This window comes from Hyaena hyaena, unplaced genomic scaffold (assembly GCF_003009895.1).
Source record: "Hyaena hyaena isolate Hyena2069 unplaced genomic scaffold, ASM300989v1 scaffold_525, whole genome shotgun sequence".
Taxonomy (NCBI): Eukaryota; Metazoa; Chordata; class Mammalia; order Carnivora; family Hyaenidae; genus Hyaena; species Hyaena hyaena.
Window position 1 is genome coordinate 342,356 of NW_024081157.1, and position 121,896 is coordinate 464,251.

At 39.9% G+C, this 121,896-nt stretch overlaps 2 protein-coding genes and 1 non-coding gene across 4 annotated transcripts in view; 1 reads left to right on the forward strand and 2 right to left on the reverse strand.

Annotated features, from left to right (window-relative positions):
• The window catches only part of AXDND1 (axonemal dynein light chain domain containing 1), a 94,082-nt gene extending 50,004 nt beyond the window's left edge, over positions 1-44,078 (reverse strand). The window contains exons 1-15 of the mRNA XM_039255408.1: positions 43,705-44,078; positions 38,797-38,969; positions 37,872-37,975; positions 29,921-30,041; positions 29,271-29,356; positions 27,231-27,287; positions 26,157-26,259; positions 23,894-24,015; positions 15,697-15,837; positions 14,898-15,002; positions 8,520-8,640; positions 6,727-6,828; positions 5,446-5,609; positions 3,774-3,849; positions 1,053-1,287 (exon numbers count right to left, since the gene is read on the reverse strand). Of these exons, the coding sequence (XP_039111339.1) occupies positions 1,053-1,287; positions 3,774-3,849; positions 5,446-5,609; positions 6,727-6,828; positions 8,520-8,640; positions 14,898-15,002; positions 15,697-15,837; positions 23,894-24,015; positions 26,157-26,259; positions 27,231-27,287; positions 29,271-29,356; positions 29,921-30,041; positions 37,872-37,975; positions 38,797-38,969; positions 43,705-43,798 (1,804 nt within the window). The 5' untranslated portion in view covers positions 43,799-44,078. The remainder of the gene's footprint in view (positions 1-1,052; positions 1,288-3,773; positions 3,850-5,445; positions 5,610-6,726; positions 6,829-8,519; positions 8,641-14,897; positions 15,003-15,696; positions 15,838-23,893; positions 24,016-26,156; positions 26,260-27,230; positions 27,288-29,270; positions 29,357-29,920; positions 30,042-37,871; positions 37,976-38,796; positions 38,970-43,704) is intronic.
• On the forward strand, positions 33,680-33,781 carry LOC120247479. The gene has a single exon (XR_005532322.1). It is a non-coding gene; the product is annotated as a U6 spliceosomal RNA (small nuclear RNA).
• Positions 44,079-51,562: 7,484 nt separating the features above from the next.
• SOAT1 (sterol O-acyltransferase 1) lies at positions 51,563-121,297 on the reverse strand. 2 transcript variants are annotated; one of them, XM_039255398.1, is made up of 16 exons: positions 121,122-121,297; positions 109,540-109,665; positions 90,175-90,233; positions 75,044-75,192; positions 74,122-74,181; positions 71,520-71,627; positions 70,380-70,659; positions 69,603-69,681; positions 69,012-69,093; positions 68,689-68,734; positions 67,898-68,027; positions 65,314-65,411; positions 64,045-64,143; positions 62,149-62,284; positions 54,580-54,725; positions 51,563-53,190 (listed from the first exon to the last, which is right to left on the reverse strand). In XM_039255398.1, exons 2-16 carry the CDS (start codon positions 109,655-109,657, stop codon positions 53,134-53,136), a joined length of 1,647 nt encoding a protein of 548 aa, XP_039111329.1. In that variant the 5' UTR covers positions 109,658-109,665; positions 121,122-121,297; the 3' UTR covers positions 51,563-53,133. The 2 variants fall into 2 exon arrangements, with proteins under 2 accessions (XP_039111329.1, XP_039111328.1); XM_039255397.1 differs by lacking the exon at positions 121,122-121,297 and adding an exon at positions 118,150-118,191.
• Positions 121,298-121,896: the final 599 nt, after the last annotated feature.

The window sequence follows — 121,896 nt, forward strand, 5'->3', positions numbered from 1 at the left end:
TAAAAAGGTATCAACATCAATAGTCATCAGAAAAACATAACTCAAAATGAGATACTCTCACACATTCACTAGGATGGCTAGAAACAAAAAGTCAGATAACAAGTGATGGCAAGGATGTGGAGAAACCAGAGCCCTCACTTTACTCCTAGATATATACCTAAGAGAAATGAAAAACGATTTCCACACAGATATGTGTAAACAAAATTTTGTATCAGCATTATTCATAATAGCCCAAAAGTAGAAACAATCCAAATGTCCATCAATGTAGGAAATGATACACAAGGGGCACCTGGGTGGCTCAGTTGGTTAAGCATTCAACTTTGGCTCAGGTCATGAACTTGTGGTTTGAGGGTTCGAGTCCTGCATCTGGATCTCTGCTATTAATGCAGAGCCTGCTTCAGATCCTCTGTCCCCCTCTGTCTGCCCCTCCCCCACTGTGTGCGCTGCCATTCTCTCTCTCTCAAAAATAAACATTAAAAACTACACTGAAAAAGGAAATGATACACAAAATGTGATATACACACACAATGGAATATTATTCAGCCATAAAAATGAATACAGTACTGACACAGGCTAAAACATAGGTAAACCTTTAAAACATTAAGCTAAATGAAAGAAGTCAGGCCCAAAGCGTCATATACTGTATGATTCCATTCATATGAAAGTCCAGAATAGAGAAATCTAGTCAGGGATGGGAGGATAGAAGAGTGATAGCTAAAGGGTAGAGGGTTTCTTTTGAGGTTTATTTTGACAAAAATATTCTATAACTGACTGCAGTGGCACACATCTGTGAATGTAGTAAAAATCACTGAATTGTATACTTTAAACAGGGAGTTGTATTGCACATGAATTACATCTCAACAAAGCAGTGCTCAGTGCTTTATTCTGCTTGATTTTTAAAACCATGTGTATAGTATTTTGATTTTAAAAATTAGTAGTATTACAAATGTAATCACTATTCTTTAGATTTTAAATATTAATTGTATTACAAATAATAATCACTGTCAAAATGCTTTATAATGTCAAGCAATGTGTCATTGTTTTTTTCTTACCATTATCCCCATTTATTCTTATCTCAAATTCTTTGTAGAGTCTCCCAATGGTTTTCACAATTTCTTTCATGTGGTGTTGCTCTGGCGGCACCTCCCCCTCCATACTTTTATGGCGACTAAATATCGCAAACCCAATATCTGTCCAGTTTTCCTGTAAATGTTTAATGATTTTGAGAGAATCATATTTCGACACTAGAGAATCCCCAGTAAACTTTTCTTTGTCTTCATCCAGCATCTAGAGAATAAGAGGGGCGACAGGAAAATTAGACTATTATTTACTAATGAGTTCATCAAAGTCTACCGAGATCTTTAATTCCTAGTATCTACCAATTATTTTGGAGTCTTACATCCTATTATTATTTGTTCATACCATTTCTTCATGCAACATAATTTCATTTTCAAAATTAAAGTAAATTTAAATTAATTATAATACTCTGCAAGGTAACCCATAGTTTACCAGAATGAAAATAATTACATTAAGTCCTATTTGGGTAAAAATGAATGACACGCAATAAAGGACCAGAGATCTATACATGTTTAATTACTATGTGGTTTGGTGAGGACGTCAGACTGAGAAAGTTGCTAGAATGTATTTGTTGTGTTTTATTTGTCTAATGTCAAGTCCAAGTCCTATAAAACTGTAACTTACATATTTGTGACTCAGAAAATGCAAACAAATCACCCATGCTTCAGAATGAGGAATTAGTACAAAAAACCAATGTAGCAGAGCAATTAAGGGCAAGGATTTGGGAGCTAGAGAGACCTGGACAGGTCTGACTCTGCCACTTATCATTCATATACAACTTAGGTTGTTGGTAAGTTACTTAACATCTCTAAGTTTCACTTCTGCCTCTGTGACACAGGGATTACAAAACCTGCATCCTTTGTCTGACATGAGGCGTAAGCACGGTAATGCACGCAAAGTACCTTCAGCCTGACAGGGTAAGAGCTTCATGAATAATTATTATTCCTACTAAGTAAAGCAGCATGATTTTTTTTAATCTTATCTATTCAGTGTCAAAATTGCCAGAGAAACAGTAAAGTCACTAAACTAGCTATATGATAAATAGGACAAAAAACATTTTCAATTCTGAGAATATTCTGCTCAAGTCATTCCATAAGACAAGAATATGGCTTCCTGGGATCTGGATAAGACACCATCAGGCCACGAGTCTGACATTCATTTTGGAGGGATCTCAGTATCTCATAGATTTTCCTTTGTCAGACTGCTAGGACATAACAGTAGTTTGATTACTGAACTCTATTTTCAAAACTCAGATTCTTTTAAAAAGACGTTACTGGGGCCCTGGTGGCTCAGTCAGTAGAGCAACTGACTCTTGATTTTGGCTCAGGTCACAATCTCATGGTTTGTGAGTCCAAGCCTGGTGTCAGGCTGTGTTGATGGCTTGGAGCCTACTTAGGATTCTCTCTCTCCCTCTCTCTCTGCTGCTCCCCTGTTCATGCTCTCTCGGCTCTCAAAATAAATAAACAAACTTAAAAACTAACTAAATAAAAAGAGGTTATTAACAAGCAGAGTGTAGTATATACATGCAGTAGAATATTATGCAGCCTGTAAAAGGAAGGAAATTCTGACACATGCTACCACACAGATGAACCTTAAGGACATTATGCTAAAGAAAATAGGCCGGTCACAAAGGACAGACACTGTGATTCCAGTCATATGGAATCACATTTATAGAGATGGAAAGCACAATGGTGGTTGCCAGGGACTGGGGGAGGAGGAAATGGAGGAGGCTAGTGTTTACTGGGTAGAGTTTCAGTTCCAGCAGATGAAACAAGTCTGGACATGGATGGTGGAGATGGGTACACAACAGTAAGTACACTTAATGCCACTGAACTGTACATTTAAAAATCACTAAACTGGTAAATTTTATGTGATATATATATTGTACCACAGTTTTTTTATTTTTATTTTATTTTTATTTAATTTTTTTTTTTATTTATTTCTGAGAGAGAGAGAGAGAGAGATAGACAGCATGAGCAGGGGAGGGTCAGAGAAAGAGGGAGACACAGACTGAAACAGGCTCCAGGCTCTGAGCGGTCAGTCAGCACAGAGCCCGACGCGGGGCTCGAACCCACGAACCGCGAGATCATGACCTAAGCGAAAGTCGGACGCTCAACCGACTAAGCCACCCAGGCGCCCCAACCACAGTTTTTTTAAAAGGTGTTCTTGGGGTGCCTGGGTGGCTCAGTTGGCTAAGTGTCCGACTTCAGCTCAGGTCACAATCTCTCAGTCCGTGGGTTCGAGTCCCGCATTGGGTTCTGTGCTGGCAGCTCAGAGCCTGGAGCCTGCTTCAGAATCTGTGTCTCCCTCTCTCTCTGCCCCTACCCCGCTCATGCTTTGTCTCTCTCTGTCTCAAAAATAAATAAACAAAAAAAATATTTTTTTAAAAAAGGTGTTCTTAATTTTAAAAGTCCAAGTTGTTCTTGAGACAAAAGCCAGGTACGGGAGTGGCACAAATGCTCCTTCTATCTGATGACTAGGGCCTAACTGTATTTGGCCCAAAAATCTAAAAATAGAACTGAAAATAAAATACTTTAAGTGTATTTTTAAAAGTCCCTGGCATCTTGCTGTTTTGTCTTTCATAAAATGTCATGTGGCATTCTCAAAAGATGAGATGTGACTCATATTTGTTGGTGAAGAGTGGCAAGTTTACAAACAGCATTTTGATTACCAAACAGTTTATTAGAATGTCTCACCTGTTGCCACTGCTTGAAATCTGCAATAACTGATTGGAATATATTTTCTTTATCAGGGGATAAATTGTCTGTTTTACTGGAAGAAGGAAAAAGAACAAGAGCAGGGTCTCAGAACAGTGTATAAACAAAGAAAATCATGAATCTGTACACTGTATAATAATATTCGCTTTCTCCTGAATGATTTCCAAGCATGCCTTCCAGGGTTAGCCCTTTCCTTACAGGCATTCATCTTTAAATTTCCAAATGTAAATACAAATATAAATTCAGGCTCCAATCAGACCTGAGCAAACAAGTTATAGGGTCAGAGGCCATAAGAGTATTGAAAGGGTGTTTCTGGGTCTTTGACATCCAAAATTAGATGATCAGAAGAATAATTCTTGTTGAATACAGCAGACAAAACAATACGTAACTAGAAAGGAAGCCTAATGAATAATTAAGACTCAACGTTTAGTTCAGGAGTCCCAACTTCTGGCAAGAAAGAGTTTCCTTTAATATCTCTGAGGTCTCACAAGGAGAAAGCTCTTGATAAAGAAGTTTTTGAGGAGAAAGAGAAGAGTGAACCCTGTTATCTGTGCTCTCCTAACCAGCTAAGAGCCAACAAACAGCAGAGACAGGCAATGGCCCAAGTCACCAGCTGGGATATATACCAACTTCAGCTGCCAGAACTTTCAAACCTACTAACTGGAAAACCGTAGAGGATCTGAAAAACCAACACCATTGTCCTCAATTTGAAATGGAAACAGTTCCTAAATGTGTTTCCTTAACAGACAAAACATCTTAAAGTTTAAAAAAAAAACCACCTTAGAATTCATTGAGTCAAGCCTGGATTCAAAATCCAGATTCCCACTAACTTTAGCTGTGATTTCATCATCCCACCTTGACTTAACTACTTTATAGGCAGCCTTGTCCACTGTCAGATTTCTCTACTTGTTACAAAGTATAATATCCAATCAAAATCAATCTCCTTATAACTGCCGCCCACTGATTCTATTTCTCTGCACATGCAGATGGATCTAGATATTCAGGTTTGCCAATAATAATGACATAAGTTGATGTGAGAGAAAAGGAAAAGAAAGGAGAGGAGAGAAGAGGAGAGGAGAGGAGAGGAGGGGGGAGGGGAAGAGAAGAGGGGGGAGGGGAGGGAAGGGAAGGGAGGGGAGGTGAGGAAAGGAAAGGAAAAATACTGAACTGAAATGGAGGCAGCAGCAGTCGGGTAGAGGGATCAGGATGGACTACAGAGATGCTTAGCACCAGAAACCACAAAACCACTCAAGCTCCTAGCAGGCCTGCACCCTTGGAAGGGCTGCTAGTTACCCCCCCAAAATCAATGTTAGAGTCATTACATGGTAAAAGAGAGGCAGGGAAAAAGAAAGAACTGGACTGAGTTATCAGACATGACACAGTATAATCAAAAACAAGAGTCTCGTAGACCCGGGGCGCCTCGGTGGTTCAGTCAATTGAGTGTCCAACTCTTGATTTTGGCTCAGATCATGATTCTGGGGTTGTGAGATCAAGCCCACCGTTGGTCTCCTTGCTCAGGGTAGAGCCTTCTTAAGATTCTCTCTCTCTCTCTCTCTCTCTGCCCCACTTCCTCTCTCTCTCCGTCTGTCTCTCTAAAAACAAACCCACAAAACAAAACCCTTAAAAAAAAAAAAAGATCCTTGTAACCCACCTATTATTTCTGAAAAACTGCTGCCATTTGGTAAGGCCACCGTTAACAATTTGCAATTTCTCCCTTGTAGAGTCTTCATTTTGTTCCACTTCGTTTTTAAATTTATTCATTAAGTCTCTCCACTTCTGTGTCAATTTCTGCAACAGTGCAAGATCTGCAGTGTCCTAGATAATATGCGTGGAATCAAGTCACTTAGTCATGTAACAACTACTTATTAGCATACACTAATAATGTTAATTAGTGTATTGATATTGTGAATACTAGAGACATCCATAGAAAATGGATCAAAATTGAGAAGATATTTCTCTTTTAAAATATTGTCAGTAATATCACATAGTCCCTTCGCTGGTAGATTTTCCATGGTACATAAAATATTAGGGACAAGATTTTTTCCTTTGTAATATGACCTCAATTCCCCCACAGGACTTTCATGGGAGGTAGTGTGGTACATTGGAAAGAACAGGAATTTCAAAACCAAACGTGAATCCTAGCAGTTATTGGCTATGTAACATTAGGGGATACTATTTCATCTATTTGCGATTAACTTTTCTTATCCAAAAAATAAAGACCCTACTATATATTTTACAGGATTGTTATAAGAATGAAGTGAAGGGCAGTTGGGTGGCTCAGTGGGTTAAGTGGGTCCAACTCATGATTTCAGCCCAGATCATGATTGCACAGTTTGTGAGATCAAGCCCCACATCAGGCTCCTTGCTGACAGTGTGGAGCCTGCTTGGGATTCTCTCTCTGCCTGTCTCTCTCTTTCCCACCCCTGCTCTCATGCACTCCCTTTCTCTCTATGTCTGTCTGTCTATCTTTCCTTCTCTGTCTCAAAAATAAATACACTTTAAAAATTTTTTTAAAAGAATTGAGTGAAATGACAAATATAAATGGTATGAATCTAGAAACACACTAAATGTCACTTCTCTCCATTTCAGCCAAGTATGCTCATTGAATTTTCACATAAAATTGCAAAAAATGCACAGCTACTTACATTTTATTTTCAAATACTAACAAATAGAATGATAAGTCTATAAATAACATCTTCAGTATTATTAACTTGGATAAATTGTTTAAAGTGCTTTAATTAGGATAGAAGACAACTATAATATAAAGAGCATTTATTTAAATTTCCTTAGATTTTTCATACCACCCACAATAAAACACAAATACAAAACTATATTTAAAGTGTAATCTATAAACTTAGCAAACACGTCTCCTAGTTTCAACCCTCAAAAGCTGGGGTCTCTTTTCCTATAACGTAAGTGAACTGATCTTTACCTTGACTGACAGCAGTATGATGAAATGCTTAACATATTTACTCCAACCCTTTTCATTGAGGTAAAGTCGTTTAGCCAACACAACTCTATTTCTTTCAATTACCTATATGAAAAATGTACTGAAATGAGGAACCTAAGACATCAATAAACCACTGTGATTTATTAAACCCAAACCAATTTCATGTTTCAATTTTTCTCTGAATCATTAACTCCATCACAATTTCTTACTTAAATCATGAGCTAATTTGAATCCACAAATTCATGTTTTCTAAAACTGGTATACTGGAGCCACACTGAAGGATAACGTATAGCACAGAATCCCAAGCAACACTTGCAAATTAGGAAAGACTTCAAAGAGCTGTTATTCATACGATCATATCTATTTGATATTTACCATATTGAAAGCTAAAACCAAACATATTTAAAATACATATTTGTTAATTCACTTAAACATAACAATAAATTCATTATATGTTAACATAAATAGTATTTTTATGAAAAAATAACTATTTTCTAAAACAAAAAAATAATGAAAGGAGAACCATTATTTTACATTTTTACAAATCTCTTTAATGTCTGCCTTAATAGAGCTGGATTTTCATATTGCTTCTGCATTTAATCTGCAGCAACGTCCCATATCAAGGTAAAGCAGATGTAACTCATATGCAAATGAGAGTGGAAAAAGGCAAATAACCTCTTAGTATAATGAAGAAAATAGTTTTCACCTCATGAAAGGGTCCCAGGGATCCCTTAGTGAGGTGGGGGACAGGGAAGGGGGGTGATCCTTGGACTGTACTTTGAGAACCACTGGTATATTGAACCAATTATATAGTCATTCAATGAATGACGGGTTCTAGACACTGGATATAGACACAAACAAAAGAAAAAAAGTTGTTATTTTCAGTAAGGTGGTATTCTAGCTGTCATTTCCTGTTGGGAGGAACTTTAGAGATGAGCTAATACAAAGCCTCCACCAATTCAAAGTATTTTTCCACAGAAACCACTGCGAGGGGTCAGTTCCCTATTATTTAAATACTTCTAGAGTGAAGAAACTCACTTGTCTTCTTTATACCTACTGAACATGCCTAGCTCCCTGTTATAGATTCTTATATATCTACTGTCATGATTGTTTCTTCCTGACATATCATTTAAAAATTCTGCATCAGGATGAAACATTGTATACCAGATGAGGTCTGACCATTCTGGAGGAAAGTGAGACAAAAGTGTGAATGTGTTGAGGGTTATAATTTCTGGTTAATACTTAGTGAACATAAGTCCCAGGTGTGAGAATAGGCAACCAACCAGCAAACATGTCAGAAAAATAGAATATCATGGGACTTTGCCACTTGCCTAAAGTATTACAGTGATGGCCTGCAGACTGCCATATTTCATTTCCTGTCTTAGATGCCAAGGTAATAGAACTAAAGTGGTATAATCCTAATATGGTTACACTGTGTGAAAAAATATGAACAACATTTCCTAGTTTATAATTACTATAAGTAGAAGTTGAAACTTTAACATGCTCACAAACAATAGAAAAAGAATTCTTGCTTATACTTCATAGATTCTGGTGAGAAAAAGAGCCCTTGATTAGGCAATAGCCAGATACTTAATAGAGAAGAAACAAAAGAAGACAAATATAACTTTCCTTTTTCAAGGCCAATCATAGCCACATTATTCATAAATTAAATACACATCTTCATTTTTAAAATTTTATCTAGATTATTAAAAATGGTAAAGCAAACTTGACCCAGCCAAAAAAGAAGTCTAAGTTATGATTCCAGGTAAACCAACCTTTAAGGCCAATTCATATGTGGCTGAGCTCCAGAGATCTCTCTCTGTCATTAACTGTTTAATATCAGACTCCATCCTTCCTCTTTGCAACGTGTATAAGTCATGGTATTCTTCTACAATCCTAAAAAAAAATTAAGAAGCATATACAGATTTCGTTTGTGAGAATTCACATTATTGGATAATTCTTATGATGATGGACATTTTTTAAAAAACAACTTTGGGGGCCTGTGGGGGGTGGGTAGCTCAGTCCATTAAGCACCTGACTCTTGATTTCAGCTCAGGTCACAATCTCATGGTTCGTGAGTTCGAGCCCCGTGTCGGGCTCTGTGCTGACAGTGAGGAACCTCCTTGGGTTCTTCTCTCTCCCTCTCTCTCTCTGCCCCTGCCCCATGCACGCTGTCTCTCTCTCAAAATAAATAAATAAACTTTAAAAATTTTTAATAAAATAAAATAAACAACATTGTTCTAAAATAGACAATTTGTTCCTTTAAAACTCATCATAAAGTAATTACGGCATAATTGCTGGATATATTAATAACACTAATATACAGTAAAATACGAGAAAAAATAGTCACATTTCACTTATAAATCTAAGTCTTAAAGTAAAAAATTCAACATACTGTTACCTGCTCTAAACACTTTTCTTCACATTGTTTATTCACTAGAATTTTCACAACATGGTATTCCAACAGAATAACAATACTATATCTAATTTAAGACTTCAGGATACAGAATAGAATTAGAATTTTTTTTGAGAGAGAGCGCGCGCACTGGTGTACATGCATGCGTGTGTGCAAGTGGAGGAGGGGCATAGGGAAAGAGAACCTTAAGCAGGCTCCACACCCAGCACGGAGCCCAATTTGACACTGGACTTGATCTGACAACCATGAAATCATGACATGAGCCAAAACCAATAGTCTGATGCTTAACTGACTGAGCCACCCGGGCACCCTGAATTAGGCATCTTCACTGAAAACACAAAGTCCAGGGGCACCTGGGTGGCTCAATCAGTGAAGCGTTTGACTTCGACTCAGGTCACAATCTAGCAGTTCTTGAGTTCAAGCCCTGTATCAGGCTCTGTGTTGGCAGCTCAGAGCCTTGAGCCTGCTTCAGATTCTGTGTCTGCTCCTCTCTCTGTCTCTCAAAAATATATAAACATTTAAAATATTTGAAACACAAAGCCCAGTAATTATGAGCCACTATACTTTTAAATTATATATAATTAAGATTTAAAGAAATTCTGTATCAACCAACCAAAAGATTAAGATTAACTTCATTCAAGTTAAGTACCTTTTTCTTAACTATTTTTTCTTCATGTTTGCCAGAACATAACTTTTCCTTCCAAACTTGCACTGAAGTTTAGAATTAAATTAGAATTAAAAGCACTTGTGAGATTAAATGCAAACACAGAAGCTGTAAAGGGACAGCATTTCACAAGCCATTTGAAACACCACCTGTTATGGAATATTAACTTTGCTACTAGAATTAAAGTCTGATGACATAGAATTCTTTTAATATTGGTGAAGGCCAGGAACTACCAGCATCACTTCTTGAAAGCCTTCTCTATTTGGAGATGTCCACTTGTTCTAAGTAACTAAGAAAAATTAATCACCTTACATGTCACACGGGTGAATATACATATGAAAATTCAACAAGTTATATCCCCTTAAGATTTATGCATGTTACTGCCTGAAAGCTAGACATTGATTTTGGAAAGGGAACTAATAACCCTTGTTTAAAATAGCAAAAGAAAAAAAAGTCAGAAACAACCGCTATGTCTAGCAAGAAGGGACTGGCCAAATAAATGGCTCTATGAGGAAAATACTCTTAGCTAATTAAAGATCCTGTTGTTGCTAATACTTTGGTGCATGGGAAAACTTTTCATGTTGTAACATGAGAAACGCAAATGATAAAATTATATACTCATTTTTTATCTCATTTATATAAAAAATATATGGAAATAGATAAAAGAAAATACATCAAAATATGAATAGTGGTTAACTCTGAGAGAAAGAATTGCAGATACTCTCTATTTCCTCATCTATGTGTTTCTGTTTTTCCTAATTTTCAATAAAATAATCGTTATTATTTTTTTAAAAAGTATTACTAAAAATTTCTAATCACAAAAAAAATCCCACTTCAGAAACATCAATTTTTCAAGAAAATGAGATTTCTTTTTCCTTCTCCTTCCCTTTCTCTCTGGTTTTAGATGGTTTACTCCTATAATGAACATTAGCACAAAAGAAGTTCTAGCTTATTTTTTAAATTCATTCAACAGATATCTGTTTAGTGTCTACGGTATGCGAGGTACTGTTCAAAACTAAACAAAATCAAACAAAAACAAAACCTTCACCCTTACAAAGTTTATTTGGAAAAGATAAAGAAAAAAGGAAAACATATTAAGTAGTGATAGAGCAAAAAATAAAAATAAATCAGGGAGAGGGGATTGAGAACACAAAATGCTCTCAGTTTTAAATGGGTTGGGGGGATGAACAAAGGTCTGAAGGAAGGAAGGAGGAAGACAGGGAGCTCTCTGGGAAAAAGAATTCCAGGACCCAAGGGAGCCTGTCTGGTATGTTCAAGGAACAGCACAAAGGTGACATGTCTGAAATAAAGTAGGAGAAGTCAGAGAAATTCTGGTTGGATGAGTCTTGTAAACCATGTTTTAAAAACGTGGCCTTTTACTATAAGATGAGGAGCTGCTGCAGAATTTTGAACAGAGGAATGACATTATTTTATTTGAGTCAAATTTTAATAGATCATACTGACACCACAAAGAAATGGAAAGATGGATGGAAATTAAGATGGACGTACTAATGCTTCAGCAAGTTTGACTTTGAGCTGAACAAATCTTTCTCTTCCTCATTCTTGAAGCCTTCTCTTCCCCTTCACTTATTTTTCCACAGAATCCTTTGTTCCAGGAACTTGGTATCGATGCTGATAGTTAGTCACAAGTTTCAGATGACCCACGCCAGCGTTGGTCATGAGATCACCTTGAAGGCATGAGGAACGTGGCCGGCAGCACGTACCAGATTCCTAGCAACAATCACCCGGATCAGCCTTTTACCCCAGGCAGGTCTACAGCTTTGAAGGCCTGCTCTAACCTCCTTTGCCTTAAAGTAATAAAACTCATTCCTCTTTACCCCCAACCTTTGTCTTCGAGTTCTATTTTGGCTCCAGAGCACAGAGGTTGGTTTTTGACAACAGTACTGGCTGGAGCGTGGAGAGCAGCTCACGGTGGTGTACAGCAGAAGTAAAAAGGAGATTCGGAGGTCACCGCAACACCCCAGGCAAGGCATGCAGGTGGCACGAAAGAAAAGTGGTGAGGGTTCAGCGTAGATAATGAGAGGTGATAGAATTTGCCGCTGGACAGGTGTGAGATGTGAGAGAAAGAAAGGGGTTGAGAATGACTCCAAGCATTTTGGCCCCAGAAACTGGAAGGATGGAGTTGCCATTAACTGAAATGAGGAAAAGAATGTGGAAGGAGTAGGTTTGGGGGAAAGAAGAGTTTGGGAATGTTAGGCATCTAAGCGGAGCGTTGAGGATGTTGAATATAGAAGTCTGGAGTTCAAGGAGGAAAAGAAACTAGGGGTGCAGATTTGTGAAGAAGGGCGAAACTATAGATACATATTTGTGAGCTAAGAGTATATACAGGTGATGGCATTGGAAGCCAGGAAACTGAAGAGATTAATTTAGGAAGCCAGTATGGATACCACAGAAATAAGAAATAAGCACTTTGCCGGTGAGAAATTGGTGAGATGAAAAAGAACCTGCAAGGGGTATCGGTAAGAAGGAGCAGACAGTAAAGGAGAGGAAAACTAGGAGACTGTGATCTACGGAAAGAAATTGTTTTAAGTAAGAGCAGCTGGCCAGTTGTGACAGATGCTGCTGTTGAGTCAGGTTAAATGAGAATTGAGAAGTGACCTTCAGACTAAACAACATGAAAGTCACAGGTCATTTTGACAAGTGCACTTTGGTGTGGTTGGGGGAATGAAAGCCTGATGGGAGTGGGTTCAGACGTAACAAAGGGAAGGACCAGGAGTTGACATACTGAGTATGACAACTTTTTAAAGAAGATTGCTATAATGGGGGTGGGGGGACAGGGAAATGGGGCCATAGCTAGAAGGGGATATGTATGTGGTCGGTCCTAAGGGACTTGGGAGTCTTTTTGTTTTTTAGTTCTTGTTTTTGAGACTCGTGTAATTATAGCCTATTTGTATACTAATGGGACTAATTGGGAGGAGAGGGAAAAATTAAAGATAGAGAAGAAAGAGGGAATATTTGCTGAAAATATCTCAAGTAGATATGTGGGGATGTAATAGTACACAAGTGGAAAGACTGGCCTTGGGAAGAGACAGTTCATCCACAGTAAAAGATGGGAAGATAGAATGTATGAGCACAGATGCAGGGGGTGGGTAGATGTAGGGGTGAGAGCTTGAGTTCTCTTCTGTTTGCTTCTACTTTTTTGTTTGTTTGCTTGCTGTTTCTACTTTTTAGAAAGGAAGCTCATCAGCTCAGAAAGAGGATGGTGAGATACTATTAGATGAGTAAGGATGGAGGACAAAGTATAGAATAGTTATCTACTAAGACAAGCAGGGTAAATCAGCTACAGAAAACAACAGTACATTCGGTGCACAAAACTGGTCAAGGTGGGGCACCTGGGTGGCTCAGTCAGTTAAGTGTCTGACTTTTGATTTCGGCTCAGGTCATGATCTCACAGTTTGTGAGATCAAGCCCCACTTTGGGCTCTGTGCTGACAGCATGGAGCCTGCTTGGGATTCTCTCTCTCCCTCTATCTCTCTGCCCCTCCCCCACCCATGTTCGTGTGTGCTCTCTCTCTCAAAATAAATAAACATTAAAAAAATGATCAAGGTATCCTTCTCATTCTAGTAAAGAATAAAATAGAATAAAAGTAAGAATATATTTTTGAATTTAGATTTTGTATACATTTGTGTTTTTCTTGACATGCCAGTCACTCTTCAATGCATACACACACACATAAAAAGCAGAAGATTATGCTGGATTATAAGGAATATAAAATAAGATACAGTGTGTGGCCGTAGACTGGATACTGATTTGGACAATCCAATGTAAAATACCTTTTGGAAAAAACTGGGAAATTTTGTTTATTTCTAGGAAAACTGGGAAATTTTGAATATGATCTAGGTAATTAATGAAGTGAAACTTTACTGAAATAGGTAGACTGTTGACTAAAAAACCAACAGGCTGTAGAACAGTATATGCAGTACAATTTTGGTTTAAAACAATGAATGTGTGCACATGTACATAGAAAAAAAGATACGCCAAGACTGTATAATGGTAATCTATAGGTGGTGAAACTGTAATAATTTTTTAATCCATTTTTGCTTGCTTATATTTTCTACTTTACTTATAAAGCACTATACTGCTTCTATGGTAGTATAATAAAATTATTTTTAATCAGTTAAATAAAAAAATTAAAATGCAATCAGATTTATCATTTGATATATACCCAAGAGTTTCCTAGTAATCAGAACTCTAAGAGAAAATGAAATAGAATATAGGTCAGCAGACTAGAATCTGTGGGTGAAATACAGCCTGCCCCTTGTGTTTTGTATAGAACATAAGCAAAGAATGTTAGATTCTTAATTCTTTACATATTTTACTCTTATATATTTTATTGTTAAAGAAGCAATAGAATAACAGTATTTTGTGACACACGAAAGTTTTTTTTTTTTTTTTCATTCAAATTTCAGGGTCAGCAAATGGTTTTATTGGAGCACAGGCACGTTCTGGCACTGCCCTTGCCTGCCTTTTCACCCTAGTGGCGCACATTACAAAGGCAGCGTGGATTGAGTAGTTGCATCAGAAACCATATCTCATCATCTGACCCTTCACAGAAAAAATGTGCTAACCCCTGAAATAGGATAAAACACTAAGATCACAGTAGATTCATTAAAATCTAAAAAAGGGAACTAGACTCATACTACTAATTAGAAAAATTAGTAGCGAACAAAATAAAACCGGATACCTAGTCATACCCATCAGACTGAAAGAAAATACGGACAAATGGAAAATCTCCCACGCCAACGGGAAAGTGTACTGGCACGACTACTTTGTAGAGTGTTTGGCAACATCTAGCAAGACAAGGCTGTGCACAGCCTGGGACCTAGCAATCCCACGTCTAGGGATACACCCTGGGGAAACTCACACAGGACGACATTTACAGGATGTGTATTAAACGATGCCTGGAGGAGTTAATATATATAAAAGTTCCTTACGTATATTAACTCCTCCAGGCACTGTTGTAATAAAAAACTTCAAATGTTTCTATAAAATTTTGTTCCTTCAAATAAGCTGTGAAGCCTCTGACATAATGGTTAACATTTGGTAACTCACTTAGCATTCTTTTCAGCATCTAAGAGAGCTTGTGCCAAATCCCTGTGGGCCTTCTCTGCTTCCTTTGTTAATTTTATATCATGTGCCCGAACCAGACACAGCTCCCTGAAATAAAGCAGAGAAATTTTACATTCATAGTTGAAGAGTTCCAGGAAATCGGATTTGTATACTCGGGAATCTTCTCAGTTACGTGTATATCTCTCCCTAGTTTTTACACCTTAGAAACCAAATCAAGAAATCCAGCATACTTTTGAATGGAATTCTGGCAGGTTTGGCAATGAAATCAGGGTGGCTAGAAAGGGCAGAAAGATGATGTGGGGGACCCTCTAGAATGGAGAGAAGGCAGAAGCTAACAGGCAAGGCCACCAGGCTGCTCTGTCCTACCCTCTGACATGCCCATTCTACCCTCCTCATTCTTGCCACTGATGATCTTGACACAAGCTTAGATGATCACTAACCCTGATTGCTACTTAATGCCTATCCTCTGTGGGATTTAAACCTTATCATCCATAATCGTGGCACTGTCTGTAAACATGATTAAGATCTAACATCTCAGTCCTGGAAGGAGAACAGGAGTCTTCTCCCTATCAAACATACATGTAGCCCTAGTTTTGTGTTAACCTTTGTAACCCATGTCTCTACCTCTATGTCCAGTCCTCTCTGTTCTCTTCCTCAACCCCAACAAAGGGGAAAAAAAGAGAGTCCTCACTTTTAACCGTTCTACTTTCCCTGTTTTTTACTCTCTTTAAAGATGTGGCTTTGGCCTGTGTTTTGCGTTTAAGATAATCATAGACTTTACCTGGTCAGTTCTTCAATAACATTCTTAAAATTGTACAACTCTTCTAAAATGCGCTGGTCCATTATTCGCTGAGTTACCATGTCTTTGTAGAAGTCAATCATCTGCCGGGCAATTTGGTCAAGCATTTGTACGTAACGCTCTCTGCATGAGACAGAGAGAAAACAAGGTATCATGCAAAGGAAAAGGAAGAAAAGAGCCAGAAAATATGTGAGAGAGAAAGTAATGTCAGGGAAAGGAATAGACACTCATAAAAGATATGTGAGAAGACCAAGAGAGGAAAAGAAAGGGATCTAATCTGTGTATTCTTGCCATGCTCACATAGAAAATGAATTGTGGAGGATTTTAACCAGAGTCATAATTATGTGGAATATACTATCTGAGATGTAAAACAAAGTGAGGACTTCTTTTATTTCTTCTTCTAAATTGTAAACTCTATGAGGATAGAAACCATGGCTTAGTATTTATATAGAATGGGGTTTTTATAAACAGTTGAATTCATGAATAAAACCACTTTTCTCAAGTTGTTTAAATGTAAAAAGACACCAACTGTTTAAAAATGAACAAAGAAGTCATTTCTTTCAGTTTTGAAGGAAACCAAATATTTGGAAGTGATTACAAATGATAAATTTCAAATGCCATGCTTAGCAGTTTTCACTTATATTAAAAGTGATCTAGGTGTTATATCCTAAGCTTGAGACCACTAAATTATAAAATCTTTCAGTTGGAATGGTCATTTAGTTTAATCTCTCACCCATAACAGAAAGAATTATCCAGCCCTTGCTCAAATCCTTATGCAGTTGGGAGGTGTCTATTTTAAAAACATCTTCTTGGGGCGCCTGGGTGGCTTAGTCGGTTAAGTGTCCGACTTTCGCTTAGGTCATGATCTCGCGGTTTGTGGGTTCGAGCCCCGTGTCCGGCTCTGTGCTGACTGCCAGCTCGGAGCCTGGAGCCTGTTTCAGTCTGTGACTCCCTCTCTCTCTGACCCTCCCCTGCTCACGCTGTCTCTCTCTCTCTCTCCTAGAAATAAATAAAACATTAAAAAAAAAATTAAAAAAAAAAAAAAATAAATAAAAACATCTTCTTTAGTACTTCTCTTCCTAAAATATAGGGATCAAATACTCTGAAGGATCTTCTTCTAAAAATTTTTTTTACTTTATTTATTTTGAGAGAGAGACAGAGAGAGAGAGAGCACACACATGAGAGGGGAAGGGACAGAGAGAGAGGGAAAGAGAAAATCCGAAGCAGGCTCCACACTGTCAGTGCAAAGCCCGACATAGGCTCGATTCCACGAACTGTGAGATCATGACCTGAATCAAAATCAAGAGTCAAATACTTAACCAACTGAGCCACCCAGTCACCCCTGAAGGGTCTTCTTATTACAATACAACTATATCCATGACACAGCAGACTTTCTGAAGCATTACTGGGTTTGGAGGAAAAAAACAGAAATCTCTAGGAGCAACAAACAAAAACAATAAAAGAAATACAGTAAGCTAAGAATGAAGTGGGAGGTGGTAATCAGTATTCACTAGGCAAACCCAAGGTCATTGTTGTCCCAGTAAAAATAACAACACTGTGTGGAGAAGGTAAGACGGCAGTGTAGGAAGATTCTGAACTCACATCTTCCCATACACATACCAAGGCTGCAACTACATACAGTACAACTTACTCTGAGAAAGACCAGAAGAGTAGCAGAACAGAACTTTCACAGCTAAAGATGTAAACAAAAAGTCACACAGGAGCCGGGTGGCTTAGTCAGTTAAGTGTCTGACTTCAGCTTGGTCATGATCTCACAGTTTGTAAGTTCAAGCCCCATGTCGGGCTCTGGGCTGACAGCTCAGAGCCTGGAACCTGCTTCAGATTATGTGTCTCTCTCTCTCTCTCTTCCCCTCCTCTGCTAGCACTCTGTCACTCTTTTTCTCAAAAAATAAATAAATAAATACAGGGCGCCTGGGTGGCTCAGTCGGTTAGGTGTCTGACTTCGGCTCAGGTCATGATCTTAGGGTTCGTGGGTTCGAGCCCTGCATCAGGCTCTGTACTTACGGCTAGCTCAGAGCCTAGAGCCTGTTTCAGATTCTCTATCTCCCTCTCTCTCTGACCCGCTCCTGCTCATGCTCTCTCTCTCTCTCTCTCAGAAATAAATAAAACATTTTTTAAAAAGAAAAAAAACCTTAAAAACATTTTTTAATTAAAAAAAAAGAAAATATAAACTGAAAAAAAAAGGTCAGTGAACTTAAAAGATGTTTCTCTGAAAATCACACCTTGATACACCTTTAGCCAAACTCATCAAGAAAAGGAGAGGACTCAAATAAATAAAATCAGAAATGAAATAGAAGGTACAATGACTCCACAGAAATACAAAGGACTATAAGAGACTACTAGGAAAAATTATTTACCAACAAATTCAACAACCTAGAAGAAATGGATAAATTTCTGGAAACATACAATCATCCCAGAATGAATCAGGAAGAAATAGAAAATCTAAGCAGACAAATTACTTGTAATTGAATTAACTCACTAAACAAAAAACACAAAACCAACAGAAGTCCAGGATGAGATGGTTACAAAAGTGAATTCTACTAAATATTTAAAGAAGAGTTAACACCTATTCTCAAACTATTCCAAAAAATAGAAAAAAAGGAATTGCTTCAAATTCATTCTATAAAGACAGGATTATCCTGATAGCAAAACCAAAGACACCACAAAAAAAAAAAAAAAAAAAAAAAAAAAAAAAAAAAAAAAAAAAAAAAAAAAAAACAACAAAATATTAGCAAACAGCANAAAAAAAAAAAAAAAAAAAAAAAAAAAAAAAAAAAAAAAAAAAAAAAAAAAAAAAAAAAAAAAGAAGAAAAAGAAAGAAAGAAAGAAAACCAGAAGTCAATTATCCTTAATGAACATAGATGCCAAAATCCTCAACAAAACAATAGCAAGCCAAGTTCAACAATACATTAAAAGGATCATTGACCACAATCAAGGGGGATTCATTCCAGGGATGGAAGAATGAGTCAATATCCACAAATCAATCAGTATAATACACCATATTAACAAAATGGAGGATAAAAACCATATGTTCATCTCAATAAGTGCAGAAAAATATTTGATAAATTCAACATCCTTTCATGATAAAACTCTCAACAAAATTATATAGAGGGAGCATAACTCAATATAATAAAAGCTATCTATAACAAACCCACAGCTAACATACCCAATGGTGAAAAGGTGAAATATTTTCTCTAACATCAGTAACAAGACAAAGATGCTTACTCTCACCGCTATTTTTCAATATAGTACTAGAAGCCCCAGCCAGAGCAATCAGACAAGAAACAAAAAATAAAAGGAATCCAAACTGGTAAGGAATAAGTAAAACTGTCACTATTTGCAGATGACATAATACTATATATGGCAAACCCTGAAGACTCCACCAAAATATTTAAAATAAATGAATTCAGCAAATTTGCAAGATACAAAATTAATAGCCAGAAATCTGTTATATTTCTATATACTAATCACAAACTAGCAGACAGAGAAATTAAGAAAACAATCCCATTTGGGGTGCCTGGGTGGCTCAATCAGTTAAGCATCTATCTGACTCTTGATTTTGGCTCAGGTCATAATCTCATAGTTCATGAGATCAAGGCCTGTGTTGGGCTCTATAGTGACAAAAGCAGAGCCTGCTTAAGATTCTTTCTCTCTCTCTCTGCCCCTTGGCCCATGCCCTCGTTCTTTCTCAAAATAAATAAACTTTAAAATTTTTCATTTAATAACAAAAACAATTTTTAATTAAAAAAAGAAAAATACAATCTCACCAAAAATAAAATATGTAATAATAAATTTTACCAAGGAGGTGAAAGACCTATACTCTGCAAACTGTAAGATACTGATGAAATAAATTAAAGATAACACAAACAAATGGAAAGATATATCCTACTCATGGACTAGGAGAATTAATATCATTAAAATGTCCTTACTACCCAAAGCAATCCACAGACTCTATGCAATCTCTATCAGAATGTTAACAACAATTTTCACAGAACTAGAACAAAATTCTAAAATTCATACGGAACCTTAAAAGACCCTAATAACCAAACCAATCTTGAGAAAAGAGAACAAAGCTGAAGGTATCACACTCCCAGATTTCAAATTATACTACAATGCATTGGTAATCAGAACGGTGTGGTCCACACACAAAAGCAGACACATAGATGAAGGAAATAAAACAGAGAGCCCAGAAATAAACCCACACTTATAGAGTCAACTAATCTATGACAAAGGAGATAAGGCTGTACTACAGGGGAAATACAATCTCTTTGATAAATGGTATTGAGAAAACTGGACAAACATAATGAAAGTAGACCACTTTCTTATATCATATCATATATAAAAATCAACTCAAAATGGATTAAAGGCTTAAATGTGAGCTGTGAAACCAAAACAACGTCTAAAAGAAAACATCGGCCATAATCTCTCTGACATCACTCTTAGCAATATTTTTTGGATCTCTCCCTTCAGAAAAGGCAACAAAAGCAAAAATAAGTAAGTGGGACTACACCAAAATAAAAAGCTTTTGCACAGCAAAGAAAACCATCAACAAAAGAAAAGGTAATCTACTGAATGGGAGATAATATGCAAATGAAATATCCACATGGGGCTAATATCCAAAATATATAAAGAAATTATGTAACTTAACACCAATGAAACAGCACAATTTAAAAATAGGCAAAATAGACACTTTTCCAAAAAATACATACAGATGGCCAACAACCAGAACCCTCATATGCTGTTAGTGGGAGTATATAATGGCGCAACCACTTTGAGAAAAGGTATAACAATTTCTTATAAAAATAAACTTAAACCTAACTTATCCCATCATACATATTTACCCAAGAAATGAAAATACATTTGCAGGAAAAGATTCATTTAAGAATGTTGATGGTAGCTTTATTCAAACTGGAAATAACCCAGTGTCCATCAATAGGAGAATGAAAAAACTGTTTTTTGTTCCACTCATACAATGGAATACTACTGAGCAATAAAAAGGAACAAGCCATCAATATATGCAGCAACATGGATGAATCTCAAAAACATGCTACATGAAAGACACCTTATGTGAAAGAGCACAGCTGACTCTTGAAAAATGTGGAGGTTAGGGACACTCACCCTCATACAGTTAAAAAGCCACAAAAAACTTTTGACTCCCTGAAAATTTAACTACTAATAGTCTAGTGTTGACCAGAAGCTTTACCAACAACATAAATAGTTGATTAACACATATTTGTATGTTATATGTATTATACGCTGTATTCCTACAATAAAGTAAGCTAGAGAAAAGACAACATCATTAAGACAACCATAAGGAAGAGAAAATACATTTACAGTACTGGACCATAACAAATCTGCTATGAGTGAACCTGTGAAGTTCAAACCTATGTTGTTCAAGGGTTAACTGAATATGTGCTTTATGATCCCATTTATATGAAGTTCCTAAATAGGTGAAACTACTCTAAGAGGGAAAGAAGTCAGAACTTCTGGAGAATTGGAGGTGGACATTTACTGGGAAAGAGCATAATGGATTTTGTGGGCTGATGGTAATTCTCCATATCTTGATAAAAGTTGTAAGATTATATTTTGACAAGATATACGCAAATACATATATTTGATTATATAAATGTATTTGTCAAAAGTCAACAAAGGCAGACAAGATTTGTGTTTCTCAATACATGTAAATTTTACTCAAAATGGAAAAAAGGTAAATAAATAATGAATTCTGTCTGCTTAATGATATACATGACAAAGAAGGGGGAGATACACTGAGGTCAGCAATTTACTTTGAAGGACATAAAATTGGTGGATGGATAAAAGGATGACTAAATGGATAGACAAGTGATAAATAAATAGAGTAAAATGTTAATGGCAGAATCTAGATAGTGGGTATGTGTGTGCTCACATTAAAATTGTTTCCATTTTTACAGATATGTGGAAATTTCCATAATAAAATATTGTAAAAAAATAAAAATAACAACAACCAAAAAATTGTCAGGTGTCTGCAACCAAAGATATTTATAGTGTCAACCAAAAAGATTATAGCAGCAGCTCTAATTCTTAGTAATGTGAGAATCTTATTCAGCTCATGTCCAATCTGGGAATTATTACTCCCCTATAAAAAAATGTTATTATGAAACTCTGTTGTACATGAAAACTTCCTTCTGCTACAGCAGGCCTCAGAGGCAGTTACATGAAAAGCAGAGACACACAAGCTGATCAAAAAGCACTCAATGAGAGCAGGAGCAGAGAGCTATAGTAACATGCAGAGACAGGAAGTCAGAAACTGATGGTATGCATGGTGTTACCATTCCCTGGGGACTTCTATTGGATCCTCACAACAACCTTATGAAGCAGGAAAACTCTTTTAAGATACCAGGCTCAGAACAACCACAGTCCTCCCTAATGAAGGTGAGCCCTGCTTCAAAAGACCTCCTATCACAACAAAATGCTGGCCATTAGATTATTCCAAACCTACTGAGTGTTTCACTATTCCACAGAAGCATCATGAATATTTGCAGCAATTAGCCTAAACTCTACTTTGTATTATTTTTGGAAAGAATATTCCGGGGCACCTAGGTGGCTCAGTCGGTTAAGCCTCTGACTTGAGCTCAGGTCATGATCCCGCGGTCTGTGAGTTCGAACCCCAGATCAGGCTCTGTGCTGACAGCTCAGAGCCTGGAGCCTGCTTCAGATTCTGTGTCTCCCTCTCTCTCTGCTCCTCTCCCACTTGCTCTCTCTCCCTCTCAAAAAAAAATTTTTTTTTAATTTAAAAAAGAATATTCCACACTCATGTACACTTTCTATTTATGTATGTATATATTTATTTGTTTAAAGCCCCAACATGGGGCTTGAACTCATGACCCCAAGATCAAGAGTCACATGGCCTTACCAACTGAGCCAGCCAGGTGCCCCATCACCTACTTTATATTCTTAACTCCCAACTTTATTATAAACCCTTGACTATGAAGCCCTACTCTGATCCTAAATCTGGTACTCTGGAGTTAATATTTTTGTCTCCCTGGTGACTCAACTGTTCTTAAATGATTTTGGTTTTGATTTGTCTGCTTGTCCCTTTCTGTCAGACTTCCTGGGACAGAGCCCCGCCTGATGTTGGCCCCTAGCAGCTAGCTCCTGAAATCAGCAGAAAGAGTCCCTCCCACTCACCCCTACTCCTCACACGGGGAAGGTCTGGATCCACACTTAGTCATCTAGCTCCTTTACATTGCTTCCTCATCCACCCCTCCAGGCTTTGTTCTTAGATGACAACTCAAACTTCAGCTGTCCCTGTCCTCATTCTAATATGCATTCCCCAGCTCCTGAGGTGCTCCAAGAACTTACTCCTTAGTATCTAATCTTGACCAGCTTCTTATCAATGGCTTTACTCCTCATTTCTCAGCACCATCAGATAGGAGGACTCAGTTTCCATAAATCAGACAGCAGGCAAATAGGGCAAATTTATGTTAATTCTCATTCAGGGGAAACATTCAGAGAAAAACTAATAATTTGCTTGTGGTTCCATGGCAAGTAAGCTGTAGATACATAATTTGAATCCAGTATTCTAATTCCACTATTCCTTCCAGCTTTTTCTAAAGTACCACTGTCCTAAGAAGCATATGACAACAGTATTTATCATGATCGTCTATAATAATTATATGTACTGATCATCTATTTCTGTGCTCTCATTTAACCTCATGACAATCTATGAAGCATCTTAAGGCTTGACACAGACGCTCATCAGACATCACTGACTGATGAATGAACAGGCGGGCAAATAAAAATGTTCACAGTAGTTATTACCTGTGTTTACAGATGAGAAAACTAAGACTCACACTTTTACCAAGGTCACACATCTAGATGATGATTTGAAACCAGATCAGTCTGTCTCCAAAATCTATACTTTTTTTAGTATTTCACATGGCACTTCACTCCCAATCATAAAAGAATATGGTATCAAACATTCCAACAGAAATCACCTTAAGGAAGTTCTCAGTTATTATATTTTTACTATAGCAAAAATAAGAGAAATGCAATTCAGTTCCTTGTTACCAATAGGATACAGATGGGAATTCTTGTGATTTTTTTCAAAAACAGATCTAAACATAATTGTGAAAGAAAACTCAAAAAGAAACCAGAATGTTCCAATAAAGGCTCTAGCCTGATTTTGGACAGTAGTTCTCCTCTATCTGCACAGTCCACACTGACTTGTCGAATAAGTTCATGAAATACTGTATTGTAAATAGTCTGTTCCTTCTTCAGTATATGCAGTAGTTTGTGCATCTGGCAGAAAACAAGGAATATCGTCAGTGTTTTTTACAGTCATGTCAGTAAAAAACAATTTTAGGAGGTAAACACCTCCTGAATGTGAATGTCCTAGAAACACCTTGATAATTTATTTCACTTATATTTTTCTTTGTAAATATATACACACAAATGATAGATTATTTTTAAAAATCTATGTTTAATCATGTACCTCTTTATATGGCACCCTGGTGTCACTGTATTGCTTCTATATCATCCCTGACAAAAGTATGTAACCCTAATCTTAATCATAAGTACACATCAAACCAAATCTGAGGAACATTCTAAGGGTTAACTGGAGTCTGGTCTTCCAAATATCATGGTCAAGAAAAACGAAGAACTGTTTCAGATTATAAATTGTCTAAAAGAACACAGCTAACAGCACTATCAGGGGGCACCTGGGTGGCTCAGTTGGTTAAGCCTCTGACTTCAGCTCATGGCATGAACTCATGGTTTGTGAATTTGAGCCCCGCATTTGGCTCTGTGCTGACAGCTCAGGGCCTGGAGCCTGCTTCAGATTCTGTGTCTCCCTCTCTCTCTCTCTGCCCCTCCCCCACTAACATTCTGTCTCTCTCTCAAAAATGAATAAACATTAAAACAAAATGTTTTTAGATAAATAAATAAAAGAACTATGTGATCTTGGGGTCCTGAAACAGAGGGGTAAATAGCTACAAAAACCATTATAGGGAGAATTGATAACTTGAAATTTGAATATGGACAGGTAATATTATCACATCAATGTTAAATTTCCTAACTTTGATAACTATATTATGGGTATGTAAGAGAATGCCCTTATCTGTAGGAAATATACCTTGAAATGTTTGGTGATAAAGAGGCATGATGTCACCAGCTTACTCTAAAATGGTTCATAAAAAACTATACATATAGAGATATGTGTGAAGGGAGGAAGAGAGAATGAAAAAGCCAGTAGGGCACAATGTAAACTATTAGTGAATTTGGGTAAAGGTTACATAGAAATTCCTTATACTGAACTTGTCTGTAAGTTTCAAATTCTGTAAAATAAAAATTTACAAAAGAGAAAGAGCCTGCATAAAGAAAAATATCTATATCCATGTAAGATTGAAAAGGCTCTTTTCATTAACAAAATAAACATTTTAAGTGGTAAGAAAGCATGGTTTAATCAGTGTTTCTATGGTACATAAAATAGTAAGGGTCTTATAATCAGTGGTGCCTTACAGTGAATGAAATACAGTAATAATAATATTAACAACATACATAGTGTTTACTACATGCCAAGTACTATTCTAAGCCTTTTACATATGCCATTTAATCTCTACAATCTTATGAAGTAGATATTACTATTATTACCTCTAACTTATTTTATTTTTTAATTTAAATTTTAGTTAACATACAGCACAATATTGGTTTCAGGAGTACAATTCAGTGATTCTTCACTTATATACAACACTCAGTGCTCATCCCAACAAGTGCCCTCCTTAGTACCCATCACCCATCTAGCCCATCCTCCACCACCTCCCTCCATCAACCCTTAGTTTGTTCTCTTATTGGTAAGAGTTTCTTATGGTTTGTTTCCCTCTCTTTTCTTTTTTTCCCCCTCTTCCCATATGTTCATCATCTGTTTTGTTTCTTAAATTCCACATATTAATGAAATCATATGGTATTTGTCTTTCTCTGATGTATTTCACCTAGCACAATACATTCTAGCTCCATCCACATCATTGCAAATGGCAAGATCTCATTCTTTTTGATGGCTAAGTAATATTCCATTGTGTATATATACCACATCTTCTTTATCCCTTCATCAGCTGATGGACATTTGGGCTCTCTCCACAGTCTGGTTATTGTTGATAGTGCTGCTATAAACATCAGGGCACATGTACCCTTTTGGAGCTGTATGTTTGTGTCCTTTCAGTAAATACCTAAAAGTGTAACTGCTGAATCCTAGGGTAGTTCTATTTTTAGTTTTTTGAGATATCACCTCTAATTTAAAGATGAAGATATTCAGGCACAAATAACATTAAGTATTTGCCTCAGGTCACTAGCTCATAAATGGCTGGGCCAGGATTCTAGTCCAGACTTTCTGGCTCTCAGAATGCATGCTCTTTAAACCACTAGGTTACATTGATCTTTGCAATTACCTTGGTTGGTGCTGTATATTCCTGATTCTCCACACCAGCCCTCTCTAGCATGGCATCCATCACATCATTCAGTTGGACCACTTCCACTCTTTTATTAGGTTTCCTACAAGATTAAGGTGGCAGATTTATGTAATTAGTGTTATAACAGGTCATTATGAAATGACAAAAAAAAATACATAGAAATGTATATAGTATTGAATATTAATGATATTTTTTAAAGTAACTTTTTAACGTTTTATTTATCTCTGAGAGAGAGAGAGACAGCATGAGCAAGGGAGGGTCAGAGACAGAGGGAGACACAGAATCTGAAACAGGCTCCAGGCTATGAACTGTCAGCACAGAGCCAGACACGAGGCTCGAACCCACAAACCGTGAGATCACGACCTGAGCCAAGATCAGCCGCCCAACTGCCTGAGCCACCCAGGCGCCCCTGAATATTAATGATATTTTAAAGCATTAGCCATGTATATACTGATCTAGTGGATTATACCAGTAATAACATGTTAAAAAAGAAGAAACAGGAAAAAGAAAATGTAAACAGTATGATCCTCTTTTTCATAAAATAATGCTTACCTCCAAAAATTCTATACAGTTACTGTGTAAGATTATAAGAACATAGAAGAAATGTGGAGAGGTAAATACCAAGCTGTGAATATTGGTTACTTTGCAATGTAAGAGAAGAAAATGGACAAAGGAGAGATAAGAAGAAAGAAGACTGTTGCAAACACCTGCTGTACAACACTGTGCCTAGACTCAATGACACTGTATTGAAATAAATTGTTCAGGAGATAGATCTCGTGTTAAGTGTTCCTTCTGCAATAAAATAAAATTTTAGAAAAAAGAAATTTAAAGCTGATAAAGTATTTTATGGTACTTAAATATTATTATAAATATGTAAAAATTGAATATGCAACTAGACAAATGAAAACACTGATTAGATGATAGAATTATGGACTATTATTGTCTTCAGTTTCTGCTACAATTTTAATATTTTCTGTATAATAAGTTACTATGAAAAATAAAATGTGTCTATATTCCTTCTGAGAAATACTTTCAAAAATTAACCATACTTACATGGATGGGAAAAGCAATAGTCTGTTTTCATTATCTGTGAGGAGAGTAGTATATTTGCTGCAATAAATAAGACAGGTAAATATTATTGTGAGAAAATTAACTGGCCTGTTTATCACATATCACAACATGATGAACCTGAGACCTCATGAAATGGAGAAGCTTGGAGGCAATCAAAAAGGTCCATCATTTTACACACAAGATCATATCTACCTATCTACAGACACAGATGTAATGATATTTATCATATTTGGAATATTTTTACTAAAGGAGTTTTAATCACATTCTTTATATGTTAAAGTATGCAAACTTTCTTTAAATTCATTTCTTTAAATGCCTTTTCAGAGGTGGAAGGATGCTCTAAGAACACCGAAGCCAACAAAGTTAAGTGATGAAACAGGTTATAAAATTAATAAGCGAAGATGAAACTAGAACCCAGTCTTCCTAACTCCCAGCCAGATCTATCCTCTGAAAGTGCTTGTTCACACTTAAATAGTATCGCAATGAGAACCACATGGTAATTCTTCTAATTCATTATTATTTATGTTTCTTTTTCTTCCCGTAGTTAACGAGCATTTCCTTTGGTTCTAACCCCTACCAGAACCAAGTTGGTTAGTAAGGTCCATTTTCAGAATTTAAATCAGTGAAAAATCTCCAGGGAATATAAAGATTCAAAATAAAGTTTCAAAAATGAGTGAGAGAAACCAGAAGCAATGATACCCCAGGAGCAATGGGCTGATCCACCACCCAGGTCTTGATTTCTAAGTACCATTCTCCACCGAAAGGAATCATTACTCCCGGGAGAAGCGACATAGCTCATTTCACAACCTGAATTGGGAAACAGAGGATGAACCTGGCAATCTTCAGTCAGAAAATAAGGAAACACTCAAAGAATGATGGGGACATGTCCAAACAGAATACAAGCCAGCTCAAAGGAGGTAACATTGACCAAAACTAAGAAATTTTGAACATAAAAACAAATAATCACAGTAAAGAATTATAACCCACTGAAAAAAAAATAGAAATCCATGAGTCCATCTGGCAAAATGCTAACTAATAAACAGATGAGAAATGATGACACTAAAAAGGTAATCAAAAAGATCTACAGCTGGTGGGTTGTCAGGAAATAAACACTGAAATATTTGGTGATAAGGGGTCATGACATCATGAACTTAAGTTTGAATAGTTTTAATGTGTGTGTGTGTGTTTACGTACACGTGTTTTCAAGCAAATAAGGCAAAATGTAAACACTCAGTGAGTTAAAATAGAGGGTACATGAGAGTTCCTTGCCCTGTTTTTATACATGGTATAAAAATAAAAACTCCCCCCCCCCAAATGAATTCCATTTAGGTCTCTTTGGCAAAATGTTGTTCTGAAAGCCACTGCCATAAGGACATGCCACATCACATACGAACTGGAACAGGTAAGACAGCCGCTGGGGACATCATTATAAAACTTTAGTCCAAAGTTCTGATTGTTTAAACGATGAAACATTCACACATTCTTTCAGAAAATATGAGCAAGATCCCAGTTTTCACTGCACAAGCAGGATGACAAGGAAAACTGGAGATGATGAGGGCGCAGGCTGGAGCGAAGCCCTCGTGTGTGTGTTAGTTCTGAGATGCCAGCTCACAGGGCTACTTGCCTTTGTCTCCATAGCCATGGCTCAAAGCCATTGCTAAAGAGGCACAGCCAAGCATTCAGAACAAAGATCCTTTTTTAAAAAAAATCAATTTTTTTAATTCAAAATTAAATAGTAGGAAATGACACAGAACAATATGATCACTAAACTCCCAAACTTTTTTCAATAAGACTTTTTCATTAGTTTTTGATCTTTCTTAAATTTAGGACAGAAGGCCAAATGCTTCCCTATTTCAATGTGGATATTACCTAGGAACATGGGCGAACTGTTCTCGGGTTCCTTTGTGTCTGGGAAGGAGGAAACAGTTCCATCTGTCAGATACTGTGTGTGTGTGTGTGTGTGTGTGTGTGTGTGTGTGTGCGCGCACGCGCGTGTGTGGGTGTGTGTATCACAATACTCACTCATCATAACACTCCAAACCTGAAACTCCTGTATTTGACACAATATGAAATTCTTCAGGAATCAAAGTATCTGTTAGTTTCTTTGGCTTAAAAAGAAAGACAGACAAGAATGAAAACATTAGTAAATGAAAAAACCTGAATTGCATAAATCAACACTCCTATCCCAAAGGGATACTATTTATTAAGTTAAGAGATTTTCATTACAGAGAGAACAGTATTAGTAACTAATATGGGTCATGGCAAGTAGTAAAAACTTTTGGCAAAGCACACATTAAAAAAATAATCATGAATTAAAAGCCTTGGTTTTAGCATTATTTACACATGTCCCACACATTCAGTAACCCACTGACTCTTTAGCAATGTGCCAAAAATAAGAATTCTACAACTTTAAACAATAAATTTAAAAAAATCTAGTTTCCTATACTGTATTTTCTAGACTAAAGTGGATAACTATAGTTTGGAAAATGGCTTAAAAGAAGGTATTCTGGATCTTTTCACACTAAATACCCTTTCCTAGAAATAATTAGAAAGTGCTACAAAAATTAATAAGCAATACAGGCTGCAGTTACAGTACAACAACGCTTTATATTTTAGGGAAATAAGTTTTTAAGTAGAGAAAGAGAAAATTATTTGTCAAATACTTTATTTACCTTATGAGGCACAATGACACCATCATTTGACTGTAATGAACGGTCCAAACGTGGAGTACAAACCGAATTCTCCCTAATCTCTCCTTTAATATATTTAACATCATACAGAAAAGAAATATCCCTAAAAAATAAGAAAAACAAATTCACAAAATAAATTTTCTGTCTGGCTACTGGATAAGAGTGGCAAGGTCCTTCTAGTACATGAAAAGGGGCACAAAATCAGTCTCCTTACGTCATACTTCACTAAGATGGCTGAGGCATTAGACATGAACCACCCCCACCTCCACCCCATTCTTCCTCTTCTCCACCTCACATTTCTCATTCACTTCACAAATTCTTACTCCTCCTTCAACTTCAGGCTAAGACACATTCTCTTCCCCAGGGTTATTTCCTCTTTGCCCACAACCTTCGGGATCTCATTCCATCAGTCTTTCTGTGTGTTTCCCCCTCTCAGAATACTCCTTTTGGTCTATAACTCAAGTCTCTTCCCCTTCTAAAAACCTTCCCTTGACCATGCATGGCTGTCATGTTATCATGGCTCTATCTACTGATCTCTCACTTTCTGTTAAACATCAGTTTCCTTGAAATTTCCTTGCAATCTTGATTTCCATCTCCATCTCTCTTTGAAACCACCCTAGAAAGCTGACGACTTTCCACTACTAAGTCATCAGTTCTTCCTTTCCACTATTTCCCTGTAATATTTCATCTCTCTTTTGATCATCTCTCTTTTCAGAAACACTCTCCTTTTTTCTATCCTCTGTGCTACTGGATTCTCCTGGTTCTTGGACTTCAGTTCCTCCTTCACGGACTTCTCTATGACCTCCTGCCTACTAAATGGAAATGTTCTGCAACATTCTAGCCTCATCCCTCAGTCTTTCCCTACACTTTCTCTCTTGGCAATGCAATTAAATCTCACCTTATCACATTTGTTACCTCCACTTAACAATAATTCTTCCTCCATTCTACCTTTTCACCCTCCTGTCCTCACTAATTCTGTCAGGAAGTACCACCACTCCATTCATCAAAATCTCAGCGTATATAGTTTATTCCTTCCCATCCATTGTCCTAATTTTCATACATCACTAATACTTATTAATTTTATAGTCACCCTCATCATCATCCCAGCATTGATCCTATTGTCTCTTGCCAGTGCCAGTCACTAGTCCAAGCTGTCCGTACTTTTTAATGTGGATTCTCAAGTCTCTCTAGTATATTCTATACACTTCTTCCAGATTCATCTTCCTATAGCACAGTTATAATCATGTCACTTACTGCACATGACTTTCACATGTCTCTGTCCCTCCCTCCAATTGCAAATAGTACAGCCATTATGAAAAATAGCATGAAGCTTCCTTTAAAAATAAAAAATAGAGATACCATATGATCCACCAACCCCACTTCTGGGTTTATATCCAAAGGAAAAATCCAGTTCTTGATGAGATATCTACACTTCCATATTCATTGCTGATTTATTCACAATGGCTTAGACATAGAAACAACTTTAATGTCCGCTAACAAATGAATGGATAAAGAAAATATGTATATGTATGTGTGTACCTATATGTATGCGTGTACCTATATATATATATATGTATTGGAATGTTAATGCCTTTAAAAAGGAAATCCTGCCATTTCTGACAGCATGGGTGAAGTTGGAGCACGTTATGCCAAGTGAAATAAGCCAGACAAAGACAAATACTGCAAATGAGGGCATAAAGGGAAGGGGGGGAATGAGGCGATGTTGGTCAAAAAGTACAAAGTTTCAGTTATGCAAGATGAATGAGTTCCAGAGAACTAATGTACAGCATGGTGATGACGGTTAGCAATTCTGTAGTGTATATTTGAAATAAGCTAATAGATCTTAAATTTAATCTTACCACACACACACACACTAACTATATAGAGGTGACAGATAAGTTACTTAGCTTGATTGTGGTGACCTTTTCACAATGCATACATTTATTAAAACTGTTGGTGGGAATGTAAACTGGTGCAACCCCTCTGGAAAACAGTGTGGAGGTTCCTCAAAAACTTAACAATAGAACTCCCCTATGACCCAGCAATAGCACTGCTAGGAATTTACCCAAGGGATACAGGAGTGCTGATGCACAGGGGCACGTGTACCCCAATGTTCATAGCAGCACTCTCAACAATAGCCAAAACACGGAAAGAACCTAAGTGTCCATCAACTGATGAATGGATCAAGAAGATGTGGTTTATCTATACAATGGAATACTACATGGACAATGAGAAAGAATGAAATCTGGCCATGTGTGGCAACATGGATGGACCTTGAGGGTGTTATGCTGGGCGAAATAAGTCAGGCAGAGAAGGGCAGATATCAAATGTTTGCACGTATAGGTGGATTAGGAGGAACTTAATGGAGGACCATGGGGGAGGAGAAGGGGAAAAATAGTTGGGGAGAGGGAGGGAGGCAAACCATGAGAGACTCTTGAATGCTGAGAACAAACTGAGGGCTGATGGGGGTGGGGGGAGGGGAAGGGGGGGTGATGGGCATGGAGGAGGGCACTTGTGGGGATGAGCACCGGATGTTATATGGAAACCAACTTGACAATAAACTATTTAAGGAAAAAAAACACATCAATTTGTACACCTTAAATGTACACAATTTTTGTGCCAAAGTTATCTCAATAAAGTTGTTTTTTTAGAAAAATGCTCTTAGGATGATGGGACATTAGTCATTATCACACCAGTAACTGCTAGAGATTGGCCAATACAACTCTGTTAGCTAAAAACAATGAATGGTTCGTATATATACATATGTACACATACACATCTTTCTGTTTTTTCATTTTTTTAATGTTTATTTATTTTTGAGACAGAGAGACAAGAGGGCAAGCAGGGGATGGGCAGGGAGAGAGGGAGACACAGAAAGCAAAGCAGGCTCCAGGCTCTGAGCTGCCAGCACAGAGCCCAACACGGGCCTCGAACTCAAGAACCGTGAGACCATGACCTGAGCTGAAGTCGGATGCTTAACTGCCTGAGCTACCCAGGTACTCCACATACACATCTTTCTAAGGAAAGTGTTGGTTTGGTAAATGTCATTCAAAATTTCTGAGTAATTTTAGGAGCCTTTATATTTCTATTATTAAATTATTGGTTATCTTTATTTTTAAAAGAAACATTTGGTTTATTTGTTGGAATCTAATTTTTCATTAAAAAATAGAGATATAGGTTTTATTTCTCATAAAACTCCTGTGGAAAATCACCTGCTTCTTCTCTTTTGGAAAAGCTATTTTTGTTCAGAAAACAAAAAAACAAAAACAAAAATCACTCTGATTCTGAGCCACCATATAAAAACTGGATCGCCCAGAATATCAAACTGAGTTCATCCTTCAAATTTTTCTTCAAATCATCACTGTTCATGTCTCTTATGTGATGTTGTCAGGGAATGAGGTATATCAGAGAGTGGTTTTCGAAATCCTTGAGGTATGCTTTTTGAAAAACATTTGAAAAACGTTAAATCTTTCTAAAATGTCTTTAAAACTTTGTAGCTTTCTTGAACAGAATATCTGTAACACAACATAATCTTTATTGACAAGTCAGGTAAGGACTTCTGAAGCCAGGAAGGTCTTGAGGACAGTGTGGTTACGTTTCTGAAGCACAGGTCAGCACTGGAATATGGCAGGCCCTGGTGTGTGTGGGGGGGGGATACCCTCTTCTGATCGGAGGGTAAAGCACTTCCCCAGACACACTTGCAGCCAGGGTTTGGGGTGGGAACTAAATTCCGCAAGTAGTGTTCTCTTCGGCAGCACATATCCTAGTATTGGGGCGATACGGAGATTAGCCTGGCCCCTACACAAGGAGGAAATGCAAATTCGTGAAGGATTCTGTGTTTTTTTTTTTTATTATAGTTTATTGTCAAGTTGGTTTCCATATAACACCCAGTGCTCATCCCCACGGAAGTGCCCTCCTCCATGCCCATCACCCCCCTTCCCTCTCCCACATGCCCATCAGCTCTCAGTTTGTTCTCAGCATTCAAGAGTCTCATGGTTTGCCTCCCTCCCTCTCCCTAACTAATTTTCCCCTTCTTCTCCCGCATGGTCCTCTGTTAAGTTCCTCCTAATCCTCGTATACGTGCAAACATATGGTATCTGTCCTTCTCTGCCGGACTTATTTCGTTCAGCATAACACCCTCAAGTCCCATCCATGTTGCTACACATGGCCAGATTTCATTCTTTCTCATGCCATGTAGTATTCCATTGTATAGATAAACCACATCTTGATCCATTCGTCAGTTGATGGACACTTAGGTTCTTTCCATGTTTTGGCTATTGTTGAGAATGCTGCTTTTAAATAAATAAATAAGTTCCACAAGTAGATGCACTTTTGCAAGATTTTAGAGGTAGAAGTGAGACAGAAGCCATTTTCCTGTCATGCTTTTAGCGGATTCTGCTGGCAACACCATGGAAAAGTGGTTTTCCGGAAGCAACATTCCAGAACCCACCCTCTAGCTATCTGGATCCAGAGGGGGCAGTACAGTAATAGCAGTGACAATAACAGTGACGACATCAGTGACAGTTTTATGATTTCAGCTGCCGGATCTTTGGATCTCAGTTAAGGGGACCTTTTTTTTTTAATTGCAGTATCATTCACATACCATAAAATTCATTTTTTAAATTAAAGAGCACAATTTACAAACTTTTAGTATATTCACAAGTTTTTATTATATTCACAATTTACAAATTTTAATAGATTTATTAAGTTGTATAACCACCACCAGTATATATTTCCAGACTATTTTTATCACCCCCCCTCAGAAAAATCCGTACTCATTAGCAGTAACTCCCCACTCTCCTCTCCAGCCTCACCTCAGCAACCAGTTATCTACTTTTGTCTCTACGGATTTGCCTCTCCTGGACTTTTGGCATAAGCAGAAACACACAAGTGCCCTTTTACGACTGGCTTCCTTCATGTAGCATGTTTTCAAGGTTCATCAATGTTATAGCTTGTATCAATACATCATTCCTTTTTATGGTTGGATAATATTCCACAGTAGATGACATTTTGTTTATTTTTTCATCAACAGATGGAGACTTGGTTTGTTTCCACATTTTGGCTGCACGAATAATGGTGCCATGAACACTCATGCAAGTTTCTGTGCAGACATATATTGTCAGTTCTCTCGGGTATACAACTAGGAGTGGAATTGCTGTGTCATATGATAAGCCTATGTTCACATTTTTGAGGAACTGCCCAAGTGTTTTCCAAAGAGGCTGCTCCATTTTACATTCCCACCAGCAATGGCTGACACTTCCAGTGTCTCTACATCGTCATAAATGCTCATTATCATCTGCTTTTTGACTGTGGTCATCCAGCAGGTGTGAAATCTCTTCATGGTTTCATTTGCATTTCCTTATGGCTATTGATGTTGAGCATCTTTTCATGTGCATATTGGCTATCTTTATCTTCTTTGGACAAATGTCTATTCAAGGGGGCATACACTTTTTGAGAGAGAGAGAGCATGCGTGAGCAGGTAAGGGGCAGAATGAGGGAGAGAATCCCAAGCAGTCTCCACATTCAGCAGAGCCCAGTGTAGGGCTCGATCCCATGACCCTGGGATCATGACCTGAACGGACAGGAATCAGACGCTTAACGGACAGGGTCCCCAAGGAGGCATACTCTTGAAGTCTTCTTGCAGCCTTGGAGGTAAGTAGCCTGCACGGGGGGTGAATTCCATCCTGTTCTGAGACTTATTCCCAGAAGTAGTGCTTCACACCTGCTCCTTTAGCCCTTCCAACAATTTTACAAATACTTGATTTGCTGCTTAAAACAGGTTTTATTTTCTGCACCGAACTCTGACTGATACAGCTTTCGAAAAACATTCCTCAGAGGCTATTTGCTGGGTTGTTTTGTATTTTACATTGTGCTCTACACTCTAAATATTTAAGGTTGCTGGACAAGCTTCTTCGTGTCACAAATACTATCAGTGATGCATACATGTATTCGTTTTCTACCGGAGCCAGAATGAATCGCCACAAACTTAGCAGCTTAAACAACACAGGTGTGTTACCTTACAGTCTATGGGTCAGAAGTGCAACACAGGTCTCGTGGGGTAAAATCAAGGTGTCGGCAGGGCTGCACTCCTTTCCGGACACTCCAGGGGAAGATCCACTTCCAGGGGATGTCCACTGAGTTATGAACGGAACTCAATTCCTTGCAGTTCTAGGACTGAGATCTCTGTTTCCTGGACAATTGTCAACTGAGGGCCATACCAGCTTCTAGAGGCCGACAGCAATTCTTAGCCTGTGTCCTCCCTTCCTCCATCTTTAAAGCCAGCAACAGTAGGCTGAACCCCTTCCCTCTCGCGCTTTGAATCTGTCGTCTTTCCTCTGCCTCATCTCTCCGGCCCATTCAGCTTCCTTCTTTTTCTACTCACTCTAAAGCCTGAGGTAGTTAGGTTGGGTCCATCCCAAGAATCCAGGTAGTGTCTCCATCACAAAGTCCTAACCTTCATCACATCTGCAAAGTCCCTTCTGCTATGTAAGGTATGTAGTCGGGTCCTGAGCTACAGTGAGAACATCTGGGGGGGAGCCCGTTATCCTTTTTACCACAATAAATATCTTCACAGTTTAAAACTTCCAACTCAGAAGTCGTTTGACATTAAAACTTTAATGTCGGGTTACTGTTGCATTCAGATATAGCTTATTATTTTTTTCAAAGTACTTCAAGCGTAACTACTAATTATTGCTACTAATAATTATAACCATAACCTGAAGATATAAAATAAAGTATAGATATTTTGACACAAAGCCCCAGGACACAAAAGTTAAGAGCCCAAGTTCCTGCCATTTTTTCCAGCACTGAGACATAGCTGGATAATAACAGCTTATATTCAAATAGCACTGTATATGGGCAGCTGGCTGGTTCAGTTAGTAGAGCATGTGACTCCTGATCTCAGGTCATAAGTTCAAGCCCCATGCTGGGTGTAGATCTTGATAGACAGAGAGAGAGAGCATTGTTCATTATCTTCTTTATAATACGTGCTTTTACAATACCCCTGGGAGTTACACAAAATGGACTAAGTCCATTTTTCTCTTTTTACAAATGAGCAAATGGAACTCAGACTAAATAACCACCAGAACATTCCTTTTAGGTGAAGTGATCTCATGAGGGGCATACAACTGATAAATGGACTAGGCAGAGAAAATGAGCAGGTCACAATCTTCACAGGGAAAATGGCAACATTTAGAAAATTTTCAGGAATGGTTTAAAACAAACAGTACTTGTTGATTTGATCTGAAACAGTGTAAAGGTTGAGCTTTCACTTTGAGGAAAACCAGGAAGTAAGTACTTGCTTTTCAAGGTTTTCATGAAGCTATGTTATCTTATTCTTCTTAAAAGAACAAATGAAAGAGGCACTAAAGGCACTCTATCAGATCTTGTCCCTTTTACTAGGGGACAACAAGGGACAGAAGGGTGAGTGGACAAGTACAGAAAGGTGTGCAAAAAGCAAATCTAAACAAACCAAAGTTGGTAGAGATAAGAAACACACACACACAGAAGGATGGTCCTGTACCTTCTTCAGACTGCATTCTGCTTCATCAAAAATACAGCAGGCTTGGGGCGTCTGGGTGGCTCAGTCAGTTGAGCGTCCGACTTCGGCTCAGGTCACGATCTCACATTAGTGGGTTCGAGCCCCGCGTCGGGCTCTGTGCTGACTGCCAGTTCAGAGCCTGGAGCCTGTTTCAGATTCTGTGTCTCCCTCTCTCTCTGACCCTCTCCTGCTCACGCTGTCTGTCTCTCTGTCTCTGTCTCTCTCTGTCTCTCTCTCAGAAATAAATAAAAACATTAAAAAGAAGTACAGCAGGCTTTAAACTTAAAATCTTGGATGCTGTGATTTTTCCAGTTGTGCCACTCCCAAAGAGATGAGATAAAAAGAGAAAACGACTCAAATCATCTGCATCGACCCTACCATCTGCCTCTTTACCTTCCAGCACCCGTTAGGGAAACAGGATGGTCAATCAGGTACTTGAACTTAGTTCTTCGAATAGGGTGATGCCAGACTTGGTCAGTAGGGCGTGGAAGAGTACCCTGGGGAAAAAGCAAATACATGAATACACGGCAGAGGGCGCTCTAGACAAATGAAATCAATCCTTAATCCTTTCCAATGTTTACATTAAGGGCATGTGGACAGTCTATGGAGACAAAGAAAGAAAAAGAGCAGAATTCTCATTCAATACTATGGAGGAAAAGTAAAACTAGGACAATTCCAAGGTGAAAGATAAGTATCAAGACTAAGAGTAGTAATGATTGCTCAGGTAAATCACATTTAAAAAAGCATTTCCTTGGCAACGCTGGTGCAAACGATTTTAGTTTTCAAACTAAGAACTTAATTTTAAATTATTCTGAAAGACAATCGAGAATATATAATATTTAAAAAGAAAAACAACAGGCCTAAAATGGAGTCACTTGTGGTAAGCCCCACATCAGCAAGCCAACACTTAAGTAACACCTTACCTAACTGCAGTTCTGGCATCCCCCCGAGGGGCATTTTAAGGCCATCGGCTGGGAGTTCCTGATCAGCACAGGTGAGGTAATCAGCCTGACAGTCTCCCACCGTCCCCCTGGGGGAAGATGACCTTGCCTGAAATAATCCTCTTTTGTTAATGGCTTCCTTGTCCCTGCCCCCTTCCGCCAGTAAAAGCCCTCTATTTCGTACAGCTCCTCAGAGCTCCTTTCCACTTCCTATGTGGGATGCTGCCTGACTCATGAATTGTTGAAGAAAGCCAATTAGATCTTCACATTTACTCAGTTGAATTTTGGTTTTTAACAATAACACGCAGAGTAATTATTTAATGAACCGGATACCAAGAAGATGTGTTCCCAAGTACTCCATGTATGTGTATGTTCACCTTTGGGGTTTTAACCTTCTTAGGAGGCAGTAAGATTTCAGGACAAGGACCAGCATTGGCTGCAGAGCTCAGAGAAAGAAGAACCTCCTCAGGGATAAACTCATTTGGAAGGGATGCAAGAAGGGGTTTTGAACGAGGCACCATATTCTTTTTCTCCTTTAGTTCCGGCAGTCCTAAGAAAATGATGGGAAAGAAAAACATGCTGTAGTTTTTTGTAGACTTCGCTGGAGATTTCCAAGCTGCCTCAATACCATCTGTATGCTTCTAACAGAGAAAACACTGCTTCCGGTTGCCGAAAACATAACAATATTTTAAACACTGAACATCATCTTGTCAAAAAAAACACAAAAAAAACTCACATTGCTCGCCCTCCTCCCCTTTACATCACTCGCAGCTTCAAAAACCGAGGCACAATTATCCAAATTCCAAATTGAAAATTAAACTCATTTCATGTTTCTCTATTAAGTGGGATAAGCCTTAACATGATGGAAATGTCTATTTTCTCTTTGATGTGAAAATGACAAAAGAAATCTCTCCTCAAGGCTGTCAAATTGTTGAGTAATTATTTCTGTGTGAATTCAAAGGTGAGAATAATTTACATGAAATCAAGGCATGTGTAGCGTGGAAGGGATCAGAGTTGGGTTTAAGAGCGAAAGCAGAATTAGCATGGTTGGAAATGAAGACAGCAGAATCATTTGCGCAAACTGGCAGAGGAGGAACGTTAGGAAGAACATTCTATGCAGCCTGACTAGGGCAGAAGAATTGTGAAGATGGGGAATGGGGACAAATAGGGAAAGGCCTCCTATGAAGTCAGTCAAGGAGGGCTGGGCTGTCACCATTACAGAACTCTCCGCTGATCTGTGTTTCCTCACAAAGTATGGCTTATGTTAATTTCTATAAGGAGGTGTCCTGCAGAACTTCTCAAGTTCACATTACCAAATCCCTTTGTCTCTTGCATGTTTGAAAAGGAGTTAGACTATCACAATGGGGAGGGGGGGAGGGGAATGCTGGGTGGGGCTTTAGCACAATCTTCCCTGAAAACAAGATGAAAATGTTGGAGGGAGTTCAGCATGGGAGTAGGAATGGGCCTAGCTGATTCTTATACTAGTACAGATCTGCATGTATCTATATATGAATGAAAATCTTAAATAAGGAATTCTTGTCATTTAGAGTAACCACTAAAACCCTGATACAAACCGGTTCCTTAAAGTCAGACACCAGGTATGAAAAAAAGTAGTTTCACGCAACTATTGGTACTTATAATGGGTGAATTTAAAACAATATAAAACTGGGGCGCCTGAGCAGCTCAGTCAGTTAAGTGTCAGACTTGGGCTCAGGGCATGATCTCACTCTTCATGAGTTCAAGTCCCTCACTGGGCATCACTGCACACAGCTCACTATGGATCTTCAGTTCCCCTCTCTCTCTGGCCCTCCCTGGCTTGTGCTTGCTTGAGCTCTCTCTCAAAAAAAATAAACATTAAAAAAAAATTAAATAATAAAACAATATAAAACTCATCACCATTTGGGGCACCTGGGTGGTGTAGTGAGTTAAGCATGGGGCTCTTGGTTTCCACTCAGGTCATGATCCCAGTTTCGTGGGTTTGAGCCCTGCATCAGGCTCTGCGCAGGGAGCACTGAGTCTGCTTGAGATTCTCTCTCTCTCCCTTAACCACCTGTGCTGTCTCTGCCTCTCTCTAAATAAATAAATAAAACTTAAAAAAAAAAAAAAAGAAACAACTCATCATCCCCATAACCAGTAAAGAAATCAAAGTAGTAATCAAAAATCTCCCCAAAAACAAGAGTCCAGGGCCAGATGGCTTTCCAACGGAACTCTACCAAACATTTAAGGAAGAGTTAACACCTATTTTCTTGAAGCCAGTCCAAAAAATAGAAATGGAAGGAAAACTTCCAAACTCTTTCTATGAAGGCAGCATTACCTTGATTCCAAAACCAGACAAAGACCCCACTAAAAAGGAAAAATATAGACTGCTCTCCCTGATGAACATGGACGCAAAAATCCTCAATTAGATATTAGCCAACTGGATCCAATAATACATCAAAAAAATTATTCATCACGACCAAGTGGGATTTATTCCTGGAATGCAGGGCTGGTTCAATATACACAAAACAATCAATGGGATTCATCACATCAATAAAAAAAGTGACAAGAACCACATGATCCTCTCAATAGATGCAGAGAAACCATTCGACAAAATACAGCATTCTTTCTTGTTTAAAAACCCTCAAGAAAGTAGGGATAGAAAGATCATAACTTGAGATCATAAAAGCCATATATGAAAGACCCAATGCTAACATCACCCTCAATGGAGAAAAACTGAGAGCTTTCTCCCTAAGGTCAGGAACAAGACAGGGATGTCCACTGTCACCAATGTTATTCAACATAGTACATAGTATTGGAAATCTTAGCCTCGGGGTGCCTGGGTGGCTTAGTTGGTTAAGCGTCCGACTTTCGCTTAGGTCATGATCTCGCAGTTCGTGGGTTCGAGCCCCGCATCGGGCTCTGTGCTGACTGTCAGCTCAGAGCCTGGAGCCTGTTTCAGAGTCTGTGACTCCCTCTCTCTCTGACCCTCCCCTGCTCACGCTGTCTCTCTCTCTCTCTCCTAGAAATAAATAAAACATTAAAAAAAATAAAAAAAAAAAAAGGAAATCTTAGCTTCAGCAATGAGACATCACAAAGAAATAAAAAGCATGCAGTTCAGCCAGGAGGAGGTCAAACTTTCACTCTTTGAGATGACATGATACTTTATATGGAAAACCCAAAACATTCCACCAAAAAACTGCTAGAACTGATTCATGAATTCGGCAAAGTGGCAGGACATATAATCAATGCACAGAAATTGGTTGCATTCCTATACACCAAAAATGAAGCCATAGAAAGAGAAATCAAGGAATCAATCCCATTTACAATTGCACCCAAAACCATAAAATAGCCAAAGAGGTAAAAAATCTATACACTGAAAACTACAGAAAGCTGATGAAAGAAATTGAAGAAGACACACAAAACTGGAAAAATATTCCATGCTCCTGGATAGGAAGAACATTGTTAAAATGTCAATACTACCCAAAGCAATCTACACATTCAATGCAATCCCTGTCAAAATAACACCAGCATTCTTCAGAGATCTAGAACAAATAATCCTAAAATTTGTATGGAACCAGAAAAGACCCCCGAATAGCGTAAGGAATCTTGAAAAAGAAAACCAAAGCAGGAGGCATCCCAATCCCAGACTTCAAGCTGTATTACAAAGCTATAATCATCAAGACAGTATGGTACTGGCACAAGAACAGACACTCAGGTCAATGGAACAGAACAGAGAACACAGAAGTGGACCCACAAACATATGGCCAACTCATCTTTGACAAAGCAGGAAAGACTATTCAATGGAATAAAGACAGTCTCTTCAGCAAGTCCTGGGAAAAGTGAACAGCGACATGCAGAAAAATGAACCTGGACCACTTTCTTACACCCTACACAAAGATAAACCCAAAATGGATGAAAGACCCAAATGTAAGGCAAAAAGCCATCAAAATCCTCAAGGAGAGTGCAGGCAAGATCCTCTTTGACCTTGGCTGCAGCAACTTCTTACTCAGTACGTCTCTGGAGGCAAGGGAAACCAAAGCAAAAATGAACTATTGGAACCTCATCAAAATAAAAAGCTTCTGCACAGTGAAGGAAACAATCAGCAAAACTAAAAAGCAACTGATGGAATGGGAGAAGATACTTGCAAATTACATATCAGATAAAGGTTTAGTATTCAAAGTCTATAAAGAACTTATCAAACTCAACACCCAAAAAACAATACAGTGAAGAAATGACCAAAAGACGTGAACAGACATTTCCAAAGAGGACATCCAGATGGCCAACAGACACATGAAACAATGCTCAACATCACTCATCATCAGGGAAATATAAACCAAAACCACAGTGAGATACCACCTCACACCCATCAGAATGGCTAACATAAACAACTCAGGCAACAACAGATGTTGGTGAGGATGAGGAAAAAGAGGATCTCTTTTGCACTGCTGGTGGGAATGTAAACTGGTGCAGACACTCTGGAAAACAGCATGGAGGTTCCTCAAAAAATTAAAAATAGAACTACCCTACAACCCAGAAATTGCACTACTCGGTATTTATCCAAGAGATACAGGTATGCTGTTTCGAGCGGACACAAGCACCCCAATGTTTACAGCAGCACTATCGACAATAGCCAAAGTATGGAAAGAGCCCAAATGTCCATCGATTGACGAATGGATAAAGATGTGGTATACATACACAACGGAGTATTACTCGGCAATCAAAAAGAATGAAATCTTGCCATTTGCAATTGTGTGGATAGAACTAGAGGGTATTATGCTCAGTGACATTAGTCAGAGAAAGACAAATATCATGACTTCACTCGTATGAGGACTTTAAGATACAAAACAAATAAACATAATGGAAGGGAAGCAAAAATAATATAAAAACAGGGAGGGGGACAAAAATATAAGAGACTCTTAAATATGGAGAACAAACAGGATTACTGGAGGGGTTGTGGGGGGGGGGGTGGGCTAAATGGGTGAGGGGCACGAAGGAATCTACTCCTGAAATCATTGTTGCACCATATGCTAAGTTGGATGTAAATTTTTAAAAAATAAAGATTAAGAAGAAAACTTATCGTTTGAAAAATTAGTCTTTACGTGGAGTAGTGAGGCAGGACTCTGATTCAAAAATACTATAAAAAGGAATGGCTTTTGATTTTATTGAAACAAGTGTATTGGAAAAATGCAACTAAATTAAAGCATCCTGAAACCTCAGATTCTAGAAAATGCTGAACGGACTGCGGATTGTTAGTTCCGACCAGGGCCCTGATCACTGATGTCTGTGGGATCTATGAGGAACTTTACCTGCCTCTTCCTTGGCTGCTGAGACTTCCAATTTTTTGCCCTCGGGTGTTGACGCGGAGGTTAGCAACGGAAAGGGCGTCTTCGGAAGAGACATAATAAACAATGCCTCCCACCACTTTCTTTAGTAATTTGGAACGTCCCTCCAGAAAGCTAGCTTAGACACAAATCCTCGGCGTACTGGGATTTGGCAGGTTTGTCACTCTGTCCTGCAGGCAAAGAGAGAGCGCGAGAGCGCCGCCATTAAGTGCTCATGTTAAGATCAGAGTTTATAAATCATAATTCATCTAGCGTGGGTTTTCCGTCCTCCGGGAGACCTCTACGTTCTCCCAAGTCACCTGACGCGACTGAGAAGCCTGCGGGCGGGTCAGGGTCTGGGTCCAGGCCGGAAGGACACGCCCGCCCCACCCGCCTGCGCCCGCCCCACCCGAAGGGCGCCCCTCGCTCCAGGCGGGGCGCTCGGTCCCCGGCCCCCCGCCACGCAGCGTCCTTGAGCGCCCCAGCCCCGCGGCCTCGGGGTGGGGCAGGGTCCGCGCCCAGGAGGCAACGGACGTGATGGGAGACACGCACGTGCAACCATTACCGGTAAATCGTGTTTCCCGCCAGACATCTGGCCGCTACGCCCTTTCCCGGAGCGCCTGCGGGTCGTTATAGAAACCCAGGACCCCGAGCTTTCGCAACCCTCACCGGGGGCTGTCTTGGGCGGTGCCTGCGGAGCGCGGAGACAGCTAAGAAACAATCCCAACACTCGGGGATCCGGTGTTTTTCAGCGCGGCGTAGCTTCAGCGGCAACAGAGAACAAAAATATTTAATCGGGCCGTTCTCACGGACTGCGAAAGTATCTAGAACCCGGTGCTTCCGCCCGCTGGTCGTCGCCAGTGCGCAGGCGCTAGCAGCGGCCGGGGTCGCTCTCCCCCTCCCCCGGGGGGGACCTGTGTGGCTCCCGACCGCGGGCGTGGATGGGTTGGAGCCGGCATCCCGTAAGAGATTTGTTTTTTCATCGATCTCTCCCACTTTTATGTTCTTTTGCATATTTTTCTAAAAGCCAAATTCAAGGAGAAATTAGGTAATCAAAAGCTCTGCGTTCCCAGCAGTTGCGGCTGCTGTCCCTGGCCTTGACGTTTCCATCAAGTCTTGGGCACTTAAGCACAGACCTGTGCCCCCACCCCATAACCCACCCAGCACACTGAAAGCATTCTTAGGTCTAGGCTTGTTGTGGTTGGAGGCAGGGAAGGAGACTGCGCTTTAGGCGAAACCAACCCAAGCAAAATCGTTGGGTCTTCTTAAGAATCTGTTCTTGGGGAACTTAGAGCAGGAACTGAGATCCCAGCCCCTCACCGCCACCAGGGGTCATTTTCTATTAAGATGGAGCCTCAATGCCTAACACTGATGGTGGAATCCCAGTGTATAGATGACTCTAGTCTAGCAAATAAATTTTAGAAGAGAAGATAACTTAATCTTGTTCAACAGCCCTATTCCTTAGTACGAAAGCACAGTACAAGCCTGGCCCAAACACTTTCAATACATGGTGTTTGAAAATCAACTGGACAGTTCTACTGTCCTGTGCTGATGGATTTGCTTTCTGATTTCCAGGGTAATAGCAATGAGAACTATGAGCAAAGTGTTGAAAATAGAAACAGCGCAATCTCTGTGGCCCCTTTTAATTCTCCTGGTCAAACACCTTGGCTGTCTGAGCATTTTGGCCTTTAGCCCTATTCCATCACCCTAATTTTTCTCTAGATTTTCCAACAATTAAAATACACACAGGGGCGCCTGGGTGGCTTAGTCGGTTGAGCGTCCGACTTTCGCTTAGGTCATGATCTCGCGGTTCGTGGGTTCGAGCCGCGCGTCAGGCTCTGTGCTGACTGCCAGCTCAGAGCCTGGAGCCTGTTTCAGAGTCTGTGACTCCCTCTCTCTCTGACCCTCCCCTGCTCACGCTGTCTCTCTCTCTCTCTCTCCTAGAAATAAATAAAAATATTTTAAAAAATTAAAAAATAAAGTACACACATAGCGCGCTCATAGCACACATGGTCTGGCAGTCATCAAAACTGGTTAAGGGCAGAAGCAATGCAGAAGCAGGTGGACGCTAATTTTCCTGCAAAGTGTATTTGCTTTTCTCCTTTCTCACCGGTATGATGACTCTACATTTCTAGTTTGGAACTATAAGGATAAGACTGAACGGACAACTGTCAGGTTATACAGTTTATCAACCTTTGGGTACTAGAAGAACAAAATAACTCCTCTTTTATATTCCTAACCTAGTTAAAAAAAAAAAAATCTAAGGAAGACATTGATAGAAGAGATGAAGACCAGTGAACAGATTCAAGAGACACACAGAGAGTAAAGTCTAGGGGTGCCTGGGTGGCACAGTGGGTCGGCGTCCAACCCTTGATCTCCACTCAGGTCATGATCTCAGGGTTCGTGGGATGGAACTCCGCCTCGGGTTCTTGGCTGTCAGCCTGGAACCTGCTTGGATTCTTTCTCCCTGTGTCTCTGCCCCTCCCCCATGCACTTGCTCACTCAAAATAAACTTAAAAAAAAAAAAAGTAAAATCTATAGGTTTGGGGAAGTAATTGGCTCTGTGGTGTAAAGAAAAAACAGCAAACATTACTTCTATAGCAAAGGTTACTGCTCATTTTCTATCCTGTGCAAGGGTGTGATGATTACATAGGCTGTATCCTAAGCAAAGTTGTAGAAGTGTATGTAGTAAGGACGAGAACAGATGAGAACTTTAAGAACATTACAGTAAGACCATAGCTCTTGAAGAATACAGCTGCTGCTATTGGGAAATTCCTCTCGTAATTTTGAATGCTAGCAAGGGAACCCTAAAGTGGACAAAGGTAAAGTATTATTGAGGTCTTTGGTGGAAAATATCACAGCAAAGGGCGCCTGGATGGCTCAGTCGGTTAAGCGTCCAACTCTTGGTTTTGGCTCAGGGCATGGTCTCCCGGTTTCATGAGTTCCAGCCCCACATCGGGCTGTGCACTGACAGTGCAGAGCCTGCTTGGGATTCTCTCCCACTTGTCCCTCCCCCACTTGCTGTCTCTGTCTCTCTCAAACTTTAAAAAGAAAAAAAAATATCACAGCAAAATCCAAGATGAGCAGGTAATAATTTTCCTAAATAGAAAACCTCACAGTACTAAAAAGTACTAAAAAAGTTATAAGAGGGGCTAACTGAGCTTGCTGGCACCAGCTGACTTCTGGGGCAGCTTAACACCAACTCAGCAGGAGGGTCCTCTAGCTTCGAGTGGACGTGATCTCAGAACAGAACCAGTGAGTGTGATCACCACACGTGCCCTCCACTGGGAAAAGAAAAACAAACAGTGGGACTATGTGTGCACCCATCTCCTTCTTACCAAGTCATTCTCTAAATGTGTGGGCAGGGCTTGCACTGCCTGCCGGCACTTACATGCAGTATGCATGACTCCCGCAAGGAGTCCAACTGGGAAGTAGGCCAGTATTTGTACTTCATGTAAAGATATCAACAAATGTTGTGAAGGAGACGCTGGGGAAAGAAATCTAGGTACTGCCCAGCCAAGCATTTGTCACGGGAAGAGGAACTTAGCCCGTCTTAGTTCCGTCATTCAATTCACTGAAGTACTTACTCTCCTTCTGATTCCACATGAGTGTGCCTACAGGAGGAAAAAATATGCTTTCGGTTTTGCTCACAAGCGTATCTTCAGTACAGAGCACAGTCCCTGGAACGTGGCACGGATGCAGTCTAGAACAAACCCATCCTTCTCATCATACCATAAATTGGGCTTGTACAGAGCAAATTTGATCAGTAACCATGTATGATTTCTCATGGTGTATTGACAAACTGGTATGCCAGTTTTATTAACCAGACCCGTGAACCTAGGTAATCCGCACTGTATCCCTAATTGACTGGACGCACAGACTTCGTGTTTCAGAATTACTTAAAACAACGAGAAAGGTCTATCTGCCACTTCATTAAAACAAAGGACAGTGGAGTATCTGGCGGCTTGCATGCAGGTCAGCACTCCGCCGGGAAGGGCATCCTGACAGCGGAAATGGGAATGTAAGGCAGAAATAAGGAAGGAAGCATTTAGAACAAAGGAATACAGAAGAGGAATTCTGGGATTTTTTAAAAAACTATCACTTCTGAGATTAACCCTTTTTCTCAAATCCAATTAGCCATTTAAAAATCTTTATGGTTCATGGGGTCGCCTGGGTGGCTCAGTCAGTTTAGCTTCCAACTCTTGATTTCAGCGCAGGTCATGATGTCAGGGTCATGAGATTGAGCCCCACTGAGGGCTCTGCTGGGCATGGAACCTGCTTAGGATTCCCTCCCTCCCTTTGCTCCTCCCTTGCTTGCACGCACTCTTTCTCTCTCCCAAAAAAAAAAAAGAAAAAAAAAAAAAGGAAATTTTATTAAGAACTTTGTAGATTACATAGATTGTACAGCATTCCTACTAACCTAAAACTTATCAATTTTATCATTATTAATGTTCAAACAGAGCATTAAATTATGGTAAGAAAGAGCATGGGGGGAAGCAGGAAGGCCTCTATTCTCCCTATTTCAACCAGAGTTGAAGCCATGTTTTACCTCCTTCATAAACTGGGTTCCAACATTCCATTACCTGATACACCGGATAGAAACTTTAGTGATGTTAGAAACTACTCAAATGCTTATATAAGCTTTACTAATAATACTCATTTTATTCCTCAAAATCTTTACGTCCCAGTTGCTTCAATTTCTGAGCCATAAACATAAAGCCTGGAGATAAGATATGTAAAGCAATATCTAAGACAGATCTATCTCAGATAGTATATATGCATACACATATAAACTGTATTATATAAAAGACATAAGTCACATAAAATTTTGCACAGGATTAGTAAGCCCATTACACATTATTAACCAAAGTATGAACTATCTTCGATTAGGAATTTTGTTCCAAGACTATAAGCATTCTTTACACTGGCAAAAGTAAGGTCTCATTAATTTCCTTCCTCGCCATAAATTCTAAAATTGAACTATAAAATATACACATTAGTTCTAACACTTGATTTCAATACCTAGGTAGAAGCAGACACACTTTTCTTTTTAGAAGCTTACCCTTATGCTAAACAAGATAAATCTGAAAGTAATTTTGGAGGCGGAGACATGAGTGCGCTCATAGTCCTGTTCAATTCTTGTCAGTTCCATTACGGGAGAGCTTTATAAATCGGTCAAGGTATGACGGGGCCTGACATCATCTCGAGTCTGTTTAAAAGCACATATGCTCAGGAGTGTGCAGCATTTGAAACATTCACATTTTTAAAAGATTCCAACAAGATAATAAGGATTCAGAGTTAGACTTTATGGAGGGTAAGAGGAAAATGAGGCCCTTTTTCTGCCAGGGCTAGTGCTTTGCAACAACCCTATGAGGTAGGTAGTTGTTACCCCCATTTTACAGATGAGGAAAACTATGGCTCTGATACAGGAAGCAACTGCGCCCATCGTCACACTGCTAGTAAGTGTGGAGCTACCTGCGATGATTGCCTTTGCACGCTTTTCCGCAGCACCAGTGCTGTTCTGACTGGGTGTGCTGGGAAGGAGTCAATGGGTGTAGTAGACAACGGGGCCCCAGCCCTGCATCCCACTCTCATCCAGAAGCAGCTGTATTTTATCTGTTTTGCATGCAGGGCTTAAGTGTAACAATTCACTTTTTTTTTTTTAATGGTTTCATAATTAAAACAAATGCTACATCAGGCCATGGGTTACTACAGTTGTAGTAGTAGTTTACCTTCATTATTTTCCCCCATACGAAACAGTCAACTTTACTCAAAATTACCTGTGACCACACAAAACAAACGTACCTTTTTGCATAAAAGACCTCAACGATTCATAAATTCTATCTTTTTAGGCTACACAGCCCACATGACCAATCTTTAAATACACAATGTTCTGTTAGGCTTTCTATAAAGACTTCAGGAGTCCAGTTTTTGGACAAGTATAATTTTAAAATTCAATGAAAACTGCCTACACTAAATGAATTACTTGTGCGACATAATCTGTGTTCACAATTACAGAATATTTGCACACTACACCTTACTAACCTGCCAATGTCACCTATTTTACCCTACAACTAAAAGGAAAAACACACTTCCCCAATCCTTATGCTTCCAAAAGCAAAACGTAGTTACTGACATGTTTTTCCCCCCTTTCCTCAGCTTCATCATTGGGGCTCACCTCTAACAACTGCAGTATTTCCTGTCTGGGGCTTTGCAAGAGAAGCCTGACAAAATAGTTTGCTTAGGCAATAATTTAGGCTTTACGTTATTTGTGATCGCTATCATGACTATTATAGCTAAAAGGTATAATTTTACAGTCTTATTTAAATTTTATGAATTTGAATGTTTTTACACTAACTTTTCCCAGTAGAGTCAACTATGAAACAAACAAAAATAGTAGTTACTGAAAGGTCACAAGCAGCCTCAATTTTCTGATTAAATTCTAACAGAAAGCAAGCAACTTTAGTTAGGCAATTGCAGGAGATTAATCCACCAAAAACAAACAAGAAACTCCATTTTCCTTCAGTATCCAGAAATGAAAATGAGAGCGTCTAACAGATACATTAGAAAGGTGGAGTTTTAGCTGTTGTTTTGGAAATAACAGAATAATGATAGTAGCTATTCTTACAGGAAAAGGGGAGCCTGGGGGCCTCAGTAGGTGAAGCATTGGACTTTTGATTATTTCCACTCAGGTCATGATCTCACAGTTTGTGAGATCGAGCCTCCCTCCAGACACTGAGTGCCAGGGCTCCACACTGACAGAGTGGCCTGCTTGGGATTTTCTCTGCCCCTCCCTAACTCATGCATGCGCACACCCTCTCTGCTCTCTCAAAATAAAAAAATAAGCTTAAAAAAAGAATACTTCTTACAGGTAAGAAATTTAAAATTCTTCCCTTTACAGAAGGAAAAAAGTATTGTGCTATAACTAATTTTCATTGCTATTAGCAAGAGGAAAATTCAATAAATCATCCTGAAACGTATGGAAATTTTAATTTATTTAGGAATGTAGGTAGTGGTGGGGTTCTTTTTAAATGTTTATTTATTTAGAGAAAGAGTGACGGAGAAAGAATGCACACACCAGCGGGTGCAAGGGGCAGAGAGAGAGGGGGGCAGAGAATCCCAGGCAAGCTCCATGCTATCAGTGCAGAGCCCCATGCAGGGATCGATCTAACAAACCATGAGATCATGACCTGAGCTGAAATCAAGAGTCAGACACTCAACTGAATGAGCCACCCCAGCAGTGCAGTAGTGATTTAAAAAAGACTTTTGCTAAAAGCAGCTAACAATAAGGCCATGGCTATCAAACTAGTTTCTTTCACAGAAAGTAGCTATTCTTTAAGTGTCTGTGACAATTTCTTAGAACATTCTTATCATTCTAGACTCTTTAGTTTTAAGCATCTTATTTGTTGTCACATCGACAAACGTGTCTTTGGACAGAAAAAAAATCACAGTAAAAGGAAGAGGAGAGCTTAAAAAAAAAAAAAAGCCTTGATCAGCTCAACAAATACAGCATCCATAATCTATTCACAGCAACGAAGTCCCCTGCAGTGAGAGAGTAACATTCACAGCACTTAAGAGACAAACAGATCTAAGAAATCCATTGTCTCACGGGTCTACCATTCCATCAGGAGACTCATAAACAAGTCTTAGATCAATTTGGTTTTCTTAACTCCCTCATCATATTTAAAACAGTTATAAACTCAAGTGATTGACTCATTTTAATTTTTAATAAAAACGCCTGAAAGTCCAAGCTGTATTAAAGCAGTCTGTGCAGGTGATGGCTCCGTTACAAGACCACCGCACAGACAATTATCGCTGGGGAACACGTGAGCTGCTTTAAAAAAAAAAAAAAAAAAAAGCCTTTTCACATGCACTTTTGCCTGTTAAAAAGCTGGATTTGGTGTTTGAGAATTGCCTAAACTCATCTGGATCAAAGGTACTGGAATAAAACAGGTAATGAGGCTGGGTACTTGCGGTACAAATTCAGGGGCGACTACTAACAAAGTCTATTTACCTGCTTATGAGACTCAAACAGACTTTAAAACAATTCCAGAAAGATGTCCCAACCCTTTCTGGATGGAAGCAGGGCTCTTATGATGCCAAGATAACTTCTCAAGTTGGCTGCTTTCAATAAGAATCCTCTTTTGGGTAATTCTTCAGTCTCGCTTGGTTGAATGAAAACTGGAACTACACATGGTCTCACATATCCCGTTCAATGCTCGGTCTTTACAAACATAATCACACCTCATACATAGAAACGAAACAGTTCTGCACACCACACTTTACCAGCAATGGGCATCTTAATACATGGAAACAACACAGAATAGAGTACAGTTCCTTGAAAATGATCACATATTAATTTGTTTCTCCTAAAGCATACTACCATTAAAAATGTAATAAATTGAGCAATGCAGAAGCCAGCTTCTGGATCTTTAAAAATCATTTTAATATTAATGGAGATGATTAATACTTAGATGTCACAGACTTACTAGTCTGCAAAATGTTTCAAGGCAGTATTTATTAAACAATAAGTATACCAAAGGGTACTTCTAAATAACTTCCAAAAAGTTATTACCTTAAAGTTTAAGCAAAACAAAACAAAGAAAGTAACCTTCCACATAAGTTCCATGATAAAATAATTTAAATACATGATTGATTCAGCAAGTCTTTAAAAAACTGCTTTGGAAACCATAAAAGGAAATGTTTTCTTTGTCCTGTGTCACTTCTTTCTTTTTCCCTTCCTACTTCTGTTCCCCTCAGTTTATAATATTTCAGATGTAAACTCAGGAATTCAAAGTGAACGGTATAATTATGCTTCACAGAAATCATGACCTACACTTCATAGAGAAAACAAGGCAGAAACTGAATAGAACTGAACTTTTTTCCAAAAAAAAAATACAATCAGGACGTATAACAAGATTATCTTTGGAAACTAGTTATTTCCACTCTACTAAAAACAGCAAACTCTTCCATGTTATTTTTTCTTTCCCAAGTATACAGTTAATTAGCATACATTCCAACAGTGTGCATGAAAAAATTTCTAAGCCCAAAGTATTTAAATGATTTCTTCGTGTTTTGGCTAATTCAGTGGCCAAGGAAACATGATGTTTAGTCATGGTGTTTAGAAGACAGAGTCAAAAAACAAAAATCCAGCAAAAGTCTGTCATTATGTCAGCTATAAGTCTCCCTTCTCCCAAAAAGGTAGGAAAAGAAAAAAAGTACTGCTTTAAGTGCACAAGATCCCAGTAAACTTCCAACATCTCAGCTGACCCAGGAATGGAGTAAGCCATCTGTAAAGCCCGGAGTGGTCCAAATAACACACATAACTTCAGTAACAGCTGGAAACAGATGCTGGCCCCAAATCAGGCAGAAATCCCATCTTCGGTGTCAAGGAATGAAACAGAGTCCAAGCTTCTAAAACACGTACCGACAAGTCCAGGAACGTGGACGGATATAATCCAGAAATGTGGGCTTGGATGGGGAAGAGAGAACGGAAGAGTTTATTTGCATGCGCCGTAGCACGGGGTGTTGGGGGAGATGGGGGCGGTAATGTTATACACTGCACAGTTCTACGATGCCTCCCAGCACTTCCATCATCTCTAAGCTATAAGCAGCTCGCCACTCAAAAGATGTTCATTAGGGGCACCTGGGTGGCTCAGTCGGTTAAGCGTCCAACTTCGGCTTAGGACATGATCTCACGGTTGGTTCGTGGGCTCGAGCCCCGCATCAGGCTCTGTGCTGACAGCTAGCTCAGAGCCTGGAGCCTCTTTCAGATTCTGTATCTCCCTCTCTCTCTGACCCTCCCCTGCTCACGCTGTCTGTCTCTCTCTCTCTCAGAAAGAAATAAAACATTAAAAAATTTTTTCTAAAAGATATTCATTATTTTTATCTACAATACAGATTATACTAATAAGTAAAAGGCTTATTTTTAATAGTGTAAAATATAAATGGTGGTAGGGTAAAGATGATAAAATATATACACCAATTACTATAGTACAAGGTTTGAAATTAGTGAATTATCTAAATGAGAACAGCAGAAGCACTATGAAAGTTCAGAAATGGAAAAAGAGTGGAGCATGTGTTTGAAAAGGCTGAAAGATGTTGCCTCCAAACTGGATTTTGAGAAAATAAAATCTGACAGGTGGATGTGGGGTGCAGAGAGCACCATAACCAGAGACAGCCCTGAGCAGCTGGTTCGGATGCAAAAAGGGGGTTAATAGTAAATGAGGCAGGAGCATAACAAAACAAGCTTTAGGATAGAAACTGATTAACTGGACTATAGGCATCTGCAGTTACAGGTACCTGTGAGAAATACTCAAGTAGATAGATCAAGGAGGCACCGTTAAATATTCGGGAGTTCTCCATATGCAACTAAAAGTGACGGCTCTAAAAATGAGAATCTTACATAATTATGAACAACAACAACAACCAAAAAAAAATGAAGGGAAAAGGGATCCTTAGGCTTATGAGTATGGCTGGACGTTTTCACAAAGAGTTTATTATTTGGGGACAAAGTGGTGGCAGGTGGGGTATACATGCCATTGAGAAGACGCTGCAGAACACCTATACTTTCAGGACATAGGAAGATAATTAGAAGACATTTTTTAAAAAAGCATTGGGGGCGGGGGGGAGAAAACCAAAAACTTAGATTGCTCAATGTAAACAAAACCAGAAAAAAGAAAAATTTCAAAGACTGTGCAGGAAGATCAAATAATAACCTAACCTTTTACTCTGAACTTCCCTCCCCTTAACATTCATCTGGCACCATCTCCACTACTCTTCTTCTTACTACTGCCCACGAACCCTCACAACCAAGGATGAAAACATTCCTTTTCCACCCCAGCCTGAATGCGGACTCACATTTTTCAGAGGACAGTGCTGACGTGCATACCACTCCTGGGAATAAAAGCACAGGATGACTCCGTTGCCCGCAAAAAGGGAAGTCCACACCATAACATTCCAAATTGGCCTTTTCCGACTATCATTGACAATGAAGTTGAAAGCCACTGAAGTTAGAAAGATGGTAAAAAATAAAAAAATGTAACTATCTGTCAGGAAATAAGAAGCCTCGGATATATGCTCTGATCATTATCACAATGAGCATCAACTCTGGGTATACCACTGGTCTTAGAAGTGAAAATGAAACTTCAGAGTTAAAATTTATCCATGATTAACCAGAAATCAAATAATATTCAGAGCAGGTGAAAATATATTTCGTGGAATCATTCATATTTAACCTTGTCCCTCCTCCACCCATCCAAAAAAGGGTCCATGTTTTTCAGGGGGTTACAGTTTTCATGACCTCCCAAATTACTATTGTCACTGCTCTTCAAGGCTATTCATGTTCATTCCTCTACTTCAAAGGGTAAACATCCTGCAACAGTGTGTTTTAATTACTCAAAATCAACGTTGTAAGCATCTCATAAACACTGCCTCGAAACGGTATTACTAATATCTAGTTTTCTATACTGCCTTCTATATTTTTTCTTTTCTAATTAATTTATTTAAATTGAAGTTATTTAGGGGCGCCTGGGTGGCTTAGTCGGTTAAGCGTCCGACTTTCGCTTAGGTCATGATCTCGCGGTTCGTGGGTTCGAGCCCCGCGTCAGGCTCTGTGCTGACTGCCAGCTCAGAGCCTGGAGCCTGTTTCGGAGTCTGTGTCTCCCTCTCTCTCTGACCCTCCCCTGCTCACACTGTCTCTCTCTCTCTCCTAGAAATAAATTTAAAAAAAAAAATTGAAGTTATTTAACATACAGTATAGTATTGGTTTCAGAAGAACCCAGTGATTCATCACTTACATATAACACCCAGTGCTCATCCCAACAAGTGCCCTCCTTAATGCACATAACCCATTTAGGCCATCCCCCCACCCAATACCCTCTAGCAACTCTGTTTGTTCTCTGTGTTTAAGAGTTTCTTATGGTTTGCCTCCCATTTTTTTTAATCTTATTTTTCCTTCCCTTCCCCTATGTTCATGTTGTGTTTCTTAAATTCCACATAGTTTCATAATCTCTCCTACATCATGTAGTTTGTCTTTGGCTGAACAAGGCCAATGTGAACCTGCCCCACATTCTGCTTATCTGAAATCAATATTTATCTTCCTATGACAGACTTATCTAGCTTAGAATATACTCTAGTTCCACCCATGTTGTTGCAAATGGCAAGATTTCATTCTTTACACCAATATTACACCAAGTAATATTCCATCGTATATATAAACCATGTCTTTGTTTATCCATCCACCCATCAATGGACATTTGGGCTTTTTCCATAATTTGGCTACTGCTGACAGCACTACTGTAAACATTGCGGTGCATGTGCCCCTTCAAAACAGCACACCTGTATACCTTGGGTAAATACCTACTAGTGCAATTGCTGGCTTATAGGGTAGTTCCATTTTTAATTTTTTGAGGAACCTCCCTAACTGTTTTCCAGAGTGGCTGCACCAGTTTGCATGCCCACCAACACTACAAAAAGGGTTCCCCTTTCTCTGCATCCTCACCAACATCTGTTGTTTTCTGAGTGATTAATTCTGGCCATTCTGACAGGTGTAAGGCAGTATCTCATTTGGTTTTGATTTGTATTTCTCCGATGATGAGTGATATTGAGCATCTTTTCATGTGTTGTAAACCATCTGGATGTCTTTTTAGAAAAGTGTCTATTCATGTCTTTTGCCCATTTCTTCACTGGATTATTTCTTTTCTAGGTGTTGAGTTTGATAAGTTCTTTATAGATTTTAGATACTAACTCTTTATCTGACATGTCATTTGCAAATATCCTCTCCCATTCTGTAGGTTGACTCTGGGATTCCTGATTGTTTCCTTCACTGTGCAGAAGCTTTTTATCTTGATGAGGTCCCAATAGTTCATTTTCACTTTTGTTTTCCTTGCCTCCAGAGACGTGTCTACTAGGAAGAAACTGCTGCAGCCGAGGTGAAAGAGGTTACTGCCTGATTTCTAGGATTTTGATGGTTCCACTTTTAGGTCTGTCATCCAATTGGAATTCATTTTTGTGTACGGTGCAAGAAAGTGATCCAGTCTCATTCTTCTGCACGTCACTGTCCAGTTTTCCCAGCACCATTTCCTAAAGAGACTGTCTTTTTTCCATTGGATACTCTTTCCTGCTTTCTCAAAGATTAGTACACCATAGACTTTTGGGGCCATTTCTGGGTCCCTATTGTATCCCATTGATCTATGCATTTGCTTTTGTGCCAGGACCATACTGTTTTGATGATTACAACTTTATAATAAAGCTTGAAGTCCAGAATTGTGATGCCTCCAGCTTTGGTTTTCTTTTACAATATTACTTTGACTATTCAAGGTCTTTTCTGGTTCCATACAAACTTTACAATTGTTCATACTAGCTTTGTGAATAATGCTGGTGTTCCTTTGATAGTGATTGCATTGAATGTAGATTGCTTTGGGTGGCATAGAGATTTTAACAGTATTTATTCATCCAATCCATGAGCGAGGAATGCTTTTCCATTTCTTTGTGTCTTCCTTAATTTCTTTCATAAGCTTTCTATAGTTTTCAGCGACAGATCTTTTATCTTTCTGGTTAGGTTTATTCCTAGATATCTTACGGTTTGGGGCCCAATTGTAAATAGGATCGATTCCTTGATTTCTCTTTCTGCTGCTTTATTATTGGTGTATAGAAATGCAACCACTTTCTCTACATTGATTTTATATCCTGTGACTTTGCTGAATTCACGTATCAGTTCTAACAGTTTTTTAGTGGGATGTTTCAGGTATTCCATGCGGAGTATCATGTCACCTGCAAAGTGTGAAAGTTTGACTTCTTTGCCAATCTGGATACCTTTTCTTTTTGTTATCTGGTTGCTGAGGCTAGGACTTCCAGTACAATGGTGAACAACAGTGGTGTTCCTGACGTTAGGGGGAAAGCTCTCAGTTTTTTCCCCCAAAGATGGTATGAGCTGTGGGACTTTCATATATGGTCTTCAAGATGTTGAGGTAAGTTCCTTCTATCTCTACTTTCTCGGGGGGTTTTATGAAGAGATGCTGTATTTGTCATATGCTTTTTCTACATTTGACATTTTCTGCATGATTGTTATGGTTCTTATCCTTTCTTCTATTAATGTGGTATATCACATTGATTGATTTGCAAATATTGAACTAGCCCTGCAGCCAAAGAAAAAAATCCCACTTGGTCATGGTTAATAACCCTTTTAATGTACTGTTAAATTTGATTGCTAGTAACTTGATGAGAATTTCTGAATCCATGTTCATCAGGGATACTAGCCTTTTAATTCTCTTCTTTAGTGGGGTCTTTGTCTGGTTTTGGAATAAAAGTAACATTGTCTTCATAGAATGAGTTTGAAGCTTCTCTTCCATTTCCGTTTTTTGGAACAGTTTGAGGGAAGAGTTATTAACTCTGCTTTAAATGTCTTACAGAATTCCCCTGGGAAGCCATCTGGCCCAGGACTCTTATTTGTTGGGAGATTTTTGATAAGCGATTCAATTTCTTCGATGGTTATGGGCCTGCTCAAATTTTCTATTCCTGTTTCAGTTTTGGTAGTGTGTAAGTTTCTGGAATTTTTCCATTTCTTCCAGATTGCTCAGTGTGCTGGCATATAATTTTTCATAGTATTCTCTTACAGTTATTTGTATTTCTGTTGGTTGTGACTTTTCCTCTTTCATTTATGATTCTACCTATTTGGATCCTTTCTCATTTCTTTTTGATAAGTCTGGCTAGGGGTTTATCAATTTTGTTTATTCTTTCAAAGAATTAGCATTTAGTTTCATTGATGTGTTACTCCATTTGTTTTTCTGTACCATTTATTTCTGCTCTTATCTTTATTATGTCCATTCTCCTGCTGGCTTCAGGCTTTATTTGCTGCCCCTTTCCTAGCTCCTTGTGGTGTAAAGTCAGGTTGTGTATTTGTGACCTTTCTTGCTTCTTGAGATGGGCCTGAACTGCCATGTACTTTCTTCATAGGACTGCCTTTGCTGCATCCCAAAGGGTTTGGACCGTCATGTTTTCATTTTAAATGGCTTCCATGTTTGTTTGTTTGTTTGATTGATTTCTTCTTTAATTTCCTGGTTAACTCATTGATTCTTTACGTGATCTATGCTGGAAAATGTTCCATGTGCACTCAAGAAGAATGTATGCTCTGCTGCTTTAGGATGAAATGTTCTGAATATATCTGTTAAGTCCATCCTGTCCAGCGTGTAACTCAAAGCCACTGTTTCCTTGTTGATTTTCTGCTTAGTTGATCTGTCCATTGCTATAAGTGGGGTATTAATGTCCCCTACTATAATGGCGTTATTATCAATGAGTTTCTTTATGTTGTTATTGATATATATACTAGATTTTCTTGATGGATAGACCTGATAACTATGATATAATGCCCTTCTTCATCTCTTGTTACAGAGATCATCTCTTGTGTTTTAAAATCTAGTTTGTCTAATATCTGTATGGCAATTCTGGCTGTCTTTTGACCTCTATTAGCATGACAGATGGTTTACCACCCCCTCACTTTCAATCTGCAGGTGTCTTGAGGTCTAAAATGCTCTCTTGCAGGCAGCCTATAGATAGATCTTGTTTTCTAATCCATTCTGATACCCTATGTCTTTTGGTTGAAGCATTTAGTCCATTTACATTCCGAGTAATTATTGAAAGATATGAGTTTAGTGCCATTGTGTTACGTGTAGAGTTGGTGTTTCTGGTGACATTCTCTGGTCCTTTGTAGTCTTTGTAGTGTTGGTTTTGTTTTTTTTTTTTCCTCCACTCAGAACCCCTTTAAATTTCTTGCAGGGTGGTTTAGTGGTCATGAACTCCTTTAGTTTTGTCTGGGAAAGTTTTTCTTCTTAAGTTTATTTATTTTTTTAATGAGAGAGGGGTGGGGAGGGGCAGAGAGTAAGAGAGAATCCCAGGCAGGATCCGCACCAGCAACACAGAGCCCAACGCAAGGCCCAAAGTCATGAACCATGAGATCATAACCTGGTCTGAAGTCGGACGCTTAACCGAGTGAGCCACCCCAGCGTCCCTGTCTGGGAAACTCTTCATCTCTCCTCTTATTCTGAATGACAGCCTTGCTGGATAAAGCACTCCTAGTTGCATATTTTTCCCATTCAGCACACTGACTCTTTCCTGCTAATCACTTCTGGCCTGCCAAGGTTCAGTGGACAGGTCTGCTGCTGACCTTAGGTGTCTGGCCTTATAGGCTAAGGACCTTTTGTCCCCAGCTGCCTTCAGAATTCTCTTTATGTTTGTATTATGCAAGTTTCACTATGATATATCATGGTGTTGACCTGATTTTGTTGATTTGGGGGGAAGTTCTCTGTGCCTCTTAGACTCGGATGCCTGTTTCCTTCCCCAGATCAGGGAAGTTCTCAGCTATAATTTGTTCAAACCTTCTGCCCCTTTTTTCCCACTCTTCTTCTGGGACTTTATGATACAGATATTGTTTCGTTTCATGGAATCATTTAGTTCTCTGAGTCTTCCCTTGTGATCTAATACTTTCCTTTCCCTCTTTTTTTTCAGCTTCATTATTTTCAATAATTTTAGCTTATCACCTAGGCTCTTCTCTGCTTCTTCAATCCTTGTTTTCACTATATCCAGTTTATTTTGCATCTCAGTTATAGGATCTTTTATTTCAGCCTCACTAGTTCTTAGGTCTTCGATCTCTGCGGCAAGGGTTCCCAGTGTCTTCTAGGGGTTTTCAAGCCCAGCTATTCGTCTTATGACTCGTTTTCAGTTCTTGTTTAGATATATTGCTTAGGTCTATTTTGAATAAGTCCCTATCCATGATTTCTTTTTGACCTTTCCTTTGGGGAGAATTCCTGTCTTGTCACTTTGGCTATGTTTCTGCCTTTTGCATGTTTTAAAAGCTTGTTAGATTTCCTGCACCTGAGAGTAATGCTATGGTAACTAGGGGTCATACGCTGTCTGGGCCCTGGCACTTGAGGAAGTGTTTCTGGTGGATGCTGTGTGCACCTGGCTGCTCTTTCCTTCCGGTCAGCCCTCTGCAGAGCTCCTCCTTGCCTGCAGTGAGGGAATGTCTTGACCTTTAACTACATGTGCTTTGACTGTTTGTTGAAGTAACCCTGGAAAAAAATGAGGAGGGGAAAAGCCAGATCCCCAAAAAACAGAAAAGGAACAACAACAACAAAACTAAACAGAATAAAAAAACTGCAAGGCTGATTCCAAACAAAAAGAAAGGAAAGGAACAAAAAAAAAAAAAGAGAGAGAGAGNAAAATAAAAAAAAAAAAAAAAACAAGCAGGAAACTATTAAGGCTGATTCCAAAAGAAAAAAAAAAAAAAAGAACTGCACGTGTCACTGTCAAGCACTGGGTTTTCAGTGGCCCTGGTGCATGCTGCGTGCTGCCTGTGCTGGTCTGGAGGAGATGCCTCGTTGCCCTCTGTCAGTCAGTCTTGCTCCCATAAATAAACAGCTGCCAGGCACGGAGGGGCAGGGTTTGGTGTGAGCAGGTCCCACCTCCACTGGGGGCTGCTGTGTTGTTCTCTGAAGCCCCACAGTGTTGGTGCTGGGGGGGGAAACGGTGCCACCCTAATCTCCCGGCCCTGGACCGGGGATCTCACACCTCCTGGTGCCCGGGCAGCCCCCACAGAACAGTGAGGGCAGTCAGCTTGCCCTGTGCTACAACTATCCTGTGCCTTCTCCTTGCAAGCAGCTGGGATTCAAAACCCAAAGTCTTAAAGGACCCGGCACCATGCAGATCCACTCCCCTCTCTGGAGTAGAGCCTCTCTACCCTGCTGATGAAAGGCCGTTAGCTGCCACCTACAGGGTCTTTTGTCCTTTGGGAGGCAATAAACCTTCTTCTAAGAGTACTCCCGAAACAGGAAAGTTCCCTCCCAATGCGTCCCAGAGATCTCGCCACCGCTCTATACACTCCGGGACCAGCTCCCTCCTCCCCAGGAGCTCACGCCTGCAGCTCCACTCCAGAAAAAGTTGCGCATTTCCAAAAACTCAAGAGTTTTGAGCTCCAAATGCAGTTTGCAAACAAACAAAACAAGACACTCAGTAGTTCTCGCTCCCCAGTCTGTGGTCCAGAAAGGTTTTCCTCTTGTGCTAACTCAATGTCACACTTTCTCAATCCCTCTTTCTTTCTCTCTCTCCCTTTTGTCTCACCACAGAAAGGGTTCCCTCCCTTCCACGGCACTGCCGCTTTCCTCTCCCCCAATTCACCTCCACCCACCTCGCAGCTGCCAAGCTGTCTCCCTCCAGCTGTGGCGATCCTCCTGCTACTCCGCAGGTCAATTTCCTGGGTGGTCCAAGTGGTCTGACCTCAGTACTGGCTGTGTTTGAAGGACGAGGAAAGCCCAGGGTCCCCAGGGTCGCTCTACGTCTCCACCATCCTAACCCCTCCCCTCTATGTTGCCTTCTATTTTCTACTTTTCTCTTTTACCTTGATACTCAGTACTCCCAGCATGCCAAGATACTTACTTCCAAAGAACATGAAGAGCACGAAAAGCACTGGATAGAAAAAGTTCAAGCAAACAGCCAAGGCATACTCGTGCACCACAGCAGACACGGCAAAGACAGCCAACATGGCAGCCCACTTGAATCTCTTCGTGAAAAACTAGGATAAAAGGAGAATATGAAAAAGTAATTTTTTGAAAAGTAATTAAGCATGAACTCTATACAACTGACCCTTGATTTTCTTAATAACACTTTCTTTCCTCTATACTACTTTATTGTAAGAATATAGTATGAAATAAGACATATAACATACAACACACGTGTTAACCAACAATTTATGTTATCGGTAAGGCTCCCAGCTAATAGCAGGTGATTAGTAGTTAAGTTTTGGGGGATTCAAAAAATTATATGCAGATTTTTGACAGTGTGGGAGAGTCTACAACTCTAAACCTTTGTGTTGTTCACAAGTTAACTGTATATAAGACTTATAATTCTCACATGCTAAAGACACCTATTTAATCCGATCTACTCCTTGGATTAAATGAAAGGTAGTGAAATAATTACAAAAAATATCTATGCTTAAGAATCCTTGGATGGGGCACCTGGGTGGCTCAGTTGGTTAAGCGTCTGACTTCGGCTCAGGTCATGATCTCACTGTTCGTGGGTTGGAGCCCTGCGTCGGGCTCTGTACTGACAGCCAATTTAGAGCCTGGAGCCTGTTTCAGTTTCTGTGTCTCCCTCTCTCTCTGACCCTCCCCTGCTCACACTGTCTCTCTCTCTCTCAGAAATAAAACATTAAAAAAAATTTTTTTAATCATTGGTTTACTAAAATAAGGCAGTGTCAAATCCATTAATGTTGAAGGATCTGGGCATATTTTCAAAAACTTATTTGTAACTTCTATTTGTAAGTCACTATCATAGACCACAGATTTCATATATAAATGGACACATTAAATCTCAACCTTTAGAGTAACACGGAACAGTAGACAGTACAGGCATCCTCCCCATTTTCACGGGTAACTAAACTATCATTTATTTAGAAGGAAGTGACATGCCTTGTCCATAAGTGAAACTATATTTATAAATGAAAGAACACTCAACTGCAGTGCTATTTGCACCAGATCATGCTATCGCTTAGCCAATGACTTACTTAATAACTAAAACCTGCAATCCAGAAATACCAGCATTAATCAATCATGAGATTCAAGATTACACTCCATCAGTCTAAATACATTCTGTTCTAAAGAATGTCTCAAAGACATATATCACCAACTGGAGACAGACCAAACATAAGTGTTTCCCTATTTTAGCAAAGAAACAAAAACAAAATCAAAAACAGCTCAACTGTTTGTTGGCAATGCGATTCATAAGAAACGATCCATTACTGGTAGATCATTTCAACTTCTACAAATGCCTCCATGCGTTCTTACTGTAACCATGTGAAATAAAACCCAAAGCAAAACCATCGTATCAGATCTAATAATTGTACATACAGGTCTCTGAGGAGTAGTGTTCAAAGCGTTAGGTTTCTGGGGTGCCTGGGTGGCTCAGTCAGTTAAGCAGCTGACTTCGGCTCAGGTCATGATCTCATGGTTTGTGGATTCGAGCCCTGAGTCGGGCTCTGTGCTGACAGCTAGCTCAGAGCCTAGAGCCTATTTCAGATTCTGTGTCTCCCTCTCTCTGTGACCCCACCCCCACCCTCCCCCACTCACACTTTCTCTCTCTCTCTCCCTCTCTCTCAGAAATAAATAAAACATTAAAAAACATTTTTTTTAAAGCGTAAGGTTTCTTAGACATAGACCTAAATGGCCCACAGCTAATTGAAGACAACTAAGTATAACTTCTTCCTGCTGCACAATATGAACACTTTCTGGAAGAGAATCTCCATTTCTTGAACATCAACTACATCTTGCTGCTTACCCAGAGAAAGTCCTTGTAAGCATAGTAATAGAGCCAGTCATGAACCACCACATTCCAGGTCCTGTAATAGTTAGAGTATGATGTAGAGTTCCACCAATCCTGAGGGGGAAAAAAGCAAAGGTTCAGAACTACACATACACACACACACACACACACACACACGCACACGCACACGCGCGCATGCAGAGAACCGAAGCAAAACTCCTTGAAGGTTCCTGAAGAACATACGCACACAACCTAATGCCCAGCGTGTTATAATCTGTTCGTCCATACACTGATGTCAGGAAAACCTTAAAAGGCATTTTAGTTATTAGTGTTCAATATGACATTAATTCTAGTTCTACATATGATGAAGTCCCTAAGTTCATTTTGTCTCATTATTAAAGAAGTTATGATGGAAGATACCGAACATAGAGAATTACTAAGTATAAGGCTCATCTCAATAGCAAATCCCCTTACCGTGCTAAAACACAGGAGAGAATTCTAAGGTCATGTAGACTTAGTGTGCAAACCTGAAGAGCTGCCCACTGGTACCACAAGTGACAAAATTTACGTTGTACGAGGAGTGAGACAATGGTTACCTCCAAGTCCCAGTGCACCTTCAGACATATCTTGCTCCCTACTTTAAGATCAAACCAATGGAATCAGAAGCTACAATTTACAGCCCACACTCCCAGTTTCTTTGAGAAACGACTGGAAGGTGCTGGGTGTTGCCAGATGAACCACGAACAAACCAACCTCCAGAAGGTTTTCGGCAGGGCCACAGAACACTGTGAGCAGCCCCACTCTCGCTTACGTGAAGCTCAATTCCAACTTTGCAAGTGTAAGGATAGGATTTTAAGGATAATTAATGCCCTTCAAACTAAAGGAGGGAAAAGTGATTTCCTTTAGAAACCATTCAACCGTCTTACGTAATCTGCTAAGATCACCCCTACAGTACCAAAGCGCCAATGTCAAAAGAATGATCAGCAAAGTCTCATGACGCCCTCTGGACACGTGCTGTCCCCTTTCATCACCAACACAGGTACCAGGAGGAATTTTACGCTTTATTAAGGGAGCAGATATTAGAGGCAGAATGAATGGCTGTGAGGCCGTGCTAACTGTATCAATATCAGAATTTCAGACTGAATGTTGGTAAAACTTCTGGAAAAAGAACTTTACAATGTTTATGTTAGAAAGCTAGTAGCCAACTGCTCAAATACTTAACAATGAAGATGTAAGTACATAGGTAAAACGTGCAAAGAAAAGAGAAGTGCAAGTGTACATTACCCTATAAAACATCCTGTCACCAAAACATAACATCTCAGCAAAGGCATTGAGCCAGCAGTGCAAAAAGGCAAAAAACGTAAGGAACAGCATCAGCACACCTAAAAATAAGATTAACAATATTAAGAGTCTTTCCAAATGGTTCATGTACCTAGCAGTCATTTTTTTAACGTTTATTTATTTTTGAAAGAGTGCAAGCACAAGTGAGAGGGGGGCAGAGAAAGAGGGAGAGAGGTTCTGAAGTGGGCTCTGTGCTGACAGCTCAAACTCATGAACTACAAGATCATGACCTGAGCCAAAGTCGAACGCTTAACCAACTGAGCCACCAAGGCGCCCCCCAGTAACTACTTTTACGTCATCATTTGCTTAGTTGTAATTATTCTGTAAAATAAAAGATACTGTTCCAGTTTACCCACTCAAGAGATGACAGAGTGTTCTTTTGAAAGTTATTTTAATTTTAGAAAGGAATAACTACCTTCTAAGTGGGTTTCAAGAGAAAAAGAAAAAAAAACCAGGCTGGATCATTTGTTAAGTTTATCTATTTTGACAGAGAGGGAGTGCAAATGGGGGAGGGGCAGCGAAGGGGGAGAGAATCTCAAGCAGGTTCCACACGGTCAACACAGAGCCCGATGTGGGGCTCGAACTCACAAACCATGAGATCATGACCTGAGCCAATGTCAGACGTTTAACCAATTGAGTCACCCAGGCACCCCATAACCCAGCCTGTTTTTAACAGAAATGCCTCAGTGGCATTTCTATTGCCTAGATGAAGCCTGCATCAGATTCTGTGTCTCCCCATCTCTCTGCCCCTCCCCTGCTTGCACTCTCTTTCTCTCTCCCAAAGATATATAAACATTAAAAAAAAAAAAAGTTTAAGAAAAAAAAAATGCCTCGATGTACAGCTAGCTTAACTTGGTACCCAAAGCCTTTTAAAATCTGCATTCCTCTAAATCAGCTGCTTAAAACTGATGGAGATTTTGGGGCGCCTGGATGGCCTAGTCAGTTGAGCATCCGACTTAGGCTCAGGTCATGATCTCATGGTTCTTGGGTTTCAGCCCTGCAACCGGCTCTGTGCTGACAGCTCAGAGCCTGGAGCCTGCTTCGGATTCTGTGTCTTCCTCTCTCTCTGCCCCTCCCCTGCTCACACTCTCTCAAGAATAAATAAGATTAAAAAAATTTTTTGAAAGCAGCAAAAACTGAGGGAGATTTTGCTCCCTCGAGAACATCTGAAAATTCTAACGACATTTCATTGTCACAACTCAAGGGACAGGGGCTATACTGGTATCTAATTACAGAGGTGGGGATGTTGCTACCTAACCTACGATATACAAGATAGCCTCCCCACACAGAGTTATTCAGCCCAAAATGTCCAAGCTGACCAAGTTAACTGATGGTGGACTCTACTCCAGTGTTGTAAACACCGTAAGTGGACTTCTGCTGTTCTAAAATTCCCCATGCCTTTGCCTGCATCCCGCTACCCAGAAGCCCATTTCCACCACATCTCTGCCAAACACCTGTTTTTCAATACTCAGTATTAAACGTCATGTCCAATATGATATGCAGTTCATCAGCATTTTGTTCGTCCTACTTAAGTAATATATATTACAACATATATTGTACATTATGTAATATTGTAAAATATCCATTTATACGCCTACCCCTTTCATTCACCTGTTTATTAAAAAATATCAAAAAATATTTATGGAGCATCCACTACATATTACATAACATTAGAAAGACTGTGATTGGCTAACTGGCTATATGACACAATCCTTGATATCAAGGAATTGCAACCTAGTGAGGAAGATATGCATTTAATACACATTCTATTAGAGGGACAGATAAAAGAATTTATTGGAGTAAATCTGGAGGGACATTCAGAAAGGGTTACCTAAGAGCCTGGGAGAAGCAAAAGCAGAAAGAAGGTAATGGAAAAACATTACCAACATTTAAGGGGCAGAGAAAAAAGAAAGTAAGTAAAGGAAACTGTAAATACAATCACACTGAAAGCTTCCAGAGAGTAGAGTATGTATGTCCTGTTCATTACTAGGTCCTCAGCACCTAGCACACAATAGGCACTCCTATATCTCTAGAAAAAAAATAAGTGGAATGAATGAAGTTAGGAGATAGAGGTACGGCCAGAAAGACAGGAGAGTAAGAATGAGTGGTGAGAAAGAGACTTCCAAATGTGGCCAACAGCTGCTTCCTGGAGAGGAAACAGGATAAAGGCTAACCCATCTACCAGATTTAGAACCAGGAGGTTACTAGTGATTTCAACAAAGGCCATGTCGGTGGCCTGGATGGATTAGACACAAGATTACAGTGAACTGGACAGTGAACGGGAAGACCAGGTGTAAACATGGGCTATCCATCCACAGTCACAGAAAGCAAAACTTGAGTGAGAGTCAGAAGACAAATGGGAAGACTGGGCCGAACCTGGAAGCACACTTACTTATGAGACAGACGGAAAGAGGTTGACTGGGTACAGATGTACAGATGAGTTCACAGCAAAAAACAGGTATATCAAAAGAGTGCATATATGATAGCCCTCTTTTTCCTGACGACTGCATAAAGAGCCACATGTTACCTGGCAAGATGGAATTAAATACACACAGGACCAGAACACGAGCGCTGAAGGGCTCCTGTTTGATATTCCGAAACAAAGGGGTGCAGAGCCTTTCAAAGATGTAGTATACATAAAAAAGGCAACCAAACACCTGGAAAACAGAAAGACATAATAATGATGGCTTGATAAGGAAAGATGGTGATTTCTTTCCTTCAACATAAGAGGAATGTGACCCTCAGACTGATGCTTCCACTTACATTCAATTTAATGTCACTATATAAAATTGCCAAGCTACAATCCTTCACAGATATCACTCAAGCCTAGTTTCTACCGTACCTTCTCCCAAGCCTTTACCAAATGACGTACCAAACCCTTGGAACCTGCTTTTCCTGCTACATGAAACCCGGAACAGAAGAACTTATTTCATAAATGGGTATTTGGTTGAGACAAGACTTAAAAAGGAAACTTCTGGGATTTAGGAGTCTTATGATTCATACTCTACCCACACATATATATCCCAAAATAAAAAACCTTAAGGGGAAGGGGAAATTAATGTAGATGCTAACTAAAGTAACCAAATGAAATGACTTAACTAAAATAAATTATTTTACTGAAGGAAATGACTTTTGACCTTGAGAAAACAAATACCATGTGCTGTACTGGTAATAGTTTAAAAGACTTCAGAAAGAGTTCTAGAGTCCCCTGTAGACAGGAATTTACCAAAACTCAAACTAAATTAAATGAGTATTATAAATTTGAATCCCCATCTCTCACCAATCAACAAACCTTAGGTGGTTAAAGAAAAAATTCACCTGTAAAAACTGCATTGCAACATAACCCCATCTTACAGTGGGAGTCCTAAAAAGGAAGAAACTAAGTAAGTTTTCTAAAGAAAGTAAATGAACACAGCACATCATTTCTGGCATAGGAAACGCCTGCATAATTCTGTCAAGAATTACTGGAATCAAACTGGGTTGCTAGAATCACCATTTGGGGCTTTCCCGTGCCAGCGTGAGAATTAAAGCTTATCCTATACCCTTTATAACCCTGCAGGAACTGCCCCCTCCCTACTGCCCCACCTCACGCAGGCTACACTTTGGTACTCAACACACTCCTAACCTCACGTTACCATTACCTGGGATAGTTGTCGCGGTAGATGAGGGTAGGAGCAAACAGAAAGTACAAATACTGGTTGACTGTGGGCACTGGAATAGTCTCTGGAAAAGGAAAACTATGGTTAGATCAGACACTCTTCAGCTTCTCCTGGCAAAACTAAAAGGGAGAAATAAGAAAGCACACCATAGGGAAGAATGCCTTCTCTTAGCCCACGTCACTGCTTCCTGATCTCCCCAAAAGAAGACTTCTTATTCTCACACAGATTCAATATTACCAATCCATCTAAACTAAGTTACTCCTGTGACTTAGATATACCTTCTAGAGTCTGAAGCAGCAATTCCACGGGTAAGTACACATGGGTGTAATGAGTCTATTAACATCCTATAAAAATAAGACAAAGTCTAAGAGTCTGGTGATCGATGTTTTTCAATTGTAGGTACAAAGGCAGAACGGGAAAATCGGGAAACAGTAAGACAGTCTTCCAAATCAGTATGGATCCTACATATTTGAAATTGAACATAAGGTCTATAGAATGTAATATGCCATCCCACTAAACAGCAAAAGTTGAAATATTCTATTGAATAATCCTTGACCTAATGAAATTACATACTTGATTTCTCCTTAGCTGAATTTAGTACCCGAGGCACATTCTCTCTGACAAATGAATAGGCCTTCATTATGAAACGAATCTACAAAAGGAGGGGGGGAAAAGATGAATTTTCTACCATTGTCTTGTCTCCATAAGCAACCTCAGAACAGCACTAGATTATAATCATATAAAGAACTTCCTGATTTTGCATACACCGACTCAAGTTCACTTTTATGGAATAAAACAAATGAAAAACAAACTCAAGAAGGACATGTTACTACTCAAATTATTTTGCATCAAACAGCATTATCTACTACAAGTATATTACAGTAAGAAATGAAAAGCCTATTCAGAGAACATCTCCTGAAACAGTCCTTCCCATTAGTCACATAGAGCAGCCAATGTAAGTCAGAAAATTCTAAAGGGTGTATAAGCAAAATAAATCCTTTATTCAGATGGGAACAGTTTATATGACAGTACAATGAATCAGACACCTCAAAGGTAGAGTTTTTAATTACAAAAATATTTTATAATTTAAATGACTTCTACACATGTTCAAGAACATGTGAGTCCATCCAGCACAGTTCAATATAACTTCATTACCAAGAATCAGAGGATACTGAAACTAGTATGAATTTTAAGATATGAGGTGATCTAGTTTACCACTTTAATTTTATAAATAATAGCTCAGAGAACCAGATAGAAAAATGTATCCAAATAATACAAGTAAAAATAACAAAACAACAGTAGTACTTTAACTAAGCCCAGCACTACATTGGACAACACTCAAAACCTTACCTGTTCAAGTATAACGATGCACCGGGAAGCTGGTGGTAGCGTATAAGCTAATGCAATGTATGTTGGTCCCAAACCTAGAACTATCAGGAAGACCGTGAAAAGGAAGGCATGGATGAGAGAGTGGACCACTGGATGACAACTCCGGCTGTAGCCTCTGGCCCAACGTTGAAAGAGGAAATAGGGAACTGAAAGTGTACTCAAAAACATGGTCCACCATGTCCACATAGCAATAGGAAATTTGCCAAAAGCGTAAGACATGAGGTTGAACTCAAGCACCAGCCTAGGGAGAAGAAGCACAGAGAAAGAACACAGAAGCAGATTTTTAATGTGCGTCGACTCACAGAATCCAGAACTATCAGACCTAAAACTCTCAACCTTAGGAAATACAACATTAATCTACTCTAGTCATGGAGGTAACAGCTGTGCTAGAGAGAGAACTGCTCCGAGCCTCTGCTTCACAACAAATTTTCTAAAAGCCCTAAGATAATATAGTCTTTGAACATAAGGTACCCAAGATCACCTAAAAGAATAATACTTTAAGCTTCTCAGTGATTAGATTCTAACATTAATCAATTTTAAGTTCTAAAGTTAATATCTAAAGTATTCAAACAGCAATCACTGTTAAGTCCAAAAGATGATTAAGAATAGGAATAATTCAAAAATCCACTAATGTGCTATTATACCATTATCGCAAAATGTGATTTTCTAATAATGCACATAATCCAATGTATGATTACCACTCTATTATTTTTAAGTTACAATTTCATTTTTACATTAAAAAGAAATGTTTTTCAAGCAGCAAATTCCAATAAGCTATTTATTTATACTAACAACCTGAAATGCATACCGTATTAGAAAATCGATAAACTGTATATACAAAATTCTCCCATTTAGGAAAATTACTTAGAAACTGCTAATAATGGAATACTAAACAAGACCATTTTAAAAATTAATGAAACTTCTAATACTCCATTTAGTTATGCTCTTTGGGAGAGAGGAATCTCACCCTCCAGTGAGCTACTTTGGGAGTTTCTGAAGCCAACTTAAACCAAGTCACCCAAATTTACCAAAATTTAAATATAATGAAAGCTCCCAACACCCCGTGCAGGAACTACCCAAACATTCTTTTTCTTGTCTTACCTTCCTTCATCAATGTAATCTACTACCAGCGTGCTGAGGATAAAGAGAATGAGCAGGGCAATAAACATGTGGTATATTGTTCTGATGTGGTCCACCTCAAACAGCTCACTGTAAACACAGTTCAAATGAACAAATTAATTATCTGTATTTAATGTTAAACCCCCACATATTAAAGACTTAAGGCAATTCGGCAGGGGTCTAATCAACCCTCGAATAGAAATCATGAGCAAACATCTCCAAAAGTATCACAGAATATTAAACCTGAAGCAGAGACAGGCAATGACATAACCAAGGTGAAAACTTAATGTAAAAGCTTAGGATCAAGCTCTTTCTAATAAAATGATACTGCCTTCTAAAAACAGCATGGATATCAAACACTTAAAACAAATGACAGGTATTCTTGAAACCCTGCCTGGAGTGGCTGTTTTGTAGGCAGGCAAAAGACAATGAAAACAGGAAACACAAAAGCTATCCCAAAGATTAACAAGTTTTTTTTTTTTAAATCCTATTCTTACATTCCACTGCCTACATTTAACTTACATTAAGTGCTATCTATTTCCAAGATGTTAAAGTTCACATGCATGTGGGGAGCCTGGGTGGCTTAGTCAGTTGAGCGTCCAACTTTGGCTCAGACTGTGATCTCACTGTTTGTGAGTTCAAGCCCCAGACGGGGCTTGCTGCTGTCATGCAGAGCTTGCTTTGGATCCTCTGTCCTGCAGTCTCTGCCCCTCCCCTGCTTGCACTCTCTCTCAAAAGTTAGAAAACAAAACACAGCAACGTAAAGATTCACATGTATGCATTTCTATAATGACGATAATCAACCACTACCCTATATATCTATAAACTTAATCATTTACTGATGCTTTTACTTTCTATCCTCACTAATCTTTGCATTTAAGATAGGGCTACGTTTAAAATATAGCAACAACTTTCCAGATGACATTTTCTTAAATAGAGGTTTTTTCTATTTAACTAAAACAAGTTTGTTTAGCTTTGTTTTTTGCAAAGATGTATGCCCATCATTGGGATGCCTGGGTGGCTCAACTCAGTTAAGCGTCTGTCTCTCTCCTTCTCAAAAATAAATAAACATTAGGGGCGCCTGGGTGGCTCAGTCGGTTGAGCATCCGACTTTAGCTCAGGTCATGGTCTTGTGGTTCGTGCAAGTCCCGCATCGGGCTCTGTGCTGACAGCTCAGAGCCTGGAGCCTGCTTCGGATTCTGTGTCTCCCTTTCTCTCTGCCCCTCCCCTGATCACACTCTGGGTCTCTCTCTCAAAAATAAATATTTAAAACATAAACAAACGAACAAACATTATAAAAAGAATTTTAAAAAAAGATGTATGCTCATCATCTAAATAACTTTTCAAAGATATTTTAGATTTCCCTGGATTAGGGATCTTCAAATCCTAATAAAAACCTGAGACTTCAAATTCTAATATGACCTCTTTCAACAACAGCCAAATCATGGAAAGAGCCTAAGTGTCCATCACCTGACGAATGGATCAAGAAGATGTGGTTTATCTATACAATGGAATACTACATGGCAATGAGAAAGAATGAAATCTGGCCATGTGTAGCAACGTGAATGGGACTTGAGGGTATCATGCAGAGTGAAATAAGTCAGGCCAAGAAAGACAAATACCATGTTTTCACTTATAAGTGGAACAGGAGAAACTTAACAGAGGACCATGGGGAAGCGGAAGGGGAAAAAATAGTTAAGGAAAGGGAGGGGGGCACACCATAAGAGACTCTTTAATACTGAAAACAAACTGAGGGCTCATGGGGGTGGGGGAGAGGGGAAGGGGGGGTGATGGGCATGGAGGAGGGCACTTGTGGGGATGAGCACTGGGTGTTATATGGAAACCAACCTGACAATAAACTATGAAAGAAAAAAAAATTCTAAGACGACCTGAGCCATAAAATATATGTTTTATTTCCTTGGTTAAAAAAATGTTTTATAATTATAGGATACTTTAATTTTATTATTTAACACAGTATAATTCTATCATTAAAATCTTAATTATAATGTTCAAAATCATTTCTTTTCCCCTTTATGTGAAAAGCCTGCATTTCCTCCCAGATACAGACTTTAAAAGATCAATTTCTTCAAACAACAGTGTGGCAGAACACTGATATCATATTCTACATGACCTAACGTGTTCAGAAAACCCGCCATCTTGGAGCACCGAGATGGCTCAGGCGGGTGAGTGTCTGACTTTGGCTCAGGTCATGATGTCGCGGTTTGTGAGCTCGAGCCCTGCGTGGGGCTCTCTGCTGTCAGCACAGAGCCTGTTTTGGATCCTCTGTCCCCCTCTTTCTTCTCATCAAAGTTAAGTAATACAGATCAAGTTGGCTCACAGAAAGTGAATTTTGATAAGTATTAGATGTATTGGTTATTTTTTCTTTTTTGAGAGAGAGCAAGCCTCCTTTGAAACTAGATATAGAACAGGAAGATCACAAAGGAGGAAAAGAGACAGCACGTGTACAAGAAGTATCAAAACCAATGTTTATATGAATACAGAACAAACTCATTAAACATGCGCAGATTAAGCAGTGATTTGAATTCAAACAAAGAATTTAAGAAAAGCCACTAAAAATACTCACTCTAAGAGAGACCGCCTTACAACAAAAATCTTTCCATGTTCTGGAGGTGCTCTGAGATCTCTGGGAAGAACAAAAAATTAAATTAAAATGTAAATACTTCAAGTATTTTAAGAAATGTAAACCTATAGATAAGAGAAAGAATATTACCAACTAGAGCATAAAACATGAATGAAGCAGCTTCTCACTATGACCCAGGTACCACGTTAAGGGTTCTATGCGTGTTACCTCACTTACTACTGAGCAACGCCGTGAGCTAAATACGGGCCTAGGGAGGAAGAGAGGTTAGGTGCCCCTCACTACAGCAGCGGTCAAAGGCTCTCCACAGCCCCGCCCCTACGGAAATGCAGGGCTGGCATCACACTGACAGTCACTCTCTTCTGACAGGCCTCGAGCCCTGCTCCCGTTCGCATGCTGTGACTGGTCTGTCCTCTGAAATCGCACTGAAGTTTCTGATACCAGGGCACCTGGGTGGCTCAGTTAGTTAAGCATCAGACTCTTGATTTTGGCTCCGGTCATGATCTCACAGTTCGTGACCTCGAGCCCCACTTCGGGTGACCTCAAGCCCCACTTCGGGTGAGCTTGAGCCCCACTTCAGGTAAAAACCAAAAACAAACAACAAACCAAAACCCGGAGCCCTGCTTCTCTCTGCCCCCTTGCTCACTTGCGCCCTCTCTCTCAGAAAAACGAAAAACAACAACAAAAAAGAACCATGGTCTTAAATGAGGTACATGTTTATTATAATCCTCATATTAAGATGAAGAAACCCACCCTTCAAGGGGTTCATTTGCCTAAGGCAACACAGAGCTAATAAAAAGTGGTACGAGTGTGTGAATCCAGGCATTTTTACTTCAGTCCATATTCTGACTACTGAGCATGATCAGAGCACATGTTTGCACTAAAAGAAACTAATATTCATACTTACTTAGCTCTGTGGTTGTTCTCTCCTTCGAGAACAGAGAAGCTCGTGATAGCACACCCACCACTGTCTAATGATGTTGATTTTTCAATGAGGTTGTTCACAAAATCATCAAAGTGACTGCCAACTTCCTTCATAAAAAATGGCTTCAATTCCTAGAATTAAACACACACAAACACATACACATTAGGAACTAGCACATACTGGTGGATTATTAACATTTTCCAAAGGATTCTCTCAAACAGAGCTGGATCAGAAAAACGATTTCCACAGCTGAGCTGCAGTTGCAGAAATGGCAATTGAAAAAAGCAACATGCTAATTTATGTCTTTTAAAAAATTTAACCCTTTTATATATAAATCAAAACATCAAAGTAAACCTACTAAACGAACTTCTACAAAAGATATATAAAAACAAAATAACAGAAATGATAAAAATGATAGTCTATTTCTCTTCCAATTTTGATCTGGAAAAGAACAAAAAGGGGCGCCTGGGTGGCTTAGTCAGTTGAGCGTCCGACTTTCGCTTAGGTCATGATCTCGCGGTTCGTGGGTTCGAGCCCCGCGTCGGGCTCTGTGCTGACTGCCAGCTCAGAGCCTGGAGCCTGTTTCAGTCTGTGACTCCCTCTCTCTCTGACCCTTCCCTGTTCACGCTGTCTCTCTCTCTCTCTCTCCTAGAAATAAATAAAAAACATTAAAAAAAAAAAGAACAAAAAGTAATCTTAAGTCCCTTTTTATTTCAAGCCACCCCTACACCCACGAATACACTCTGTTTATAATTTAGGTCATGTCGTTTCCACGGGATATCAACATTTATACAATAATATTTGTTGCTACCTCTACAGCTATATATTTATCTAACCGTAACACACACACTTTCATAACATAAAATTGTTATATATTTTGGTCTCAAACTATTTTTAACAACTTAAAACTTACATATCCACAGTTTTTGAAAAGTATGAAGAGAAACATACTTCTTCAGGCTATAACAGGCCACCTACTACAGGTATTCAAATTGTAAATTTGAGCATTTTTAAATTGGTAGGACGCATACACATACAGGCAAACAAAGCCTTACAATGACTTCAAGAAAGAAATGCTCATTCTCCTAACTAAACTGTTTCGGTTGAACCTAAAATATCACAAGTAGCATTTTTCTACATTCTGTTATACTAAGAGTTTGACTAAGTCCTTAAGAGGAAAGCCTGAATAAAAATATCAATGTGTCTGAAGGCTTTTCAAACTGAGACGGGGAAACTAAAGAGACGCCATGAAAAACTGCTTTTTCTGCTCCTTTTCCTACTTCTATTCCTGCTGGGGCTCTTATCCCTGCCTTACATACGCCTTATAGAACAGACAATGTACGTCCTCCCTGGAAAGGTCAAGGAGTTAGTGATTTCTTTGGAGTCTTCCAGCACAAAGACATAACACTCAAGGAGTGACCAGGTGGTGTGGTCACGAACATTCCAAAGACCCCTGGGCTCCAGGGCATAAGTGACTTAGGAAGGACACCTAAATGTGTGTCTTTGTTCCGACTGCCTGAGAAGACATGTCACCAGACCACAATCCTCAATAAAAACCCTGGCCTGCAAGCAAAGACAATTCTCACTCCTTATCTTTTTTTTTTTTTTTTAAATGTTTTATTTATTTATTTCGAGGAGAGAGAGAGAGAGAGACAGCATGAGCAGGGGAGGGTCAGAGAGAGAGGGAGTGACAGACTCTGAAACAGGCTCCAGGCTCTGAGCTGGCAGCCAGCACAGAGCCCGACGCGGGGCTCGAACCCACGAACCGCGAGATCATGACCTGAGCGAAAGTCGGACGCTTAACCGACTAAGCCACCCGGGCGCCCCAACTCCTTATCTACACTGTAGGTCTTCAATAAACTCTGCGCTCACTTCCTCTCAGCGGGTGTTTGACTTCTATCCTGAGAGAAGCCAAGGACCCTCCTGGCTGCTCCTGTGGGACAGCCCCTCTGGGTCCTTGGACCCAGTCAGTCTGCATCAAAACTGCTCCCACAATTCCCAAATGCCTTTTGGGTCCTGGGCAGTGAGATTACACTACAATCCTAGCTGTCACAATGACAGCAGACAGAAATGGAAAATACAAGATATACACATATAAATACACAGAGAACTACCTACGTGTCACCTGAGCAATACATGGGAGATCGGCAAGGAAAGCAAGTAGGAAATGATTGGAAGTGGCTTTTTTGAGCCGGGAGTTGAGCTGAAACCTCAAAAAAAAAGGAAGATTTCAGATTAAGTGAAAAGTGCCAGAAGGAGGCAATATGATAAAATGCAGAGAGATAGGAAAGCATGAGCCAAACAGCAAACATCAGCAACACAGGTTGCTTTGAAGAACAAAATATTGAGGACCTATGTTCCTTAGAAGAAACAACAAAGAGCTTGTATAGAATTATTTTTTCATATCAAGGTTACCTCCTCGTATTTTATTTTAGTTCTTCTGCCTGTTCCATTTCGATTATATGTCCATCCTCACATTTCAAAATTTTTCAACAGGATGCTCCCCCAACAAACAAAACCAAAAAAAGGGATGAAGAAAAAAAGGTGTATTCTCATTTAATCTCTAGAGTTGGACTGACTCATAAAGATTTTATTCATTTATTTTCTCCAGCCTGTATGAACATGTTTTCCCATGCGGAAGGGAAGTGCTCGTTCTGGGCAGGGTTTCAGCCATTAGAGACACAATAACGAACAAAACCAAGACCCTGTCTTCACGCCACTTAAAATCTCAACGAGGGTGGACAGGACATACAGGATGCAGGATGGGTGTTATGGAAGAAATATGCAGAGGTATGGGGGGAGAGGGGAGCAGAAGGGAAGGGGTTTTTCATAGAGGTCAATGAAAGCCTCAGAGACAGTAGGACGCGGGAGAGGATTTGAAGGACGTGAAGAGGGCAAGTTAGTGGATATCTGTGGGAAAAGTATCAGGAGGAAAAAAAGGATCAACACAAAAAACCCTGAGGCAGAAACACCCTGAGCAAATCTGAGAAATATTAAGGAAGCAGGATGTCACAGCTGAAGAGGAGTAATGAGAGCTGAGGTCAGAAAGGAGAGAGTGGGCGCCTGGCTGGCTCACAAGGTAGAACAAGTGACCCTTGACCTCAGGATTGTGAGCTCAAGCCCCATGTAAGACACAGAGCCTACTTGAAATAAGAAAAGGAAGAAAGGGATGTCAGGAAGGGGGCTACACAACGTAAGGTCTTAACACTTTGCTCCCTGCTCCTATCAGGCCACTGAAATTTTGCTCAGCATTAAAAAGAGAAGCCTGCGGGGCGCCCGGGAGCCTCAGTCGTCATGATCTCCTGGTTTGCAGGAATGAGCCCCGGATAGGGCTCTGCAATGACTTCCCTTACAAGGGTCCAACCTGCAGCAGGACACGCACACGGCTGCTACCACGTGGGCTGTCCACGGAACCTCCACGTCATCCCCGCGCAGGGGCCACGATGATCCCTGTTATCGTGCCAACTTTCGTATACGTGCTGCCAAAGCGAGGGCACGGGCTGTCCATTTCAGTTCTGGATGCTGTGCGTCCTTGCCAAAACAGCTCCTTTGTTTTCAGTAGGCTCTATACCCAATACACAGCTTGAACTCATGACCCCTGAGATCAAGGGGTACATGATCAAATACAAAAATAAACTTAAAAGGTTGGGGGGTGGCACCTGGATGGCTCAGTCAGTTAAGCATCCAACTCTTGCTTTCAGCTCAGGGCATGATCTCACAGTTCATGAGTTCGAGCCTTGTCTCAGGCTCTGCATGGACAGTGAGGAGCCTGCTTGGGATTCTCTCTCCCTCTCTCTCTCTCTCTCTCTCCCCCCTCCTTCTCTCTCAAATGTAAAGAAATAAACTTAAAAATTTGTTTTTTCAAAAAGCCTGGAATCTTGAAATGGATTCCTCATATTTTAGAACCAGTCCCCTTCCCAATTAAGAATTGGCTTAAATAGACCAGAAGCAAGAAAAAAACCATAATAAATGTTGTACAAATGTCAGTAAAAGCTGTTAAAATCAGGTCTTAATCCACCCAACTTGACGTGAATAGAGTATATAGTAAACATCTTCTGTCACAAGCGCTTGGCCTTACACTCCAAAGTACTCCACAGCGTTGGTCCTGTGGTGAGGAAACCCAACAGCAATGTCCCAACCCTCACCCTCTTCATCAACGGTACCCTCTTCTTTCCCCCTTCCTTCTATCCCTCTTCTCTCCATACTCCACGAGTCCTGCCTTTTCTTCTTTTCCAGTCACTCCACAAATAAGAGTATCCCTTGCTATCCCAACCCGCTATCCAACCCCCGGAACCAAACCGACTTGGAAGACAAAGAGCACTTTACTCAGCACCCAGGGTGATGAACAAGATAGACACAGCCCTGCTCTCACGGAGCTCACCGGCCACCAATGAGGAACGGCATAAATTATTAGTGGTGCAGGGAATGCCACAAAGTGGTATTCAGAGTGACAGGAAACGGAGATAGAGAAGACAGAAAGTAAGAGAATTAAATCACAGCCATCCCAACAGCATGAGGAACAGTATAAAGTGGTGACAGATGTCAAGTCTCCTTGTAACTTGCTTTCACAACCGCCTCCCCCACTGTGACCCCAACCTCTCACACCCTGGACAGGACAGAACACTTCTGGGGGAGGCTGAGGAAAAAAGGTACTTTTTTTAAATGTTTATTTATTTTTGAGAGATCATGAGCACACGAGCAGGGGAGAGGCAGAGGGAGAGGGAGACACAGAATCCGAAGCAGGCTCCAGGTTCTGAGCTGTCAGCACAGAGCCCAACCTGGGGCTAGAACTCACAAGCCGTGACTGTGAGATCATGCCCTGCGGTCGGACGCTTAGCCGACTGAGCCACTGAGCCCCAAAAGGTACTATTTTAATATGACTGATTTATGTCTACTTTCCCTGAAATCAAATTTATATGTGGGTAGGAAACAAGTATCTTTAGTGTTGAGTAATAAAGTAGAAAAATACAAGCTTTCAGCCAGGAAGACCTGGATTCAAATTCTACCTCCACCAGCTGAGTGTGGCCTCAGGCAAGCTATTTTACCAGTTACTCCTGTGCAAAACTGAGACAAAAAAATCTAACTTACTAAACTGCTGTGTGGAATTTTTAAAAAGCCTCAAAACAAAAGCCCCTGCACAAACTGCCCAGCACAGTATCTGACATAGTTATCACCCTACAGATACCTATCCTACTGCTACAACCTAGCCAGAGCTACCTGATTGGGGGGTGGAAGGGGGAACCCAAAAAACAAACCAAAAACATGTAATATAAAAATCATGCTATAATTATTTTTTATTTTTATTTAAATTTCTTTTTTTTTTAATTTTTTTTAATGTTTTATTTCTAGGAGAGAGAGAGAGAGAGAGACAGCGTGAGCAGGGGAGGGTCAGAGAGAGAGGGAGTCACAGACTCTGAAACAGGCTCCAGGCTCTGAGCTGGCAGCACAGCCCGATGCGGGGCTCAAACTCACGAACCGCAAGATCATGACCTAAGTGAAAGTTGGACGCTTAACCGACTAAGCCACCCAGGTGCCCCTATTTTTATTTAAATTCACATACAGTATAATACTGGTTTTAGGTATACAATACAGTGATTCAAAACTTGCATGTCACCGGCGCTCAGCGGGTCAAGTGCCCTCCGGAATTCCCTGGCGCCTACTGAAACCAAGCCCACCCCCGCCCCTCTAGTAACCATCAATTTACTCCCCTAAGGTTATGAGTTTATTTCTTAGTTTGCCTCTCCCTCTCTCTTTTTTTCCCCTTTGCTCACGTGTTTTGTTTCTAAAATTCCACATGAGTGAAAACCCTCTGACTTATTTCCCTTAGCAGAATACCTTCTAGCCGTATCCATCCCAATGCGCTGTAACTATTAAAAGGTTCAAATCTACCACATTCCTACACACAGCATTATGCCAACAAGACGCCTAATATTCATTTCTTAATGCCTAGACTTGTCCTCTTTTTCTGAGGAACTAAAGTTAGCAGAAGCTGGGGCCACCCAGACACAAGGAAGAACTCTGGTGTGGACACGGAGTTTCCTCAGCCTCCTCGTTTCACGGATCCAAATTCTGATGAAAATAAAGACTGACTGCTTGCAACTGTCACTCCCCTTGTAAGAGGACATACAGAAAAATACAGTACAAACAGTGCTCCACTTCTGCCTTTGGAGTGCTTTCAGAACATGAGACTGTCAGTAATTACAGAACTTCACCACGTGATCACTATAAATCCGAATAGCCTGATACCAGTAACCTGAAAAGGAGGTTGGGGTGTTACAGGCTTCCTAATTTGCTTATCTTCTCAATTTCATCTCTATTAGTATTAATTTCATCCAGCCCATGGATCATGATTGTCCCAGCACGACGACAGATGGACAGAAGGACGACCAAAGGAAGGAGGCAGGCAGCTAATGAGAAACTAGAAAAGCAGGGCGCTTAATCTACTTAAACAGAATCACTACATTTTAGAGCGAAAGAAACGTCATTTTTTAAAAAGAACTTCTGGGGCGCCTGGGTGGCTTAGTCGGTTAAGCGTCCGACTTTTGCTTAGGTCATGATCTCGCGGTTCGTGGGTTCGAGCCCCGCGTCGGGCTCTGTGCTGACTGCCAGCTCAGAGCCTGGAGCCTGTTTCAGTCTGTGACTCCCTCTCTCTCTGACCCTCCCCTGCTCACGCTGTCTCTCTCTCTCCTAGAAATAAATAAAACATTAAAAAAAAAAAAAAAGAACTTCTGAGTACAGTTCACACACAATACTACTTTAGAGTCAGGTGTACAACACAGTGACTCAACACCTCTATACGTGATGCTGTGCCCACAAAGGTAGCTACCATCCGTCACCTTACAACACTTTTACAATATACCACTGACTATACTCCCTATCCTGTGCCTTTCATTCCCATGACTTCCTCATTCCATTAACTGGAAGCCTGTATCTCCCACTCCCTTGCATCCATTTTGCCCATCCCCCCACCTGACCCCTCCGAAAGAAACCTCATTTTTTAAAATAAGCAGCTGAACTAGATAACCTCTAAGATTCTAAGAATGGGGAACAACCACCATGAAGCAAAGATCTCATGGTCCAAACACTTAGTGAAGGCGCACACGAGTGATCAGAGATGAGGCTGAGGACGCAAAGGGGCCAGACTGTAACAGACCTTTAGGCCATTTTAAGAATTTTTCATTTTGGGGCATCTGGGTGGCTCAGTCGGTTAAGTGTCTGACTTTGGCTCAGGTCATGATCTAATGGCTCGTGGGTTTGAGCCCCACTTTGGGCTCTGTGCTGACAGCTCAGAGCCTGGAGCCTGCTTCAGATTCTGTGTCTTCCTCTTTCTCCGCCCCTCCCCTGCTTGTTCTTTGTCTCTCTCAATCTCTCAGAAATAAAAGTTTAAAAAAAATTTTTTTTAAAGAATTTTTCGTTTTATCAAGGGCAAAAGGAAACCAATGATATTTTATTTTTTTTAATGTTTATATATTTTGAGAGTGTGCATGCATGAGGGGAGGGCAGTGTGCAGAGAGAGAAGGACAGAGAGAAGCCCAAGCAGGCTCTGTGCTCAGCACTGAGCTGGACAGGTAGGGCTCAATCTCACAACTGTGAGATCATGACCTGAGCCGACACTGAGTTGGGCGCTTAACCAGATGCCCCACAATGATATTTTAAACACAAGTTTCATAAGCATGTTCAGATTTGCATTTTAGAGAAATAATTCTTCTAAAAAGCTTTCCAAGTACAGGTTACCTTGAGCTGAGTTTTAAAATGACAAAAAAAATAAAAGAGCAAGGTCATTTATGGATAGATAAAATCACCCCATCAAAGGCACAGACTCATGAAAAAAATAAGAAAGCAAACAGAGAAAGAAACACAAAGTACAAATATATATGGGGTACAGTGTATAAAAAATTACACTCTGACTCCGCAAGGTCACATTGCTAGTCCATGAACTCCTTACGTCTCTGACTCAATGCCTGGCTTTGCATAGAGAACTTTTAACCTCTCAGAAACCAGAAACCTTTCCAGAACCAGAAACCTGACCAAAACCAGTAACGCAATAAAATAGGTAATACAATGTTTAGGTCTTAAACTAAATTAATTCAAGAGAGGTTTCCCCTAACAACCCACACTAAAGCTACTGTACCTTATTTGTTTCCTTCATCGTACTTAATACAATCTGAAATTCTATACGTTTCTTTTTGGTGTCTTAATGTCTGCCTCCCCACCTGACTTTAAACAGTGTCTTTTTGTTAACCACTGTACATCTAGCTCTCAGCAAACCAACTTGCAAGACTGCAGGTGTTAAATGTATTTCCAAACAGCTTTTGAAACCAACCCCTGGCACTGAAACGCCTACTCGTACCACTGCTGACTACTCAGTGTCTATTACAAGGCAGAAAGTACTTGTCTAAAAGAATTCCTCACCTTGATTTCTTTCTAAAAGCTAAGAAGGAAAAGGGACTAAAAATCACTACTGTGGATACTGTTAGTAATGGCTGCGACTTACTCAATGTCTGTGATACACTGTTAGGGACTTTTAGATATTAGTCTTAAACAATCTTTGTAAAATAGGGAACGTAATTCCTATTTTACGTAAGAGAGATCTAAGCTCTAACAAATCAAGTAATTAATGACTTGCCCAAGGTCACAGACCTTGTAAACTAGAGAACCAGGATTAGAAACCCCAGTCCAGATGACCTCAGACATCATGGAACATTATATTGCTTTCCTTTTTAAAAAAAAAAATTTTAATGTTTTTATTTATTTCTGAGAGACAGAGACAGACAGCGTGAGCAGGGGACGGTCAGAGAGTCAGGGAGACACAGAATCCGAAGCAGGCTCCAGGCTCTGAGCTAGCTGTCAGCACAGAGCCTGACGCGGGGCTCAAACCCACAAGCCAGGAGATCATGACCTCAGCCGAAGTCGGACGCCCAACCGACTGAGCCACCCAGGAGCCCCCATTATATTGCTTTTACCATACTGTATCTAAAATATTTTCTTTATGATTAGCTAGTGCAATAAACCAAAAAAAGCAAAAACATTAAAAAAAAAAAAAAGCCAACAATCTACATGTAGCCTGAAAATGGAAGGTAGCTTAATACGTTAGTCCTATCACAAAATTTCATTTGAGTGCACTCATGTAAAAGAGGTTTACAGTCATAAATAGTGTATTGTAATAAATTCCTCCTCATTATTAAAAAGAAAGCACTTGTTTGGAAGTTAAGTCTTGAGTATAACTATAGACTATGATATTCCTGATATCTTATTCTTATCAGTCTAAACTGAGTGAAACACATTTATGTATCTTTATCTGCTTAAGCAGCTCCCTCATCTTATCCAAATGATGTATTTTGCTATTTCTCATCATCTTTACCAACCTCCTAAGCCATTGTTAAATGCCAGAAAACCAGAAAGTATCTATCATAATTAACAAATGACACATTCGTAGGAATGACTATCATGAAATCATTTTATATCACGTTGTCAAAGAACATTTTAACACACACAAAAAACCCCCACAAAATGTTTAAAAATATATAACCAGACATATAAATTGATGCTGATTTTCCCGATGTACCTATGATGTACACGCCTACATGTGTCTATACTGTCAACATGGATCTGTGTGTATGATGGAAGAAGGAAAACAAAATATTGGGGGTGGGGCAGAACCAGAATGTTCGTCAATCAGTCGTATCCAGAATATTACCATCTGACTAGTTTTGATGCTTTGGATTCTCATTAATGTAAAATAAGGAGTAACTATCACTTATAAGGTCTTCAATAAGGCTCTAAAACTATGTAACTTCTTATCACAAATACCAACTTACACTGACACCACTCTATAGCTTTCAAAGAACATTTTTAAAGTATTCAGTTCAGTTGTTGGTCCTCTTGTTTATCTATTCTATACACAGCGTTCTGAGCCAGCATGAGGACAGAGACCATGACTTCTTCAGAATCCCAGCACCTAACCCAGTGCCTGACAAACCCCAGGAGTTGGTAATTGAAGGAGCTGAATTACTGAACACCCCCCCCCCAAAAGGGCAGACGACAGGTACCTACCTGCATTCTGTGACGGATGATACCCTAAGAACAATAAACTGATTTCCCCAAGGTTCGTCAAAGGAGACTAGAGACTGATTCATCTATGCCTTTAGGCAAAATGAGAAGAGGGAGAAAGGGCAATGTCAGAAGGCTACAGTCACACACAGCCAAAAGATGTGACCAGAAGGTCAAGGGCAGGAAAGGAGAATGGAGAGTTGTGGTAGAGGCTGTTAGGTGTCAACCCACTTTTTTTTTTTCCTAACTCAATCCTGCTCCTTGAAATTTAGATGAAATGGCTGGAGTCACCTGGACACGAAAAGAGGATTACAGCCCATGAGGTAAAGCCCAGAGGTAGAAGGGACCAGGGTCCTGGAGGACCACAGAGTCACCATAACCATTCTAGACTTCCCACCTCTACATCATTTACATGAGAGGGCAATACACACCTATCTTGTTTAAGCCCCAATTATTTATCTTGTATTTACCTCATCTTAGCACAACCTAACCTCAATGTATACAATAATCAAAGAATTTCTGGGCTGAAAAGACTCAGATTTACTTATGTCTCCAGTAGTCTGCCAATATATCAAATACACTGACACCCTCTAAAAACGTTTTTAGAAGGTTACTTGGATGAGCATTAAACCATGCAAAGAAGTCCTCGTTTGCAGACATGCCACCTGAGCCTTACTCATGACAGTTGGCTCATTTAATAGTTAGGCAACAGCATAAAGTACTGATGTGTAAAACAATATTGGAAATACTACAATAGAAGGAAATGAAATTGAAATATGTTAAATAAATATGTGTTTTTAAGACATAGGAACAGGAAGTAATTTTTCATCCCCTCACATTAGACCTAGCATTCCCTCTACAAAGCTGTCTATATTAATAAAAGTTCCACAAATATCAACAGCATCAAAGCGCTCCCTTTTTTTAACTCTTCTCATCTTCTTTTCTCTGGAAACTGTCCTCAAGGGTGAGGACAAGAACAGAATGTCTAGGCCAGGGCTGTACCATACAGCCCCACCCTTCTGGCCAAAATAGCAATTCTCTCTCCCAAAGATCTAAAATTCTGAGCTCAAAAAGAGGGACTAAAAACCTTATTAGCTGAAAAATTCAGAAGTATCTGAACTCTTGCTATTAAAGCCCTTTTCCATTTCCAAAGGCTTAAGTGTTCAACTTCCAGGATTCCAAGAGATATATTAATATCTTTCAAATGTATTTTCTCTTCCTTAGCTAAGTCATAGTAGGTTTCTTTTACCTGCAACCAGAGAAATAATTTGATAGTTTCACTAGGACAATGTTTAAACAAAGCTAATTTATCTATTAATATAAGTTGGTTGGGACTTAATCACTTGAATTTCTCTTGGACTGGTCCAAGAGCTTTTAAGTCTTATTACAACACAATTCTAAGCATTTCAAAAGGGTTACACAATGTTGTATGATTCCACCAGCACCAGAACTTATTATAATTACTTAAAACTTTCTGATGACAGCACTTGGACCTAGATGTGACTTTAAGAGGTCCAATTAGTTCAGTCACTAGTTTCATCATCTCTTGTTCTTCTTCCCTTCAGACCAAAGAGCTTGCTCAGTACTCAACAACCCTCTGCACACTTCTAAGATGAGCTCTTCCATCTTTCAGAGAGCTCTTTGTCAGTTGCCAGGTTTAGCAAACACGCGTACAGAAAACCAAGTAAATGTGAACTTGCTAACAATGACTTGTTTAGTCTAATTATGTCTCAAATATTGCATGGTGACTACAAAATTATTTGTTGTTTATCTGGAATTCAAAAGTATGCCTACTGCATTTTATCTGAAAGCTCCTGTTCTGTGGAGCTGAAAGAGTCACCCTATAAAATCCGCAGACACCATGCTCTTTACACCAGGTAAACGGTGATTTAGGAGCAAAAGTTTAAGTTAGTGATGCAAAGACACAGACTACTGGGGCTGGAGGAGACCCTGGACGTAGCTAGTCCCATGTCCTCACCTTAAAGATTAGGGGAAGATGGTCCAATGTTGAGTGACCAACAGGGTTGGGGCAGGACTCCAAATTACAAATGACTACAAAGATTCTTGATTTTCGTTAGTCTTAATAATTACTTCTAAAAGCCCGTAAGAGAAAAGAAGTCAATCTCATGGCTCTAAACAATATTCACATACCTGTCACCTCAATGGTCATTTCTCATTAGTAAATATCAACCCACAAAACAACAACAAAATATAACCAGTTAAGAGATCACTCTCATAAATGGATAATTTAATAAAATTATGTATGTAAAGCACCTAGTACAAGGCGTGGCCCCTAACAAGACATCTAAATGCAGCTCCTTTCTCCTCCCTGCCTGTTTACTTACTAATACTAAAATATTACATAGCTTCCTATCTTGTCTTATCTCCAAACTCTATACATCATCTTCAACTTCATATCAGCATAGCATTCCTAATACATCTCCCTCAGAAACATTCCAATTAATAAACAATGGCAAGATGTTCGATCTCTTTAGATATCAAATTGTCAATAACAACATTCCTAAGTCAAATCACCAAAAGTTCACCAAAAGAATTTCTGATTTCATTCAGAAAGCACCATGTAATAAAAGCAGGGTAGAGAGTAAGAGTATACATTAAGTATACAGTATAAAGTATAAAGGAGGAAGGACATCATTTCAAGGTGATATTTAGAAAACTGTAGAGGCAGCAACAGGAGCTACAATTGGAAGGATATACAGTATTTTGATTGGTGAAACAGGAAATTAAAGAAAGCTTCAAGCAGAAGGAGCTTTATGAACAGGGCATGAAGGCAGAGAGGCAAATGCTTTACAACCTAGCCTCAATTTTGCAAATGTATTGTTCTTTCTGTCAGGCCCCAAAAGGGGCACAGAGGCCCATCAAGTGTCACTTCCAAAAGACGGTGTGAGTTTCCTACCTCCACACTTCTGCTCAAGCTATGTCCTCCCTTGCACTACTATGTCACGCACACTTGCACATCATAGAGTAATAAATACTGGATTAACCAACATCTGCCTTCCCTTCCCCTCAGTTTCCTTTCCATTCTTTCATTCATCTCTTTCTCTCCTTCAAATCCTCCTAACTGACCAAACTAAAAACGTAATAATTTTATTCACCGATTAATACACAAAGCAGATAAGTAGGATGTTGTCTTCATAACAAAGTTTCACCTTAAATCCTTGAAACATCCCCCCTGTGTCCATCATATGCCGCCCCCTCCCCCCCACCTCTGCTTCCTACTACATACCCCTTCCCCTCCCTTTCCTCTTTGGGTTTGTGCTTCTGCATTAAAAAAGAAATTCTCTCCCACTTTAGATTTTTTTTTTTTAAATAAACAGTAATGATATCCCTTTAACGTATTTGAAACTTGCCCTCACAAACAGAACACAGTAAGGGCTTTGTGTCCTTGCTGGGAAGGGGAGAAGGAACAAGAGAACAGAAGGGGAGAAAAGTAACAGAAGGTAAATCCAGGTGCGTCCAGCCAGTCTAGAGGAACAAGGGGCAGAAATACTCCAGTCTGCCATAAAAACTAAATGTCTTTATTTTAATCACTGTATTTGCAAGAATGAGCCCTTAAAAACAGCACACGTGCCCTTAAAAAACTTTCTTTTGCTAGCCGAAATTATAAATGATCCCTCAGGTAAGTGGAGGTTATCTAATCATCAACTCTTTAAACAGTCCCTTACAATGGAACAAATTATTAAATGGAAAAGACATGTACCAGAAATAATCTTGATCACTGCAGTTGTAAAGGCTTACACAGGTAACCCAGTAAAAATCAGGAAAAATAAACAAAAACTTAACAAATGTTACCTAGAAGTCTAGACTCACGGTTTCAAGCATAGTAAATATACCACTGAATACCGCTTTGTAAAAATACAGTGAGTCAGGGGCACCTGGGTTGTCGGTTAAGGGTCCAACTGCAGCTCAAGTCATGATCTCACGGATCGTGAGTTTGAGTCTCGTGTTGGTCTGTGCGGACAGCTCAGAGCCTGAACCCTGCTTTGGATTCTGTGTCTCCCTCTCTCGCTGTCCCTCCTCCCCTGTTCACACTCTTGCTTCTCTCTCTCAAAAAATGAGTAAATGTTAAATTGAAAAAAATACAGTGAATCATTACATTGTAGAAATCACAAATATACCGGACGGATGAGTGGAGGTAGAGAGAGGTCTGTTAATGTTAAGCAAACAGGTATAATAGTGCCAGCATCATCCTTGGACTGAAAAAGTGCTGTACTTCAACAGACGAGACAAAAATGAAAGCTTTATGTCCCAGACTAGAGAACTGAAAAACTAGCACTTATAATTATAAGACACTAATACTAAAGTGGATGTAAATACTCTTGCACATACTGTTTTATGAAATACGATCATAAAAATATCTAAATAAATTATCCTATATAAAGGCATATATGCGTACTAAATTAATAAATAAAAACAGGCCTATTCCATCACTAATGGATGCCTACATACTCAAGTTGACCCAGTAAGTTTTGGAAGTGATCTTCTCATTGGAAAAAAGACTGCCTTGGATTTGAAGTCACATTACATTTAGGCACATACAGTATTAGGTTAATAGTAAACCAAAAAAAAAATTGTTCTTGGTTCTCTAGCATTTCCTGAGGGCACTGCTGAATTCTGAATTGTAGAACAGTTCGCCTCACTTGAAATGGCTCCATGTTGTTTTTGACTTCGTATTTCTTCTTCATCCCTAACAAGGAATCTTATTGGAGACTTATTATTTACTATGAACCACAATTGTTCTTTCATAAAGCACTCGCATTGACATTCAGGAATTCAACTATATCATGGGTCACAAAAATCAAGTTCTGCCAGTACAAGCCAGGAAATGAGAGTGATGGACAGGACAGAAGAGAAAAAAGCAATCTGGTTCTTCAATGCAGGATGGCAAGGTGACAGACCTTCTCTTCCTGTTCCAAGCAGGACACTGTCAACTGATGAGAAAGGTAAATTATTCCAGAAGCAACTAAGCATTAAAAATTTTTCGAAACAAAGCTTCCTACCCTAACTCTACATTATTGTTTCTAGAATATGGAGCTACTTACCTCTGCCTCCGCTGTCAACCGTATCTTCTTTGCCATCAACTGTTTTAGGTCTACCCTACCTAAAGAAAAAAAATAGGTAACTTTTAATTGATGGACACTGTAGCAGGGTGCCTGCGTGGCTCGGTAGGTTAAATGTCCAAACTCTTGGTTTCAGCTCAGGTTATGATCTGATGTCCAGCCAAAAACTGGTATAGGAATGTTTATAGCAGCATAATTCACATTAACAGAAAGAAAAACAACTCAAATATCCATTAACTGAGAGATTAATAGAATGTGGTCGACCCACAGAATGGAATATTATCCAGCAGTAACAGGAGAGAAACACTCATACGCTAATATGGATGAAACCTGAAAACATGCTAAATGAAAGTCAGTCCAGAACAGACAATTCTACATAGACAGACAGAAGGTTGGTGGTTGCCCAGAGGTCAGGAGTAGGTAGGAGGGTGAAGAATAAGGAATGCATGCATAATGCATACAGGGTTGTTTTTTTTCTAGGGTGGGGGGGGTTGAAAATATTCTAAAATTTACAATCTCCTTATTCTGAAAGACTCCTTTCAGTATATTAAGTCACATTAATGTAACTTCCTAATGTTTAATTTAATTGAGGCTATTAATCTATTATTAGTTAATCTAACTTGAGCACCTTTCTCATAATTTTCAAGAAAAATTGATTTTTCAGGTATGAAAATATTTGGTTTTTATGAGCATCTGTTGCTCTGTATGATTCCCATATACATTGTACACTGTGATTTATTACTGTCGTGGAATTATAGACAGTTCCTTAATTTCATAGTGAATCATAGTACTATTATAATTTAACCAAGCAGCTGGACCGTCTGCCCTTTTATTCTTTATATTTTAAAGTTTATTTGAGAGAGAGAGAGGTTGTGAGTGGGGAAGGAACAGGGAGAGAGAGGGAAAGAATGAGAATCCCAAGCAGGCTCTGTGCCACTAGCTGCAGAGCCCAACATGGGGCTCAAACTCACAAGCCGTGAGATCATGACCTGAGCCGAAAACCAAGAGTCGATCACTTAACCAACTGAGCCTCCCAGGAGCTTGTCTGCTCTTTTAATAAACTATGGGAAGACTTCATTTTGAAAGAAATTTGCCTCCGTTCATGAGTCTGTCTTCACATATATCTTCCATAATAGCTTAGCTAAATTTTAGCTTTTGATATGTTTATTAAATACTTTTAAAGTTTTTTAGGTAAAGGTTCTAACTTGTATCCTATCTATAGGAAGAAAAAAAATTAAATAAAAAAGTTTTTTTAAGTTTTTCTTTTGTAAAAGATTCACAGCTTAAAGCAACAACTTTAAACATAACTAGAAAAGTTAAAAGTCAATGCAGAAGCTAATGTCTACTCTATTAAAGTTGGTGCCCATTAATAGTTGCATACATCACTCACTTCACATACTAAAATAATGTTTGTTATTGGAACCTCTTGTTAAGGTTAGATTTTTCTTTGAGTTGGAGTTTTACTGAAATTCACTTAAGTTCAGCATAGACTTACTGATCTTGAAATAGTACCTTTTTCATTACTGTATTGTTTTCAAAGCATATCTTCAAATATTATAGTACCTTCTTCCAGAAAAGGAATTTTTTTTTTTAAATATTTTATTTATTTCCAGGAGAGAGAGAGAGAGACAGCGCGAGCAAGGGAGGGTCAGAGAGAGAGGGAGTCACAGACTGAAACAGGCTCCAGGCTCTGAGCTGGCAGTCAGCACAGAGCCCGACGCGGGGCTCGAACCCACGAACCGCGAGATCATGACCTAAGCGAAAGTCGGACGCTTAACCGACTAAGCCACCCAGGCGCCCCCCAGAAAAGGAATTTTATAATCTGATAGTAAATGCTATTTTATCTTTCTTTTAACTTTTTTAATGCTTATTAATTTTTTTTATTAAATATTTTTTAAATGTTTTTATTAATTTTTGAGAAAGAGACAGCATGATCAGGGGAAGGTCAGAGAGACTGGGAGACACAGAATCCGAAGACAGGCTCCAGGCTCTGAGCTGGCTGTCAGCACAGAGCCTGACGCGGGGCTCAAACCCACAACTGTGAGATCATGACCTGGGCTGAAGTCAGACGCTTAGCCGACTGAGCCACCCAGGTGCCCCTAAAAAAAAATTTTTTTTAATGTTCATTTTTGAGTCAGAGACAGAAGGAACACAAACAGGGGAAGGGCAGAGAGAGAGGGAGACACAGAATCGGAAGCAGGCTCCAGGCTCTGAGCTGTCAGCACAGAGCCCAAGGCAGGGCTTGAGCTCACGGACCACGAGATCATGACCTGGGCCACAGTCAAACACTTAACTGACTGAGCCACCCAGGCGCCCCAATGTTTATTAATTTTTTTGAGAGTGACACAGAGCATGAGTGGGGGAGGGGCAGAGAGAAAGGGAGACACAGAATCCCAAGCAGGCTCCAGGTTCTGAGCTGTCAGCACAGAGCCCAACGCGAAGCTTGAACCCAGACGGGAAGATCATGACTTGAGCCGAAGTGGACACTCAATGGACAGAGCCACCCAGCTGCCCCTATTTTATCTTTTTAATTGAAATGTCAAGATGTCTACTATACTATGGGAACCAATAATATCAGACATCATCATGTGTAAAGAGATCTTCCACACAAATAGGTGAATAAAACAGAACAGAATGCGAGCTGAAACATGCGAGCTGAAACATAAGCGAGCTGAAACATGAAGATGACTGCCACTTCTCTTTGCTGTCTTTGTAAAAACCTATAACGTAACTTTGTATCATTTTAGTAGTATCTTTTACTGAGAATTTACATTTTCTCATCTATTTTCCTTGGCAAAATTTACCTGATTCTGCTGTTTCAGAATCAGCAATTGCTACTGTATAGTCTACTTAAAGAAGGAGTGAAGGGCACTCTAAATTAAGTAATTTCCAAGAAATACTTACTTTGCAGGTTAAAAAAGAAAACCACACAGGCCAAAAATAGAGTCATATATGCCAAGCCAAGTCATTAGGTTAGGAACCTAACCTAATTAAAGTTTCCACTACTTCCTGAAATGCAGTTTTAACCAATCAGGAATTATCTGGTCAGTATCAACGAGGTCATCGGCTACATGACCTCTCTATCCCGCCCCCAAACAAAGGAAGAGAAGGTAATCCATCCATAAGACTTCCGCCCTTCCTGTTGCTAACTGTCGTACCCAGTTACTACCTATAAAATCTCTCCAGTTTGTGCACCTCCTCTGAGCTCCCCTCTACTTGCTAGATGCACTGATGTCTGATTCATGAATGAATTAATAAATCCAATTCCTCCAGTTGGATTTTTGTTCTTTAACACCAGAATGAACTTTAGGGGCATATTTGGGGCATATTTGGGCTAATTTTTTTTTCCTTTAATGTTTATTTCTGAGAGAGAGACAGAAAGTGACTGGAGGAGCAAGAGGGGCAGACACAGAAGCTGAAGCAGGCTCCAAGCTTCGAGCTGTCAGCACAGAGCCCAACACAGGGCTCAAACCCATGAACCATGAGATTGTGACCTGGGCCGAAGTTGGGATTCTGAACTGACTGAGCCACCCAGGTACCCCGAATTTGGGCTAATTTAAATTTAATAACTTTCTCTCCCTATTCTAAAAGTAATCTTCATTACAGGAAACTAAAATCCAAACGCTCTCTCCCAAAAGAGCTCTAACAAAACTACCCATTGTCTTACAGTGTTCAAGTACCTAATGTTAATGCTTTAGTAAATATCATTTGTCCTTCTACTTCGGCAAATACACATACTATAAATGTACATACTATAAAAAGAGACTCTTACATACAGTTTCAGAACTTGCTTTTCTCACTTAAGAGAGTATCTTTCCACGTCACTACATATTCCTCTGTATCATTTTTATTCACCTATTATTCTGTTTTTATGACTGAAACTTACTATATTTAATCCCCTATTAGACATTTAAACTATTTATATCCTTTTACAATACTCCAGTTGGGAAAAAGGCATGGAGAAAGAGAAGGTCCAAAATGCAGCCCATCAAAGGTCTATAATGGGAGACAAAAATAAGTAATAATGGCTGAGAACTTTCCAGGATCGTAGAAAGAGGCCAATCCTCAAATTAAGTCAGGCCAAGCAGGATAAATAAAAATCTACACTTAGATATATCACAGCGAAATTGTAACACACAGGTTTATTTTAAAAAACATCTCTTAGAAGCAGCCGGAAAGCAAATATCACCTACAAGAGAACTGTAATTATGCCTGACTTACCAACACCAACAACTGAAGCCATCAGTTAGTGGATTAGTATCTCCAACCGTTGACAGTGGTGTTTATAACTGGGACGGTCATGTCATGAAGAGCCTGGGTGTATTTTACCAAAGGCTCTGAGGCAACCAAGAATTTTAAGCAGGAAAGTAACAGATTTGCTAATGGAAAGCCCACTCCGTAGCAGGCTGAGAAAGACTACAGAAGAGAGAAATGCAATAAATCCAGACAAGAAATGAAATAGTAAGCCAACAAAAGGCAGTGAGGGTAGGTAGGAGAAGATAAATTCTGAAGATATTCACAAACTGGTAACTAAATAGGCAATATGAGAGTAAGACAAATATTAACTTGATTTTTCTGTCAATTATAAGAATGCTTTTTTGATTTAGTTCTCTACTATCTATGATTGGACCATGGTTTTATAAATAATCTATTTATTTTACAGATAAATGAATATTGAAGATTCTTCCCTTCAAATAATTCAATTACCATGGGGAAATGGGGAGAGAAATCATTGTAAAAGATTAATTCTCACCTCCTGTACATCACTTCCAAAAGGAATATGTTTATCCATAAATAACATAACCAACATCACAAACTGGTTTTATCTAGTTGGGGACTGAAAAATGGGGAGTATTTTTGCTCACAGCTAGACTAGCCTCTGAAGGCCTCACTCTAAATGACATTAAAGCTACACAGTAGAAGAAAAATACATTAAATAGCCAATTCTACTCATGCTCCTTCACCTTAAAATTAACTTCACATGATATTTGAAAGATATTTCTTACTACCAAAAAATTAAAAAATTAAATATCATAAAAGCCAAAAAAATAATGTCCTAAAAGCTAATCTGCAATGATTTTTATTTTATTAATTTTTATTTTTTCTTAAATATTTTATTGTCAAGTTGGTTTCCATATTTTTATTATTTTTAAATGTTCTTTATTTATTTTTGAGAGATGGACAGAGTATGAATGGGGGAGAGGCAGAGGGAGGGGGGCACAGAATCTGAAGCAGGCTCCAGGCTCTGAGCCGTCAGCACAGAGCCGGATGTGGAAGCTTGAACCCATGAACTGTGAGATCATGACCTGAGCCAAAATCAGACGTTTGACTGAGCCACCCAGGAGCCTCTCTAACGTGATGATTTAAAGTACAGACAACCACTGGGGTGTGGGGGAGAAGGGAGAATGGGTGATGGGCATGGAGGAGGGCACTTGTTGGGATGAGCACTGAGTGTTAGATGGAAACCAACTTGACAATAAATATATTAAAAATAAATAAATAAATAAAGTGCAGACATCCAACCACATAAGTCAACTCAAGGCTTCTAAGTTTTCTAAAACACTGATCATGCAGTTTCTGTTAAGATATGCCTAGGTCTACTGATATCACTAACTTATAACATTCATATTACTGAAAACTGATCATTAACTCATAACATCTAATTAGCAGACCCAAGGATGAATCCCTTAAAAAAAAAAACAAACAACTACTCTACACTTTGTTTTCTCCTAGACCTCTGATCTCCAACAAATAAATCAGGCTTGCAACATTTACCTTTGTGAACACTACCTAACCCTCATGAAGTCTACTGTATTTCATGGGAATATTTAAAATTTATTCCCTGAAATATCAAAAATCTTATTTTAACCAGTTTTGATGAAGAGCTTCCTAAAATCATCACATGCTATACCCCCTTAAAAAAAAAAAAACTATATCCTACACACTTTTATGTCCAATAAAAGAGATCATTTACTGTACTGCGCTATCAATACCTATAGTACACCTGAAACGAGAGCACTCAGGACTACACTAACAACTCCAAGGAGTTGTGTCTTTCAACTTGGGCTGTCTCTTCACGGCTTTGCATCAAATCTGCTTCCTCTAACAATCCTATGTTTATACTATGCCAAATCCACTGCCAAGGTTGCCCAGAAGTAAAAAATAACCAAGCTCATTAAACTGGTAACTCATTTATTCATTCAATTACATATTCAACTCATTAAATAAAAACCCAGTGAATACCCAATATATAATGAGTAGTACACACATATTCTAAACCCTTCCTTTAGAATCTCAGGAGAAATGTGCAAACATAGATAATTACAACACACAGATGACTGTAGGGAGGAGTGAGCTTTTGCAGAGGAAGTCAATATTTGAGCTGGGTCCCAGATGATAAAGAAAAATCTTGGTGAACAGGTGCTAGAAAGAGCATAAAGACTTGTAAAAAGTTGGGTTTGGGGGGGGACTTGAGCCTGGGTCAAATGTCTCTCGGGTGCCATGCTTTCTTTGCTTTACAAAACTGATTTTGTATAGGCTTTTGCCTAAAGGCAGCTTTTTATTTACCTGCTTTCTAAATGACCAACTCTCCAGATCAGTGCTGTCCAACAGAAATATAATACGAACCACACATGTAATTTTAAATTTTCTAGGAGCCACGTTAGAAAGTAAAAACTGGGTACAAGTTGAGTCCTTGAAATGTGGTATGTATTTTATGACAATGTTCTCTCAATTCAGACTAGCCACATTTCAAATGCTAAACTGGACAATACTGAAAAGTAAGTCTACTGGCTCCCATACTGAATGGCGTGGTTCTTTTTCAAGTTTATTTATTTGTTTTGAGGTGGCGGGGAGGGGGGCAGAAAAAGACAGAATCTCAAGCAGGCTCTGCGCTGTTCTGACAAAGAACCCCACAAACCGTGAGATCATGACCTGAGCCAAAATCAAGCTGTCAAGACGCTTAACCTAATGGGCCACCCAGGTGCCCCATGAATGGTATAGTTCTAATTCAGGGGTCAGAACATTTTTTTTCAGTAATGGGCTAGAGAACAAGTTATTTCAGACTTTGTGTATTTCAGACCATATGGCCCACTCCACACACAAACATGGCTGTGTTGGCCAACTCCCGTTCTAGATGGCTAATGTACTGTAAATCTGGCTGACAAAACTGCCAGGTATGTACACGACTTCTTGTAAGTTAACAGAACTATGGCGAATGCTGGTGGCTGCTTCCCCAATAAGGGCATGTGCTTCATTCCCCTTGCCAGAGACTGACTTGAGACGGAGCATGAGTATCTGTCAGAGCAAGGGCACCATAAAGATGACCCACTCAAGCTAGTTTACTGAGAAGAGTTAAAAGAGGGCCCTTTTCTACATGTGTGGCCAGAGTTTAAGAAAAGCAACAAAGGATAGTGTGGAATTCTAGAACTAGTAACAAGTACCAGGAAAGCTATCCTTAGGCCTCAAAGGGCAAAGGAAGGAAATGGTTAAGGAGACCCAAAGAGAACTATTAGACAGGAGTGATGGTTACCCAGAACAGAGGAAACCAAAGTTATAAACACACTCACCTTACTCTCTGCCCTTGATCTCCTGACAGTCCCCTCTCCACCTGCCGTACCCCCACTCCCATGACCAAATCCTACCAGAAACCACAGGGCATGAGAATCTACGGATGCAGCCCATTAAGGTCAGCCTCCTGGGGCACAAAATAGGGTGGTAAAGAGTAGGGAGACAAAAAGAAGATAACCTGTCATCTAACTATGGCCAATGAGGCATAAGAAGTCTGCTGGGAATTTCTAGCTAAGATTCACTGCTCTAAAGAGAAACCTAGGGAAATAGTTGCTCTTCTTCTGACAGAGACTGTTTTGGTTTTTAGTTTGTTTGCTTTACCAGTTTTCTTACCCAGCCTAGAGTTACCAATCCTCTGTCATTATTTCTACCCTTCTCTGCTCACTGCCACCAATTTCCTGGACCCACTGGGCCACATCCCAATCCCAGATACTGCCTGCTATCTGCTCTCTCCGATTCCGAGTGGTCACGCACTACAGAGAGAATTAAGAAAATGGGCCCACTCTAAACTGACGTTGTCAAGTCCTAACTGGTCCTGCAAAAGAAAAATGAAATCTTTGTCTTGACCTCTTGATGAATTTAACAGTCCTCACAATCATAGCTCCCAACATTTTCCACCTTCCACAAGTCCCAGCTGGACCAAGCAACCTTCCGTTGATTACTTTGGGTACAAACTCCTTAAATGTTTTCTATCTTTGTTACTTTTCACAATCTTCGATCCTCTTAAGACTCCATTCTTCCCATGTCAGAAGATAGCAGAGGCCATCTCTTATTCAATAGTAACTCTTCAAACTGTTGCCTTGATCCTTCCATATCCTTAGAGAGACTGTTCAGATTGTTCTCAACACACTGAGTCACTTATATTGCCCACATTTACATTCAGAGCCAACCAACTCCCTAAAAACGGTTTCTGAAATTATGATATGGATGTCCCCAGTGGTATGCAAAATTAAATCTGAGGTTTACCAACATTTGTCAAGTGTTACATATTTATTTAATGTGTGTGTGTGCGCGCACACATGCACACGTGTGTGTTTTAAGTAGGTGCCACACCCAGGCTGGAGCCCAACATAGGGCTTATGACCCTGACATCAAGACCTGACAAGAGTCAGACGTTTAACCAACTGGGCCACCGAGGCGCCACATTAGACAACATATATTCTTAACAGCCCTGTGTGATAAGCAAGATGGATATTTTTAAAATTAGTAAGAGTCAAAGAAGTTAAACATCTGGCCACAGTCACATGGCCTGGCCAGTAAGTAACTAAGTACGAACTAATAACTGTCTTCTAAACCCCAGTCACACAACAAGCAGCACAAAAAATAAAATTTTGTTTTTAATGAAACCAGACTATCTTGTTTTTCTTAAAAATTAACATTATTTATTTATTTATTTTTGAGAGAGACAGTGTGAGCAGGAGAGGGGCAGAGAGAGGGGGAGACATAGAATTCCAAGCAGGCTCCAGGCTCTGAGCTGTCAGCACAGAGCCTGACGTGGGGCTTGAACTCGTGAACCAGGAGACCATGACCTAAGCTGAAGTTAGACACTTAACCAACTGAGCCACCCGGGTGCCCCTAGACCATTTGTATTTGTAATGAAAGACCAATAGCCCCAAATTATTTAGCATGAGGACAAAAGATTGAGATTTTCAAGGTGTATTATGGATGATCTATAAAAGCAATAAATGGACATACCAATCACAACTGGTCTATAATTTTTTTTAAAGCTATAAACAGGTTTCTTTTTGTTTTAATGTTTGTTTATTTTTGAGATAGAGGGAACAGAGGAGGGGAAAGGGGGTGGGGAGAGAGGATCTAAAGTGGGCTCCTCCATGCTGACAGCAGTGAGTCCAATGCCCGGCTCAACCTCACAAACCATGAGATCATGACCTGAGCTAAAATCAGATGCTCAATCAACTGAGGTACTCAGCGCACCTAAAGTTATAAACAGGCTTCTATTCTAGAAACTGTATTACTCAACTAGAGTTAACTTTGGTTTGTTTTTCTTTTATTACCAACCTGTTGTCAACTGTATGGGTGGGCTGCCACCCACAATAAGAGAATTGGCCTGTTTATCATTAAACTTTTACAACTCCACATGCCCTTATTTTAAAATCAGTAGAGAATTTCTGGTAAAAAAAAAAAAATACAAGATTTCATGCAGATTACAATTCTCAGCTGAAGTATTACATAATGGGGAATTACCAAGTTTCCTTAGGATCTGGGACAGAAGAGTCCACAGTGTCATCAATGAGAAGATAAAATACCTTAACAAGCCTAGTACTATTTGTCTCCTTGGTTTTGCATTAAAGGGAAATCTAAGCGCTGACAGGCTATATATAAATCATCCACATAGGTAGGTAGTCAGTCACTGACTAACTACACAGTAAAACTTCAAGCCACATTTTCTGACTTCCTCCTGCCTTTCCAATTGGCTTCCTATCCAGGAAAACAAACCACAAACCCATCTGTACTACCTCCCGTCTCGCCCAACCAATCCAAACACAAGCGCATAATGCTTTACAGTCTTCAACCCCATGCCTTTTCAAACTCTTATCTTTCTTCTGACTTGAAAGTCCTGTCCTCGTCTCTTCTTCAAAGATCGAACTCAAATTCTACTTTGTGAGACACTTCCCTCCATTCTAAAGAAAGTCTCGTCCCCTACCCCATCAGTCTCCTACCCCACTTAGTTACTATTAATTTACTTACTATTTACAACCCAGGACTGTTTTCTGGTTTAGTACCTTATTCACCCAAACTCCCCTAACTAGCAAGCCTGGTATAATGCCTTATTTATAGATCAAAGGTACTGAACAAACATTTGATTAACCTGTTGACTAAAAGGCAGTAAACCAGACTTTAATCTGAGATGTGTGTTGCCTAGGAAGGCATAATCAAATGACAGCTGGGGCACCTGGCTAACTCAGTGGGAAGAGCATCCGACACTTGACCTCAGGGTTATGAGTTCCAGCCCCATGTGGGTGTAGAGGCTACTAAAAAAATGAATTTAAAAAATAAAAATAAATAAATGACTGCTAAGAGCAATTCTTATTCTAAGAACCTAGAATTTCAAGACTGAAACTTTTGATAATATTATTAAAACAATCCAGGTACCAGAATGTTCTTCATAGAACAAAGATTTAAAAATGCAAGCTCTTCCCATAAACTTTTCATCTCTACACATTTCTAGCAACTACACCTTAAAAACTGTTGATTGTAGGAGTGCCTGGGTGGCTTAGTCGGTTAAGCATCCAACTTTGGTTCAGGTTATGATCTTGCAGTCTGTGAGTTTGAGCCCCCACATCACAGGCCCCGCTCTGTGCTGACAGCTCAGAGCCTGCAACCCGCTTGGGATTCTTTGCTTCCCTCTCTCTCTCTGCCCCTCCCCCGCTCAAGCTTGCGTGCGCTCTCTCTCTCCCTCTCCCTCTCTCTCTCTCTCTCTCCCCCCTTCAAAAATAAACAAATATTTAAAAAAAATTTTTTTTAACTGTCGACGGTATATTTTCCTGATCAATACATGGTTACAACTTGTAATACTATTCCAGTTTTAGGGCTTGGCAACATATAGAGAGGTAAAACCAGGAAGAATATATCATTAGAAGCAAAACACAATTATTGGCCTTCTCTTTCAAAACAGTCAAGTTATACTTCATATCCTGTTATTTAAAAATTTATGTACATATTATACCCAGGCAAAACTGTAATTCAAATGACTTTTAGCAATTCTTCTCAAACACAATTTTGCCTCGAATGCATTACAATTCAGAAAAGAATAATCACTAACAATATTTTGTTTGCCCTCTTAGAATTTGAAATCTTTTCAGGACTATCTTTATTTTTTATTTTATTTTTTAATTTTTTTAATGTTTTATTTACTTCTGAGAGAGAGACAGTGTGAGCAGGGGAGGGTCAGAGAGAGAAGGAGACACAGAATCCGAAGCAGGCTCCAGGCTCTGAGCTGGCTGTCAGCACAGAGCCCAACACAGGGCTAGAAACCACGAATTGTGAGATCATGACCTGAGCCGAAGTGGGACGCTTAACCGACTGAGCCACCCAGGTGCCCCTTTTCAGGACTTTTTTTTAAAGTTAAAAAGTTGTCAAAGAAAGCCTTAGCTACTATTTTCCATTTCTTTGGCCTAATCTTCATGTAATAAATTAAGATAGTCAAACTTACTCCTTAAAAGCTATTTTTAAAAGTACTAATTAATAGGCAATAAACTTACTTCTGCTGGCAATTGTTATGTCTCAGCGTACAAAACTTTTTTCAAGTAAATGGAATTCTTCATCTCTCAAAGTGCCATATAATCTATTCCAAAGTTCATATCATCTATGACTGAGAAAACTTCAAGTAGGCATCACATACTGCTACTAGGAGTACATTATATTCAGAAAGCAATTTGACAACAACTACCACACGAACCTCAGAAATATGTATTCCTTTGACCTGAAGCAATTTCTGGGAAAGTACCCAAGGAAAAAAATCGCACAAGCTTGAACTTTCACTTATCTGCACTTTCTAAAGTAAACATGTTTTGCTTTTATCTTAACAACAACAAAATGTGCTCTCAACCTACTCAGTTGTTCAAAGCTCTGTGGAGTGGCCAGTTTTATGATTAGACGCATCTATTGGACAAAGGAGAATGATTATAGAATAACAATATTTAAAACTTTTTTCCATATATTTTTGCCAAAGGGTTCACAAAACTTGTTACGAAAGGCATGCTCTCCAATGGTCAGATAGATATATCAAAAATACTGAAACTGAGTAGAACTAAAATATATCCACTGAGCTGTTATCTGTAAAAACACTTAAAACAGTGACTGGCATGGGACAAAACCAGTGTTAGTGGCTCTCAGTAGTAGTAGATTGATTAGTTATAAAAGTGAGCAAAACAGCAAAATAAAAGGTAGTGAAGAATAAGTACTATCTGTCAATGAGAAGAAAGGTAGAGAACTTCCTCAACCTGATTTAAAAAACCCCACAGCTATCATAATTAATGGAAAGACCAAAAGCTTACTCCTGGAGATCAGAAACAGGACAAGTTTGTTCACTTTTGCCAATTCTATCTATTCAACACCGTACTGCAATTCTAGCAAGTGCAATTAGGCAACAAAACGAAAAGGCATGCAGACTGGAAATGAAGAAGTAAAGCTAACTCTTTGCAGATAGCATGATCTTGTGCATAAAAAATGCTACAGAAACCACACGTGCAAAAAACTATTAGAGGTAATAAATGAACTCAGCAAGGTTGCAGGATACAGTATCAATATACAAAACCAGCTACACTTCTATATGGCAGCAACAATCAGAAAATGAATTCCATTTACTTTCAGAAAACAAAAACAAAAACAACTCCATTTACAACAGCAGCAAAAAGAATACACTTAGGAATAAATGTAACAAAAAAAAGTGCAAAGCTTGTTCTCTGAAAAAATATAAAATACTGTTGAAAGAAATTAAAGACAACCTAAATAAATGGAAAGACACCTAGTAGTCAAATTGACAAACACAGAAAATAGAGAGCGGTGGTAGGAACTGAGGAGTTCTTTAATGGAGATAGTTTCAGTTTTACAACTTGAAAAACTTTTGGAGATCTGGTGCACAACAATGTGAATATACTTAATGCTACCAAACTGTACACTTAAAAATGTTTAAAATGGTAAATATTGTTAGGTATATTCTTACCACAATTAGAAATTTAAAATATAATAAATAATTCTTAAATGGGAGGCGCCTAGGTGGCTAAGCCGGTTAAGCATCCGACTTTGGATTTCACCTCAGGTCATGATCTCATGGTTTGTGGGTTTGAGCCCTGCATCAGGCTCTGTGCTGACAGCGCAGAGCCTGCTTGGGATTGTCTCTCCCTCTCTCTCTGCCCCTCCCCCACTCATGCTGTCTCTGTCTCTCTCAAAATAAGTAACATTTACTTTTTTATAAGTTTTTTTTTTAATATTTTTATTTATTTCTAGGAGAGAGAGAGAGACAGCGTGAGCAGGGGAGGGTCAGAGAGAGAGGGAGACACAGACTCTGAAACAGGCTCCAGGCTCTGAGCTGGCAGTCAGCACAGAGCCCGATGCGGGGCTCGAACCCACGAACCGCGAGATCATGACCTAAGCGAAAGTCGGACGCTTAACCGACTAAGCCACCCAGGCGCCCCTCAAAATAAGTAACATTTAAAACAATAATTTTTAAATGGGCAAAGGACTTAACAGACATTTCTCCAAATAAGATATATAAATGGCCAACAGACATAACGTCACCCATCATAAGTGAAATGCACATCAAAGCCACAATGAGATATCACCTCACACCTGACAGGATGGCTACTATCAAACAAACAGAAAATAAAAAGGGTTTGTGAGGATGCGAAGAGACAGAACCCTTATGAGAACCCTACTGGTGAGAACGTAAAATGTTGTAGCTGCTATAGAAAACACTATGGCTGTTCCTCAGAAAATTAAAAACAGAATTACCAGGGGGGCCTGGGTGGCTCAGCTGGTTAAGCGTCCAACTTCATGATCTTACGGTTCAAGGGTTTGAGCGCTAGGAGCGCAGAGCCTGCTTGGGATTTCTCTCCCCCTCTCTCTCTGCCTTTCCCCCACCCACGCTTTCTCTCTCTCAAAATAAACTGTTTAAAAAAGTTTAAAAAAATAATAAACAAAAAGAGAATCACCATATGATCCAACAATTCTACCTCTGGATATATACCCACAAGAAATGAAAGCAGAGTCTCAAAGAAATATTTGTACAATCGTGTTTACAACAAAAAAGTCTAAAGCAACCCAAGTGTCCATCAATGGACGAATAAATAAGGCTTTAAAATGGAAATTCTTATTGTGATAAAAACACTTTACAGGAGAGTCACCCTCTTAAATTTTTAAGAGTATGGTACAGCACTGTTAACTATGTAAGCTCAACCTCAGACCTCAACGGCTTATTCATCTTTCATAACTAAAAACTTCACACACTTTCAACAAGAACTCCCCATTTCCTCTAGACTCTAGTAACCATCATTTGTTTCTACAAGTTTGACTACTTTAGATACTTCCCATAAGTAGAATCATACAGTATTTGTTCTTCTGTAACTGGCTTACTGTACTTAGAACAATGTCCTCTAGGTTGGGGCACTGGGGTGGCTGAGTCAGTTGAGTGTCCGACTTTGGCTCAGGTCATAATCTCGCAGTTCGTGAGTTCAAGCTCACTGCTGTCAGCACAGAGCCCGCTTTGATCCTGTCTCTCTTTCTGCCCCTCCCCTGCTTGTGTGCCCGAGCTCATGCTCTCTCTCAAAAACAAAAAAAAGAAATCCTTAAAAAAAGAATTACGCAAGCTGAGTATAAGGAAAAAATCCTTAGGGCTATGTCAAAATGATCGGATCACAAGACATTCAGATGAGGGGCGCCTGGGTGGCTCAGTCAGTTAACCGTCTGACTTTAGCTCAGGTCATGATCTCACGGTTCATGGGCTCAAGTCCTGCATCAGGCTCTGTGCTGACAGCTAGCTCAGAGCTCGGAATCTGCTTCAGATTCTGTGTCTCCCTCTTTCTCTGACCCTCCCCTGCTTACTCTCTCTCAGAAATAAATAAAACATTAAAAAAATTTTTAAAAAAACAACAAACAAGACAGTCAGATGTGAGCTCTTGATGGCAGTGGGTCTCACCCAGCGATGCCAGTCAGCATTGTCCAGAGAACTTTCCCAAACTTAACATTCCTGACCCTTCCCCTCAGATTCTAACCAGTAGGTCTATAATGGGATCCAATAAGCTGTTTTTGTTTGTTGAATGATTTTTCATTCTACACGTGAATTTTATGTGTCAGTTTGACTGGGCTAAGGAATGCCCAGATAGTGGAAAAAACATTATTTCTAGGTGTAACGGTGCTTCCTGAAGAGATAAGCATTGGAATCAGACTCCGTAAGAAAGATCACCTTCCCCCGTGCCAGAGGGCCTGAGAACAGAAGGCAGAGGAAGGACAAACGCGCACTCTTGACTGGGCTGGGCGTCCATCTTCTCCTTTCCCGGTTCTCAGGCCTTTGGACTGGAGCTATACCGCCGGCTTCCCCGGGACTCCTGCTTGTGGATGGGGATGGTGTGACTTCTCAGCACCCATCTGGGCCAATTCCTCATAATAAACCTTCCCGTGTATCTCTACCTATCCAACTGGTTCCGTTCGTCTGGAGGACTCCAACGCGCACACCAACGGACTGTCTCCAACCTGAACCTACGTGTCACCTGGGAACCTCATTAAACTAAAATCTTCAAAAAATACAAATAAAAACTGAAAAAAATCTTACTCAGTAAAGAGGAGTGGAGGCAGTTCTAACAAGCTCTCGGGTGAGGCAGACAACCCTAGTCCTGTGTGGGACTAGGTAGCGCCATGGCTTGCTACCCAGAGACCACATTTTACCCGTCTGCTTTCTCCTCGAAGTGAACAAATGTTAAAACAAGTGCAGAAACACATTCTATTTTCAGATCAGCATTATAACCAAGGTGGAGGTCAAACTTCCTGTTTTAAGTTAAACATTTCAATTTTTAGTAACTGCATTGGAACCCAGAATTTTAAACCTTGATGAACTAACAGAGAGAGTAGTGAAAATATGCAGAAATTAGAGTAATTTAAAAGCTTTTTAAAACCTGGGACATAAAGAGAAAATTGTAACTGGTGGCAGAATGCTGCAATAAAAAGTGACTTTTCTGTCTCCAAGACAGACAACATGGATTATCATCCCGTCCCCAAATCACAGAAGGGGAATGTTCTACTCCGTGTTGGCTCATCCCTGTGTACAAATTTCACATTGTATATCACACTAAAACTAGCCACGTGTAATAGAGATATTTCATAAATAGCTAATTAAAAGCCTAACAATCAATAAACTTCATTATGCAAACTTAAGCAGCAACATTTATATTCCTGGTGAGATACACCTGCTGTATTTACAATTAAATTTAAGGAAGAAAAGCAAAAATTAAAAAAAAAGTCCTTTTATGAAAGGGTCTCACGATGCCAAAGACGACCGTCTCAGAAAGTTCCACCCCTAGCTGTTAACCAAACAAGGCTCAAATTTCATATCCTTCTTGAAATCAAACCCTTAAGAATGTCACTGTGAAACTAAATAGGCTGATGCAACAGATGACATCAGCTGGAGTTGTGTTTGCAGGTCTATCAATCTTAAGCATAAGCCTTGACTTTAACAACAAGCCCAGTGTCATACCTTCTGTATTTGTGTGTTAGGCAAACTTAGACAGAAGTAATAGAACTCCCTATTCTCTCCCTCCCCCAGGCTTTACAGCCCTGTGCTGAATTAGCTTAGGTACTCTGCTAATTACTCTATGCTCATTACATCTGTTAAGAGTAATTAGTAGCATTTATTTGCAGTAATCTAACTATGCCAACTGGGGGAGGAGTTCTCATTCACTTAATGGGGGCAAACACAAGCACCGACCATAGCTATAGCCCCAGCACCTCGCCAGGCACTGATAATGATTGATGGGTCAGGGGCTGAAGGAGTGAATAAATGGATGAATGGTGTCTAAAACACAGTAGATACCCCAAAAATGTTCACTGAATTAATTAACAAGCGCTTATCTTCTAATTTTTTGTTCCCAGATATAGAAAACTCCAAGTAATACAAATCCAAAATTAGACACTGCAAACTCCCCTTGTATCAATAAGGCTCACCTCTATGACATATGCAGCAATTCGCACACCACTGTCACCAGTACAAGGCAGCTGTGACTGGCACTTAAATAATAGTGTTCTATTCTCTTTATCAATTTATTTTTCACTTCCGTGCCTTCACACTGCCTGCCAGTGTGCCAGTAAGTGGGTATACTTATAAAGGGAGCTTATAAGCCCACTTATGAAGAAAGCTAAACAGATGGCAATCCCAGAGTGCCCCGCTGGCTCAGTGGGAAGAGCTGGTGATTCGTGATCTCAAGGTTGTGGGTTCAAGTCCTGTGTTGGGTGTCGAGATCACTAAAATAATAATTAGGAAAAAAAGAGAGAGAGAGATGGCAATCCCTATTCTAAAACACTGAATTTGTTCTTTTTTCATAACTCACCTCAAAAAAAATTAAAAGCCTCTCTCACAGCTATTTAGCTCTCACTGATCTTTGGATCAAGTTTGCTTTTCTTTCTTTAGTACACTGACTACAAAGCCCATTGCCATGGGCAAAGAGAAGACCCTCAATCAATATCGTAGGCACGGGCCATGTGGACTCCAGCAAGCATCTCATCTACAAGCATGGGGGCACTACCAGGAGAACCATTGAGAAGTGAAGGCAGCAGATGAGCAAGGGCTCCTTCAAATATGCCCAGGTGCTAGACAAGCCTAAGGTAGAGGGAGAGTATGGCATCACCGCTCACACCCCTATGGAAGTGTGAGAGCAGCAAATACTAAATCACCATCATCAGTGCCCCAGGCCCCAGGGACTTCATCAGGAATGTGATCACTGGACATCCAAGGCCAATGAGCCATGTTCATCATGGCAGGGTCATGCAGGAGTTCGAAGTGGGCATTTTCAAGAAGGGCAGACCTTCTAGCGTGTGCTGTGGCCTACACGCCAGGCCAGAACCAGCCCATGGCTCACACTGGCCATTAAGAGGGACTCCACCAAGCCTACCTGCAGCACTATGCCCTTCCAGATCACCTTAGAAGTGAGCACCTACAAGAAGAAGATGAGCTCACAAGCTGGCCATGTGGCCTTTGTGCCCATCTTGGGCCGGCACAGCGACAACATGCCCTGGCTGGAAGGTCAGGAGGACAGATGAACCACCACCAGGTGACTGCTGGAAGTCTCTGGATTCTACCCTCCCACCCACTAACCCAGTCAACAAGCTCCTAAGGCTGCCTCTGCAAGACATGTACAAGATCAGAGGCACTGGAGGCACCTGGGGGCTCAGTCAGTTAAGCGTCTGACTCTTCATTTCCACTCAGGTAATGATCTTGTGCTTCGTGGGTTCAAGCCCCCCATCAGGCTCCACACTGACAGCATGGAGCCCGCTTAAGATTCTCTCTCCCTCCCTCTCTGCCTCTCCCCAACTGGCTCACATGTACTACCTCTCATATTAAATAAATAAACTTAAAAAAAAAAGGGGGGGGGAAGAAAGAAAGAAAAGGATCAGGCATTGTGCCAATGGCCAGTGGTCACCCTTGTCCCCACCAACCTCACCAGAGGTCTGAGGAGAAGCACCATGAGGCCTGTCTAAAGACCTGCCTGGTGACAACACGGCTTCAACATGAAGAATGTGTCTGTGAAGGACACTACTTGTGGAAAAGTAGGTGGAGACAGCAGGAACGAATGCCCCCATGGAAGGTGGCAAAGTTCTGGCACAGGTGATGGTCTTAAACCACCCTAGGCAGATCCGTGCTGGCTGTACCCCAGTGCCGGGCTGCCGTACGGCTCCCATCTCCTGAGCTGAGGGAAAAGACTGACCAACACTTGGGCAAGAAGATAGAAGACAACTGAAAGCCCTGAAGTCTGGTGACACAGCCACTGAGCAGACAGTCCCTGGCAAAGCCATGCATGTGGAGACCTTCTCCAAGTACCCACTGCTAGGCTGTTAGGGACATGAGACAAATGGTGGCCCTTGAAGTTATCAAGGCAACAGATAAGTCATCTCCTGTCAGCAAGGTCCTGGAATCAAAGGTAGCGAAGAATGTCCTCTTCAGTGTCCTAAGCAATCTTCACTATAAAAATTGCTTAACAGTCTATGTATTTACTGAGAAAGATTAATAAAACTTAAGTAGCTGGAGAGAAAAAAAAAAAGTAAAAGCCTCACCATTACCAGATGTCCCTTGGGACTCTTTTGAAGGCTTTTTCTGGTCTTCCTTTTCCTCAGAACTTTCCTGAGACTTTGACGGCCGTTTTCTGAGAGACGTCTTCTCTTCACCCACCATTGTCTTGTCTAGAGAGGAAGACATGAAAAGCTTTTGTAGGCAAAGAAAACTTCCTTTCTTCCCTTCTAGGTTCCTGGGCTGGTCTGATAATTAAATTGACGTAAGTCAGATTACCAGGAGAAAACTTTAATTTTGTATGTATGGAAGCCCATAAAAATAGGGGACACAAAGAAATGACCAAAGCAGGCAACTCTGTACCTTTTCAAAAAAAGAAACAATAAATGTGTGAAAAACTGACAAGAAAAAGGGGTCTGGACTTGAGGGAGTAAATTAGTGAAGAAGTAACAAGGTTTGTTAAATAGCTTTCCCAGCCCTAAACTCCTTGGTGATAGGGCTGCCTTCTACCCTCCTGATACAGGGAGGGTACCTTTCACGTGAAGATTCCCTGTTTTCAGGCAGACAAAAGAGGGTTAGAATGTCTTCCTTACACTGGATGTAATGTAACTATAATTCAAAATAATCAATATGCTAAAGTAGCACATTCTGGGGTGGCATATTTTGCTCCCCTTCGCTTTAAAGTATCTGGCTTAAGCAAATGTCACAGTATCACCACATTTAGGAGAAATATTTATTCTCTTCCTCTGGTTTTACTTTAATCATGGTTAAGCATTTTCTGAGTACAACACACTGTAAAAAATTTAAAGAAATTAGTCCTGAAAAAGTAATGGGTTTCAAAGGCCCTTATTTAAACAAAGCCCCCATTCCTTTTTTTTTTTTTTTTTTTTTGAGAGACATAGCAAGAGTGGGAGAGAGGTAGAGAGAGAGGAAGACACAGAATCTGAAGCAGGCTCCATGCTCTGAGCTGTCAGCACAGAACCTGACATGAGGCTCCAACCCACAAACCATGAGATCATGACCTAGGTCAAAATCAAGAGATGGACACTAAATCAGCTGAGCCACCCAGACACCCTACAAAGCCCCCATTTGTAAAGAACAATTTTGTTGAACAAGGCAGAAATATCTGAAAAATTAAGAATTAACAGAAGATAAGTACACAGACCCCACAAAGTAGAGTACACTTAACATCAAGGGGTGCTGGGTGGCTCAGACAGTTAGGCCTCCGATTCTTGATTTCAGCTCAGGTCATGATCTCATGGTTCATGAGATCGAACCCCCACATCAGGCTCTGTGTTGTCAGCGTGTAGCCTGCTTGGGACTCACTCTTTCTCTCTCTCTCCCTGCCCCTCCCCTGCTCTATCTCAAAAATAAATAAACTTACCAAAAAAAGTCAAGTCAATGGTAAAAGCAATACCTAAAGTTCAGAGACAGAAGAGACCACTAAGAGATGCAAAGGTTTCACAGAAAAGGTATCTGAATGGAGTCCTAAAGGATGAGAACGGAGCACTCTATGGATGAGAAAGGGTTAAAACTAGGTCCTTATAAGTCCTGTCGGAGACCATAAATTGATGGGACTACTTTACTGGAGGACAGGAAACAAGCTCTTGTTGAGCATCTAAAAGTTCAAGGACTCTGCTGGCCGCTTTAAATTTTTTTATCTAATCTTCGTAACTCTATAAAAAAGGTATTATTAATCACAGTTCACATAAGAAAAAATAAGGCTCAGAGTAGCGCCTTCTGCGCACATACCAGAAACATACCTATAATAGAATGAGTTGAGGTTTTTAAGAATGCGCACCAGGGGAAACTGTGGGGGAATCTCAGAATACCAGAAATGACTTCTTTAGGATTTGGGACTGGCTAGATGATTTTTTTGTAAAAGTCCAAAGAAGTAGGGGTTGACTCTGGCTTGGGCGCAATCAGAAAGCAGGAACAATTCTATGATTCAGAAGATCAACAAATCTTCTCCACAGGGAGGCCAAAGGTATAACCAGCAGAACAGCAATAATCATTCACATTAGCCTGGAGAGGGGGTGGTAGATATTTTGTGACTTGAACGATGTTCATGTTTTGCCTAGGTTAAGACATGATTTTAGCATATTGTTTTGTCTTGATCCGTCATGGTCACAGAGCAGCCTTATCTGATGCTGACGTTCAGTGGAATTGTTTGTGTTCAACAGAAGGACACCAAGAAGACCCAGAAGGCAAGCACCAGACCTGCCCACATGGCGGCCTCGCTGATAGTATCAGCACAGCTCTGGGACTCCACGGCTACTCACTTCTCTTCTCAGTGAATGGCCCAGGACCACAAAGGGCCAGATTTGAGCCTGGGTCAGATCCAAACCACAAACATCATTAACTATCTGAGTGTTGTTTTTTTTTAAGTCAGTTAACAGAGAAATGTGATGAAGGAAAAGACTAGAAAGGAGAGCTAAACTACAGCGGCCTAAGAAACGAGGACTGTTTTTCAGTTAGGCAGTGGTGAGCCCATTCTAAACACTGAAAAATATGATCAAAGTCAAATTTCAGGCAGATCAATATCAACACAGTACAAGGTTTACTCCAAAGCAGTATTTTACTATGTTTTCCTTCCTTTTTTTTTTCTTTTATAGTTTGTTTATTTTTGAGACAGAGAGAGACAGAGCATGGGCGGGGGAAGGGCAGAGAGAGAGAGGGAGACACAGAATCTGAAACGGGCTCCAGGCTCTGAGCTATCAGCACAGAACCCGATGTGGGGCTCAAACCAACAAACTGCGAGATCATGACCTGAGCTGAAGTCGGATGCTTAACCAACTGAGCCACCCAGGCACCCCTACTGTATTTTCCTTAATGTGAAACAAAAAGAAAAATAATGAAGTGCTCACCACATTATCTTTAAAGTTATATATTTTTAAATTTTAATATTACAGTCTTCCTAAATTTTTATGTTACAATGTCCTTTCCCGTACAAAATGCAATACAGGAAGAGTTTGACTGTTTTCTTAAATACTACTGCTCAGCAACGTAAAAATCAGGCTAATCTAGATCAATTTTTCCAGAAATCAAACAAATGAAACAGAATTATGGAACAGCAGATGAATACATGAAGTCGAAATTTTAGGAGACCCACGAGAGCCAATTCAGAGGAACCTAGGAAAGAGGTCAGGGCAACTGATAAATTTAAAAGTTCTTTGTGTAACAGTGACAGAGGAAGCTGGAAGGGCATCTAACTCTCCAACAGAAAGATCCGAGAAGAACTGACCACTGGGAGATGACCACAAAGTGAGACATCAGGAAGTAGAAAAGAAATCGGGTGGGGGCTGGGTGGCTCAATCAGTTAAGCATCGGACTCTCTTGGCATCAGCTCAGGTCATGATCTCATGCTTTCATGGGTTCGAGCCCCTCATCGGACTCTGCAATGACAGGGTGGAGCCTGCCTGGGATTCTCCCTCCCTCTCTGCCCTCCCTTGCTCATGCTGTCTCCGTTTCTTTCCAAATAAATAAATAAACTAAAAAAGAAAAGAAAAGGAATCAGAGAAGAAAACAACAGATAAAGATCCAAGGGGCACCTGGGTGGCTCAGTTGGTTAAGTGTCTAATTCCTGGTTTTGGCTGAAGTCATGATCTCATGGTCCATGAGTTCACGTCCCACACCAGGCTCTGGGCTGACATCGCAGAGCCTGTTTGGGATTCTCTCTCCCTCTCTCTCTACCCCTCCCTCGCTTGTTCTCTTAAAATAAATTTAAAAACTTTAAAATTTTTAAAAAAAATAAACAGCTTTATGTATCCTACTCAACAAGATCTTTGACAACTGCTCTTAATCAAGGATAGGGAGGGGTGCCCTAGACTTTTAGGGTATGTAGAAACTTCAATTATTTCAATAACTGAAATAATTACACGTTTCATTACATAAAGCAAGCTGTACAGGCTGACTAAAACAATGCTACTTTGCTTTGGCTGAGACTCTATCAATGCACTGAGAAATCAATTATCTCATGCTGATTAAAAGCACTAATCAAGAGGTGAAAAAACTACTTAATAAAACAAGTTGACAGACAAATGCTGTTTAAAAAGCAAAAAAAAAAAAAAAAACCCAAAAAAACACTTAAGCATGGATACGCTATAGAATAATGAAAACATTATTAGGAAGAGTTCTTGGTGACGAGACCAGGGACCAACAACCTAATCTAGAGAAGAAAGCTTTACTTCAAAAGTTAAAACACAAGGTACTGAGTCTGCACAATTATTCTGCCATAATTTAAGTCTTATTAAAATATTAGTACTTATGGGGCGCCTGGGTGGCTTAGTCGGTTAAGCGTCCGACTTTCGCTTAGGTCATGATCTCGCGGTTTGTGGGTTGGAGCCCCGCATCGGGCTCTGTGCTGACTGCCAGCTCGGAGCCTGGAGCCTGTTTCAGCCTGTGACTCCCTCTCTCTCTGACCCTCCCCTGCTCACGCTGTCTCTCTCTCTCTCTCTCTCCTAGAAATAAATAAAAAATATTAAAAAATATATATATATTAGTACTTATTAAAGTATTAAAATAAATACTTATTTTAGAAGTGACCCGAATAAGAAAAGTGTTAACTCTACGTAACAAAATCTGTGTATCCTAATCCATATGAACTTCTTTGGCCTCAATTTCCTCTCCTTAGCAGGAAGTGAGAACTGAGAAGGCCCAGATTTGGTATCTGAACACTAAGTAGTTTACACTCCTGCTCCATCATACCACTGTAGCCTCGCTAAATCCTCCAACCTCTCTGGAACCTGTTTCTTCATCTAGAAAATGAAGATAAACACTACTGCACAGAGTGATAACAAAAGAAGATAATACACACTAAAGTGCCACCATTATTGACAACCGAGTTTGAAAGCTTAACTAAGTAATCTGATACGTGTATGTCTCCCGCCTGTATGCTAAATGGCAGTCAAACATTAAGCCACATCATCCCTCAAATTCCACTGTTTGCTTTTATGATATACTAGATGAGGGTAAACAAAGGGCCATATTTATATACTTTCTCAAATGCAGCTCAATGTTTCTAAGAAAACATTAACAAATTGTATTACTGTCATACATACAGATGTTAGGAAGGATAAATCACTTAAAATGGCACAGCTCAATGTTGACCAAATCCGCAGATCACGTAAATCATAAGATTTGAGGGGATATCTGAATCTCATTCACTACCCCCTGCCTCCCCACCGCTAACTTTTCCACACTTGAACTTCAATATCCGTGTACATAGATCCATCCAACACCCTGGGCTGTCAACTCTCTGACTTCCTCCCATCTCCAACAAGCTGTTCTCATGTTCCAGTCATACCTTCCCCTTGAGCTTACTGTTAACCAACAACTGTACCATGTCCATAATTCTGATTTCCAGCAGCTGAACTACCAGTGTTCCCTCTAATTCCATTCTTCTCACGGTCTTACCTATCTCAGTTAATGGTTAATGGTCTTCCCCATTTCAGTCTTCACCTAGATATTAAACAGAGCCTAGGAGTCATCCTCAATTCTTTACTTTCCCTTATCTAATCCAGCAGCAAGTCCATTTTAGGCCACCTATAAAATAAATACCCAACTCTGATGTCTTCTCACCACATCCACCACCTATACCAGAGCTGAAGCCGCTGTCCCATCTCATGTAGCCTCCCAACTGGTCTTTCTCCATTTTCTCCTTTCTGGTCTATTTTTTAACAAAGCACCCAGACTAATTCTTTTAAGGTGAAGTCAGAGCAAGCCACTCCCCTGATCAAAACCCTTCAAACACTGGATCTTGTTCTAAGTCATCACCATTGTCTAGCAACTCTTTCATGATCTGCTACTCACTCCCTGCCTCTCCCCAGGCACCCACAACTTCCCACAACCCTTTCACTTGCTCTGCTCGAGTGACTCTGGCCTTCTGCTGTTCTCCGAACAAGCCACAAGCATTCCTACTCACAGTCTTTGCTATTTCCTTTGCCAGGACTATCTGCCCCAGATACTATCAAGGCTTTCTCCTTTGCTTCATTCAAGTGCTCTGCTCAAATGTCCCCTCCTTGGGGTCTCCCCTGTCTACCTTTAACTAAACACTCTTGCACCCTGTTACTGTCTTATCCCTTACCTTCCTTTATTTTTCTTCAGAGCACTTACTGCCCAACGCATTATAGTGTTTATTGTCTATCAGCCCCACAAGACTTTAATTCCCAATAAAAGCAGAATTTTGTCTCGTTTGCTATTTTATCCAAGCATCTAGAACCATACCTGGAAAACACTCTGCATTTAATATACATTTGTTGAGTGGATAAAGTGTTACCAGGCATTTTCACATGTGTTAAGGAAATGAAACAATGAGGGCACCTGGCTGGCTCAGTCTGGAGAGCACGTGACTCTTGATGTCAGGGTCATAAGTTCAAGCCCCACAATGGGCATGAAGCCTACTTTAAAAAACCAAACAAAGTGCTGAATAAATAAATACTTCTTAAAAATTAAAAAAAAAGGAAATGAAGGAATTGAAACAAATGTCCACTTCCCATGCCCATGAAGCAACCATTAGCCGAATAGCATGAGAGTTGAAAAGGTGTTCACTTTTATTTCTAACTTTACCTACTAACACTAAAAGATAAATGTAAAAGATACATATAAAAAGATAAATATAATGATTAATGAAGGCATTTACCTAGCTTGTGATTTAAATTATATATCTAATATAAATATACATAAAAAGGATCTGTTCTAGAACTCAGGAGTTTTCATCAGCATCTGCTGTTCAGGACACAATTCTACACTTAGGTTGTCCAAGAAACAATTTGCTGACAAATCCCATGTCCTCTGATCCACTGGATAATCTCTTAAGCTTGAGATTATCTTCCTGAAATGATTCAAATAATTAGAAAAACATTATAAATAATGGCTAGTAAATTCCCTTTACTGGGTACTTACTGTCTGCTATGCTCTCTGATATGACCTTTGTTTACATTACCTCCTTTAATCCTAACAATAACCCTATAGGACAGGTAATCCCGTGTGGCATCCTCAACCAGAAAAGGGTAGTGATTGCCGGCAGCAGAATTATAGATGACAGTAAGGAAAAAAAGTAGGAAACAATATTAAAAAGCAAGAGCAAGAACAGGTCTTTCAGTGTGGGATCAAAAGGGTTAGGTTTCTTGTAAGTCCCATAAATCATCCTTGTGTCAAAGCAGACCTTCAAGTTCATGCTCTAATGACCTGGTACACCTTAAAAAGGCTACAATAGTTTAAACACAGAAGGCAAGAAAAAAGCTTTTTAATTTGCATCGAAAAAATTTTGTTAAGAAAAAAAGAAAAACGTGTTAAGTTCTGGCACTTGAAAGGTATATGCCAAGTATGGGAAATTCATGTAGATTAAGCACTTCTTTCTACAATGATGGTAGATAAAGGTGTTGCAATAATACAGAGGTCTATGTCATTATACTGTATACACACACACACACACACACACACACACACACAGAAGGTATAACAAACCATTTAGGGAAGTCAAACAAATCCTCACAGCGGAAGTGATATTAAAGCTAGAGCTGAACAAAAAGACAGAAGTTTCTAGGTATCAAAACAGGATGGGAAGAAGAGAACATTCTATGATAAGCATGAACAAGTAGAGACCTTGCTGACAGACTCACAATTTCAAATACTCTCTGGAGGTCTACTACAGTACCAAGCCCTGGGATACAAAGTGACTACATAACAGCCTGTGGCCTCAAAGAGTAAAAATCTAGTGATTTTTTAATTATAGCATAATATAATTATAACATATATAACAGCTAGTGATATTACAGAACCGTAACTGAGATGTACAGAGTATTAAGGAAAAACAGGCCTGGCACCCAACAGAACTTAGGGGCAATTAGGAAACGTTTCCTGAAAAAAAAAATCTAGGTTAAATCTTAAAGGAAGAAAAGGAATTAATGCTGGAATGAGAAAGGGCACGAACAAAAGGTCAAGGGCCCTTAGGGCTGATTAAGAATTTGCAACTTAAAACAAGGAGCTGCAGAGGTTTTAAACAAAAGGGTGGGGGCGGCTGGCAGGCTCAGTCTGTGGAGCGTGTCACCTTGATGTTCAAGCCCCTGGGTGCGTGCAGAGATTACTTAAAAAAATTTTTTTTTAAATATATAAAAAAGAAACAGGAAGGTGACTTCATACTTGTCTTTTAGTAAGATAATTCAGACACCAACGTAGAGGATGAGAGACTGGAAGGGAGAACAATTAGTGCGAGCGCGTGCGCGCGCACACACACACACACACACACACACTATAAAGGCCTGAAATAAGGCTCTAACAGCAGGTGATGATTAAGTGAACAAATGATTTCATGAAAAAATTAGAGATAAGGGAGAGAGATCTACAAACATTAAGCAGAGGCATCGATGATATCCAGGTGGTTACATCCAGAAGGCATCCAGAAATGTAGATGCAGAGTTTATTAACTCAACTGACTAAGGTTCTGGGTGTACCAGTGAGATAAGTAACTACAGGAGAAATGAAAGGAGTAGATAAGTTCAGCAGAATGTGCCTTTGGGTCAGCCCAGTGACAATGATAAGCAGACAGATGAACATACAAGTCTGGACTACAGACAGAGATCTGGATTTATTGGTGGCAGTGGCCTAAGGCATGGGATGGAAATAGACCAGGGAGAGCCCACAAATCAAGAAGTTACCTAGGAGGAGGCACCTAGCTGGCTCAGTCAGAGGAGTGTGCAACTCTTGATCTCCAGGTCGTGGGTTCAAGCACCACACTGGCTGTAGAGGTTCTAAAAAAAAAATTAATAAATAAACTTAAGAAAAAAAGAAGTTACCTAAGAAACAGCAAAGCTAACATTTATGAAACACTTACTGTGGTTCATTTAATCCTCGCAACAATCTATATGCAATAGATACTATTATCCCATTTTACAGGTGGTTAAGCAATTTTCCTAATACTACAAGGTACCTCAAGAACAGTGAAAAAGTAAAGCCTAGTTGAGATTAGAGAACCAGAAGCAAGTAATATTAGAAACCCAGTTAGAAAATTCGAGAAGTAATCTGATCAATATCATGGAAAATTCAAGTAAGACTAAAAAGGAAAAAAAAAAGAAAAAGGAAAAGGAAATAAAGAAGGTTGGACATAGGATATTTCACAACTTGGGGACATTAATAGCTACAATTTACTTGTATATTTCATTCCAAGAAGGACAAAAAAATATATTGGGTTGGGTTGCAAAATAAGTTGAGGAAGTAAAGACAGTGATCACGAGACCAGTCTCTCAAGAGGTCCAGCCATAAAGGAACCAGGAACTAATATTTACTAAGCCAGTAACATTTAATGCTGGGCAGCAGAACACAGGCATCAGTATCTCACTTAAATGTATCATTTAAAAGTATCTCACTTGCATTTTAAAAGCTACAAAAGATTCAGAAACCCTATGAAACTTGTTCAAAGTCATGGAGTCAGTAAATGACAATGGAAACATTTACACTTGAAGTGACAAAGAGCTGACTAGATAGCTATTTCAAAATACAGCACAGACTAGACACTATTTCTTAAGAATCCAATCTGTGCATTGGTTTCATAAAGCTCAGTGTGATCATATCTCATTTGCCTGAAGAAAGGGGAAAAAAAAAATGACTTCAGAAACAAATGAACCATGTTGGAAAGAATATCAACTTTAGCCTGCCTGCCGTGTTCCTGTTATAAGGCGTTCAGGGGTACTGAGGTGACTCAGTCGGTTAAGTGTCTGACTCTTCATTTCTGCTCAGATCATGATCTATCTCATGGTTCATGAGGTCGAGCCCTGCATCCAGCTCCCCACTGACAGTGCAGAGCCTGCTTGGGATTCTCTTTCCCTCTCGCTCTACCCCTACCATGCTCACTCTGCGTCTCTCTTAAAATAAACAAACATTAATTATTAATTAAAAATAAGGCTTTCAAGAGAACCTATAAATCTATAAAACAGTGTGACCAACTTTGCTATATCACTCTCACATTCAATGGAGAAAAAGAGAACAATTGCAAATAAATTTACAATCCAAAACATAAAGTTTTTCCCCCTTCCTTCCAAGCAAAGGTTTACCCAACTACAACCCTACACAACACTTCTATATCAAACAACTACATCATTAAGCCAGCTGGCTAAACTGAAGAACCCAGACAAATTCTCATTCACACACTTCTGTATGGTCAATATACTAATTTATCCTATGCTGATAAATTTCAAAAAAAAAAAGTTAACTGGCCTTTGTTAAGAAAAAAAAAAACAAAAAACTTTTCCTATTTCCTTCCCAAAGGAAACAGGTACTCTTAGCTAGTTAATATTTTCCATTCAAAAGCTCCTTCCTCTGTTCTCCAGCTCGTTTGCTCTTTCATTGTGCCCGGTGCTAGACCAGACTCTTCTAATTCAGACATAAATAATATGCGCTAGCTAGCCCGGCTTCATGAAATGTACATGCCAGTAGAGGAAACAAAGTATCTAAGTGACAAACATATTACAATTGATGATTAACTGCTGCTAAGGAAAACAAGAGTACTATGAGAGCTTACCAGAGATAGGTTGGGTTTCCTGAAGTGACATTTGAGAAACGTGTTGGATTTGAGGAAAGGAGAGAATGGCACATTACAGGTGAAGGAAATCCCTACGACTAGAAGAGAGTAAAGACAAAGAGGCTTTCTTGGAACAAAAATAAAATCAATGTGGCTTGAGCCTAGAGAACCAGGAGGGAAGTGGCCAAAAAGAAAGGGAGATGGAAGAGTGGCAGCAGTATTTTGGTCTTTCTCCAAAGGGAATGTGAAACGTTTGAGAGTTCCAATCATGTGATGCACTGGGACACGTGCACTTTTTAAGAATCACTCTTGAATACATCAGAGCTCCTACCTTTGAAAAGTCGCTCTCAAGTCTAGACAACACAGCATTTCCCTAACAAGTCATTCATAGATATTACACACATAAATGGGGGGAAAGGGGGGGAAGGAGACTTGAAGCTGAATTCTACGTCAAAGGCAGTTACTCTGAAAAAACAGTTTAAACGATGGCAGCGACCTAGAAAGTGACCAATGAACTTAATCTATACATAAATATGAAAAAAGAGCGTTTCTACTTGTTTCTCGGTGACAAATAACTTCTAAATATACATATCAGAGGAACTGAATGGCTATTAATATTTCACAGTGACAGAAAACTACACCTTAATATTTGAAAATAAAATATGAGTTTGATGAAAGGCTTTGGTGCCCAGATTTCGATATCTTGAAGTGCCTGCCATCTACTTTGATCCTAAATCAATGAAAAGCTAACTTCCTGAGCTCATTTTTGCTTTCGCTTCTTAAAGAATAAAATGTCTTCTAATTCTTTACTACCAGCTCGAGGAATGTCACGGTATCTGGGAGGCACCCAACAGACCTCCGAGGGTCCAAGGGCTGCCAGCCACGCGGGCGCCCTCCGTAACTTTCGCGCCCTCCCCACCCCCCCAAACTCGTCCGGACTCGCGGAGCCTCCCCTCCCCCGGCTCCGGGCCGCCTTCTCGGTCCTTTGGCCCAGGGCACGGCCAGGCCCGCCGGGCCGGAGATGCAGCCGCCACCTCTCTCCCCTTCCTCGCCGGCAGACGAGAGTAGACCCGGGCGGGAAGTGAGGAGAGGATGGGGGAGCATCGGCATTACCTGGGGCCGGAGCCCGACAGCCAGAGAGAACGGCAGAGCCGGGGAGCCCTCGCAGCGCGGCCGGGGAAGGTGGGCTGGGGGCAGCTCTCCCGGGGTCCCAGGCCCGCGGCGCAGCCAGCCGCGAGGCAGGCGAAGATAAACCTCCCCGCTCTCGGGCCCGTCCGCCCCCAGCCTAGCGGCCCGCTACGCAGCGTCACGCGCAAGGCCCGCGCCGGCCCGGGAGCTCATTGGCCGCCCGGGCCGCCGTCAGGCTCCGCCCACCGGCCACGGCCGCCCCGCCCCTTCCAGGGCCCCCGGGTACCCAAGGCCGGCGCGCCTACCTGGCCGAGCTCCCTGGGAGGGCAGCCCAGCGCGAGCCGGTCTTGATACCCGCGACCGCAGCTTGCCTTCCGTTTTGCTCCAGCGAACCGAGGTAACTTCCTCCAAGCCTGAAACGGCACCCGGCGTGGTAGCTCGGGACCTGCGAGTCCTGTTGCCTCTTCCACAGACTCGCAGAAGCCGCTTCTAGAACTGTGGACCTTTGCAGTTTGAATCGATCCTCTCTCTCTAGGAGCAAAATAGAAGCAGTAGCCAGAAGCGTTTATCACGCGATGCTTTAATGCTTTGTAAACTATACTAGATAAGGAGACAGTGAGATTCGTGAAATGATGGGACAATTAAGAAATTTAAAAGGGAACTTCAGAAGCGCCCGGGTGGCTCAGTCGGTTAAACGTCAGACTTCAGATCAGATCATGATCTGTGGGTTCTCGAGCCTGTGTTGGGCTCTGTGCTGACA

Coding starts and splice junctions, on each gene's coding strand:
- SOAT1 (XM_039255398.1), bottom strand. CDS start 109,657: ATGGTGGGTGAAGAGAAGACGTCTCTCAGAAAACGGCCGTCAAAGTCT. Junction 69,682..70,379: donor GCATCGTTATACTTGAACAG/GTAAGGTTTTGA, acceptor CTCCTTTTGTAG/ATTCGTTTCATAATGAAGGC. Junction 68,028..68,688: donor TTGCAATGCAGTTTTTACAG/GTGAATTTTTTC, acceptor TCTGTTTTCCAG/GTGTTTGGTTGCCTTTTTTA.